This window comes from Aulonocara stuartgranti, assembly GCF_965226115.1.
Source record: "Aulonocara stuartgranti genome assembly, chromosome: 8".
NCBI lineage: Eukaryota > Metazoa > Chordata > Actinopteri > Cichliformes > Cichlidae > Aulonocara > Aulonocara stuartgranti.
This window is the reverse complement of record NC_138959.1, coordinates 3421619-3549058: the sequence shown is the minus strand read 5'-3', so window position 1 is coordinate 3549058 and position 127440 is coordinate 3421619. Positions and strand designations below refer to the sequence as shown.

Genomic DNA, 127440 nt, shown 5'->3' with positions numbered 1-127440 from the left:
CCTAAAAAGTGCCCCGAGGCTTTTTAAGCGGTGAGAATGGCTTCAAGAAGGACTTTGGTTTATCTCAGGCAGGATGTTTGGTTTCAAAGTGCGTCGATAGCCTGGTTGGCACCATGTTAGCATTACTCAACTACCCCTAACAGACTTCCGTTACTGGTTCAGCTGAAGATCATAAAATGGCTATTGTCTACTGGAATGAATGCTCGTAAAGAACTGATAGAGTAGATCAACATTTCATTCAGAAATTTTTGTGCCCCTGTGTAATAATGTCTTCATGTCTTCTATAATAATGCATGGCAGGGTTAGTGGCTGCAGGCAGTCAGTGCAATTAGCTTTCACATCAACCTGCTTTTTTAGTTAGTAAGTCATTTTTTAAATATTATGCATTTATCTATTCATCTATTTACATTCTACAAATGAGACTTACAGACTAACTTAAGGAAACAAGAAGGGAAAATGGATCATTATCAGCATAATTAAACCCAGATCCACAGTCTCTTATTCATGGATTCATCAAATTTAGTTTCTTTCCTCTTAAATGATTTTTAAGATTAAAGGTGCAATTCATAAAGTAGCACAACCCAAAGCTTAACAAATGTGTGACTCTCAGGGATCGTGCTGGCAGTCGTGGCTGTGACACTAACCAGCCACCTCGTCCTGCTTCCCACCAGCCCAAGAGGGATTAACACCTTCTTTTTCCTCTCTTGCTTCTGCATACTTGGGACTCATCCATCTCTCATCCTGCCTTCCATCACTTTCTCTCATCTGTCTTTGTCCTTTGTGTAACATCTGTTCTCTCGCTCTCTCTTCTTTCTTTTATTCATTATGAGTCATCATGAATTCAGCTCAGAATCACGGAATAAAGTCTTTAACAAGTTTGCCTCTCGGTCAAACTATTCAAAATTTCAGACACTTTTCCGTTTACATTTTTACATTTTCACTTTGCTCATTTACCAACATCATTTAACGGCTTAAATTTGTATAGATGGATCCAAAAAAGCCCCAAAATATTGTATCTCTTTTGTAAAAGGTGCCAAAGAACAATCATATTTACACTAAATGTTCATCCATCCATTTTCTGCCACTTATCCAGGTCGGTCACACAGTGGGAAGCAGTCTAAGTGGACTGAAAGTACCCACTAAACCAGTGACCCCCACCCCCTCCCGGCTGTGCCAAGAAATTCTGACCACAAACGCTATGAACAGAATCGGTGACAAAGGGCAGCCTGACAGAGTCCAACCACAAGCTGGACATCCTGCCAGTGATGTGGACCAAATCTCTTACTACGATTAAAGAGGGTCTGAATGTCCCGCACCAAAACGCCATTCATTCTGGATTGGGCATGGCCGCCTCTGTTGTGAGCAGGTGTGGCTCAGGATGTCGAGCTGCTGTCTGCTAAGAAGGTTTGATCCTCGACTCTTTTGAAATCGGCCCCTAAAGCTTTATTTGCTGTGCGAGTTTACATGAGATATAATCGAGTTTGTGTTTTATCGTTTTAAAAGCGCTTTGAGGTCTCAGTAAGAGTAGGAAACCATACATGTATGAATACAAGCCGAAGATGTGGGCACCTTACCATTTGTTGTCCGATGTCAGATGTCTCCCTGATGTTGTCACATGATGGATAAGAATCTGAAACACTGCACATTTCACATTTGTGTTCAGAGCTGATGAGAAGCATTTCATTGTTCTTAGAAAGCAAATAAAGAGGAAACATTATTCCCATGCTTTGCCTCAGCTTCTTCAACCTTTGCTGGTTTTATTTAACAGCGCAGACATGGAAAAAAAATCTGGAACTCACCCCAAGTCAATGGAAAATTCCTTTACTGCTAAGGAAGACTGACACGAATGTCAACTCGCGGAGTCAGTACTATAGTCGGCTTTGAACGTGATGCTGCAGTGTATGTGTGTTACTGTGTGCTCCATTCATCTTACATAATGCAGCTACGCTATCTGATTCATCTCAATCACATCGAGAGGGGCAGACAGAGAAAATGAGACAGAGTTCTTTCAGTTGCTTATTAAAATCAGGATCTGTGTTTCATATTTCCTTCACGAGACATAATTTTAAATGGAATTTCATGCTTTGATCCACAGCAGACAACACAAAGAGGAAAAGATTAAAATAAAAAGTGTATACAAGTCCAGAAATCCTCCTTCTTTATGTATTTTGTTTTGGGTTTCTCTGAACACAGAACTTGGCACCAGTTTACCCCTGAAGGGCGACACTGGTGGGAAAGTAAGGAGTTACTTTCCGGTCACACCATTTCATATTGCATTTATTTATTGGATTATTAATTTAAAGTTGTGACCAGGAAAGCCACATTGAGGCTTACTTCCTGCCTGAAAGGAAGAATAGTGGCACATTGTTGAGCGCTGTGTGGAAGCTCTTACTGCTGTAGGTGCTCTCACTTCTGTGTTTCTATTGTGCGGCTCTACTTGCGCCCTGTTTATGAAAACAATAACACTGTGTATCAGTGGAGTAAACATCCAAAGGTAAATGTTAGGCCAAACTCTATTATTCCTGTGTAAACGCCTGAGATATCAAATATCCAAACAGTTTACTTTTTATCACTATTTATTTGTGTTTTATACATCACGCTCAGCAGCTCGTTGAGCCCTGTTCAAACTTTCAGAGCTACGACCGTAATCTGGAAACAACAATGCAGGAGTAAAAAGCTTGGACCTGCAACACAAACACAATCTGTGCTCCTGAACTATAACCGGAACCCCTGGCTTTTATCGAAGCTTCTGGAAACCTGACGTTCAAACAGCCCCAGCTGTTGCCCAGACCTGTGATCCTCGCTGTGTTTTGTCTTAAGCCCAACCAGAGTCTTCCTGCTTCACACGGACCCCCGCCTGGTAAGACACAAAACCTCCATCGCTTAAGGTGGAGGGCTTGGAGCAGCTCAGATGCTCCAGGGCGGGAACGACCGAGGTCTTAGGTCAATTAAGACTTCTTGACCTTGCTAGTGGAGTGTCTGAGTTATGACCCATTTGGACCGAGTGGAAATTCTGGCTTCCTGTTGCAGAATCACAGTGTTGCTCGTGACGACATTATCAGTGCCTGCTTCGTGCAGTCAGCTTGAAAAATGGTTTTCCTCCCGTGTACGTAATACTTTCCAAAACAATGGAAGTGAGAGCTGAAGAGCTGTAATAATGGGAGAACGGATACAATCAACTGAAGGGTGTAAAGCCGTGCTCATACTTGGCCAGTACTCACTGACACAGAGCATGTTAGGAAAAAGCTGCTGGAGGAGGAATCGAATGGCAGCGTTAAATCAAACATTCAGCTGAATCTGAGGCTCCATTCAGCTTTACAGTGAAGTGAAGCCCATTGTTTAACTGCTGGGCTACAATTTTGTTGTTTTTGGGCAGCGGCAAATGGCACCAGGGAGTAGCTGGTGAGCTAATTAAAGCATGTAGGAAGTGGTAAAAATAAGTGGTAGTGTTTGTGAACAAGCTCTGCACACTGATTTGACAGAGAGACACATAGAATAAATAAAAAGTCTGTGATTAAAATCCTAAATCTGCATAGAGCTGTAGTGCAGGCCAATAGTTGCCTCATCAAACAAGTGCCAATCTGCCCATCTATTATCAGAAAGGCTCTGAAACTCATCCCAGGTGAAATAGCACCTATCCAATTCAGGGACACAGAGGCTGGCGGGTGGGGCGAAAAGCGAAGTACGCCCTGGACAGGTCACCAGTCGTTTGGCTGTCATTCATGTTTTCGGGTGAACACTAAAAGACAGCATATCAGCACAAACACCTCATGTAAAGTGTCAGGCATGGTGGTGGAGGGGTGATGATTTGAGCACCTTGCACTCACTGAGACTACGTCCACACTGGCCCGGATAGATTTGAAAACGAATCCACACCATCGTTTTCAGAGTTGTGCGTCCACATTGAAACGGCCCAAAACGCTTACGTTCCAGTACTGCGCATGCGTGAAACGCAAGAAGATTCGGCCTGCCTCGTTTCTGTCTGCTGTTTATTTACTTTCCGGCTCTTTGAAACGTCGCGGCAAAAGGTCGAGGAAAAGCACCGAGTTTTTTTAAACGGACTAACAATGAGGTGGAGTTGTTGCTGCAAGTAACACAAAAATCCAAAGTTGCAAAAGCGAGTGAGACTTAAAAACTTTGAAGAAAAGCTACCTGGAGTATGTACAGACTGATATTAATCTTTAGTAGGGCTGTCAAAACTGACCGCAAACAAAACAGCTGCTGTATAATGCCCTCTGCTATCTTAGTTTAATTGGTCACATGACTGCATCATATGACTAACATGTATCATCGTTTTAGAAAGTCTCCGTTTTTGAATGTCCACACTGCAACGCAAAAGCACCGTTTTCAAATGTATGCGTTTTCGACAGCGTTTTCAAAACGCCTCGTTTTCCATGAGTGAAAACGCCGTCTCAGTTTGGACGGGAGGCTAAACAGAGAGAAAACGTTTTTCAAACGAAAACGTATTAGTGTGGACGTAGCCTGAGTCAACCATGGGCTACAGCCTGGCCCAATCTCAAGCACAGCAGCAAGCTGCTTTGGTTGAGCGCAGACCTCAAACTTACTGAAACGCTGTAGCCAGGCCTTAAGAGAGCTGCGCAAAAGCCAACTCAAAACTGCAGAAAAGTTGTAGATTAGAGTGAGTCAGAATTCCTCCACAATGAATGATGGTTGTTCTACAAGTTATTGAGTCACAGCATGTAGCTAGTTTTTCACAGGACTTCTGTGAAAACTTAAATTTTTTCCCTGCTCAGTGTGGTCACCACCTCTTCTGGATTTTTCAGATATTAGTATATACTTTTGTACATTAAGACTTTAACACCTCTACGGAAGAGGATTAGGGCCACTGGAAAAAAAAAAAATTCTGACTTTAATCTCAGAATTCTGAGAAAAAAGTCAGAATTCTGAGAATAAAGTCAGAATTTTTTTTTTTTTTTCCAGTGGCCCTAATCCTCTTCCGTACACCTCTCTATAAATGTGTCATATTAATAAATAAATGCAACTATTTACTCCAAAAGTACAAACTCAGTGAAACAAACTGTAGAGAAAATAACTTATCTGAGATTAATTACCCTTTTCTGAAACCTCATTTTGATCCCAGTGGTATCTGTTGGGTTTTTTCAATCCATCCATCCACCTATCCCAGCTGTCTTAGGGCAAGAAGCAGGGTACACCCTGGACAGGTTGCCAGTCTGTCGCAGGGCTAACACATATACAGAGACAACCATTCGAGCTCACATTCACACCTATGGGCAATTTAGTGTTTCCAATTAACCTATCCCCACTAACTGCACATCTTTGGACTGTGGGAGGAAGCCAGAGTACCCGGGGAGAACCCACGCAGACACGGGGAGAACGTGGAACCTCCAGACAGAAAGACCCCGGCGTGATGGTGGAATTGAACTCAGGACCTTCTTGCTAACCACCGTTCTATTACTGCAGTAACCTGGTGCTCAGGTTACTTTTCAGTATTTTATAACATTTAAACATGAAATTTAGAGGCTGCCTGAGCATGTATGGATGTATAGACCACCTAAGTGCTTTTACAATCAGCAAACATATAGTGTTTGATTTCCTTTTAAAAAGAACTAATGCAAAACCACAAATATCTGACTGGAAGTAATTGTGTGTTACAGAAACATTTGCAGTTACTGGAATATTAACAATAACGCAGGTGATAACGGCGAATCCTAAACGCGCAGGCCTGCAGAGACCCAGTGGAATTTTCCGAGGAGCTGGCGATCCAACTCTAAACGCCTCACTGCAGCTTTGCTTTGAAGCCCCGCCAGCTGTAGTTGACCCTCATTTGGTGCGATCCCAAATGCCGTCACTATTGCAGACAAAACTCTGCCATCATCCTGTAAATAAATGGACTTTAATCAGCTTTCGATTCTTTATAAACGCCTTGTCATAGTGGCGTTTAGTGGGAAGCCACCGCCTTTAGAGGCCCCTGCCTCGGGTTTCTGGGTGACTGGCATGCTGTAGAGGTCTGCTGGCATTGGTGGCATTATTTGGCAAAACTGAGAGCAGTGGGCTTGACAGATAGGTGCTTTGTTATTTCTCTGCTCAGTGTTGTTGACAGACAGGCTGCAGTCAACGACAAAGAAAGCTCACTGAAGTATCAGTAGCAGCACAACGGTAAGGACACTGTGTCCTCTTCCTCGGTCACAAAAAGAAAATTACAGCAGACTGTGGGGTGGGATCCACCTGTCTAGTTTTACACAGGTGAAACTGCAGGTTAGTAAGCAATATGTCGCTGTTATGTCACATCTTGAATAATTTATTAGCATTTCCAACACATTTCTGCCTTGTTTATGGCCTTCTTTGGAAGCAAAATTAGATCTCACTATGCAGCTGACCAGATGAATCATATCCCCCAAAGAGGTGTCTCCATTTCCTGCATCTGCTCACAGGCAGAACAGATACTAGAGAATTTCACACTTTACAGAGGGAAAACAAAACAGGTACAACAGGGAACGGGAAAACATTTAACTCTTTGTTTTTCTGCAGCTGGATGCCATGTTTCTCCCCGAGCTGAACAGAAATGAAAAACAGGGCTGGAGCAAACGATTAAAGACAGAAACCCTTATGAAAGAAAATCGCGAAATGCTCAAGTTTGAGAACCTGCAGAGATGACAGACGTAGCCTCGTCATAGACGTGTGGAAGGTTTTTGAAGTTTTTCCAAATCATTAAGTGTAGCCTGGCTGCATGGCTAAACAAGGTATTCATGCATCCTTCCTGAGGGATCCCGAGACACTCCAAGGCCAGAAAAATCACGTCAATCTTTTTTTCCCATTAAATCACATTGCAATAATAATTGTTGCAATAACAATGCCAGAGGTTTTCTGTTTTAACAAATAGAAACCTTTGATAAACATCAATGTGTTACTTTTGTTCTACAACATTACGAGACATGTATGGATTGGTCGATGATCACGCTTCAGAAGCTTTGCAATTTTGAGACTGCTGCATCCCTCTGCAAGATATCTCACTATTTTTGACTTTTCTGAGCCTGTCAAGTCCTTCTTTTGACCCATTTTGCCAAAGGAAAGGACGTTGCCTAATAATTATGCACACCTGATATAGGGTGTTGATGTCATTAGACCACACCCCTTCTCATTACAGAGATGCACATCACCTAATATGCTTAATTGGTAGTAGGCTTTCGAGCCTATACAGCTTGGAGTAAGACAACATGCATGAAGAGGATGATGTGGACAAAATACTCATTTGCCTAATAATTCTGCACTCCCTGTAGAGAAGCATGGGTCATGTCCAAATGAATTTAAGTTGATCATTCTACAATGAGAAAAACATTCAAGACAGTTATCAGACCTGTCAGGAGTGGATGTCCCTGCAAATTCACCCCAAAGTCAGAATGTGTAATGCTCAGAAAAACAGCAAAAAACCAAGAGAGCTACATCTCAGAGTCTACATCAGTTAGCACATGTTAAAATGTATTCAAAAGACTGAACAAGTGTGCTTAACTTTGAAGGGTTGCAAAGAGAAAGACTCTTCTCCTTAAAAAGAACAACTTAGGTTCACCAACACTTCTTGAACAACGTCGTTTGGATGGACGAAGTCATGTGGAGATGTTCTCTCATGCAATTGCCCAGCCATAATCCAGACCTCAACCCAACTGATTTATTATGGTGGGACCTTATGCATGCCTGTAGATCTCAGTGTACTAAAGCAATGGTGTAAGTTCTTCTACAATGATGTGGGAAACTGATAAAGTCAAACTGAAAACCATTACTTCAAGTTATTGCTGTCAAAAGTGGTTCCACAAACTATTAAATGGTGGCATGCACGTAGATTTAACTGTAGAACAGGACCAGATGATCTTTTTAAAACCTTGAAAGATGGTGCTTTTTTCACACGACCCCATTCCTGTGCTTACCTTAACATCTTGACACACTCTGCAAAGGATCAAGGCACTTTGCTCACTTCAGAAGAGGTATGGCACAGAATCAAGAAAGTGTATTACAGGGAGTGCAGAATTATTAGGCAAGTTGTATTTTTGAGGAATAATTTTATTATTGAACAACAACCATGTTCTCAATGAACCCAAAAAACTCATTAATATCAAAGCTGAATGTTTGTGGAAGTAGTTTTTAAGTTTGTTTTTAGTTTTAGCTATTTTAGGGGGATATCTGTGTGTGCAGGTGACTATTACTGTGCATAATTATTAGGCAACTTAACAAAAAACAAATATATACCCATCCATCCATTCGCTTCCGCTTATCCTTTTCAGGGTTGCGGGGGGCGATCCCAGCTGTCATAGGGCGAGAGGCAGGGTACACCCTGGACAGGTCGCCAGTCTGTCGCAGGGCCAACACATAGAGACAGACAACCATTCAAACTCACATTCACTCGCACATTCACACCTAGTGGCAATTTGGATTATCCAATTAACCTATCCCCACAAATATATACCCATTTCAATGATTTCTTTTTACCAGTGAAACCAATATAACATCTCCACATTCACAAATATACATTTCTGACATTCAAAAACAAAACAAAAACAAATCAGCGCCCAATATAGCCACCTTTCTTTGCAAGGACACTCAAAAGCCTGCCATCCATGGATTCTGTCAGTGTTTTGATCTGTTCACCATCAACATTGCGTGCAGCAGCAACCACAGCCTCCCAGACACTGTTCAGAGAGGTGGACTGTTTTCCCTCCTTGTAAATCTCACATTTGATGATGGACCACAGGTTCTCAATGGGGTTCAGATCAGGTGAACAAGGAGGCCATGTCATTAGTTTGTCTTCTTTTATACCCTTTCTTGCCAGCCACGCTGTGGAGTACTTGGACGCGTGTGATGGAGCATTGTCCTGCATGAAAATCATGTTTTTCTTGAAGGATGCAGACTTCTTCCTGTACCACTGCTTGAAGAAGGTGTCTTCCAGAAACTGGCAGTAGGACTGGGAGTTGAGCTTGACTCCATCCTCAACCCGAAAAGGCCCCACAAGCTCATCTTTGATGATACCAGCCCAAACCAGTACTCCACCTCCACCTTGCTGGCGTCTGAGTCGGACTGGAGCTCTCTGCCCTTTACCAATCCAGCCACGGGCCCATCCATCTGGCCCATCAAGACTCACTCTCATTTCATCAGTCCATAAAACCTTAGAAAAACCAGTCTTGAGATATTTCTTGGCCCAGTCTTGACATTTCAGCTTGTGTGTCTTGTTCAGTGGTGGTCGTCTTTCAGCCTTTCTTACCTTGGCCATGTCTCTGAGTATTGCACACCTTGTGCTTTTGGGCACTCCAGTGATGTTGCAGCTCTGAAATATGGCCAAACTGGTGGCAAGTGGCATCTTGGCAGCTGCACGCTTGACTTTTCTCAGTTCATGGGCAGTTATTTTGCGCCTTGGTTTTTCCACACGCTTCTTGCGACCCTGTTGACTATTTTGAATGAAACGCTTGATTGTTCGATGATCACGCTTCAGAAGCTTTGCAATTTTGAGACTGCTGCATCCCTCTGCAAGATATCTCACTATTTTTGACTTTTCTGAGCTTGTCAAGTCCTTCTTTTGACCCATTTTGCCAAAGGAAAGGATGTTGCCTAATAATTATGTACACCTGATATAGGGTGTTGATGTCATTAGACCACACCCCTTCTCATTACAGAGATGCACATCACCTAATATGCTTAATTGGTAGTAGGCTTTCGAGCCTATACAGCTTGGAGTAAGACAACATGCATGAAGAGGATGATGTGGACAAAATACTCATTTGCCTAATAATTCTGTATAAGCTAGAAAGGAACCCAGGGCTAGGATGAGTGGTGTCCAGCTTGTTTGGATATGGATACCAGAACATCATCTTGAAACTCTGGCAAGAACCAGCGGCTTTGTTTTACGACACTGAGGCTTCAAAGTTTTCTAATTTTATGTATTAGAACAAAATGCAACAAAGACCCTCAGAAAATCGTTTAGCAACTTTTTCCATAACTTTTTCCAACACAGCTCATTTTTCTAATCATGCGTACAGAAAGACGATGAACACGTTAAGGAAGCATTATCTCTCTGGGGAATGCAGCATTACGGACACACAATAAAGGTTTCCGAGTCAAAGCATCGCAGTTTGTTCAACAAATTCCAGTTCTGATCCTCCTATTATTCGTCTATCAAATGAGCATGAGAATGTCAGGTTGGCAAAAAAGCCAAAGAATGCGAATGATGTGAGAGGCGGTGTGATGTGGTTGCGTAACACCAGAGTCATTCAGTCTTTTTGTTGCAGATCACAACGGGGTAACAATGCACCGCACAGGTTAATACACCTTGTGGTATGAAACAAACCTCAGCTGCTTCATTTCACTGACAACCACACAAACACACACATACATGCACTGAGTAACGGCCAATTAGGAAGCGTTCCCGTCATCATCACCATCATCATTACAAGGCTGCATCGTTTTGTTAATTCAATCCAGCCTCACTTGTTCTTTTTATAGAACATGACACGGACACTGCAAACATCAGTGGGCAAGCAACGCTGAACAAATCACATCAGAGACGAGCTTTTCCCTCTCAGGTCTGCTGCTGGGAAAGAGAGCCGACTGCAGCCGCCATGAGCAGGCACCAACCTGAACGCATACAGTAAACAGTGACATGAGGATCAAGGCCGCTCTGCGTAATCAGATTCAACTGCAGTCGCTACGTCTTAAACGTGCTGCCTAATTACAGTTATAGAAAGTGACGTGTGGTAAAAATAAAAAGTCATTTGATCGGCTAACTCGCAATTTTTTAAGTTATGGGTGGCTAATATTTGCAGATTACAGACTCTCAAAGAAGATTTGATGCATTGATTCTTCATCTATCGTTGCTGACTGAATATATGGGTGTTTGGACATTTTGTCAAACAAACTAGAGATGGTTTTATTTTCACTTCTGAAGCCTATCCTAACTGAAACAGCATGAGAGGAGGTTTACTCTAATTTAGATGAATTGATATCCAGTTCTAAATTAATTATGTTAAGACACATTTAAGACTAGAATGTGGGTCAGCAGGCGGAGGTTGGGGTCAATAGTGGGTATACAAAGCAAGCACACAAGGCTCATGCCAGAGATCAGGTATGACATCCCAAATCCGGTCTGCAACAAAAGCATTCCGACTCGTAATCCTTACAACCCTGAGGCCAAAATAAACCCTGCAGACAGTGGACTTCACAGCGTTTACGTCTAACAAATCAAAACTGTAAATCTTATGACAACGAGGGTACTGAAGCTGTACTAAAGCCTTTTAACTGCAACTCTACTAAATTTAAAGCAGCAAAACAATGTTGCACAAAGTGAATGTCTGTTTTTGTAAAGTCATCTTTTGTGCCACAGCATCGGGAATAAGAAATAGCATCAGGTTACAGGTTGATTCTGGTAAATCCACGCATCCATTCTCTTCTGCAAACCCAACAGGCTGCCAGTCTATTGCAGGGCCAACAGAAGAGATGTGTCACCAACCATTCATCCTTACACTCACATCTACATCCAATGTAAACTCATAACCTAACCCCATGCATGTCTGTGGGGTATGGGAGGAAGCTGGAGTATCCAGGGGAAACCCATGCAGACATGGGGAACTCCACACAGAAAAGCTCCAGCCTGGAGTCGAACTGAGGACCTTCTTGCTATGAGGTGACACTGCCAACCGACCCATCCTCATGGGTTATGTGTCAAAATCAAGCTGTTACATAGAGTGCAAATGAGTGCAAATGATAGCAGAGATGTATATCACATTTATATGTATGGTATATCCAACCATTAGTATTTCTAATGGAAAATTTAATACAGAAGCATTAAATGCAACATCCTTGAAGTTAAAGGGATAAACAGCTTTAAAAACGCTTCAATGATTTAAACTATTTATCACATAACATTTACATGATTTATCAATGGCACTTTATCTAGGATAATCTAGTAGGACGGCATGTGTGCAAAATAGCATTCATTGTCTCTGCTCTGTGCTCCTCCTAAATTTGGGCTCGGTCTGTATTCTGGGCAACAGCTGCTGAGCAGCCAAATCATGTTGTGTAATGTTGGATAGCTGTAGATCTACTGAATGCAGGAGACGCAGCTTTTCATAACTGCACTGCCTGTGGCATCCGCTACCATCATAGTTTAGTGACATTAGTTCAGTGACACAATACACAGGAGCTCATAACCCTGCTGGGTCATCTGAGGGGGCTGGTTTTTGATTTGTTGCTGTCGGTGGAGACCATAGTGCTGGTTCAACATTGGATAAGTTGAATAAGGTAGGTTTTGTTTTTGTACCTCTGGCCTGGATTGTTCTCAACTAACTGATGCCATTTCTCAATCCAGTTACTTTGGTCTCACTGCTGGTCAAAGCTAGGGAGGTATTAGCAAAAATACAGAGGGTAAAGTTTGTTTCTTTTCTGTTTTTAGCTTTGAAATCACATCACAAATAGAATATAGATGATTGTGGGTATTAAAGACAAGGCCAGAGGAGCAATAAATACACCTTAGCTGTTACAAATTACAAAATAGACCTGGTAGGTAGTCTGGTTTGGTGCTAAATATTAAAAAGGAAAGGAAAAAGAAACTCTGCAGGGCTGCTGGGAAACAGATTTAATAAATTCCTCACCTTATTTTTTGTTTTCTAAAGGATTTTTTTAAATAGTAAAAGTTTGCCTTTATTAGATAACTGCAGCAGATATGGGTAACAACGTGTAAAGAAAAAGAGCATTAAATACCTATCAGCAAAGGTCAAGGTGAGAACCTGATCTATGAAATATCCCCCTAACCACTCAAGCAGTCACGATAAAGTGATGCTGTCATACTCTGCTTCCTCATACAGTCTGCTGGTGAGGCCAATTAAGCCATCCCTCAGCTTTAGCACATATTAGCATGCTACTATTAGCATTTAGCTTACAGAGTTGCTAGCTTCTGGCAAAAATCTAAGAACTGCTAAGAATTCTTTTTTCTTTCCTTTTTCAAGACCTTTCATGCTTTGTTTTTGCAACATTATGAACCTATTTTTATTTTAAGAAAACCACATAAGGACAGAACGGTGAAAGATGGCTGCCTCTTTCATTCCTACTGTGTGACCAAGATGCCTGTTCTTGCATTTTGTAACAGGGGTTGAACGAGTGTGATATTAAACTTTAGTGCTGCAAAAATCTATAAGAAGAAGCCAGATTGCCTGGTCTCAGTCTGGCATTGTGGCTAAAGTGAACAGACGATGTGAGGCAGGAAGCTAAACACAGAACTGGAGAATGACTAAGCAAGAGGCCAATGGGACTGAAGTTAAATTCCCTGATAGATTTTTAAGCACTTTTTATTTTCTTAAGAGGAGGATATTTAAAAGTATAAGTCTTGCAAATGTACTCTATTAGTGTCTAAGAGTAAACAAAGAGCATAGCAGATGTTACTGCAGCTCACTGTCAGAAGTTACTTTAAGTTACTTTCATAAGCAATATCTTGGCAAAGCAGTATTTCAGTAAACCGTGACTGAGATGTTGTCAAACATATCTGACCATGAGGAAGAAACTTTAACCTGTCAGAATCTGGACGAGTCTCACAGTGATTTCACACCATTATGTGCCAACCTGCTGTCCCATATCTGTATTTTTAACACTTTTACACCAGCTCCTTCTTCACTCTGAGGTGTTAGTGATTCCGGTTGCAGTAATGAGTGGCATCACTGCAGGGGACTGTTAATCTGCTGACTGTTTGCTCAAGCTTTAGTAGCTTTAAATGTCACCCTGGCTCTTTAGGATGATCAAACGCAGGACGACTGCTTTAACTACGACCAGGAGAGTCTGAAGAACGGAGTGAAAACGTAAGAGCGATAATCGTCTCTTACCTAAGAATATATTTTAATTCACAGATCTGGGCTATTTTGACTTTTCACAGGCTGGTGTTATTCAGTTCTTATGGGTTTACCCCTGAAGACCAGGGTAAACCCATAGGTTTTGTTTGTGACAGCTTAACTGCAGAGAGCCATCCCGCAGTTTTAAGGCAAAATATGTTTTTATTCCTGATGGGCTCGTTCTGATATTTTTATTTTTATTTGGAGAACAAACCATAACACTGTAAATGACTTCAGGACGTATATCACTGTCAGAAATAGAAACAGTAGCTGAGTGGACAGATCCGTTTGATGATTTAAATGGTAAATGGCCTGTATTTGTATAGCGCTTTACTAAATACCTTGTGCAATACTTTTTGTAAATAGTCAACAGTGCAATAGACTCAATGCTTGAAATGTGCAATTCACTTGTATTTTTATTTTTTATTCCTATTTATTCTATTTATCCCCTTTGTATATTTTATTTATATTTGTCTCTGTATTTATATATGTGTGTGTGTGTGTGTGTGTGTGTGTGTGTGTGTGTGTGTGTGTGTGTGTGTGTGTGTGTGTGTGTGTGTATATAACAATTCTGTAACTGTAACTTCGGTCGTTGCTGTGCTTTTTTTTTTTTGGAAGTCGAATTTCCCAGAGGAACCCACCCGAGGGATTAATAAAGTTCTATCTTATCTTATCTCTTATCTTATTCCCTAAGGACCCCAAAGCGCTTTACATATCCAGTCATTCACCCATTCACACACACATTCACACACTGGTGATGGCAGCTACATTGTAGCCACAGCCACCCTGGGGCGCACTGACAGAGGCGAGGCTGCCGGACACTGGCGCCACCGGGCCCTCTGACCACCACCAGTAGGCAACGGGTGAAGTGTCTTGCCCAAGGACACAACGACCGAGGCTGTCCAAGCCGGGGCTCAAACCGGCAACCTTCCGATTACAAGCCGAACTTCCAACTCTTGAGCCACGATCGCCCTTTAAGGAGTATAAATCTAGAAATCGAGTTGTTTTGATCTTTTTAAACATGGAGACTACCTGAGTTTGTGTGATATTATTTGAATCTCGCTCTCATGTTCACCCCTCAGCCATAAAAGTCAGACGGGGCGTTTTCAGCGTCCTGCCGGGCAGGTGGCATGGACACCCAATTGTGTGAATGAGGCGATGTAGAAAATTCATATTATAGGTGCATCTAAAAAAAATCTACTTAAACGAGCCTAAATTTCAGTGACCTCAACATCATGCTCAAGGTCAGAGGTCAAGTTTTCTGAAAACTTAGGATTTTCAAATTAAAACCACAAGTGCAACTTCTAAGAGGCTGAGAGGAGGTACTGGCAGCCGGCAGTAATTTTAGATTTTACTGTCATGGTTGGCAGCACTAACAGGGGCACTGTTACGGCACAGTCGTTGTTGGAAACAGCAACATGACCACGATTATTGCCATCTTGTTACCTTTGAAATGACTGACTCAAAGACCACTCACAGTCTCTCACTGCCCTTTAAGTCAGCGGTCCCCAGCCCCCAGGCTGGTCCGTGAGTCGTTTGGTACCGGGCCGCGGGAGTTGAGGCTCGGGTGTGAAATGTATGGTTTTCGAGGTTTTTATTGGTTTTTATCGTTATTTTGTATCGCGTTTTATCGTTAACTTGGCGGATAAATACAATAACTTATTTTGTTGTATTTATCCGCAACACCTTAAAGGCCGGTCCGTGAAAATATTGTCGGATATAAACCGGTTCGCGGCACAAAAATGTTGGGGACCACTGCTTTAAGTGACTTTGGTGCTTCAAGACACCAATAAAACAGCAATAAGACAGTGACAGCTGACATTGACTGAATGGGGTAAAGTAGGCAATTAACATGTAAACTGATTGTGATAATACAGGGATTAGCTGTGACAGATTTTACTAAAATGCAACTCTATTGATGTCCACATACACAGAAACGGACTAATTTACATTAACTGCTTACATTCAGAGTCAAGTAAGAAAATACTTTATAAATAGTGACATAGTTTAGAGTTTAGCTGCAATATTACGAGGTGCTTGGCAGCCATGTTTTTATATAGAAATATGATCAGAATACAAGCAATAGGTAATCAGGTGAACTGAATCACCTGCTAAAAAGACGATTAGCTCTCATTGGGACGTGTCTGTATTCATACATCAACTCAAACTTATTTTCAAACCCTCGCTGAGCTGTCCTAGATTGATTCCAGTTATTCTCAGAATTATTCCCACCAAAAGGACAGCCACCAAGTGTTCTCTTAGTCGCACGGAGGTAGATGTCCTTTTTCTTGTTTTACTCTGGTGTGACTGAGCCATTAATGAAGCGAGAGGTTGATACTAAGCTGGAAAGAGTCAAGTGTCAGGTCAATTTAATTAGCTTCACAGCAGCAGCAGCTTGATCTCTTTTTGTGGAAGTCTGGTGGGACACCATTAATCAGAACAAAGCAGGGTCTTACAGAGAGCGCCCTTATGTCTTATTTGAGATATTGGATGACCTGAAGCCCATTATAAGAAAAATAAGAGTTTTAATTACGAGTAATGAAAAGCTCCTTTGGATGAACCCAAGAATAAAACTGTGGAGGATAAAATGAGCAAGTTTTCCTAAGAGTAGCTGGGATTTCCAGCAAAACAATTTTGATTAATAACAAACTGCTAAGATGATTTATGATGTAGAAATGCAGAAAATATTTTCATATTTTTAAATTTGACAATTTGCTGAACTTATATCACAAAAATAAATTTTCTGTGCTTTTATTATGTCATTTAAACTATAAACTATCATTTTTTGGACCAATCAGCAATAGAAATATGATCTCTAGCTGGAGCCCGAGTGTGGAATCAGCCTTGATGTTGAAAAGATTAATTAAAACTGAGCTTTACTGTGCCAACACATTGTGCATGACGCATTTAGAGTGCATTCACCTCTGCAGCGGGCACGCAAAGTCAACAATTAGCATTGAAATTGGTAACTCCAGAGCTACATATACAGTGCCATTCATTTTCATTTTGCCAGGAGGGGTGATGGCTTTGTTAACATGGTGATTTTATCGCACAGGATGCAAGATACACAAAGACATTGTCAATGATTAAATGGACACCACAGAAGCTCGGGATAAGGCCGCATTGCTGCGTGCGCCAGATATCTACAGACAAACAGAGAGAGGGATTAACTATTCAGAGAGAGAGAGGAGGGGAGGGGGGTATATTCACTGGTCGGGGGGGGGTCAGAGAGGGGAGAAAACAACAGCTGTGGAACGGACAGGACTGTTTTAGAGAGCGAGCCTTGCACTGGCAGAAGTCTGGCAAGCACTTTGCTTCTCTCGCCCTTTTCTGAGAGCAGCCACATCCTGGATACATCCTTGCAACTTGTGCCTGACCTCCAAACATAACAGTCAGGACATGATATCCAATCAAAGAGGTAAAAAGTTGCACTCAAGAGTCGGTTCACCCAAATTACAAAACATCCACTCAGGCTGTGACTTATGTAATGAGGTTGCTGATGCTTTTGATTTTATGTGTTTTGGCTTTGAGACATTTGCCACAGCGTGTGCAGTTTTATTGCTGGTACTAAAAACTGAATTGGAAAATGAAATTTACAAAATTCAGAAATTAATTTTTTTTTTTTACTTGACACTGTTCCAGCTGCCTGCACAACATACCGGCCTTGTTTGGAGTTTTTATTAGGACATCAAAGAGCTGCAGCTTTTACAAAATGCTCACTGTAGTAAAATAGACTCTTATAAGCGACTTTTATTCGTTCCCTACTCTGATCAAAGTTGACTAAAGTAACATGGTTTACAGTCAAGTGTTGTGTCGTTCAGACAGCGGATGAACTGAGGGAATGCAATAAGGCCCAGCATTAGATAAATAAGGATTTTTGAAAAAAAGTTCATGAGTCAAAAAATGAAAATATAGAGCTGAAAATGAGCAGAATACTTCCACGTGAAGTTTTCCTAAAAGCGTCTTGGAGTCCCAGCCGCACACCTTACACCGTGTCTGCACAGGAGTACATCATGCACTTTTTTCTTGTATGCACTAGAGATATAACACCCTCCCTGCTGTGCCCAGTGGTTGCTATGGACACACACAGCCTGGAGTGGGATAACGCTGAGAGCCAACCACGTCAGCTCTGTGTTGACTCTCCTGAGGGAAAGCCAGGTGAAGACAGAGCAGGTACCATACAAGGACATCAGCTAAAAAAGAACAAAGTCAAAGAGTTGCATACAACTTTTTGGCTGATTCTTGTAACTGACTGACAGAAAGGCTCATCGGCGTCCGGAGGCTGTAGTTTGACAACACCAGGTGGAAACTCTGCACCTTCCCCGAGATTTAGCTCCCACAGGGGTGCAAACAGAGCTCGTCTTATATTAACAATGTGGACAAAGAATGTGGTTCAAATTAAAATAAAGTACAGGAGACATGTTTTACGCAATCGTTGATTCCTGCATGACTTGGTAAAGTTGGCTTCGCTGCCATGCCAGGACTGGCCCTGTGCCCAACAAGATTATGTCATCGCAATTATGCCTGAAAACCTACTTACTTCCAGTGATAAACACTGAAGATCAAAAGATCTTTCAAGCGTTTTGCCACAAGGCTTAATTTTATGACTTTCTGGGATTTATTTGATTTCACTTTATCCAGAAACATGAAATACTGGTGTCTAGTCTCCTTACTTTCCCAGCTGTTGAGTTTAAAGGAGAGTTCCAGCGTTACTTTTGGATTAGTTATAAAGCTGAACTGATCTGACGTTCAGTCATTCTATAAGCAAAAATAAATATTCACCACCTGCAGCTTCTCAGATGTAGTTTTTAGTCGCTTTTGTGCTTTTTTACAGTTAGAGATCAAACATCTTTGAGTTTCAGACTTTGGATAAGTTGAATAAGACATTTAAAAAGATCTATCTTTGGCTCTTCAAACTCTGTGTGAGCACTTTTTTAATTGTTTGCAATATAATAGCAAAAACTGTGATTTACTTTAAGAATTGCTCTTTGCCCAGAACAGATATTCTTAAAGTAAATGAAGTCTCGAATTTTACTTTAAAACGAGGTGGAAAGCACTTGTAGCTGAAGATGATTTCCACTGCTCACATATGGCAAATCTTTTCAAGACACAAAATTGTTCACTTATACTACAGAGTGGCAGCTTTGTGCAGCTGGGGTACACTCCATCTTCAATAGTCTTATTAATAGCCTAAGTAGTGTGCTGTTCTTGCGCTGAAGCATCAGAGGCTCAATTCAGTCCCGACAGCACCAAGGCAACCAACAAAGAGCCTTCATTTAAACAGTCACGATCAAAGGGGCATTTCTCTAAAAGCCGTATTAGCTAATAATCAGGTAGGATCCTTTTCGAAGGCGGACAGTAGTTTAATGGAAAAAGGGTCATGCCAACGTCGCACAACATGTTATATAGAGCTCGTGGCATTACACATAGCAAATAAAGTTTGCGATTCCAGTTAAAATGAACATTTTGTAAATTCAAAAAATTAAAATTGACCCCAATCTACTTAAAATAAAAGGCTGTTGTGCAGACTAATCACTTTAGAAACACTCCCAGTGTAATTTAAAACCAAGTAAAGGACAGAAAATCCTCATCATCTGCCACATTTATATGCAAAAGTCACACAAAAAAATGTGCCAAGGAGAGGAGCTTATTAAAATAGCCCCATCCATCTTTTTTTAATTAAACAGTCACTGCGTTGTTTGTTGTTCCATTCACTGTAAAAGTTGTTTTGTGACTGAGAAATCACGTGGCACATCCGTCTTTAAAAACTGGATTTAAATTCCTCGTTCGTGTGCACAAATAATGACGATTCTGATTCTGAAAAAAAACTGGAAAATGAGACTTAAATAAAAAGACCTGCACAGGTTTGGGGCGGTTAAAACTAGAACGTTGTCATGCTCACACAGTTTCTTGCAAGAGATCACAACAGATTTCAGGAACGCTGCTGTTCTTTGGGTAACATGAGCTGTGCACACATGATGCTGGGGAAAAACCTGCTCAGAAGTCCATGTACACCTCTGCTAAAGAGTTCGCAAAAACACAGCAGGGGTGATTAATGCTGACAAGACCTGGCTTTTTATGGATGCTAATGGTGCTGTGTGTTTAGGTTGGCGTGCATACGTGTGCGTTTGCCACAGTCACCTGGTCTGATGCCCCAGCTGTTCCCGCTGCCTGACTCCTTAGTTAGAGACTCGCCGTTTTGCAGCTCTCACCTCTCCATAGAAACCAGGTAAACAGAGCTTTGATATTCGTGTTAGATTTTAGAACCACATTATATCTGCTTTGCTCTTCTTTTACACAATGACTGATGCCCTGTTTTTTATATATATATATATATATATATATATATATATATATATATATATATATATATATATATATATATATATATATATATATATATATGGCTTAATTTAGGGGGTAAAAAAAGATTTGAAAGCACATACAATCAACAGTTGTGCTTAAGACCACAGTGTTTACTGTGGCTCGTCCCTCTGGAACATGGACCTTAAGTACAGGTAAGTGGTCGTTCATCAGACTGCAGAGTATTCCATGTATTTACAGATGATATGACTTTATGACACCCATATTCCTCCCGTCTCCACAAGGTTACAAAGGGTTTGATGCGTATTGTAAAACAAGAATGCCATAAAAAGATGATGACACTGGAATACCTCAGCCTCAAAATGAACTGTTGAACTTAATGTTCACAGATTTCTAGCCGGGATATTTAGAATATAATTTCTCACTGAGCTTCATTGCAGGTGTCAGTTTGGCTGTGAAGAGAGAGCATTACTGTAGAACTGTGCAAACAGCCCGACTGTGATGATGCTATATGTAGGTTAAATGTCAACTGGTTGAAAAGTCTGCATGAACAGCATCACTTAACCGTGAAGCTATCATTGCATGGCAAGTAGACAACTAAACTAGTTAGTAAGCAACCATCATCATGGCAAATCCTGATCTGTCTCAAAAGATTTATACCTGTTAAATCTGAGTAAGCGTGTGTCCTTGAAAGCGTAGGTGAGATAAGTTGATGCATTTACAGCACAGTGCTGTATCATCTTTACCCTCTTTCATTCTCAATGCAAGTCAGCCTAGCTCACCCAGCCGTGTCTGTCTCTCTCTCTTACCTATATGATGCAATCATTCCACTAAGATGTTATTTCTTTAATGACACCTTGGACCTCAGTGTTTAAATGAATGAATCTTAGACTAGACTTTATAATCCACAGCAAAAGTAGTCAGGTCGCTCCTCCAGTGTTAGTTTCATTAACACCAAAGCAGCTGAGACTGATTAACAACCCTCTCTCCTACTTAACTGACCAGATCAATAACTCAGATGTTTAATAGACTTGATTCTTTACTCTGATTAAAAAGAAGTTTGATTAAATCTATTGAGCAGTGTATAATGCACAAAGTCTCTGTGTGTTTGTCCTCCACCATCAGGAGCTGAGCAACTAAACCTGGCACTCAGGTACAGCTTACTCCCCTGAAGGTTGTCGTCTATATTAGCTGATGTCTTGTTTGTAGTATTTATGCACCAGCAACATCCCATGAAAGCATCCTACTGTTTTAATTTCACAACAATAAGATGTCAGATTAATGAGAGACCCAAAGCAGACAGCTGTGAGTGTTCCAGTGAAGCACTGATGATGGAACAAACCAGCTCAATGGAGCCAAGTGGAATTGAGAAGTGAACCGCACGGGAAAGCCAGAATATGAGACTACAGTAATGCAGGCGCTCCACAAAGGATCCTGATCACATCCCTCGTGACTGGGTGTCAGAGCTAGTCCTTAAGTACTGATTGTTGATGACACTGATGAGCAACAGGTGAACTGGCTGAAAAGTGGGAAACCAAAACTCCACTCAGAGGTGGGCCCTCACTTGCCCAACCCGCCCTAGACTCAGGGACAGTTAGGAGACCACAACAGAAGCAAACCCATGTAGGACTATGACATAAGATCAAAAGTTGAATTATGAATGACATACTATTATATTGCCTAGCAACCGTCTAGCGTCAGGGTAAAATGCCCCATTTTTATCACATAAATAGCATCTACACCCGCTTTTTTTTTTTTTTAACTCTCATTGTGATTAAATCCCAATGAGCACAACAGCACAAACAGGCCAAAGAGTGCTGTGGACGTATTTATGCAGCATCCCATTCAAAACCACTTTTATCTGTTCCTAAGCACAGGCATACAAACACACACACTGAGTAAAAAACTGAACTGACATAATATTGAGTCTCCTGGGTCAAAGTACTGTGACCAGATGATGTACACATACGATTAGCAGTTATTGATCCTAATAAAATATTATATACACATTAGCTGATGTCACATGGAAATGAAGCTAGGATGCTATCCATCGACTCAAGGGCAGTTTAAAATCACCAGTTAACAAAACTGCATATCTTTGGACTGTACGAGGAAGCCGAAGTACCGGAGAGAGCCTGGACATGACGGGGGGCGACATCCAAACTCCACAGAGAAATGGCCCTGCCATATGTTGGATGGTGTTAAGAAGACATTCAGTTTGTCCCTGTTGACTAGTGATGGCGATCTGATTATCTGTGAGTCTGAAGGTTGTGAAATGTCTCGTCACTGCACATGCACATATTGACGGTGATCTTCAGTTCAGCACGGAGGACCACTTTCTCAGCACATTCCTTTTTTTGTTTTTAGAAATGTGCTACATAGTTTCTATACTTTCCACATTTTTAGCGATTATTTTCCAGTGTTTGGAGTCAAATCTATGAATTTGCTATACACAAACTTTCCTGAACTAATTACATCCTCTTCGTTTACTTAGTTCTCCAAACCAGTAAAACCTCAAGCACAGAAGTGTTGCCAAAAGCCCTTTTTCTGTTTGTTTTAACACTGTGGTCCATGTGCAGAGAAACTGCGAAAAAAGGTCAAAAAGTAAGAAGTCGATGTTTAACTTGCCAACAAAGCATTACATGAGGAAAACCTGTTGCAGATGCACAAAGAACCACAGGCTTGTGCCTCGGCTTCCTTAAAATTTCAATTTCTTACCGCTGATCTATTTAAAAGTATCAAATTTAATCTCAAGACGATCCGTCTTAATGATGCAATTAAGGAGGAGGAAGGATGGCACAGAGCTTTGTTTCCACATCTAATCAGGATGGCAGGTATTAGGGGAGGCATGAGATGCATCCTGAGATAAAGAGGGGAGGAAAGAGAAGCTCCTTTTATTTGATCATCAATAGGCTGTTTGTTTCATCAGCTCAGAGTCCCCTTCAAGGTGCTTTTGACACACTGGGACCACAGCGCCTGGAGAGTCCACTCTTTGTAAAACTGAGATTATATCATTTTTAAAATGCTCCACAATGACCAGCTTGATGTGAATGCTTAGAATTGGTCATAAGGTTATTCAGTACAAATCTCTTCCCATTAAGAAAGAATGCTGCTAAGGAAACACAAGACAGCAAAGCGAAAAGCTGTTCAGTTTGTGTTTACGAGCCTCGTTCAATACTCAGCTTGGAAGCATCAGAGCGCGATAGCTGAAGGCTGAAACTAAAAAGGGCACCTGTCCCAGCAGATTTACTGGGAAAATCACTTGTTTAGTGAATTATTTAAAAATATAGGACACTAAGGACACATAGAGATTTACCCAAAACTACACCTGCAAAAAAACAAAAGCCAGCAACTCCTTGAAGTCATGAGTCGGCACCATAAACTGGATAAAAAAGATGAACACTGTCACCGATTGGTTAAAGAGAAAGCTCAAATAAGACTGAAAGCACACCTGATTAATAAAGTGAGGACATCGCACGCCCACTGACAAGACTCACCACTTACCTAATAGCCCCCAAAGGAACCCCCTTATCTTTATCAATGATATTAATGAAGAACATCATGTGTTCATTAAGACATTAAAATTCAACGAATGCATTTAGATTCAGTTTATTTATATAGGCCCACATCAAAAACAGCAGTTGTTTCAAGGCGCTTGTAGAGTTATATATTCACGACTACGTCATTTTTAATGAACTGTCACGGTCCTGGGTCATTTTGACCCAGTCTTCTCAGTTTTTCTGTGGTTTTGTATTTTGTTCCTTATGTCCATTGGACTGTTTGGTTTGGTATTTGGATTCCCCTGTGTCCATGCTTTTCTTGTGGTGTTTGTTCTGGTACCGTGTTCCCGTCCTTTGTGTTCTGTGTTCTCCTCATCCCCTCGTATTCATCCTTCTTCTCTGCCTCTCTCTCTCTGTGCTCATCTCTGTGTAATGTGTTGTGTTTAAGGTCCACATCTTGGTGTCAGTATTTTCAGTTTCGTGTCCTCCCTGCTCGGTCATGGGTAATTGTCTTCAGCTGTGTTCCCCGTGTGTTCCCACTTCCCTCATTACCTTCTGTGTATTTATGTCAGTGTCCCTTTGTTCTGTGTTGCGTTGTCCCTCTAGGTTGTGTGCATTTTCCATGTCAGCGCAGCTCATTTCAAATTTTACTTTTACAGGAAAAATCACAGCAGTCAGCTCAAGGTCCTTTATACTCTAAGGCAACAGTCCTCAACCCTGGGCCACAGAACGGTCGTTTGGTACCGGGCCATGTTTTCATCGGTTTTAATCATTTTTTGGATGTTTTTTTTTTTTTTTTTTTACATTTGGTTTCCCTGCGTCTTTTCCCGTGTATTATGAATAAATCTTCCTTTTTTAGTACCAGTACTGGTTTTATTTTGTTGTATTTATCCGCAACACCTTAAAGGCCAGTCTGTGAAAATAAACCAGTCTGTAGGGCAACAAAGGTTGGGGATCGCTGCTTTAAGGTAAAGACCCTACAATAATACAGAGAATCAGATGACCCCTATGAACAAGCACTTTGGCCAGTGGGAAGGAAAAACTCCCTTTTAACAGAAAGAAACTTCCAGCAGAAGCAGCTGAGGATGGTTGTACAGAAGGAGTCTTTTAATTGTTGGGCTTTCACTCTATATAAGTGTACATATCATAGATGCCTGGGCCTTGATATGATTTTTATATCCGCTCATTACACAGAGTGTAGGATTCCTCAGTCTGCCACATTAAAACTACTTTTGGTTTCATTTTTGTTAAAGTTAAATACACATTCAGTTTCTTTGATTTATTCATTTCATGACAGTTCAGTGTTTTTTACATGATGACACGCACAGCAGCTCTGCTCCTTCCTGGTTTAACAAAAGAGGAGGATGAGGGTGGAGCTGGGTGAAATCCAGAGGCCTGACAAAAAACAACCATCTGCTGTCAAACCAACTATCAGCTTCTCTCATTTATTTCCACCAATCATTATGACCTCAGTCTGCTTTTACCTGGGCTGGATATAATTATCGGTAACGATGATGATGTCCACAGAGACATGTAGCTGCCTGCACTCTCAGCAGTTTGGCTCATAGTTCACATTGTGTACACACTTTGTTTAGTGCTGACAACAGAGGCAAGGCCAGGCTTTCAGCACGAAAGGTCCTTGTATTTGGAAAATCCAGTCTATGGAAGGGAGATTTTGTTGTCTGAGCCTGTGGGTAGGAGTTGGTTAATGTCCACCCATTTAAAGATTTTCCACTGTTTTTAAGCAGCCAAAGAGGTCAAGGCCAACTTGTGATTTTACGGCGCAAGAATTAACTTAAAAGGTATTATTTTAGTATCTCCATATACATGCATTTATTTCTAAAGCTTGGTTTCACTTACAGTCAGTTAATTCATTAAATATTTGAATTTTGGAAAGATCACAATCTAAAGTGAGAATATATGAGAATCAGGTGAAAGACAAACAAGAGTAAATGGCTGGCCGAGACGATATAATGATTCTCATGTGGAAATGTGAGCAGACTGCGGCGTCAAACGAGTCGTTTTGAACTTGCCCAGGACAGCTGACCTTTGACCTGGAGTCGCTTCACCTGTTTCAGCCCCCCTGACCTCTTTTTGTGTTGTGTTTTTTTGTGATCGTGAGAGTCCAAAGAGAATCAAAGCAAAGCTTTGTCTGCATTTCCCAGGAAGTTTCTCAATTTGCTGCTTTAGATCTTTATGAAAAATATAAACCTACTATTTCCTCACAAAGCTGCCGATCAGAAAACCTTTGCCGATAAATGCAAGTGATTGACAGAAACTAAAGTGCGGAGCTGTTTCATGCACATGATGCACATGCTTATCACAGAATTCAGCAACAGTGTGGTTTCTTAAATGAAAAGGAAAACTAGTCGGTGCTCTAAAATTAGTAATTGTGCTTATTTAAGAGTTTTTATATGATCAGACCTGTTTTCACATCTTTAAGGTGGTAAAGGAAGTAATCTTTTACTCGCATCAAACATTTGGTTTGCAGCTAATGAGCTGTGCATGCTTGCGGGTGGTACAAGTTTATTTAACATCATGACAATGTAATTAAGAGAAAGGGATTTTTGGGGAGAACACACTGTTATCAATCCTGCTGTGTCAGAGCTGTTAAAAGGCAAACGAGGCATTTGTGAATTCCACTGATAAATGTACAAGTTAATGTGAAGAAATCATTAGTTAAAAGAACGAGAACACAGCTTTTATTTAATTATGTAAACGCATGCCCTGGGAACATTTTGAAAATTACTCCCAGATTGAATCTTTTTATTTCTCCTAAGGATTAGTGGCTGTCCACCTGAACTGGAAAGTGTTATTAATTTGCATTTTATTTGCCAATTTTCTCCAAATTGAGTATGTTTGGATTAGAAGCCTGGTTTCTGTCATAATTGTAAGAACAAGTGGCCTCAAGAGCAAGAACCAAGCAGAGCGATGCAAGTTTAACTCTTTACATTAACAGAATCTACATGAAAGCAGGGGTTTGTGCAACATGGAGAAAAGATGGTCCTGGCTTCAACAGACATAATGATTTGTTTTGCGAGGCTATAATCTGCTAACCTGTGCTGCTGCTCCAATAACCACTCTTGTTCACTCTTTGTTGGTTTTGCTAACGAAGTTCAGCAGAGAGGGAATCCTATCTCCCTCTATCCACCCCCACTCCCCACCCCACCCCCGGGAAATATGGCGAGTCTACACTCAACTAGAAGACTTATTTTGTGACAGTTTATGTGTAGGGTGATGTTAGTTATAGTGCTTAATTTGTGACATGCATTAGCCTGCCTATCAGATTTAATACCTTGTTAACTGATGGAAAATGCCATTCCAGCCCACTTTAACCCATGCAGGTAAATAAAGTCACTATTAACCTATCAGAGACTAGGTTAATGGTGTTTCAGTTATGGTATTATAGTAATGTTGATTGTATATTCTGGATGCTTTATATTGTAGCTTTATTAGAATTCTTTTTTAATATTTAATGTATTTGCATGCTTTTATTTTGAAAGTATAGTTACTTCCTACCCACAACTTCAGCTCATTTACAGCTCAAGCAAACACGGGCAGCAACAAGTTTGAATTTATCTGTCTGGACTATCGTACGGAGGATGTGGAGACGCTGCAGGTGGAGCAGAACGGCAAGAATAGCGTCCTGGTTTTTGTGCTGTGACACAGAAGGAGAAGATACCAGTGGCAGACAGAGCTCAGACCTCTGTCCAAGCCTCCTTCATTAGTTACACCAGACTGGTGTTGGCTTGGCCAAGTGACTGTTGCTGTTTCTCTCGGCACAGGAGGTCTGGGATGGAAGACGTGTTGCTCCATGAGGGTGAACGCTCCACTGCCCTGCAAACCTTTACTGGACTTTTAGGGCTGTTTCAGGAGGCTCTGGGGACTCTTGGCGGTGAAGATTTTATCGTTCTGGTTAGCTCCACTGTTGTAAATTTTGAAAATATATTTTTAGCATTTCATTTTATTCTTTTATTTGTCCCTGGCCAGGGCTGGGTTATAGCTTTATGGTTTTATTGCTGTTACTAGCATCACTGAATCCTTCTTTCCTCGCCCCAGTCTTTGTTGCTCTTCGTTTAATTGGAAAGTTCTTCTCTTGTCCTTTTTCAGGAGGTCTGAGGAATGAATTGAAATGAGAAAAATCTGTGGTTTAAGTTCTTGCTTTTTCTGAGTGCAGGTGAGGGAGGCAGTTGCAGAGGACTGTGCAAGTGAATAGACGAAGAATTGCCAGCTCTTTGTTTGCAGGTAAGTTAGGAAGAAGATCCAGCCAAGGTAAAGAGCACAAAAAAGGAGGAGCAGAGAACAAGGTCAGAAAACTAGGAAGCACTCAGTAAAGAGAGCCACAGGTTTGCAAGCCTGATACCACCACAACGGTGACAACGGTCTGGCAAAGAGCAGAGGTTTTAGCTGGCCTTTTAACCTGAGAACTGGTGAGTAAATGAGAAAAGGGTGTGCAGGGTGGCTCAGAAAGTAGGGCAGCACTTCTTCTTTGACCAATCATAATCACAATCACAAAATTGCAGCTGCATCCAGTGTAAAGTTCACTGAGAGACAATGGAGGAAGCATCAAGGTGAAAACTTTGAGTAAGGCAGTTGGAGGTTAGTGTGAGCTACAAACCTGACCATCTGTTTTAGCTGCCTAACCCTAACTTGGCCAGGGCTGACCCATCAGAGCCAACTTTAGACTCACCATCTCCGACAAACTCCCAGTGTGACAAAACTCAATGAAGTATAGAACTGTGCAAAACTCTTGAGCCCTCATTTGTTTTTGCTTCCAGGGAGCCAAAATGTAATTTTGAAGTGGGCTTGAGCAATAGTTCTTCAGCCTTGCAAAGTTTTTCTTTGGGTTTTTTTATTCATAGCAGTAACCTGAAGGCTGTTCCCAATAATTAGTTAATATTTTTACTTCTTCACCGCGTGCGACTCCAGATACTGTAGCTCCTTCATTGTCAAACACTCACCTTAAAGGAGACAACTCGTGAGCTGGAGAGGAAATGGTGTCTCATTAATTTAGAAGATCATCTTCTAGCCTGGAAAAACAGTTTGCCGCTTTGTAAATTTTTACTTATCATTTTTAGAGCTGAAGAAAGCAGAGCTTCCACACTATCCTGAACAAGCATGATGAGCATGTTGTGAGGGAACCACTTAACCCCTGCTATAATATGTATTTACCATCCTGACATATGACAGGGAGCCTGGAATACCCCCCTAGTGACCCACCGCCGGCTACAAAGCGATGTGTGATGACCAAATCGCTTTATTTGAGAAATTCATCAGCAAAACGATTTTAGTTTTCAGTTTCCACATGTGGGTCAGGGAGCTTTATAAGCCCCGGTTCACATGTGGCTGCTGTAAATCAGATCGCACTCACGCTCAGTTTCTGCTCAGTCATGGAAACGGGAGCATGACTGGGACAATTACATGAAGGCGAGGGCACAGCCTCACTAACCTCCACATAAAACCCCCTCTATTACAAGAGGATGAAATCCTTATTTTCAGAGGCTCTTTGATGGAGTGTCAAGTTGCAGAGCAGTTGCACTGCCCTTCCTGCAGCAGGGGCTGAAACACTCCCAGATCCTCTGGAATCTTTGGATGACACTGGAAACGGGTCAGCGGAGTCTAAAAATGGACGTAAACCCTCCGACAGTTATTGTCTCCTGTCCATCACACCCTTTTTCCCTTCTCACACGCTGCTCTCTCACAGAAGCAACATGACAGCTGGTTGCAGGGAATGCGCACATTACAGAGGTCAGCATGGTTAGGAACCACACCGAACTGTGGGAAATCCTTGGGCGGGAGGTTCTGAGAGCAGCTAATGGTCAAAAGCATCTGCCAGCTGTAAAACCAATAAAGATGAACGACGATTCACTTTTTATTTCACTTTCTTTTTCAGGCTATTCGGCACAATCAGTTTTTATTTCTCGGTCTTCCCATCATCGAGGGAATGATTTCTCAGTCTGTCCACTTTCTCAGCTGCTCATCAAGTCAGCCACAGTCTAGTTTTGGGTGCACCTAGTGACAAGAGTGTATCCCTGTGTGAGTTTTTACGACCATTTTAATGATATGTTAGCACAGAAGCACAGGGGATCCCAGATTATGCAAAAGGAAACTTCTTCTATTGCTACACCAGCACTACGGTGGAAGTTTTGTCTGAGTGGCGACACCTATCGTTAAAGACAACATCGTCAGTGATGGAATAAATGGTGACAGCGCTGTACGGGCACTACAGTTGGCTCCTGACTCAATCCATGCAGTGACCCGTCCCAGGGTATTCCTACTTAAAATCACAGACCAACAACCACACACTCACGTGCACATCTCCCACCACTTTAGAGCTTGTAGATAACCACGGGAATAGAGGACATTTACATGGCGCTTTTCTTGTCGTATTGACTGGAACTTCCTGTTGACGATACTTTATCTGCCTCTGTGGCTCAGGAAGTCACAGCAGGTCATCTACAAACTGGAAGGTTGGTGGTTTGATCCCTGGCTGCCCTGCCTGGCAAAGTGTGCAAGAACCCTGCATGTGTTTAGCGATAGAAATAAGTGCTTGCATGTGTGTGATTGGTGAATGATGCATGTTGTCAAAAATGCTTGGAGTCCACATGTAGAGAAGAAAAATGCTGTATAAGAGGCAGACATTTAAACACGTGGCTCCATAACCAGCTTTGGTGTATTGTTTATTAGCATTATGGTGAAACTGTAACCTCCCCTCACTCAGATGCTTTTGTGTCACAAACTTCAAACTACTTCAAACCAACAAACAAAAGACAAGAACAAACACGAGTTTGATTTGTGTCCTCAGTGTTTCTGAATTAACGTCGCCTCTTCGACCTTGTTTGGCTCTGGCGTGAGTTTACCTTTTAATTTATTTGCTCTCACCCTCCATTAGTCATTTGGGAGCCTTGGATATTTCCATGGTGGACAGCTGTGATCTAAATATACCGAGGGACTTCCTAACTTCAGGAAAAAGATAGAAGGAAGGGCCGGATTCAGGTCCTCCGGCAAATTTCCTGTAATCTTGTCCCTCGGTGACCAAAGAAAAACACGCGGTAAACATACTGGCAACATGCAGACGTCAGGGTCAAAGAGGTCACAGCCTGGTAGCTTTGGCGGTGTTTTTACCCACCAGTTTGCTCACAGCTTTCAACCCCAGAGTGATAGTCTGTGTTTGCCCTGCAGCAGCCCGCAGGCGTGTTCGACACGCAGTGCTGTTGTGGCGGCGTGGTGCACCTGTCTGACTGACATTTCTGCACGAACAACTGACAGCCCGTCCGAGCTGCTGCAGGCTCACAGACACACCCACAAATGTGGGCTGTGGCTCAACATTTCACCATTGCCGCTGCTAATCCGATGCAGGACTGAGCCGAGGCTTTAGCACAAGTATGCAATGCGGACGCGTCCTTCAGCAGCAGAAGGCTATATCTGAATGCTTCACTCCGTGGGCAGCTATTTTAATACTCTGGCCAGAAACACGAATAAAAGTCCAACATAAAAGTCATAAATGACGTTTGTCAGTAGGTTTGCAATCTTTTCACTTTGAGGAAAAGAGGACACAGAGGTGTTTTATGATTTACTTTAAAATCGTACTGTTCATTTTTCCATTTGTGGAAGATAAAATTATTGCATTTTGCAATGTAACTTTTTTATATATTTATATATTTCTCTGAGTTGTTGTGACAAGTAAGAAAAACAGATGAGCAGCAGGAATGTAACTTCATACAGTTATACAGTTTATACTTCTATTACTGTAGTTTATATAAGTATTTGTGCATTATATGACCTGTTTGTACGGCACATACAGTGAAATACTTTGCTACTTTGTGATCGTGGCTCAAGAGTTGGGAGTTCGCCTTGTAATCGGAAGGTTGCCGGTTTGAGCCCCGGCTTGGACAGTCTCGGTCGTTGTGTCCTTGGGGAAGACACTTCACCTACCGCCTACTGGTGTTGGCCAGAAGGGCCGATGGCGCGATGTGGCAGCCTCGCTTCTGTCAGTGTGCCCCAGGACAGCTGACTGTAGCTTGCCTCCACCAGTGTGTGGATGACTGGGTGTGTAAAGCGCTTTGGGGTCCCTAGGGGGAACTAGTAAAAGCGCTATACAAATACAGGTCATTTATCATTTACCATTTAGATTTGCTAGTACTGAAATGTCATTTTAGAGTATACTATACAGTAACAGTTTCTTAGTGTAAAATATGTTATCATACTTATATTGACTTATATTCAGTCATTTCATAAGTTTAACAGGGTAACATTTTCTGATGTTTGCAGCACTGTAATGTCCATAAACTGTTATTACTGTTGTATAATATAAGTACATGCTCTCATGTTGAATTCTGAATTCAGTTCATTATTTCTCTTGGAATTTAATAACAATTTTAATGCACAAAAATGTATCATATACAGTTACAGTTTAGTGTAACTGTGTTGTTCGCAGCATGTGTGCGTTTAGGGGAATGGCTGCAGGTAAGGGAAAGCAGCCAAGACAAAACAATGGAGTAGTGGTATAAAAACAATGATAATTTATTAATAGATTTCACAGAAAAGTCAAGTCTTTACAAAAAAGTATTGCCTTGAATTGTTGAGGCGATGCCATTTCATGCTTTTGCCATTATTTACGTTCTCATTCGTTCTCTGAGTTTCAGTCTCTCCGCTTGTTTTGGAGCTCTCCGTTACAGGCCTCTGTTTTTTCTGACAGATTGAGATGAATTGTGTGAACGAGGAGCCTTGGGTCGCTCTGGGGACACCCTTGAGAGGTGTCAGTGTGACGCTTTCACCGGGAGCCGGGAACAATAGGCGGAACCAGCTGCTGCGGGAGTCAGTGTGACACAGTGGGGGAGCTGTTTACAAGCAAGCCGGCCGCTCGGCTCAGGCCGGACGTTGGCCAACGTCACCTCTACTAAAAGTTTATCGCAGCTCGGCCCTGCAGCGCTGCACTGACACATTTCAGCCTCCTCAGTCATTAAGACTTTATTCACTAAACCAGGTTTTTTCAGCACACCTGCTTTTCCACCGTGACTTTTTGTGCACTAAAACTCAAACTGTCATGAAAACAAATGAATAAGTGTTTTCTAAACTTGAAAAGTCCAAAATGATGGAATTTATAACTTTCATCCATTGCACTTCTCCCTTTTTGTTAGTTTTAGTTTAGTTTTGATTAAATTTGGCAACAGTAAAGTTCCACTTTAGGCTTCATGTGATGTTTTGAAGCATTATGGCGTAAAGTGAAAGAACCATGTTCTAAAAACAGCTGGGCTGACCTGCTGGATGTTAACCTCATCATCTTGAAAGCTAATCAGTCTGAGTGACAGAATATTTGTGCTTCATGTTAAGCGCTGTTTTCTGATTGGCTGTATTGGAAAAGTGAAAGCTAATAGAGTTTGAATTGAAGGGCAGCGCTGCTGGGCTGCACATCAGTGCTCTGCCTCTGTGGTAATTTCCCCAAAGAGAAGTTTTAGTAAAATCTTACTCAATCTTGGTAAATCAACTCTGATTGCAACAAAGTAAGAGCTGACGCAGCTTCCTAGAAATGCATCTCTTTAAGGAAGTACTAACAGCCACTGTTGTCTCCTCTGACCTCTGCTTGCATGTGTCTGTACGAGTATTTCGTGGACTGGCAGCTGTGCCCCTTTACTGACAGGTAAATTATGAGTGCTGCCTTTCTCCTTAAGGCTTCATTCAAAAATAGTTCCTTATGAGCACGTGTCAGAGATACCCAGGCTTGAGTTACTCTGTTGGTGTTTCCCACCTTTCCTATTAACAGAATGATTCCCATTAAGGATCTCAAGTGGGAATAACAGAGTATTTGCACCTCCTGTTGCCCAGTTTTCCACAGCTACAAAAAGAAACACTTGCATGGTATCATATTGTTTTTTCCGAATCTCGCTGTGTAAATATTAGGGGAGGGTTGGGTTTAAATGTGCCACGTCAGTCACAGTGGAGTGATTATGACTGTGTGCAGCCTCCAAACAAAGCCTGCTGAGTCATTACTGTGCCAATAGAGCGAGGTGGATTGAAGGAGGGTAAGGAAAGAGAGAGGGCAGCAAATTAGGCTTATTTTTAGCATTAATTAGCCATCTGCGCATCTGTCCTACTCACAGAGTTTGATGCGTATCTTGATGTATAGTCAATAAGACAACGCAACAAACAAAGATGATAAATTCACAGCGTGACTCAGAGCGGCCACAATCAGCTGCTATTGTTGTCCATTTGACAACAAACATTACAAAGCAGTTAAGTTATTCCTGATTAATTAAAGCGATGAAGTCGCTGAAAAGAAGCACAAACTGTCCCCGCCCTGTAGAGATGTTTAAACATTCGCCTTTCATGCAAAGTCCTCAACAAAAGATGTGGACATGAAATAATAGTTTCAGAAAAAAATTCATATGAGCACAATTTTCAGTTTCCTGTGCAGACCTGTGTCCTCATACACTGCAAAGCAAATAAGGAAAAATTCAATTTATTTTATTTTCATTTACTTTTTCTTCATCTTTAATGGCCCTAAAGTGCTGTCGTATTAACATGAACCAATAAAAGTGTAAAGGACAAATCACGCACCCATAAATGCCACATTTTTTTGTGATGACAATTTCTGATTAAAGGTGAAAAGTTCTGAGACATTAATATATGTACTGGTTCAGTAAACGGGCCATTAGGACATTTCCCCGTGTGCTGATGGTTGTTTTGGCTTGCTGTGAACTTCTTGCCTACTGATGTTACAGACTCTTCTGAGTCCATGTACAAGGCCTGACTCTCGTCTGCTGTGCACACCGGCTATAATGTGCAGCAGAGGCTCATAAAAACACACAAATCCATCTGCATCCATCTGATTAATAAAAAAAAAAACTTTGATTGTGCAGCCACAGGCTTGGCACACCTGGAAAACTCAGCATCCAGACAGACTTGATGTATATTTTTGCATTAGTAACCCATTCCTTTATGAGACAGCTTAAAAACCTTTTTATTATAACCCTCTAATATCTCCAGTTGTTTTGGAGCTTTCAGTTAAACGCTGTGCAGCAGTACTGTTGCTTCATGGTTGCTCAGACCCATCAATCAAGATCAACCCAGCTTTTCACACTTGCTATTTGAAGGGATGCATATAAAGATAGGCAGACAGATGTAGTGAGCCATTACAGCAGATGCAGAAGTTTCCGGGTAGATGTTCAGCAAATCTAAATTTAACTCTTTCTATTTTCTTTTTAACAAGGGAAAGAAGCCGCAATCAGGGAACCTGATCAGGCTTTTCAAATGGAAAAAATGTAACCAGTCAAAGCAGCAGCAGAAGAAAGAATACACCATCTCTGGGCTTTTTTTATCCATTCAGCAACTCCTTTGATGTTCTGGTTTTACCCCGAGACAGTGTTGGGGGTCTTGAATTACACAGAGGAAGAGTGAGTGGAAATAGAGAGGAGCATACAATGGATGCAAAAGGGGAGAAGTTGTGTGCGGCTGCCAAACATCTCTGCAGCTCTGCTTTCTCCTAACCTTTGCGTGGATTTGTCTGGGAAGTTTACACTTTGGGAATCAAATCCTCCCTGCGGTCTACCACGTGAAACAATTCCATGACTTGTGCACAGTGTGGGGCTCTTATTTTAGATTTTGCTGACATGATGTTTTCGGTTGATGGAAAATGCTATTGTTCAGAGTTATTGCCCTTTCTGTAGTCTTCATATTTAATCACAAGAGGTCTTTCTGGACTTATTAACTTATGGCTATTGAAGAGTTTCCAAAAGAGTTTGCAGATTTCACTTATTTAAGTTTATACACTTGACCGTGCGCCTTCATTTACAGGCGGCCTGTGTATAGTCTATCTACTCGCTGTACTGCTGTTCTTATAGCATTTGTGTCCGTTACTGGCAATGACAAGTAAAATACTCAAAAGACCCAGTTTATTAGGCACACCTGGCTGAAACTAATGGAGCCTAATAAACAGCCGCGCAGTAAAGCTGCCTTCATGAGGACAATAATCAGTTTTTGATTAAACTGTTTCAGAGCTGTTGATCCAACTTTATCACTTTATTTATCTCTACCATTACATGTGGTAAGTGTTATCCGCACGGAGGTTCCAGGTGGAAAACACCTGCCATCATGCCATTCTCCCTGCAGCTTGTGCTTTTTGTAAACTTAACCGAACATCATATATTTATATAGTTTCCACTGCAAGGGTGTTAACAAGAACATAAAACTGATTTATTTATGTAAGATCAAAGAACGGCAACTAGACAAAATAGACCTACATTTGTCTGGATGGATTCATTTTAACCCTTTAAAAATATGTTTATGTTTGTATAAAAAGGTAAAGTCAGAAATTCACCCTCTCATGTTTTTTTGAGATCTTTACGGCACCGGCAGTGGGCGGTGGGTCCACTGGAGTGCTGGCCCATGCGGCTTCTTTGGGTTAAGCCCATGGGTCAAGCCACCGGGGCTATGAGTCTTCTGATTTGTGCTTGGTCTGGATTGGGGGGGTCCAGGGATCTTAGCAGGTGTGAGGTGTGTCAGGAATGTCCTTGCAGAAGGGGCAGACCCAGGACACTCCGAGGAAATTACAGCTCTCAGCTGGTTTGTGAATGTCTATTTGACCAGAAGATGGATTATATTAGAGGCAAAGTTTAGAGTCACGGTTTGGAAGCTCAACAGAAAAACTGAAATACCAGCCTGATGTGAACTGAGAATTCATTTAAAGGTGACATCGTCTAGCTTCTGAAAATAAACCTATTTCCAAACCCAATCACAACCCTGGACCCAAGAATTTTCTTTAGTCTTGTTAATAAACTGAATGTTTTAAATATTGTTTTGTAACAGTAATAAATAGCACCTCTCTGTGTACGTGATATTCTTTGCTATTTAGAGCTTTCTTTAAAATTAGAAAGTAAACCTTTGGTTGTAGTGAAGACGTTCTGGTGTCGTGCTTCTGTAACGAGAAGCTGCCTTCATACACGTGAAGGCCATGTTAGCTTGTGACTCCAGAGGTTGTTTACCTCGAGGAGCTTGAGAAGACTTACTGAGGCTGTTGACCTCCACTTTGTCCCTTCAAGCATGGAGGTGCGTTGTTGTTACCGGGTAGAGTTTCACGTTTGTGGCATAGCACGGCTGCCTTGCGCTGAAATGTGGGAGAGTGGAGATAATCCTCAGTTCCTACTTCGGCGGCCCTGAACTTGTGCGACCTCGGAGCAGCCGCTGTGAGACGTGTGAGCGAGGCTCAGCGGACGATATCAGGTTGGTCACACTCGGTGGTCTGCAAATCGTCTGTGTGAAGGTCGACGTTGATGGAGGCCATATCAAAGTGCATTAATTATATCTGTGATACACAAATAGAGCACATGATTACCATCAACACTTGGAGCTCAACATTATGGACTCAGATCTTTCATCATTCTTTGCTGTCGTGCTGGTGGCTGAAACATCTTTATGCTTCTGGTGTCTCAAGTTTAAGATGCTGGTTCACATCCAAACACCATCAGTGCTGAAAGGTATGTACAGGTTTTAGAGCAACATCAAAAATATGATACAGAAGACTGTAGATTAGTTGAATCCTCTGACAACTGTTGAATTTTCCCAATTCTTTGAATCTTTGGGCTGAAGGAGGGACAATACTCGGTGTATAAATGCTCAATCAACAATCATTTATTTCCATACAATTCAACAGTCAGAGCATTACAACGTCCGGACGGGAGAGATGCTACCAGAGGGTCAGGCACATGTCTCAAAATGGTGACGGGTTGCTCAGCTTTTTATAGTCTCTAGTGGCCCCCAGCTAGTCGTAAAAGCCAAAACATCACATTTTTTCTCTGTTACAGCGCCTAAGTTATGACCTCGGCAGTTGTTTCTCTGCTTTCTGTAAGGTGGGGGTGTGGAATGTGGTCTGTCTATCTCCCCTGTCTTTAGACACAGAGTCTCCTGCTTACAACCTTCTCTTCATGATTCAACAATTAAGCATGTCAAGAAAACAGTGTAACACATTCCCAGCAGATCAAGGATACAGAGTGATGCACATTTATCTAATGAACTAATATGTGAATATGTTCTGTTAACTCAAAAGTATAATGAGAACTAAACTACATACAGCTCACACACTCTATATTAAAGGGTATGATGTGATCTACAGCAGTATTCTAATTCAACTACTTTGATTACATATATAAGGTAACATATAATAACAGAATAATCTAATAATTCCCCCTTTTGATCTCTGAAAGAGATTACTTACAACATGCACTCCAGGGTCGCAAGGTCCAAGTTTTCTTGATCCTGAGGCCCTCTGTCCCCCTTTAACGGGTGGACCATATGTGGGATGACCTCTGTGTTCACGCAGTTCAGATGCAAGCAAAGTTAGATTTACAACCATAACAGCAGTTACAGATGACACTCCCATCACTCCCCAATTCTCCCACAGCTTTATTTTGGTGCTCCAGTTTTCCACTCCCATTTTAATGCCCCCTTATACCTTTCAAATGTACTTAGACTAGAACCTCTGTCTAAGGAGCTTTTAACCTTTATTTTTATTGCTGCAGCTACCAGTGTCTTCCAGTTGGGTGATTCTCAGCTTCTTTCTTCGACCTCCGGGGTTAGACCACCCTTTAGTCATTGCACAGTTCTGGGGATTATTCTGCCCCGATTTCAAACAAAGATCTGTGTATTTTGGGGTCACCGGCGTGTCCCCCTTTTTGCCAAGAGCCTCTTGAACCTCGTTGGTCTGGTGTTCCTGGTTTTCGCCAACCCCTTCATGGTTATTGCTGTGTTTGTGGGATCCATCTTCTCCAGGAGCCCAAACGTCATGACACTTGACCCCAGTTGCTGTCTCGGCTGTCCCTACATCTGTCCCTGCTGTGAAGGGTCCTCACATCTCCGGGTCCCCGTCTGGTGTCTGTTCCTTTCTCTGCAAGAGACAGAAAACCAAAACACCTCTCTCCCTAGCCTTGATAATCTAATATTGTTATCCATTGTTGTTCTAATGATTCAAATTTGGTTTAAAATATTATGTTCAGAACCTATTCTAATCATAATCTATGTGTGTGTAAAAGAAATCAAAAATTAATGAACCATTTCTAAGTCTACCACATTATAAGCTTAAGTTTTACCATAGCTAAATTATTAAACACACAAATAAAGTCATAAAATGTTCATAACACCATTGTTTGATGTTCGGACTCAACTCCCCCTTTTTGACACACTCCCATGTGTCAATTCATTGGAGCTAGACACTTAAAAGAGAAGGTTGGTGACATCATATCTCAGAAAGTATCAGAAATTCTTCTCTCGAGTACCGTTGCTCCAGCCTTGTCATCCCTGAGGATCTTCGATCCCGAAAATGTCCCTTCTCCTCATGTAATAAAGTCTGTCATCCTTCCATGCCCTGGTAACTGGTCCATCCAGAGCTGTAACATTTTGAAATGTACATACAACAAGCCAAACCACACCTTGGTCACACCAACCCTCTTCCGCCCCGAAGATGTCCAATGCCATCCTAGTATGGACTGTCAAAAGTGGCTTTAACGCTGACTATCCTGACAATCCATTTTATAACGTTTCCTGGTCAGATTTGCCAATCTCTGCACCAGGGTTTTAAACTTTTCGCCATTTCCATTAGTTGTTATTTTTATTTAGTTTCGACTCCAGATTTTCAATTTTTACCAGTTGTAATTAGTTTTTACCAATTCTTTGCTAGTTTAGTGTAGTTTTTATTTTCTGAAAATCCTTAGTTTCAATTTAGTTTTATTTGTGTTTTGCAAAAATTAAGTGTAACAAAATCCCAGTTCCATCATATCAGTCATGCTCTTCTGGTTATCCTTGGGTGTTGAGACTAATAACTATTAACTCTTGCCGCACCGTGTGGTCCTAATTTTGGTTGAAGTGAATTGATAACCTTTTGAAGGCGATTGTTTCACACCTTTATTTAGATGTCCCAGTCCTGTTGTCTCGGGATGCATCACGCTGCCTTATCTGGGGTTAGCTGTTTTCTGGGGATGCGGGTTGAGTGGGTGAGCTCTTCAAGGAGGGGGAGTGTGCTCCCCCTGATGAGGTCTTCTAGGTAAGCTAGGTTAACCTTCTTGTGTGGGCTTTTCAAGTGCACTTTAAGGTTAGTGGGACTTTTAGTTTTATAAATGTCCCTCATGTCCCCCTGATGACCCAGTATTTCATTTTTGCACACTGTAGTACACATTTTAGTTTTTGCTTGTAGCTCGCATACTCTACTTGCCACTCCTCTAATTCCTGATGTTTCTTAGAGAGGGCAACAGTACCTTTAAAATTATATCACATGTGTGGGGGTGTGGCCTTGCCAATTGCTTTGCCCACCTTTTCAAAATGGCTGGCGTGCCCACAAGCACATTTCATGGAAAAAGAAAGGTAAGCTTGATATTTACATTTAAAATGTTTTGTTAAACTCAGATTTTTATTTTATTCTTTTTGCAAGTACCCCTCCTCGGTGGCGAGAAACTGTTGGTGTGGTCAAGTGGGTGCTCTGGAAACAAACGCTCAGGACAGAACAGTTATCAGTCATGTACTTCCTACAAATTTTGCATATGTTTTATTTCATATTGATCCTCTGAGTGTAATGGTACATTTTAATTTGAATTTATCCAAACTAAACACAATATTTTCTTTATTTACTTTGCTCTTGTTCTTTTTCAGTACCACATCCTATCAAATGTCCCTGTCGATTATATTCTACATTTAATAACTTACTATTTCAAGTGAGAACCTAAATCACGTGGACCAATGTTTATTATTGCATATCTCTATTCTGAATGTGGCCAGTCATTCATAGGTATTGTTCAATTTTGGCGATTTTCCTCTATAAAATTTAATTGACTTTTTACAGTGGCCTGCTATGGTTAATAATAACATATTCCAGTCATGAGTGGTATCAAAAGTCTTCTCCACTGTAGCATTTGGCATTCCCAATAATATAACATGATACCTTACTCAAAACACAGCTAATATAGCACAGTTTTCTTAATGCAAACATCGGTAACTCAAAATCAGCAACCACAGTGTTAAGTCTGCAGTTCATACTTATGTGAAGCTAGAGTCTCCTCCTCCAGTCTCTCTTATCCTCCTGCTCCTGAAAAAACAAAACAAAACAAAGCGAAGCATCCACCCTTCTCTTGTCGGCTGGGTGAATTGTTTATGAATTGTTTATTGGCATTTACTAATCCTAAAGTTGGTGCAGTCATTGTCTCAGTATCAAGTCAGTCAAAGCTTCCAGTCCGTCCATCACAGTCCATTCACATGCATACCTCCACACACATTCATACCAGATGTTGCTGATAATGGAGTCTCCCGCGCAACCTATTCGAGCCTCCATCACCAGCAAGATGACGTCATCATTTTAAAGGAAAACAATTCCTTGTTGTTTTTTGGGCCGGATTGACTCGGTGCAATCCTTTTAGATCAGTGTTCCCTATAAGTGAATTTCTCCCAAGCCAATTACAATCATGGAGAAGCACACTTTGCAACTGTTTACAGTAATAATATTTTATAGCGCTTTAAATTTCAATCTTTCAGGCCTGGTTTAAAGAGCTGATTGTTAAATCATGAACTCACAAAATATCAACATATCACCACCGGTGGATCACACCTCTCAGATGTTTTTTCTCCAGTGCACTGTAACAAAAACGAAAACAGACATAACCAACAAAACACTAATAACAATAACATAAACTAGGGCCCGTTGCAGACATGTCCAAGCATAAAACTATCCCTCTCTCGCTTACGAGAAAGAACACAAGCCAAAGCTCACTGATAAAATCAAGCTAGCGCTAAACAAAACCAAACAATCAACCAGAAATTCACAGGAACATTTTGCTTCCTGCCGGGACAATATTGTGTGGGAATGAGAACCTCAGGTGCCGTAACACCTTTTGTTCCTCCTTGAATTAAAACTCAATCACAGAAAATGCCGTACTCCAACCTAAACTTACACTATTAATTCATCAATTTCACTCTGTGCCACTGTTCCTCATCAGGGCTGTGTGAAGCACAGCAAAGAATTCAGTCAAGGCCTTGAGCCATAAACAGACATCACGCACAGACATTGTTTTCATAACCAAACTTTTTTAGACCTTATTCCTAAAATCTACATAAATGCCCTCTAGGTGACAAATAACACATTCTAAGTATTTAATGGTAATCAATGGCTCCTCATAAAAATTATGCATTGGGATGTTTGTGTGCAGCATTTTGCATATCAGCATAAGCAAAGCATTCTTCATTGCATCAGCGTGTATGTGTGTGTGCGTGTGGATCACTCTTCATTGCACAAGCGTGTGCATGTGTATGTGTGTGCATCACTTCTCAGTGAATCAGCATTCCCGTGTGTGTGTGTGTGTGTGTGTGTGTGTGTGTGTGTGTGTGTGTGTGTGTGTGTGTGTGTGTGTTCATCACTTTCCTGTTCTGGTGTTCTGGGTAAACCACGGCCTGAAGCATGCCCTGGGGTCCTGCCCTCCTCCTTTTCAGTTTGTTTGCGACCATTGCTGCTGCTGCTGCTCAAAATTCAGTCCGTCCTGGTTCTGACCCCAATTGGGGCAGTCCTTTCTCCAGTGTCGATGTTCACCGCAGGTGAAACCTGCATCTTCTTCTGTGTTTTTGTCCATTCTGAGGTGCCTTCTGTCCTCAGTTACTCCTCCTGTCTCGGTCACGCCCTTTTTCGCCACCCGATCATCCGTGTTGGTCCATCACTGTCCTGCACAGTGTGAATGCAAAGTTATCAAGGTCAGCATTCTTTCGCTCGGCCTTACTTTTCATTCGGGCTTGGCGGGCGTCTCGTCACAGCTCTGTCAGCTGACGCAGTCTGGGAATTTCCCCCGTGTAGTGAAACGGGCCTTAGGTTTAGTGCTCTCCGTCTCTGCTGCATGAGATCACATTCCTACAGGTCTGTTGACATTCTCAGGTCGTTGTTGTGGGTCCAGCTGTTGCAGCATTTGGTCAGTGTCACGTATGGGGGAGAGCAGGAGTCCAGTCAGCCTCGGCTTTCAGGGCCGGCAAAGCAGCCTGTAATTAAATATGTATAGAAAAAACAAAAACAAACAAAAAACAAAAACAAACGAACAGGAAAATGATGTTGTGTTGGCTGTGTTATTCAGAGGGGAGACAATGGGGCCAGGCCCTGTGTCAGCCTTCTCTCCCCCTTTTTTTTGTTTTTTGTCTCCCGATATAATCAACTCCTAACCCACCAAGTTGACAGGACAACACCGGTATATGTTAAAATTCTTAAGATCATGTTTAAAAGCCCAAAAAAGGAACTTTCTTTCATTCAGTAATCACTTTTATTAATCAATCAACAGAAAACATGTCACAATTTGAATCTTTTAACCACTAAATTTGTTGCGTCTTGCCTGGTTGGTTAGACCAGTGTTCCTTTTTTTTTTTTTTTTTTTTTTAGTTAAATTGTTGTCCTGCAACCCAGAGGGTTTCTTTGTCAGTAATGTATAGACTTCATCATTTAAGTATGTTAATTTTTCTTTAACCTTGCTGGAAAATCTTCACGTGTTCATGAGTGTAAGCTGTTTCTTCATTGCGTGTATGTGCATTTGTATAAAAGCAGGTTAATTTTATCTTTTCTCAAACTAGGCGTTACCTTAAAAGGAGCCTTTCTCTCAGATTTCTCTGCTTGTGTGTGTTTTTGGTTCACCTTTTTGTTGTGATGCTCTGGACGCCTTCCCAACCTCCACAAGTCCGTTGGCCCCAATTTTATGTGTTAAAACTTCTCTTAATTTCTCCTCTAATTCTCTCCTTGCTGCTGTCTTTTTCACAGCTGCTGATTCGTGCTGGGTGTGGTTCCCATTACCTATAATTTTGCTTCGGCCGCTGTGCTTGTGGGGGCAGTTGGTCCAGGTCCGCAGCTTCCTGTATTAACACACTAAGAGATTTATTTAATTTCATTTTCATCACATGTTAAACAGATAAGCAGGCAACACGCCTACCTTGACAGCGTAAACTGTACGCCAGTCTCCCAACACATTCCTCTCTGTACTCCTCCATAATTCTCCACTGCACACCTCTTACTATCTCTCCTTTTTATTTTTATTACACCACAGAGTAATACACCCAATTATGCCCGTCTATCTCTATGTGGCTCCAAATTCCCTCTTTATTTTAATTTCACACTCGTCAGGGGACAGGCACACAACAATTTCAACCACTGAAACGAGGAATTCAACCTTTTTATATTTCTTTACTAATCTAGACTCAACCTTTGTTCGCAAAATGTGTCTTGTTCTAGTCCGGAATAAATGTGAACCCGTGATTACACGGCCGTTCCAGTGTTATTTCCGTAGCTATGCGGGGGCCCTCACCTCCCCAAGTCACCACCTCGGCACCCGGACGCCGCCGGTCCTGGCCGCGCGTCCACGAACAGGAGGGTCGCCACTCCTAGGGCAAAATTATTTCCACAGGTACACTAGGCATCAACCTTTGATCCTAAAATGTGTCTTTGCTCTAGTGTCCTCCTAATCAAACACATCAACCGTCACTGTCACTGTGTTCACACTTCACACACAGAAACACACTTAGCGCGCGCCTCACACATAGCCAGAGCGCGCCTTACACACACAGCGCGTTACACCATCAGTGTGACACACAGAGAGCGTTCCTCATCAGTGGAAGATTACACAGAAACTTCTGAGCTCAACTGTTAGATCTTCTTAAAGCACACTGCACCATAGACCAAAATACCCCTTTCTCTGCGCTTATGACCGCCACAACGGGGCAAAGTCGCATCATAAAAGTGATGCTTGCATCCCCGAAGTTATACCTGACATCATAAACCAGGTTTTGCTCTATGTACTTAAAATTTTACTTTGTTTTATGACCGCAGCCCTTAAAACTCGACTGACGCCACAAACCACCGTCAAAACCTCTATCCAATGTACTAAAACTAGCACCAACCACTACTGCACTCACGGCCGCACCACCGGAACACGCCGTATCATAAACCAAACCTACGGACGTGTTTCGCTCTCGCGTTGCCAGCGTTCAACCGCACCGTGAAGCCAGCATCTGCTTTTCCTTAAATCAACTTCTATTTCATAGCCGGCAAAAGCCAGGACGTCACTGACACCATAAACAAAATAAACAAACCTCGACTTCAATGTACTGGACTAATGGCCGCGTCTTCAGAAGAAATTCTAACGTATTATTGCTACAGAAGCCAGTATTAGACAAAATTAAATGTGGAAGGTAAAGTGGCTGCAACTAGCTCAACGTAGTGTCTTATTAGTTTCTCGGTAGAAGCAGTTTATTTAACACACTGGAATTCAGCCTCAACTTATGTTGTTAGTATCTTGCGCCAAAAACCAGACACCGACAAATTTACTGTGAAAATACATGTGACTCAGTGAACAGATTAATTTGGAAAGCCCAATATGCACATTTGGTATTTATAATACAACAGGCTGTGCTTACCTTTTTATTTTTGGACCGGTCCTCTGTTCACCTCGCCTCACGATCTCACCAAAGGTCAAATCTGCACCTCCTCAGCACACCAAAGATCCGGGTCACACGGCACCAAGTTGTTGAATTCTCCGAATTCTTTGAATCTTTGGGCTGAAGGAGGGACAATACTCGGTGTATAAATGCTCAATCAACAATCATTTATTTCCATACAATTCAACAGTCAGAGCATTACAACGTCCGGACGGGAGAGATGCTACCAGAGGGTCAGGCACATGTCTCAAAATAGTGACGGGTTGCTCAGCTTTTTATAGTCTCTATTGGCCCCCAGCTAGTCGTAAAAGCCAAAACATCACATTTTTTCTCTGTTACAGCGCCTAAGTTATGACCTCGGCAGTTGTTTCTCTGCTTTCTGTAAGGTGGGGGTGTGGAATGTGGTCTGTCTATCTCCCCTGTCTTTAGACACAGAGTCTCCTGCTTACAACCTTCTCTTCATGATTCAACAATTAAGCATGTCAAGAAAACAGTGTAACACATTCCCAGCAGATCAAGGATACAGAGTGATGCACATTTATCTAATGAACTAATATGTGAATATGTTCTGTTAACTCAAAAGTATAATGAGAACTAAACTACATACAGCTCACACACTCTATATTAAAGGGTATAATGTGATCTACAGCAGTATTCTAATTCAACTACTTTGATTACATATATAAGGTAACATATAATAACAGAATAATCTAATACGACCGAGTTCACGTTGGCTTCATTGTTGATTTCAGACAACTGCAGCATTAAGCTCCACTCTGATTGTTAACACAAAAACAAGTAACTGATGAAAGAGCGAGGGCGAAAACAGCAGCAGGGTGGCCCTGGTATGCGTGCATCATCCTCTCTTTCCAGGGCGTGTGAGGTGTGATTGCTACAAGAGTTCTGATAACAGCTGAACCTGTCAGTGCCAGCCGACCAAACAAAAGCCAGAGGGGTGGCCTTTGGCAGGGGTGGTACGCATGTTTTGGCACTGGGTCACATCACGTAGGCACAGCAGGAGCACCTACAGCCCCTCTTGACCAGACAGGCCCATACGTGTCTGACCGGACACACAGGAATAGACCGGCTTTAGGAATCAGATGGCAGGGAAGCTTAAACACGTACTCGCCAAAGTTTTCAACATTAACCAGCAAAACGAAAACTCTGCTTCATTTTGGTAACTGCTTCTCCTTATTTGCCTGTCTTCCCACCTCTGTATGGCTTTCATGCTCAAAAATAAAAACTTTGCAAAAAAACATCATGGTCACATGATTTTTTTTCTTGAGCAGTTAAACCCCTTAAAACTTGGCTCCCCTAGCTGTGGTCATGGCTGCTCAGCCTGCCAGCTCCTCATCTTCTCTGCTATCCAGCACCTCAAAGGTCCCGCTCCTCTTCTTCTCACTGCTGCTCACCCTGCACTCTGGTTAACAACGCTCCATTTCCAGTTTCTTCAGGGCCAAGTCAACCTCAAATCACCTTTCCTGTTCCAGAGCCTGCTAGCATTAGCTACAGCCATGTTTGCTTTAGAACCACTCAGTTCCTGAATCAGCTCCAGAGTCACAGACGCCTCTTCCTGCTGCTACTGTTGAAGATTCTGCTCCTGGATCCACCTTCATCTTGTAACAGCCGTTATGGTGTGGTGTCCCTTTAAGACACCCAAGTCGAGGGTTGATGGTGTCATCAGTGTGTGCCACTGCGCTCGCTCTCTCTCTCGCTCTGGGATTATGAGGACACGTGCCTTCACGCTCGTGCTTAACGAGGGACGGACTTATGTTTTCTTTTCCAGACCCTTTTTTTGTTTTGTTTGCAACGCTTGGGTTGTATGAACGCTGGGCATTTTGTTGTTGAGCCGCAGCCGTTCAGCCAGGCTTTTATATGGTTGCTGAAGAATGCGTATTAAAGAACCACCGTGGATTACTGATACCAGTGTGGGTGTGTATCCTTCCGCCTAGCCTGCTAGGTGTTTTGCCGCCTCTTCTCAACCACACAACACAACCCAACGTTACAAAATGGCGCCCGAACATCTTCTCTTGGACCTCAGTATGCAGTATCTTCGAGCAGCGGATGATTGATACACTGAAAGGTACATAGCGGCAAAGTAGAGCTAGTAGTAGCCTGCCATACTTCGCGGAGACAGACCAGGCTGGCCTCGACGCGGACGTCCGATTCGCCGGATCACGGAAGTGTGTTTCTACGGCAACGAGTGGAGCCGCCGCAGCGCTGTTTTCGGGATGTATTATCGTTATCTGCCGAACGCCTTTACTGCGACATTTTTGGATTAACGTGGATTCACGCTACTTGGACGCGAGATGGATGCCGTTTCTTCATAGTTTCTGACGTACACGTAAGCGGAGTAAAGCGCACCGGATTTTTTTTTTCTTCCTCGCCAGCTGAGCTCACGCTGCAGACTTTGCTTCGTTCGTACGGTCTCTGCAAGTGGGAACTTTTCCACGGGACAAACCTCTATACCGCGTCAGGACTGGACAAGTCTGGTGTCCTCTGGAAAATCGCCGAACTGATGTAGTGAGTGTATTTAAAAAAAAAAGAACGCTGTCTATATTTCAAACTGATTTGCTATTGATTCTCACTGGCTTAACTGTCCTTATTGAAATGCTGTTTTAAGTGCATCTGACTTGAAAAGGCGTTGCTCATACTCAGTTACTCGTAAGTTTGGATCTATTTTACACCTGAATGCTTTTGATCCAGGGTGTTTGCTCCTTCCACCTCCACGTTTCAAAGTCAGATAAGACATGTGTAGCTAAACTTCAGAATTCACATGTTTCATATACTTTTGTGTGACCAGAACTGAAGTTGATTTCTGCTTAACTGCTACCTTGTATAGATTTGGGTCTTTGATAAGTGTGTATTATGGCTACTCATCCTGACTTGAATGACATGTGTGATGATATAGACTTTATGTTACACCCCAACCGACTTACTGCCAGACATAGTACTGCTGACCTTGGGCATAAAGTGCAAAGTCTGCAAGCAGAGGTTGATATGCTTCAGCAGTGTCTTCATGACTCTTTGGACCTCCAGAGGAATATTCTGGAGCAGTGGACTCAACAAAAACGACCAGTCCCAAAAGTGCCAGCTGCCCAGATTACTCACCCTTTTCCTCAGGCCTCCTCTACCCCATATGTGCCAACCAGGGAAACGCAACAATCTATCTCAACACCTGGCCCCACGCAGCCCGCCAGAGCCTTGTCCCAATCCCACTCAGATTCACTGGAGCTAATTAATACAACCAGAGTCCTTGCTGCGGCATTGCACCAAGCCAAATTGGAGCCCAAGGTGTTCGCTAATGATGGCAGCCTTCACCCAGAAGAATGGCTGCAGTCTGTTGCTGCTTATAAAACCTCCTTAGACCTAACAGACGCCCAAATCCTCAGAGAGCTGCCACACTTCCTAGCTAAGGAACCAAGAAAGTGGTCTAATGTGCTCATTCCTCACGTATCTACATGGGCTAAGTTTTGTGAACTTTTCAGAACCGTCTTCTTGCCTGCTGACAACCAGGAGCAGATTTTGAGAGGCATCCTGGACTGTTTCCAGCACCCCGAAGAACCTCTGCCAACGTTTGTTGCCCACATGCTCAGCGAATTTAGGAGACTGAGGAACCCACCATCTGAACTGGAGCAAATTGAGCTCATCTGTAACCACGCAGTGGAGAAGTACAGAGTAGCACTGTACGGAACGCCTGTAAAGTCAGTAATTGATCTAGTGCTGCGTGCCCACGAGCTGCATTCTGTTCTTGGCACTAACCTTTCACGGCCCTCCCGAGCTCAGCCGAAAAACAGAACTGAGGGAGGACCCCGCTGTTTCAAATGTGCCATGCCTGGTGTTACCTCTCGTACGTGCCCTAACTGTTCCACTGATTTTCAGGGAGCTCGACACTCTCCCAGGATGGCTCCGGAGCTTCCCCAAACGCTGTCTCCTGACCAACATCCAGTAACTCAGCCTGCGGATCCAGATGAAACTGGCGGGGTCAGGGAGACGAGAGCAACGGGCAGGAGGCCGGGAAACTTCAGGGGGGGGAGAGTGTTTCACAGGGGCAACCCTCCCCCCAACCAATAACTCAGCCCTCATCGCCTTTGTCAAATCAAAGTGTGCCACCAGTGCTCAATCACGTTGAAGATGGAACTTCGCAAGCATCGTGGAACACCCCTCTCAGAGTTAAAGTGAACTTTAATGGGGCGGCTCTGGATGCCACACTAGATACAGGAGCATCTCTTTCAGCAGTAAATGCAGACCTGTTATCTAAGAGACACCGAAACCAGTCATTAGAGAATCCGTGGGATTCTCCCCCAATAAGACTGGCCAATGGCACCAACTGCAGTCCATTAGGAATAACCTGGCTGACCATTGGATTTATGGGCAAGCGAGTCTATCAGCGGTTTGTGATAGTGCAGGACCTGTCATCCCCCTTTGTTCTTGGGATGGACTTCATGACTCGCACTTCACTAACAATACATGTCCCAACAAGAACTGTAATTATGGATGATAATCCCCCATGTCTTGATGAACTCTGTGAAAATGGCTTTGTGGAAGCTGATCTTGAGTGTGGAACTATGACCCTGCAGAACACCCCGCAACTCCATGATAAGGCTGGAGAAGCTAACTTGGATTCTGAGGAACGGGAAGAACTGTTGGAGTTGTTAAATAGTTTTGGTGACCTGTTTGATGGCCACCTTGGTCGCACTTCTCTGGCAGAACATGTCATTGTAACTGGGGATGCAAAGCCTGTTAACTTACCACCATACCGCACCTCACCGGCTAAAAAGCAAATCATAGAAGAGCAAGTGGAAAAAATGCTACAGGATAACATCATCGAACCTGCATCAGGACCATGGGCAGCCCCCGTGGTCATTGTGAACAAACCCTCCCGCGAACCACGGTTCTGTGTTGACTTCCGTGGTCTGAATCAGCTGACCGTGAAGGATTCTTACCCACTCCCGCGAGTGGATGAATCACTAGACTTTCTGTCGAGAGGGAAGTTTCTCACAACACTAGACCTCGCTCGAGGTTACTGGCAGGTCCCCATTGCTGAAGAAGCTAAACCAAAGACTGCTTTTATCACGCACTGTGGCCTGTTTCAGTTCAGAGTCCTTCCTTTCGGCCTGTGTAACGCCCCTGCGACTTTTCAGCGGCTTATGAACAATGTTCTAGCTGGCCTGATTTATAAGTCCTGCGCGGTGTATCTAGATGACATTGTTGTCGCATCACCGACCTTTGAGCAACACCTGCTTGACTTAAAAGAGGTCCTTGGTAGGCTTCAGTCCGCTGGCCTCTCTTTAAAGCTGAGCAAATGCCAATTCTGCCTTTCAGAACTCACCTTCCTTGGTTATCGGGTTACGCCGGCTGGCATTCATCCTGACCCTGACAAGGTGAGAGCTGTGACTGACTTCAGAGTGCCGACCACAACAAAGCAGGTGCGACAGTTCCTTGGCCTGACTGGCTACTATCGCCGCTTTGTGCAGGACTATGCCCGCCATGCAGAGCCACTCTTCGCCCTCACTAAAAAGGACGTACAGTTTCACTGGGATGACAAGTGCCAGGCAGCTGTGGACTTTCTGAAACATTCAATAACCTCAGCGCCGGTCCTCAGGTTCCCAGATTTTTCGCGTCCATTCTTCATTCACACTGATGCATGCGATGCTGGTCTTGGGGCAGCATTAATACAAAAAGATGAGGATGACAAAGACGTTGCTGTAGCTTTTGCTAGCCGGGCTATGCACAAATCGGAAAAGCCCTACTCAACTCCAGAGAAGGAGTGTCTGGCCGTGATCTGGGCCTTGGAACATTTCCGACCCTATGTCGAAGGCTTGCACGTCACCATTTACACCGACCACAGCAGCCTCAAGTGGTTGATGTCTCGACCGAATCCCTCTGGCAGGCTTGCTCGGTGGTCTCTGCGCCTTCAAGACTTTGACTTCAGCATCATCCACAAACCTGGAGAACGTAATAAGGTGCCTGATGCCCTTTCCCGTAATCCTCTACCAGATGTGGATGCCCCCATTGATCTTCTCCCTCCCTATGCCGTGATTGGGAGCATGGACCTTCGTGCTCTACCTTCTGTGATTGTTTCGGACCGCCTGCATGTTCGTCAGCTGCAGCTTGAGGACCCAGTCACAGGCCCGTTGCTCAATCAACTGGAAACTGACCAACAAACGGGGGAGAATAATCAAGATCTGGAACAGTACGTTGTCCATGACAGTCTCCTCTATTTCCTCGACCCAAAGACAAAGTGTGGTCTCCACCCACTCAAGCAGCTTAAACTGTTTGCTCCTACTGCCCTCCGTGGTTATCTGCTCAAATATTACCACGATCATCCCACAGCTGGACACCTGGGCATTGCAAAAACGCTGGCACGCTTGCGTCTCAGATTCTTCTGGCCGCACATGAACTCTGACGTGAAAAAGTATGTGGTCTCATGTTGTTTGTGTCAAACCACTAAGCCGAGTCAAAGAAAAACAGCAGGCCTTATGGTCCCTATCCAGCCACAAAGACCATGGGAGTACGCAGGGGTGGACTATGTTGGCCCACTGCCCCGCACACAAAGGGGGAATGCTTATATCCTTGTTTTTGTGGACTATTTCTCAAAATGGGTCGTGGTGAGTGCTGTGAGAGAAGCCACTGCTCAAGTTGCTGCAAACAAGTTCATTACTGACATTTTTGCCCGACATGGTTCTCCCTCACACCTTATTTCTGATAGGGGAACGCCTTTCGTCAGTGAACTCTTTGAGCATGTTTTGTTGACTCTTGGGACTGAACACAGACTAACAACTGCATACCATCCTCAAACGAATGCAACTGAGCGTGTAAATCGCACTTTGAAAATGGCCATTCGAGCCTATGTTGGGGATAAACACACCTCTTGGGACAAGTATCTTCCCCAGATCTGTTTTGCACTGCGCACTGCGCCTCACGAGAGCACAGGCCTGAGTCCGTCCATGATGCTGTATGGGCGAGAGTTGGACACGCCCTTGGACCTTGCCACTCAACCCTCCTGGGAGGGACTGAGCGACCCGGAAACGTCCCACTCAGATAACCTGAGAGCTTCGCTTCGGGATGCTCACGAACATGCTCGCTTGGTGCTCGGCGAGAGTCATGAAAGGCAAAAGCGCTACTATGATCTGAGACGTCGCACGGTTTCTTATGAAGTTGGGGACCTCGTCAGGGTAAAGTCACACCCAAAATCAGATGCATCGTCCAACTTCTCTGCTAAGTTGGCCCCGCTTTACACGGGTCCCTACCGCATCTCCAAGAGGATGTCGGATGTGAATTACTCTCTCACCACAGTGGACACTGGGGAGAGAGTGGGAGTTTTTCATGTTGCGAACATGCAACCATTCCATACCTGGGACTCAGCTTAGCTTCGCACGCTGGCTAGACAAAGTGCTACAGCAGCTTTGGATCTCAGTGTCCCGGACAGCAGTTTGCCTCCTGCTCTTTCAGTCCCGGGCCGCATTGACTGTGACGCGGTTGACGCAACTCCCGCGGTCTTTAGCAACGCCCCTGCTGAGACTGACTTTGACTGTGCTGACGCTGCCCCGCTTGTCGTGGACCAGAACTCTTTCCAAGAGACTGCTGATGTTGCTCTGGAGACAGAGGTTAACAGTTCACCTCCTGCTGCCGATGGGTGTGCTGTTAGAGGTTCTTATGACCTCAGACCAAGACGAGTTCCTAGGGTCACCGCTGACTGGTCGGTCAATAGGTGGACCAACCCTTTTCATACTGACAGATTTAACATAAAGTGACCTTGTTTGCTTTCTGATGTGTTTCATGTGGTCTACTGTTGTCACAGGACCGTTGTTTGAGTTTTCTACGATTCATGTTGGCACTGTTTTCATGTTGTGGTGATATGTTCATGCTTACTGTTGCAATTTTTGGGGAAACGGTGGAAACGCAATGTAACAATAAGAGGGAATTTCATTCTGTCATTGTCCTGGCTATCCTAAGCTTATTTTCTTTCTTTGACATTTATTTGAATGGGCATTCACCATGTGGGACACTGTCATGTATGCCAGGTTGTCAATTTTGGACTGTACATTCCCCTATTTTGGTTTTAACGTCTTATCCTGCTGACCATGTATGGAGGCTGGTTAAGTTTGAACTGTACCTTTGCTGTGTTCGGCTGGGGACAGCCTTTGTTTAACCGGGGGGGAATATGTAACAGCCGTTATGGTGTGGTGTCCCTTTAAGACACCCAAGTCGAGGGTTGATGGTGTCATCAGTGTGTGCCACTGCGCTCGCTCTCTCTCTCGCTCTGGGATTATGAGGACACGTGCCTTCACGCTCGTGCTTAACGAGGGACGGACTTATGTTTTCTTTTCCAGACCCTTTTTTTGTTTTGTTTGCAACGCTTGGGTTGTATGAACGCTGGGCATTTTGTTGTTGAGCCGCAGCCGTTCAGCCGGGCTTTTATATGGTTGCTGAAGAATGCGTATTAAAGAACCACCGTGGATTACTGATACCAGTGTGGGTGTGTATCCTTCCGCCTAGCCTGCTAGGTGTTTTGCCGCCTCTTCTCAACCACACAACACAACCCAACGTTACAATCTCTGCATCTCCTCTTGTCTGCTCTCCTGTCTGCATCTTCCTCTCTCCGCTGCTCTGTTTGCGGCCTAGCTGCAGATTTGTAGCAGATTAGCTAACTCAGGTGATGCAGAGCTCAGTTTATTTTTTTAAATTGTATTAAATCTGCATGCAGTAATATATTTAAGGTAGGCGTACATCTTCAGATGATGACTTTTCCATAAAATGTTTGTCGTTATAAACAATTTACAATCGAACGCAAAATGGAAAAACTCTCCTTTTATTTTGCAAAACACCTTTGTTTTTGCTTTGGTGTGACTAAACAGACTTTTTTTCTTAACCTTCCTGTCGTGTTCAGTTATAATCTGACAGATTTACAAATTTTTAAAACTCATAAATATTGTGTTTTACATCCGATTCCTTCGAGGCCTTAAGACATCCTCCACACTGTGCATTTGAACACATAAAAGTGATAAGCACCTCTTTCGTTGAATTTTGAGTGTTTTAATCAACTTTGTTACATCTGTAGTGTTCCTATGACCACCATAGGAAATGAATGGGAATCCACCCCACCCCACCCCCTTTGGCCTCTAACCCGCTGAATGACCCATTGATCTACCCACTGACCTGTATTTGGTGGTGAAAAATGTTTCTTGTGTTAATTTAAGAGCTGTTAAAACTAACTGGTCAATTGTGACCGGAACACTACAGTTAGGGGCGTGGGGGTGCACACAACAGGAGGGTGAACGTGACATTTTTATTTTTGCACGTCAGATTTTTCTTCTTCAGTTTTTCCTGCCTTTCCTGCACAGCTGACATTACTGTCCAGAAACAGACAGGAAGCAAGATTCCCGAGAAGAAGAAAGTATTTGCTGCTCACTGAGTTGATCGTCTCGGGAAAGCTTTTACTTTTAAGTTACTTCCTGCTCATGCAGGTGTATCCCAGCTGCAGCTGTTATTTTATTTTTGGTTGCAGCACGTTTAGGACTCCTAACTTGTGTGTCCATTTTTACTTCTATTCATGGTCTCTTATGTTTTTTTGGAATGATTTCATGTCCCTCTGAATAAAGGGGATTTCTTCAACATATGTAAAGTACCCCTCTCCCATTAACCATGTGATCCCTTAAACACTGCTCTACTCCTAAACTTCACCGATGACTGCAAACATCCTCTTTTTCTCCCGCTCTCCAGCTTATTTCACATTTTTCAGTTTAAGCCTAAAACCCTTGATGAAAACAGTTCCTAAGCCAGAAACAGAAAACCCAGACTGAAGAGAGGCGCAAATGTCCAGATCCAGGGATGAAAACATCCTGCACCTATTATCTCGATTCTGATGAGCCTCATCAGATCACTGTCGACTTCAGGTACAGCGCTGCACAACCTGCGGCTGATAAGGGCTGGCGGAGAGCCAGGAACATGGCTTTGTCAATCCTGCTGCTCTGTTGCATCACAGATTTTATTCAATAATTTCATAATGTCCAGTAATTTGATGTTCTCTGCAGTTTAATAAGCTATCCGTGCTGCAAGTCAGGAGGTGTGTGTGTGTGTGTGTGTGTGTGTGTGTGTGTGTGTGTGTGTGTGTGTGTGTATTCAGGAATGTGTCTGCTAAAATGAAAAACATAGACTTTCCATTCAGGAGTGTGAGGACCTCTATTGAAGCTGGCTGTAATTTCCCATGGGTGCTGTATATTTTCCACCTGTGTGTTGTTGTTAGCAGGTTCACGTCTGGAGGTTCGAGTTCTCCGTTTTCCTCTGCTCTCCGCTGCCCGTCCTTCTCTGCTTGTTTTGTGACATTGTGGGCAGGATCAGGAAGCATTTGTTGTGCACAGGATGCCCCCTAAATGCACCGTTCCCACTCGGCTAATAACTTTAACACTTCTTCTTCCCCTTGGCCCCACATACAAGTTACATGCTCACTTCCTCCTTGGGCCGTTGCTTCCTCTGTGGTCCACAGGCATGAGGAGCACTCTGTGCATGTGTGGTTAGTTTAGTAAAGTATAACAATACTTTATGCAAGAAGCGTCTCCCCAAGTTTTTTCAATGCATTGCATCAGCTGTGCGACTCAGTCTTTGCAAATGAATCAATATGCTGATGAATTACGGAAGGCAGTGCTGCTGGGCCGAAGCTGTGGGCCTTTTTCGGGTTTTTCACTATTAAAGACTTTTACTTTAAATAATCCAATGAAATTCAAGGTATTGAGAGAAAGTTATTAGATTTAAAGCCAATAAAGAGAAGAGGTTTTATTTTTCTGATAATAAAAAAAACAGTTAAACAACATTCCCATGACCCTGATATCTACATTTTTTCATGCAGCATATAGGGTATAACTTACATACATCAAAGGCATTTTGTGGTTTACTATAAATGCTGATGATTTGGAGGAAAAACAATAAGCTACTGTAACAGCCAGGAGCAATTTGATGATATTTCCAAGCATGTTGGAGCACCACATCACGGCACTATATCCATAAATCTTCTCTGTGGTATTCCTCGTTTCCTCCTGCCTGGAAACTCCATCCTTTGCAATATATCAACTATCTCTCCTCTGCACACGTCCAAACCAGCTCAGCCTTGCCTCTAACTTTGTCTCCAAAACATTCACCCTGAGCTGATGTGCTCATCTTCAGCTCGTTCTTCTCTCTTCTGTCACTCCTGCCTGTCTGTTGCATTGATGTTTGACACCAGGTATTTCAACTCATCTACCTTCTCTGCCTCTGTTACACCTGTCTCCTTCTCATTCACACACATGTATTTCTTGCTTCTACTGACTTTGATTCCTCTTCTTTCCTTTCTGCACCATGGAAGCACACAGACAATAAATCTTGATTCCTTCCTTTCCCTCGATTATATCAGTCAGCTCTCTCACTTTACATCTAAAGGCCTTCCTCTCACCACCAAACTCCTGCTCTTCTTTCCTTCTTTCTTCTTCCTTTATCTTCAGCCAACAGTAGCACCATTTCCACCAGTGCTCCGTTGACCAACTTGGTTAACAACAACCGGAGGTGAAGTAAGGTAAAGTGACTGATCTGGTATGGAAAACTCATCTCCATGAATGATTTTGCAATGATTTTACACCAGATGCCCTTCCTGATGCAACCCTACCCATTTATCCAGGCTTGGTATTGGCATTATGTTTACCCTGGTTTATGGCTCCACGTGGCTGGGTCAGCTCAGTCAATCTAAAGGAAATTAAAAAGTGGCTCAGATTATGGACAGTTCCACGCAAATTCCGGCTGGGAGAGACTTGTGGACTGAATAATCAGGCCCCATCTTATCTTAATGACCGTGTAGTACCATATCACCCTATTAGAGCACTTCGCTCTCGCTCTGCAGGCCTACTTGTTGTTCCTAGAGTATTTAAAAGTAGAATGGGAGGCAGAGCCTTCAGTTTTCAGGCCCCTCTTCTGTGAAACCAGCTTCCAGTTTGGATTCAGGAGACAGACACTATCTCTACTTTTAAGATTAGGCTTAAAACTTTCCTTTTTGCTAAAGCATATAGTTAGGGCTGGACCAGGTGACCCTGAATCCTCCCTTAGTTATGCTGCAATAGACGTAGGCTGCCGGGGGATTCCCATGATGCACTGAATATTTCTTCTTCAGTCACCTTTCTCACTCACTATGTATTAACAGACCTCTCTGCATTGAATCATATCTGTTATTAACCTCTGTCTCTCTTCCACAGCATGTCTTTATCCTGTCTTCCTTCTCTCACCCCAACCAATCACAGCAGATGGCCCCGCCCCTCCCTGAGCCTGGTTCTGTCGGAGGTTTCTTCCTGTTAAAAGAGAGTTTTTTCTTCCCACTGTCGCCAAAGTGCTTGTTCATAAGGGGCCATATGATTGTTGGGTTTCTCTCTTTTTTGTTTGTATTATTGTAGGGTCTACCTTACAATATAAAGCACCTTGAGGCCACTGTTGTTGTGATTTGGCGCTGTATAAATAAAACTGAATTGAATTGAAATGTAAACTGCCTAATTCTAAATTAATCATTTAAAAATGTTACAATGGATATTTTTGGTGTATAATGTATAATGACATTACATGATTGTTCTGTTTTTACAGTAATAAATGTTTTTGTATATTTCCACACATGCTGTGATGTAGCAGTTCAAAGCTTTCAAATCCAGCTTCCAATAATGGGGAATCTTTACAGGTACTAAGTCTACGATTGCAAGGATTTAATATTATTGAGGAGATTTATATGGAACGCGTAAAATAAGACACGTAAAAGAATGTTTACTGTGTTTTGTTGTTTTCTTTGTAGTAGTTTTTTGTAGCAGCGCGTCCAATTCCATTTTCCTGTTTTTCACTGTTTGACTGCTATCTTGAATTACGGGCTAAGTGAGGAAAGCATGGACTGACTTTAGGCACGTATCACTGCAGCAGGTTTCCTCGTTTTTGCTTTGTTTAGTGCATTTTCAAAATCTCCTTAGTCACTGTTTTTCTTCTTTTACCTCCCATCCCTGTACTCCAAAAAAAATACATCAAGGAAGTAATACCTGCACCAGGAAGCGTGTGCACGGCTGGATGTGATTCACAAGTGTTACAGTATTTGGTTGTTGGAATTTTTTTTTTCCCAGAGCAGGGATCAGTTTTACTATGAAAGAAGTTGCGTCACAGTCAGCAGTCGTATTTTAAGATTAGAGCAGAGTGATGATGTGTTATTGTGTTTTCATTCCCCACATCAGGATCAGACAGGCGCTTGTTCCCAGAGGGACTATTTGAATAAAAAAGATGAATGAACATGTCAGGGGCAGATGGAAGTTCCCCCTTACCCATCCCACCCTTACACAAGTCTAACTCCGACTGATTCATCTCTTTCTCTGTCTACACTGAGGAGCAGGAAAACCCGCATAAACATTTCTGGGATACAGTGAGGAGAAGGAAAGGAAGAGGTGGGGGGTTGGAGGATGTTGTTTGACTTCCAGATCCTGTTTTCTTTCCCAAGAAGCTACACTAATGCAGGTGCATGGGCCGCACTCCCCCTCTGCACCACCTCCAACTTCACCACCACCTCCAGGGCCGGCCCTCATCCTCCTTCCAAATAAGTCCAGTTCTTCCCCTCCTTTGTGTCAGCTCTTCTCCTCACAAAGAGTTTTTTGGCATGCCTGGTCTATTAGCAGCCTGAGGAGATTAAGGATCTGGGATTTTTGAGGAGAGCTTTTTTGTTCATGTAACATCTTTTCTCACCTTGAGAAGACTGAAAATATTCCCAAAACTGCATTTAAGCTCATTTCAGAGCGGAAAGAGAGAGCTGAGTGAGTCTTTGATGAGCTACATCTACAGTTAGAAGCTGTGGGGGCTCCTTTAAGGCCACACATGTCTGCAGGCTGGACATGGCAGGATGTAAAAGCTGCTTTTCGTTACCTAAAAGCATAAATTTAATGAACATTAAAAAACCTTTCCCCCCTCAGAGTCCAGCGCCGAACCCAAACCTCCCTGAAAAAAAGTCCCAGGGGCTGCATTTCATTATAAATCATTCTCCAGTTTTTTAAGTGCGCTGCTCAGAAGAGTTTCCATGACATCATCAGCTGTCGGTATGGGAAGCCAGTCGCTTATATTCAGAAATTCAAACCAGTGCACGCAGCAGCAACAGCAGCAGGATGGCAGGCGTGCGGCGAGGAATCTCCTGCTGGGCTCTACGTATAATTGGTGGCTCAGATCCTGCAGCACGAACGCTGTGCATCCGGGGTCAGCAATTAGGTTCATCCAGGGGCCAGTTTTTTCCATCTCCGCTGAACATTTTTTGGTTATATAGTATTTCATGTCATTTGAGGTTTCATTTAAGATTCCATATGATAGCTAACAGAGCTAGAGGGCCCTATTTAATGCTCATTTGGTAAAACGAGCACACAAAAACAATGATAGTGGGTGGTTTCATTTACTTATTATTATTTTGGTCGTATTTCTTTGGATAAGCTTTAATTGCACTGCAACATACAACGGAACTGTAAGGTATTAGGGAAAAATCTGGAACACAAACATTTCATTGGAAGGCCCCTGCTGGCCTATCCCTAGTGTATATGACCATGAACTGCCAGAAAAGACACAAAAGAGAGGAGAGCTGAGAGGTCTTTATTGCAAGAATTGAAAAAGGAAGTCATGGCAGCAGGAAAGTGACACATCCCACACTGATCGTTAATCAAATTAACAGCTGAGGCGGCTGTTTTACTCGTAAACTGTTACTTTCCCGTAACCACGCTGTGTTACTGCGTTACTAAAACCGTGATTTTTTCGCGAGAGTGTTTCATGACACTGACGTAAGCGAATAATTAGTTACTGATTACTTTTTTCAAGTAACTTGACCAACACTGCCCAGGACTGGTCGCCAGTCTGGCTCACAGACAACAGCTCACACTTACAGTCACACCTATGAGCAATCATCTTCTGGAATTGAACTTCCTGAATATTTTGTTATTGTCTTTTACCTTGTAAATGATTCTTCCAACCTTCTTGCTGTCAAACATGTGACTTCCTTGCTCGTACAGACCTGCCAGTAGGTGGAGCTGTCTTTAATCACAGGCTCCGAATTTGTTAGTTGTTGTTTCTCATAGGAGACCAAAGATTATTTTTTGTTTTATTATTTATTTTGAAGGCTGAAACTTCAGTTTGAGCCAGTTATGAACATGTTGGGTTCCCTTTGGTGTGAGCATAAGCATGATTTTCATGATCATTGAATTTCGCTGTCCTGCTTTCATGCACAGCATCTCCTAAGGTCCCGTCAACACATTTCAGCTGGGTTGGTGTCTGCGCTTTGACTGCGTCACATTGAGGTTTTCTTTTTCAGCCTTTCTGTCGCAGATTTGCTGCAGTGTTTGGGATCAGTGTCCTACTGGATGACCCAATTGTGCCAAAGTTTTGCTGTTATACAGATACTTTAAATCTTTACATTTACATGGTTGACATTAAATATCATTTAAAAATTTTAAGAGTACCAAACTAATGTCTGTAAGTTATGTGCATTAATTTGCTATTAAACAATGAAAACCAGAAGCTGTTCACTAACACATTAAAGTTCATTTAATATACATGTAATTATTTGTAATTTGCAATTATTTATAGACAACTGCTGCCATATTTCTAATGAATGCTTTGACTTTTTGAAGTTTTGTTTTTTATGTTTTAAATTAGCGATGATGAGATTGTGAATCATCCTCAGTGCTCGGGAGGCTTCAGGAAATATTTTCTTATGTTGGGATTTCAATTTTGTTTACATCCAAAATGTTTCCAACCATGTTAAAAGCATGTGTGAGTCAGCTGCCAAACAAAAAACCTTTAATCCACCGTATGAACGTAACTCAGTAACACACCGCATGCAAATTCTTATTTAAGCACCTGCACATCCATCCAAAGATCAGTCCATTCAGTGGGCGTTTTGTGGTTGCAAACACAAAACCTTCCACCTGCTGTGTGAATGAACAATAAATCTGAATACCTCTGTAATACATAAATCAAAGTGTTGTGTAACAGTGACACAGTAAACACACTCTGAGGCAAAGAGGAAGCTCAGATGACGTGAGTGATTCACGGATAAAACTCATTAATGGGGAATTAAAAACTAAACAAAGAAAAAAACTGTTGATGAAAATAAAAAAAACAATGTGGTGAAGTTTACTGAACAATAAACATAAAATTGGTGCATGTTTGAGGCTTTATTTTCGTTTCTACGAATGCAGGATGGGGGGGTTCCAAACTGTAGGCTGAACTTTGGTCCCCAGGGGCAAAGAGATGGCAGGAAGGAAGATGTTGTGTGGTGCAGAATGAAGCTTAAAATACACTCGTCTTCCCAACATTAAAGTGGATGAGTGGGCGTGGGGGGGGGGGGATGTGCGTCAAAACAGGCAGTATGCAGGAGCAGGTGGTTCACATTGTCGTGGGCCTCCTCGCTCTTCGTCCAGCCATCTCTCAGCACTCTGTTTAGCTTCTTTGTTTTCCTTTCATAGCCCCTCACGCGCTCATCCAGCTCCATGTTTTTCAGGGTATTCAGGAGATTCTGTGTTTTTATTTTTTATTATTATTGTTTTTGTTGCACAGCATATCCTCACACTGTACACGCGGGGAAGTTCAACAGGTCCAGTTCCCAGCCCTGACTGAAGCGCAGCGCTTTGGAGCTGCTGCACTACGTGACTTTTTACTATACAAACACATCGGTCGCATGCCAGGAGCCCAATCAAAGGAAAGAAAGATAAGAAAGCAAGTCTGCTGTGATGTTTAGTCTTTTAAAAATAGATTTGAGAAGTAATACGAATGACCAATTACTTCTTCATTTATACCTTAGAAAATATGTTTTGTTTTTTACTTTTTTTTACTGTTTATCACATTTACAGACAAACATGATCTTTGATGGAAGCTGGAAAGCCCACTCAAAATCCCCATTTTATTAATGTTAAGTAGTTCAGCTGCACAGTGATGAAAGTTTAAAAATTTAGACAGTATGTTGTAATTTTTCTACATGTATGTAATGCAGAAAGCAATCTGTCAGTTTGAGTCTTGGGCTTAAATTGTCAGAAATAAATGTAAAAATAGCAGAAATAATTTGCTGTAGTATGAGTGGCTGTGGGAGAGATCTGTATCAGTGTGAAAAAGTTGTCCAGGGGCTGGATTAGAGTTTGCGTCAGGCCCATTCTGGCCTTATGTTTGACAAAATGATTGAAACTTAAATTGTAACATCTCATTTTTTGAGCTTTTGGCTAACAAATCTGAACACACCCCTAACCCAACATGTTTTATGGTAGATGTTCAGTTCTGTGTAAACCTCTCTAATCAAGACTGAAAAAAGGAATTAAAATTTGAAACTGTTTAACAGCAACAACTCTGTGCTTTTCATTTCACCTCCGAGTCCGCTTCTCACTTGTGTTTCTAGTACTTTAGAAGATTTCTGGTGAGCTATTAAATCAATAAACAAAGGACGGTCTCCTGTGGATGGATCGCCTCTCGAACATCTTGTTTCTTACACTCAACAAAAATATAAACGCAACACCTTTGTTACTGCTCCCATTCCCCATGGGATGGACGTAGAGACCTAAAATTCATTCCAGATACACAATATAACCATCCCTCCCAAACAGTGGTCACAAATCAGTCCAAATGTGTGGTAGTGGGCACATCTGCCATATTGAGATAATCCATCCCACCTCACAGGTGTGCCACATCAGGATGCTGATCTGACATCATGAGTAGTGCACAGGTGTACCTCAGACTGCCCACAACAAAAGGCCACCCTGGAATGTGCAGTTTTTTGCGCTATTGGGGGTCTGGGGACCCAGAACCGGTCAGTATCTGGTGTGACCACCATTTGCCTCATGCAGTGCAACACATCGTCGCATGGAGTCTATCAGATTGTCAATTGTGGCCTGTGGAATGTTGGTCCACTCCACTTCAATGGCTGTGCGAGGTTGTTGGATATTCGTGGGAACTGGTACACGCTGTCGTATACGCCGGTCAAGCACATCCCGAACATGCTCAATGGGTGACATGTCCGGTGAGTATGCTGGCCATGCAAGAACTGGGACATTGTCAGCTGCCATCTGCCCTGAACAATGTGAACCATGATTCATCCGTGAAGCGCACACCTCTCCAACGTGCCAGACGCCATCGAATGTGAGCATTTGCCCACACAAGTCTGTTACGGCGACGAGCTGGAGTCAGGTCAAGACCCCGATGAGGACGACGGGCATGCAGTTGAGCGTCCCTGAGACGGTTTCTGACAGTTTGTGCAGAAATTGTTTGGTTGTGCAAACCAATTGTTCCAGCAGCTGTCTGGGTGGCTGGTCTCAGACGATCTTGGAGGTGAACCTGCTGGATGTGGAGGTCCTGGGCTGGTGTGGTTACACGAGGTCTGCGGTTGTGAGACCGGTTGGATGTGCTGCCATATTCTCTGAAACGCCTGTGGAGACGGCTTATGGTTGAGAAATGAACATTCAATGCACGGGCGACAGATCTGGTTGACATTCCTGCTGTCAGCATGCCAATTGCACGCTCCCTCATTGCTTGTGGCATCTGTGGCATTTTGCTGTGAGACAAAACTGCACATTCCAGGGTGGCCTTTTGTTGTGGGCAGTCTGAGGTACACCTGTGCACTACTCATGATGTCAGATCAGCATCCTGATGTGGCACACCTGTGAGGTGGGATGGATTATCTCAATATAGCAGATGTGCCCACTACCACACATTTGGACTGATTTGTGACCACTGTTTGGGAGGGATGGTTATATTGTGTATCTGGAATGAATTTTAGGTCTCTACGTCCATCCCATGGGGAATGGGAGCAGTAACAAAGGTGTTGCATTTATATTTTTGTTGAGTGTAAATTGTGCCTATTCAACATGTGGCTAAAGCAAAACATTAACCCTACACAGATTGCTGGTTATGCGGTGTTACCCAGTGCTACGGATCTGAATGTTCCTCCAACAAAACTGCTTCCGTTCATCAACATTTCTCGGATGATTGAACAGCTCACTTCAGGTTCCACAACAGCACCTGGATTAAGGGATTTTCAAGTACTGAATTGTTCTTCACACACTTTTACTTCCAAATCTGTTGGTTGCAAAAACTGGGACGTGCTCCACGGATCGAGGCAGTGCCAGATCCCACTGTTTGCAATTATTAAAAGTGTGACCATAAACTGCTTGTTTAACATCAGGTCCTTGACGACTTTTATCACCTTTTTTAATATATTAGTTCCCAATAGTTCCCAAGTAAACATATTGCTTTTAGGTGCTGATGTGGGCCTAAACCTTGATGTTCACTCCACCGTGCTTCACAGGAATGGAAGGTTTGTGTGAGGTTAATGAATGAGGTTTCCATGTTGGTGTGCTAAACAGCTGGTTTCCTTTGTGGTGTCCTTCCATTAACATCAGTCCTATTCACTGTTTAAGAGTGTACACATGAAAGCTATGGTAAGACTTCTAGAGGTGTTTTTTTATTTATTTATTTATTTTTATCTTTTTCTAGATTACATGTTTTGATCTCAGTGTGATCTTTATGACAAAACAACATTATTTGTAGAGAGTTTGTCTTATTTTGAAAAAAATGCCTCTTAGAGATTTTGATGCATCTCTAACGAATCTTCTAAAGATCTTTTGAAAGCTGTTGAGATCAAGTTTTTCATCCAGTTCTGGAAATAAGCAGTTTGTTAGTAACTTTGTACGACTTTAGTTATGGGAGGGACACTTCAGTAGCTCACACATCTCATCCATCACCTCATAGTGCCGTATCACCCCATTAGAGCACCTTGCTCTCAGACTGCAGGCTTACTTGTAGAGTATTTAAAAGTAGAATGGGAGGCAGAGCCTTCAGTTGTTTAAAAGCATGTAGTTAGGGCTGGATCAGGTTTCTTCCTGTGAAAAGAGTTTTTCCTTCCTGCTGTCACCAAGTGTTTGCTCATAGGCCGTTATCTGATATTGGGATTTTCTCTCCCTTATTGTAGGGTCTTTACTTTACAAAAGTATACTAGAGGTGACTGTTGTTTTGAACCGGTGAATTAATTTGAGTTTCATTTTGTAACATCTGACTCTAAGACGCTTTTGAAGAATTTGTAGCTCAGGCTGGACAGCGAATCATTTCTCACTGTGTTCAGTAAAGATACGCAAAGTATAACTGTTTGTATGTAATTTATTGAGAGAGTGTCTGTCTGTAATTCAGGGTTAGACAAAGATCAGATCACATTTATGAGGAATCGTAAAAAGGAAATGTCCGTAATTCCAGTCCAGATGTCCAAATCGAGATAGAAGATACCACCGTGTTTCAATGTGGGCTTGTTCCACTGTTGCATCTCCATTTTTATTGTGGTCACTAAACTCAAACTAGAATTTATGAGTAAATAGGACATTTTTTCCATTATGAACTGGTATGTCGGTGGTCTCTGAGAACCTCGAGCTTTTGTCCTTGATTCCTGCCTTCTTTTGGCAGAACTTTTCGTCCGTAATCCCCAATGAAGTTCTTTTTTCTATTTCTCAGTGAATAAAGCTCGACGTACTGACACTCTGGTCATGCATTTGATTTAGCTGATCCGATAAAGCCTTTAGCAGTCTTTCCTCCCCACTGCTGTCAGACTCCATAATAAAGACTTTAACTGATCAAGCACACACATCCATACATATGCAATAATACTAAGTGCAATAATCCTTTCTGTCATCGTTGTATTTTTACTCAGTTGTATATAGTATTTGTATTTGTATTCTATTTTTATCTTATTGTATATTTATTTTATTCTACTGTATATAGTATTTTATTTTATTCTATTCTGTACAGCTGTGTACTGTATTTATTCTTATTGTATTCTAATTTTTGCCTCATAACTTTTGCACTGTCCACTTCCTGCTGTGACAAAACAAATTTCCCACGTGTGGGACTAATAAAGGTTATCTTATCTTATCTTATCTTAGTCCAAGCATTGTCCCTATAGAAACCTTCAGCTTAGCAATGATCAGATGCTCATAAACCCCATTTGCTCCAAATAACAAACTAACACTTAAACTTAGTTGCCATGTTTTCAACTATATCTCAATGCGATACTAATACACCGCTGATGAGTAGATCAGATCCGCCTGAGCATCATCTGAATGCTGCATCAATAGAAGGATACAACTCAAGCGAATATGACCTCTTGTCCAGTGGAGTTAACGTGGTCAGTGCCACTAATGCGCTTCAATTTAATTTGTGATCTAGAAATAGAGCAGCATAGGAAATTTTTCTTGATTTTACATGTCAGAGCATCTTGTGGTTTTAAATATCTCTCATCAGCCACGCTACTCAGCAGATTTGGCTCAATACGACTTTGTCGTCTTCTTCAAAATTCAATTCCCGTCGAAGGGTCATTGCTTTTATATATATTAGAGGAGCTCCATGTGTAACTGAAAGTGTTGTAAAGCTGAACAAGAAGACCATCCTGAAGACGTCCGCAGACAAATTTAAATCAGTTTACAGACCTATAGTAGATTAGAAAATCAAAGTACACATTTATTGTGGAAGCCCCCTTAAAATCAGATACTTCACTATTCGCAGAATTCCTGCCATCGCTGACGAGCTTCAAACTGTCTTCAAACAAAAAACAACTTTTCTTTCACCCTTTTCAAAAGTGTGTAACAAATGGGTTCAAAAAATGAGTCTAACGACAACTCTCCAACTTCACAATTTGGTTCAATCTAAGAGGAATGATCACTTGATCCCTAAACTAATCAAACTAAATACTAAACTCCATTTAGCAGAAGCGTGGCCAGAGGCAGGACAAAAAACATTCTCTGGCTGTCTCTCTCCACCCTGCTCCTGTTCGGTTTACGCCAGGGGTCTCAAACTCGCGGCCCACGTCGGCCCTACTTGCAGACTACATATCGAAGTGAAGCAGTATAACGCAATTTTGCCCTTGAAGTTCCTTTTTTGTTTGTTGTTGAGTTAAAATAAGTTCTTTAAAAAGCAAAAAGTGATTTAACATGAAGAACTCATCATGAGCAGAGAGCACAAAAATGCTGAGGGACTGGCTGAGTTAGCTCAGTGAGAGGGTCAAAACTAATGTGTACACTCATGTCTCCATGGTGCTGGTCAGGAGCACAGAGCCCTGAGGATGAGTACTAGTGGATGATCGGACCTGAGGCCACCCTCATGAAGTCTGTTTCTGATCGTCAAAGGAGCTTGCAAAGAAAAGCGTCTGGACTTCTTTAAGTTGCTTGAAGACGTTTCACCTCTCATCCGAGAAGCTTCTTCAGTTCTAAGGTCAAATGGTGGAGAGTCCCAGATATAAACCTAGTGGGAGTGACCCCCCACAGAGGGACTTAGCAACTTAAAAAAGTCCAGACGCTTTTCTTTGCAAGCTCCTTTGACTACGATGACCTGGATGACTGAGAACCTTCACAGACATCTGTTTCTGATCATTTGGTCAGACACGTTCATACCGGTGTCCTGCTGGAGGTCATTTTGTAGCTCTGGCACTGCTCACCTTGTTCATCCTTGAGACTGTGCTAAAAGACACAGCAAACCTTCTGGCAATGGCAAGTATTGATGTGCCATCCTGGATGAGTTGGAGAGATCTGTGCAACCTCTGTAAGGTCTAGGTATCACCTCATGCTACCAGTAGTAACACCGATACTAACCAAACGCAAAACTAGTTTAAAAAACAAACAAAACAAAAAAAAAACAGTCAGAAAAGACAGGGCAGGAATCATTCCTATTTTGGTGGTTGTCTCATCGTTGCCCCTCTAGTGCACATGTTAATTTCATTGACACCAAAGCATCCGAAACTGGTAAACAATCCCCTCTGCTACTTAACTGACCAGCTCAATATCCAGCTTGATGCTATCGGGGCGATCGTGGCTCAAGAGTTGGGAGTTCGTCTTGTAATCGGAAGGTTGCCGGTTTGAGCCCCGGCTTGGACAGTCTCGGTCATTGCCACCTACTGGTGGTGGTCAGAGGGCCCGGTGGCGCCAGTGTCCGGCAGCCTCGCCTCTGTCAGTGCACCCCAGGGTGGCTGTGGCAACAATGTAGCTGCCATCACCATTGTGTGAATGGGTGGATGACTGGTTGTGTAAAGCGCTTTGGGGTCCTTACGAACTAGAAAAGCGCTATACAAATACAGGCCATTTACTCTGATCAAAGTCTTCCTTTCATTTTTTTTGAGCATAGGTGCTTCACCTGAACCTGAGAGAACTTAATCGGGGGGGTCTGGGCTCAGATCCATTTCTTTATAAGATGTCAGACTTTTGTCCTGCTTCTTTCCATGTTGCATGTTTGTAACAGAAAATGTTCTATGGTTACAATCATGCTAGATTCTTTATAAAGTAGCAAGAAGTACTTCTTGGAAGCAGAGTTATTACTAAGCGGCTTTCCGTCGCAATCTATCCATTGCCTTCCATTTATCTGAAGTTGAGTCGTGGTGACAGCGGACATCCTTTGCCTCAGTGGTTTTCCTCCAGACAAGATGTAAAACCTTTCCAGTAACTTTTGCGGCTGCTTTGAGGAGTTTCCTCTTTCTTGGGCATTCTTGGAAGGGCTAAAGTTAGCAGCTAATATTAGCAAGCTTGGTTATCAAGCTGCATGCATTAATCATACTGGTGCAATCACTGCACACAGCGTTATAGAGAAACAGGTCACTGAGCACGTGGCGGGCAGTTACCTGCGAGAAGTGTGTATCCACGTCTAGTTGGTGAGTGGTTGCTGGCAGCTGCTGTAGGTGAAACTGGTTGCAAAGAGGTGCAGCTCCGAAAACCTCTTCCTTGCAGTTTCCTTACCTGCTAGCAGGTTGCTCCGGTCAACTGTAATTTAAATGAAAGATGCCGTTGTCTGCAAAGCCATGCAAAATGAATACGAGCATTTTAGTGTTTTAGCCTAATTTTAAAGTTAACCAAGTGTTCTGTATAATAAATGCAGTTGTAGCATTTGTGTTAAACCAAACGGTCCCATTGAAAACTGTCTGCCATCTCTGCCTCCATGACCTTTCACCTTCTAGAACTAATTGTAACAACAGAGCAAACGGAGCTTATTGTGTAAAAATACCTTTTTATTGAATTTCCATCATTACAATTGCACACAATCAGTTTGAGCAATTTAAAATATTTATAGAAATTCATTGAGCTCTAAATGAACAGTCATCAGTCTTTAGCAGAGGCTTAAAAGACGTGTAAATATACTGAGAACTTCACTTCCCATGGGGCACAGCGTCCCGACCCCCCGAACCCACCCGACAGCAACAAAAAAGGCTCTCTTCCACATACAGTAGCATCTCTGGATTATTTTGCAACCTCCCACCCCCCCCTCCCCGAATAAAGGAAAACAACACCGCAAACATCACATACAGCTGTGTGTACCAGCAGTTTACCACCTGCGACTGAGAAACAGAAAGCGCCACGGTTCACAAGTCTCGTTGTAGTTTTCGACAGACGGCTCAGCACGGTTCACAGACGACAGATTTACACTCGATATAATCCGGCCAAACGCACGTCCAAAGGCCCGGAGGAGCCTCCCACACAAAGCAGGCTTTTTTGATGCATTTCATTCATCTGCTGACGCATTTGGAGGACGAGGAAGAAGGTGAGCAAAATTTCCTGATTCTCTGTCTGACATTCAAAATCAAAAAAAGACGAAATAAATAAGTGTGTGGCGTTCCAGTAAAGAACAATCGTCTACTGGATTTAACGGATGCCTGCTGTTGGACGCTGCACGGATGAACTTGGAGGTTAAGAGGGTGAATTGTGGAGGGATGTGAAAACAGATTGCTCACTAAGGACAGTTTCCACTCGGACATCCTACCCTTGCTGATGCACAGCGACAAAGCTTTACTCAGCAGGTGAGAGCGGGCCACAATTAGACTCATGGATGGGAATTCCCACGTGTGGGCAGGCATGTATAAAGGAGCACTTAAACAAAAAGGAAAACCGTTCTCTGGGTGCAGCTCTGACGAAGGAGGAGAAGCATGATGACTGTTTTATCTGGCAGCATCTTCCCAAAGAGGAAGAGCAGAGTAAAGATAGCAGAGCTCTCTGGCCAGCACAACGATGGGACAGACAAATGTGCACGCACACACACACACACACACACACACACACAGAGGAAAATCCCATGTGACGTGTGATTAAACTCGACTCTTTTCTCATTACAGCCTATTGAAAAGTGAACATGAATCAACTGTGGACCAGAAATGTCAGCGCTGAGCAGAGGAAACAAAGAGTTGTGTGGAGTTAGAAGGGTCTCAGACAAAACCTGCTGCGTTTCTCATTAGTGTGTGTGTGTGTGTGTGTGTGTGTGTGTGTGTGTGTGTGCTGTCTATACAACTGTCCTTTGTGGAAACCCAAATATATAATTTAATAAAATGTTTATTTTCAGTGTAAGAGAAACTAAAGTAGCTTTAAGTTATGAAGAACTTGATGCAACCACATAAAGTGACTCTCCCGCTTCTTTCTGTATGTCAGTAGCACGTGTCCCATTACTTAGCTGCATACATTATATATTCTTGTGTTTTGGCAGAACAAGCAAAACTACAAAATTAAAATTCGTTCTTCAACACAAATCTAAAGAATTTTTTTCAATTATTTTGTGGAAAAAATTTGTGAAACTACTAAAAAAAAATGCAATTTACCATGTGCACATTGTGTGGACATGTTTGGAAAGCGGCGTGCAATCCAGAATGTCAGAATTCTGTCTTTTATGAGTTCATATTGTACAGTGGCAGCTATAAAATATTTAATTTAATCTCCTCTGAATTGCAACCATAAACTTAAATTTTTCCCACTGATTTTAACACTAAACCCACTTAAAGTTGTACAAGCTCTCGGCAGATGTTCAGTCACGCCGAGTGAAGCCATTTTCACACGTGAACTCAGGTCAGGGCACTGGCCGAGGCTGCCCTCGCACCGAGCAGACAACAGGAAGCCGCCTGTCTCCTGACAGCCAATCACCAGTTAGTCAGCTCTACACTCACAGTAAACTGTGTTTAACCTTCAGGTGACTGAGTGGCCTCATTTATAACCCCGGCCGTACAGTTCTGTGGGTAAAAATGCTGCCACATCTTTTTAAACCGCTTCTCCTACAGAGTGTCGTTTAGAGGAATTGGCCTCGTGGTGGAGCAAAGAGTTTAACAACTACATTGTGATGTTTGTGGTGAATCAGCGCTAACAGAACGAGCGCTGTGATTTACTGCTGCGTAAGGCTTGAAGCAAATACTGGACGCCAAAAGTTAGGCCACACAGCTATTTTCACTCTTTGTCTGCATCAAAGACAAAAAGACATTAGAATCATTTAAAAATCTTTCATAGATAAATGAAACAGGTCAGGTATGATAAACAGTCCTGTGTAAAAACATAACAGGGTCATAAATAAACCGAGGCTTCAGCTTTACGTTTGCATCCTTGCAGTCTGAGAGCTTGTGTGAAAATGGCTCATTTTTATTTAGACTAAAGGGTTTTGGTGTCGTTTATATGGTGGCACTAAATGTTTCCATCTATATTTGTGGGCAAGAATCACTACAAGGCCGCTAACCTGTAACATGATAACCAAACGCGATCCGCGGGCTTTTGCAAAAAGGTTTTTCACAATAAAAGCCTTTGCTCTGTAACAGGTTTCCGTCGGGTCAGTGTCACCCTTCATCTTTGATGTTGACAGCTGTACAGACTAAGCATGGCCGACGAGTGCAAACAGCAGCAAAAACAAAGTGAGCAGTTGAAGAAAAGCTTGGTATTATTTCAGAATTTTTACAGTATCACAATTTCAGTTAAATAAAAGTCAGAACCTCTAACTCCAAACTCTCCCTCTCACAAAAAAAAAAAAAAAAAAAAGATGGAAAATGACCACACACAGGGCAACCCTTCATCGACTGAATGACTGCTTCCTTACAGTAACACACTCGTAAATGTGACAATGTGATATGACTCCTCGGTACAGTGCAAAACATCACAGCAAATTGCAGTGTCAGTGGGTCCAGGACAGGAACTGAAGGACCAAAACAGTGTTTAAGCATCAATCACGAAGACAGACAAGTGTTTCAATGTAAATGTACACCACAGATATGTACTGTTAGGCACTTAAAACACCTACGAACGCCACACAAACCTAAATCCACTGCTCCGAGTCTACGCGTGCCATGACGAGTTCGACTACCTTTCCCGGCCTCCTAAGCCTGGCTCCAGCTCTTTGGTCACATTTGCTAAGTTAGGTTAATAACCATTTTTCACTAATGGAAAAAAAAGAATCTCGAGGTTCGACCTGTGATGGATAATTTTGCTCTGCTTCCAGAAAGTGTGACTTGAATTTTGTTAATTTCATCATGGCCTAAAAACACTAGGGGCAATTAAAAGTCTCTCCAGTATATTTCCATCTTCGCTACAGAGATGCACTAATGAGGAAGCCCTTAAATGTCCTCGCCGCGATGACTTCTGTCTGCTGCCAGTCCTCACATTCAGCTTCACCACAGAGAAACAGTTGGTGAAGTCAGAAAATGAGAACTATAGATGAAAAATAGAGAACGGTGAGAGCTTCATAAAGAAAAATAAGACAGCTTTGTGAGGCGGGCATGGGCGTGTTCGCAGTACTTCAAGGAATTATCTAAGCCAAAGGTTGTGGGACTGGAGCCCAACGGGGAGCAGGTTATAGGGTGAAAGGAAGGTTTTTACTCTGCATCAAAACAGGAAACTTCCCTGATAACATGACAGAGCGAACTGTACTCGACTGAGGGCAGGAGACTTTGTTTTGGAGTCTGGCAAAACAGCAGAGAGAACATTATTTCTTTAAAATAGAGCCCCAGAGGTCCACAGATGATGTTTTTGGGTAAATGTGGTTGCTCAGTCGTAAAATTGTCCTGGTTGACAAAAAATAAAAGCTAAAAACCATTTTTCCCAACCATGAATCTAGGAGTTTACAGCCCTCAGCACTCACTGAGCTGTCTAAGCTCTGCATCGACTTCAGTTTGGTTGAATAGCGAAAGGTTGATAGGCGCCAACCTTTCTGCTGTTCACTTGGTTACCAGACGGCTTGATCAGACACCCACATGGGTCTCACTGCGTCCCGGATCGCTGTGTTGGAGTTGGTGGTGACTTATTTCCGGACAATCAAAGGTGTTGTACCCGCACGCTCAGGCAGCAAGTCGGACCAGCGCTGCCTCCCAGGAAGATCTGCCGAGTTAGTATTGAGGAAACGTGTCCTCTGACTTTTCAGTCAAAGCTCATCATTATTCAGACGTCTTCTATGAGTTTAACATGTTTTTGAACTTCAGGGAGGACAGCTAGTCGGGTAAAGGCCAAGTGCCACACGGGTTTGTTTATTCCGACTACATTTCCTGTGTGTTTGAAGCCTCTACACAATGATAAATCAAGTCCAACTGGGTCCTAAGTCAGCTTCAATCGGGTTCAGGGAGGGGTGTGTGTCTGTTTTGCTGCTGCACGTCTCACGACTGTGTTTCAATATCTGAGACCTGGACGGATGCGTGCACAGTATGATCCTGGAGACAGGAATGCTGGAATGGAAAACTGAAGTCTTCTTAATGGACGTGGTAAGGAGGAATTAGGAGCATTATCATCTCCTTCCACTTTGTTAGCTGGAGTTTGTTTTCTCTCAGTTAGCTCTGATTACAGCTGAGATTGTTTGAGTTGTTTGCAGGTGTGTATACCGGATCTGTTCTGATATTAGCAGCAAACCACGTCTGAGGGAGTGTTGGCAGACAGGAGTGTCCGGGGAAGAAGCCTTTTGTTGTGATGACCTTAAGCATGAATAGATAGAAGCAAATATGATGCGTGTATAGGACTATAAATATCAATGATATGTTTACAGGGTGCTGTACCCCCGGATGGCCCAAAAGTTCTTTCAAATTCGTATAAACTAATAATTTAATACAGCTTTAAATGATGTTGATGTCCAGTTTGACTGCAACTCTAACAGCTAAATCGACTGAAGGTGGACCCCCGAGTTTTAGGGTTTGTGGTTGTATAATGACGATTTATCGATGCTGTAATGTCGAGCAGATTCGGGGGTAAAAGTCTTGTCAGAACAGATTAGAAGTGTTTTTGGTTCAGTTTTTGACACAGTTTAAGGCCCCAGAAGTCAAAATTAGAAGAAATCACGTGATAATTCAGCTCTGCCACTTAAAACACTTCAAGTTTCCCGTTTTGACATCAGAGTAATTCTTACATGACATCTAGAAGGCGTCAGCTCGGCCTCCACAGAAATCACTGCGAGAAAGAGGCCAAGAACAAAGGCAACGAGAGAGATGAACACAAGCATAAAAACATAAAAAAACGAACATGAGCTACGGTACAACAAGGAACACAAAGTGGGATTATGATGCCATGCAGCGTGTGAGGAGGGAGGGAGCGGATCCCTGCATCATTCTTAACATCTCATTTTCCTTAGACGGTTTCTATATAGAGGCACACAGAAGGCTTGCAAGTTACAGATTAAAAGCATTTCACGTGTTTGAGCCAAGAAGAACACGACAAAAAAAACACAAAGAAAAACAAAAACCATACACAGCTCACACAAACACGTGAGGAGAGTCTCAAATGGTTCGGTCAAGTATCCAAAGGGAAAACAGCAGTTATAATAAATAAGAGAAACTGCAGTAAGTATGTCGAAGGGGGGAGAAAAAACCTGGATCTAAATAATAACAATAATTAATATTAATAATAATAATAATAGCAATAGTATCCAGTTCTTTTCATGGTGAGTGGAGAGGGTTGTGATTGGCTCAGTACAGACAACAAGGAGAAAATCTTCCCCCACACAGCCCACACGCACACGCAAACACACACCCCGACATTTAAAGTGTGTGTGAGCGACACGAAGCTGCACGGCTGCGACTCGGCTCCGCCTTTGTCTCAAAGATCTGCGATTCAGCTTCACGCAGGAAGGATCAGGGACGGAGCAGTCAGTGGCTTCAAACCAGCCAAAGCTGCTGGACCTCAGAATCTCATATCTATTGGACTTTGGTGCTTTTGGCTACATTACTTTACAATATCACGGTAAAGTGTAAAAGTTTGAGATCTATTCGCAACTTTCATTGTTCTCACATCTTTTGTTTGGGGTCTTTTGAGGGGTCAAATTAGAAATACATTAAAAATAAATGGACGTGTTTGAACCAGCAGTCATCGCTGAGTTTGCTGATGGGGCACCCCGACCACATGGGTACAGTCACATCAAAAAGCACAACTTCACAATTTATTTAGACGCCTTTCAAATTACAGAACCTTGCTGACACGGTGGCGTCATGGTGGCCATTTCCATCTTTAATATACAGTCTATGCTTGTACTAGACTACCATACTAACTAGTTTTAAAATAAAGCTCTTTATTACATGCGTCACATTTGAACATGATGTGCAGATGCACAGTCGCCTGTACTTTTAAAGCAACGTAAGAGTGTTGCCCTGCCTGTTGAGCTCTTACAGGGGCAGCGAGGCTGCAGAAAATCCATAAAAAAAAATGTTGTGGAGCACGAAAACTGCGTTTCTACTTGGATTTGGAGCCGTGCAGCTCTGTGAACATGCCCCACACACACATGTCATGCACCAGCTCGCACACATTCACGCTCACAGGCAGCCAAGAGCCCAAAATGTGTAGTTGACCTCCACTGTAATCAGGGGGGAAAGCAGTGTAAGTGCAGTACCTCTTTGTGACCACTGGGGGGAGCCCCTGAAGTCAACAATCGGACTCTCCAACTGTTCCTCACTGGCCACATGAGCCCGTCTTTACCCAGAGAGAAATTCTGTACATGCAGTCAATTAATAATCTGATGCAACACTTGCTTCGAGTATGCAAACATTTAGATTATACACAGATAGATTATATCATTCTTCTTTTTTTTTATATAATCTGCACATCTTCTCGCTTCTGCTTTTCAGCAAAAAAGAAACTATGACTCGACCCTTGTGGAGGCCACAGAGTCAGCGCGCTAACAACAGCGCTCGAGGAGGAGCGCAGCGGCGGGGCAAATCGAATCAAACGGGGAGGCTTTGCATACACACATCATAAATTACTCCAGATTCTGTGTGAGGCTCCCGTCTCCCAAACTCCTCCCACCGTGCCAGGTGATGCACAGAGGGGGGGGCTGAGGCCAGGTGGGGGGCGGGGACAGACTCCTCGTTCTGCTTCGTCAGCGGCTCCTCTGGGCTCCGTTTGTCTGCCACTGGAGGGAGGGGTGAGAGGGAATCCTGCGGGTAAATGGGATGGTGGGGGGGGCTGCGATTGGTGTTTTTTTCTTGGATTTTTTTTTTTGTTTCCTCTTTTTTAACAGATTCCTCCCCCTCCCTCCAGTGCACTCAGTCTCCCAAGATGACTTTCACAAAGCTAGCCACGTCGGTTTCTTTGGCCTCGTGGGAAGTGAAGAAGAGATGTTGCTGAGGAGGAAACGGACACCGAGTTAGTCGGGAGCCAAATCAGAAAAAAGCAATTAAAGCATCAATTCCTTGAACTTTGAGGCTGTCGTGTTGTTGTGTTGCAGTTTGCATTGTAATTATGGTCATTAGAGCATTTCTTTGCAGCTGTTTTCAATCTGATTTTAGTTTTTGACACTTGGTTTACACTCATTTGTTGTCATCTCTTGTAGTGACACCTTTGTTGCCTTTTCTGGTCAAATTGTATCTGGTTGCCATACTTTGGCGCAATATAAATTATATTGAATTGAATTTTTTTCAACTTTTCAATGGCACGATTTGCATCTTTATGTGGACATTTTGTATTTGTTTATAGTCGGTTCATGAATCTTAGTTGTAAACAATCCGATTGTTGTCCTTATGCGCCGATTTCACATGTATGTGCATCATTTTGCTTCTATTCATTTTGTTGGTGACTTTGCAGCTCTTAATTCTGTGTCTTCTGTTGATTTCCAGTCATTTGAGTTTTATTTTGCATCACTTGGTCATTTTAGAGCTTGTAGGAAGTCTTGGTTCATGGTCATTTTGCACATTTAAAAAAAAAAATCATTTTTGTGTCTTTTGTTGTTCGTTTGCATCCATTTCGGGTCTCTTTGTGCTTAATTGATTAAGCTGCAGCCATTCAAACACCTGCACCCCCTGATACTCTGAGCTTTTACTGGACCTTTAGTAAACCTTCCATGGATGAGACCAGTGAAGCATCTTGGCTTCAAGCGTCAAATACAGGGTTTGTAAATAACAATCTAAGTGCACCCCCCAGTGTTTGATTAACAGCATTACAAGGTGCTTGCAGGGAAGTCATGCTTATAATCTGTTAACACAGAAACACTCACCATGAGTTCTGTGTAAGTCGGCCGCTCTTTGGAAACTTTCTTTAAGCTGCAGAAGAAGAAAAAAAAGCAAAGATGAAGATTAAATGGTGGACTTCCCCACTCTTGCCACAGATCTGTTCCAGCGGCTGATTCAGTGTTATTCTATGAAAGCGTCTGAGAAGTCGCAGACTGCCAGCCTCCGAGGGTTTCAAGGTAACAGAAAAAATACAACCAAGCACGATGAGTCACCCAAGCACCAAAGAACATAGTCACATCAGTGTCTTTCTGCATTCTGAGTACTGCTCAAAGTGCGGCATCATTTTCTGATATCACCAGGAAACAATGATCGAAACTGGAGGACGACTCGTTTCTCAGTGTGATCGAGTGTTATTTCAGGTCAGCAGCCATACATCATGTAAGCATTTCAGATTCACCCAGATTCACAGAACACCATCAGGCAGGCGTCTGACCATCACGTTCATTCAGCAGCTGCACATTAAGCCTGAATCTCCCATAGGAAACCAGATGAACATGCACTACTCCAGCAAATAGCCGGCCCCCAAAAAGTTCAAAACAAGCCAAAAAAAAAAAACATTACAAAGAAAAGAAAAACAATTCAATAATTTGGCTTTGCTTAAAGGCAGCATCACTTTACATTAGTGACAGGAAGAAGAAGTCTGCTGGTGTTGGCAGTGCTGGGCGAAAAGAGTTCAGTATTCACATCACTGCCACAATTATGCAGTTTCCACATTACTAAGGTTCTTCAGTTATTTGCATGTTAAGCATGTTGTGGGTGGGGTGGGGGGTATTTCAGTTCTATGTGGAACAACCGGTAACAGGAGATATTCTTGTCAATGTTCCAGCTGTTGTTGCATGCCACTGTAAGCTCTCAGTCTTCCAAAGGCTGCCAGACTTCTTTAAGCTTCCTGAAGACATTTCATTTGTCTTCCCAAACACTTCTTCACATCATCTAAAAGTTGATCACTGAAAACTGAACAATACACGAGTCAGATCTTCAGGACAAAGCTCAGCGATATATTTGGACTGACAAGCAGAAGAGACTCTCCTGAGCATCCAAACATTTGCATTCTGGACAGAGAAGACAGACGATTTAAGATGGCCCTACATCCACCTGGACCACCTCCAAGGTGACAACCCAACAGCTTTCAGGAAACCTCTCTGGTGTGAAACATCTTCAAGTACCTAAAAAAACAGACCAGTTGCTTTTAACTCAAGTTTAAATAAATGTTATTGCATTTTCAGCTTGGTCGTTGCTGCAGTGCAGGTGGAGTGAAACAGTATTTAAAATATTGGCAACCACCAGTCTACCGATAAGCCTTTCTTCCTGTTGAAAGGGAGTTTTTCCTTCCCACTGTCACCAAAGTGCTTGCTCACAGGAGGTCATCTGATTGTTGGGTTTTTCTCTGTATGTATTATTGTAGGGTCTACCTTACAACATAAAGCGCCTTGAGGAGTCTGTTGCAGTGACTTGGCGCTGTATAAATAAAACCTCATTCTCAGGTCAGTGCATTCACAAAGCTTTCAGAAAACTTGGACAAAGATTGAGATCACTGAGATTCAAACTTCGGGATTTTTAGTATCTACACCTGTGGTATCATTTTGAAAATCCTCGGTGACTTCCTGCTTAAGTTACTGCATTCACAAACCTAGGTGTCCATGTCGCCGGCCCACCAGTGAAACAATACCCCATCAACCTTTTACAGCTGAAGGGTAAAAATCACCAAATCTGTCCACCATATCTGCTTTTCATCTGTGATTTTTAATCTCTGAAGGTTTTTTGCACTTCTTCCTCATTCCTTCTTCAACTGTGGTGGCTGTAGCTCAGGAGGAAGAGCAGATCTGCTGATCGGAACGTTGCTGGTTTGATCCCTGGCTGCTGCAGCTTGCTCCCCAATGCATCCATCAGATTATGAGTGTAGAAAAGCTCTGTATAAGAATCAGTCCATTTGCCATTTAACCAGCTGACATTATTACTTCATGAACCCTCATCACTGTGCATCACAGCAGCCTCTGCAATTCCTGAACTTCCAGAGCTATGCATGAATACAACTTCTGACTGACTGGACATCATTTGCACTGGAGTAAGGTGAGGTTTACACCTGCATCATCACGGCCTCCCTTTTCTTAAAGGCAAGGTTGTGATGCCCGTCTTAAATTAAGAAAATCCTTTCAGCTCACTCGCCGTACGTCTTCTCGCTGCACAAATACCTGCATGTGTCACTAAGCAACAAAGAAAGAACAGAACCAAAGATTTTTTGGCATGTAGAAGATCTGATCTTGGAGGCACAAACACAATAATCTCGTTCTCAATGGTGCGGTTACAGTTTGGAGGAGTAACGTTACAGAAGAGGATGCACGAAACAGCCGCTCGGCTTTTGACAAACATCCAAAAACGATACGCAAACGCAAAGACATCCCGCTTTTCTCTCTTTACTTTTGTTTATACTCCATCTCTCTGTGCTCTTACTCACAACAGGAACTTGATGAATATCTCAAACATAATTATTTTCGTTTCCAACAATTACGAAAACAATATAATCAAAAACTATACTCAGTGTTTAGAGACTATTACAACTATTAAACATGGAAACCCCTGAGCAGTTCATTCTCAAAGACCCGTGTTTTTCTCTTTAGAATATTTATTATTGCTCGTTACCAACTAACCACCGCCTCATTTTTACCGCCATCATGTCTCACATTCATGCAGTCATCTGCTAACAGCGACCTGCGCTCTCCTGCCATCCTGCCCGTATGACCCCCAAACCTGCCAGCCTCCCGCCTCACCTCTGTGCACCCTCACTGGTTCACACAGTATTTATGCTCAAAACAATATTTGCAGCTCAGTTCTTGTAAATTACAGTGACACAAAATTACATAATTAGAGTAATTAAACTAATACGTAGGGATCCGTAAAAAGTGCACAGTTGCATGTTTACAGCATATTCAGATAGTCCCATCCTGTGAAAACAAGAATAACAAAAACAGCAACAATGAAGCCAATCGAATAAAGGGGAAATCATCTGAAGCCCACTCAGCTGGGATCAGTACACATCTCTCTGTGATCTGTAGCAGCTTCGCGACTCTGCAGGCTTCTCCTGTGTAAAGATCTGGGTGTAAATCTGAGACGTGGATCAGGCTGGAAGAAAGTTGGACAAAGCAAGAAAATAAACCAGAAAAACACGAACCACTGAGAGGTGAAGTCCACAAACTCAGGGGAGAACTGGTCGGCGGGAAGCTGGGGCGAAGGCTCTTCCACCACCTGCTTCAGCTGCTGAAAAGGTGTCCCCCACGAGTCGTACGGGAAGCGCAGGATGGCGAGCTCGATCTGAGCCAAACAAGACAAAAAAACAAAGAGGTCAAGGAGCGTTTTTAGTGCTTTAGTGAGCACAAACACATAACCTGACACAAACATATCTGCACAGCTGCATTCATGTGATTTTTCACCCAAATCCATCCCACGTCGCAGCGTCATTTAATGACTGACCCCAAAACAAGCACACTCTAAAGATCCCACTCATCTCCAGCAGAGCGGCACACACGTGGCTTCCCAAACATCCGTTACAGTTTTTAACTTTACTGTAGTTTTTCCTCTCACTGCTACTGCAGCATTAATGAATTTCACACTAAAACCTCCTCAGCTGCTTCACCTCCTTCAGTTCAGCTTTCGAGGAACAACAGGTGCTCCAACAATCAGCGCCCGGCAGGTTTTATCCCACACGCTGATCGCTCAGTCTGGACCACTCATTCTTCATTTTACAATTATTACAAAAACCTTCCACTACTCTGAAATCACAATTTTCCTCTTTTATTTAAAACCCATTTAGTGCCCTTTTAAAATTCAGACTGTGCTGGAACATTCGCTGCTCGAACAGCCGATCGAACAGGCAGAGACGAGCGCGAGTCAACTGCTGAATCCTTGATGCCAACATCCTCCTCGGTCCGGCCTGAGCTGCAAAGCTATGAATATTTCACGACTTTTTCATTTTTAACTGATAATCGTGTTTTTTTGCAGCGATGCAGAAAAGGTGAACAAACGTATGCAGGAGCGCGAGGCGGCTTTACCATCGTGATTCCTAAACTCCAGATGTCCGACTTGACGTTGTAGCCTTTCTGGTTGGTCTCAGGATTGATCCTCTCCGGCTGTGGACAGACAGAAGGTCACATGATGATGTCAATAACTGCAGCCGTTGTCAAGGATAACCAGCCCCGCTGCCCCGTAATCCCAAAGCTCTTGTGCACACACAGACCGAGCAACGTACCTGGCTCTAAATACCCTCAGCCAACCAGTGGCCTGCCGAGTGGTTAAAGAGTAACTGGCTCATTAAGCGTGTGGATGATAATGAGGGACTCGGGGTCGCAGATCTAAAGACACTTTTAATGCACAAAATCTACGTTTGCAGCCAAAACCGACAGGAAGTATGTTCTGGTCTACGTTCCCCCCCCAGGTAAAAATACTTCCCTTTGTTGTCCGTCCAAAGCGGGATACCTGCTCACGTATCCACGTGTCGTAACATTCGTCAACATTCAGGCTGACGTGGGTGCTGCTGCATTTTTATGAGCGCAAATCCTCAAAATTCAAAGAAACCTCTGAAGACACCAAGACTGCAGCAATAACAGTGTCATTAACAACCATCCAGGCAGTCAGACTTACTTGTAATTTTTTTTAAAGCGGCCTTGAACAATAGTTCTCCGGCTCTCTGGAGATATTTTAGCGTTTCCTTTGGACACTGGCCGTTTTTCAGCCCAGTCCTTGTATCTGACCATTTTCAGAGGAATGCTTTTGGTACGCAGCTGAACACTGACCTATGAATCACTGAAGCACTTTGTTGTGAACTGGTGCTATATAAATAAAAGTGAAATGAAGCATGAAAAAGAGCACCTAATTCAAAGGCTGAACCAGTGTGGTGTCTACATGTTACTGACAACTTAGCAAAGAACCAATTTTAAGTGGTGTATGTAGACACTTAGTTGCTAGCAGACAGAAAAACATTTGTTCACATTTCTTTATAATAATCTTTGAAAGTTTGACAGACATAAAGCACAACAGGAGTGTCTGTGAAGCACAGTGGAGGCTCCGTCATGGTTCAGGGGCTGCATGTACCCAGTGACTGAATTTTTACTTTTACGAGCACCAACAGATTTTTATCTGGAAAACAGCTGATTGGCAGCAGCTTAAAGTTGGCGATGTATATAACGTTTTTTTTTATTATTAACAATCTTTGTCTAGTTTCTCTGACCTGCATGGACTAAATCCAGGTGCTGCTGCTCTTCAGCCTGACCTTTAATTCTTTGTGATTCCAAGTATTGGCCAAAATGTATTTTAGAAGCATAACCTTAAATCTTTGAAGTGTACCAAATGATGTTTGAATGAGGTGCGTGAGACGAATGTTTCCTCCGGTGGTCATGAACACTGGTTAAACTGAACAGGCTGGGAATTATGTGCTTCCATGAGACTGGATCCTTGCGTAAACTAGGAGGCTTTCTTGGAATTTTAAGTTATCCAGATCGTTCCGAAAGACGCAGCATTATTTCATGTTTATAAGAAAGTTTTCCTGGAAATCCAAAGAGTCGCTTCTTCAATCCAGGAAAACAGAGCCACGTTTCTCTCAATTACACTGTAGTTTTCTCTTGTCTACGAGGACACACACACTCCTGTAACAATCAAACGCTTCCAAGCTTTCAGTTTTAGTAAAGTGTAGAATTACTGCCTCGTAGTTAGATGCATCAGCCAACCTGCTGCGGTTTATATTTATTGCCTTTCCAGATGATAAAACGCATGTAGCGAGCGAGGCCCTTGAAGGCATTTAACAGGTGGCCACCAAATCAGTATTCAAACAATTGTGAAATAAGGTCAAAGTCTCGCCTGCTGTTCCCGAGTTGTGTGCTTTTGCAGAACGCCGTCGCAGTAAAATGACCTGTGAACTTTTTGTAAATGTTAAAACTCTGAGACGTTTGGCTAAAGCGTATGAATTCCTGAGTTGTGTTTTGTAAGGTCAAAGTGACCGTTGACTGTCAAAGTCCATTTTAGAATCCAGACGAACGGACGATCACATCACCGGCATGCATAACAGGGAGCAGGAGGAGGGAGGGGGGTGTTTGGGACGTAACAACAGGTACACAAACAAAATGACGCTAAAAGCCTAAAAAAAATGTCTATAATACCTATAAATTTAAAGTTTTTCATATAGTTTCCATTTGTAAACTACTTCTGATTCATTAACAGGTGTAAAAGTTTCAGTACTTGTCCTACAAGAATCCAAAGCCTTTGTGTTTTAAACTTGAAGAACCTCCTGCTCATGGTCATCTTCTCCTGCATCTCTGGACACAGCTGCTGTCTTTAGATCGCGTCATTGAAGCCCTCATATGTCTCCTCGTGTTTGTGCCCCTGCAGTGAGTGCATCGGGCTCTCCTCCTGATTCAAAGTCATGATTCGTCTGGACAACAACTGGACACTGTGCATCCTCCTGGTCTTGCTCCTCACCTGCTGAGTTACCTTCCGGTTTGGAAAGTTTGGACTGATAAATACTGCGTGGTCGTATTAGGAGGCCCAGCGTTCATAACTAGTAAAGATAAATTAAACAGAGTTGATGTTTGCACTGTCCGATCTCGCCACAGAACATCGTGAAAGTTTCCAGAAATGGCGTTCGGATGACGACAAGCAGACGTCGTATCGTTGCATGGAGCTGTCAGCTCACACACTCAACTTCACGTTGGACGTTATAACAAAATAATATCAATCAAACAATCAACAAAGTGAGAAGATTTTGAGCTGTGTTTGGTGGCTCTTTAGGAAGCTCACACTGGACTTTTTAAACTTTTAATTACAGAAAGAATTTTATTTTACACTTCATTTATTTTCACTTCATTCCTTACAGCATCGCGCTGCTTACCGCCATGTAGGGTTTGCAGCCAGCGTCCATGGTTTTAGCCACAGAGTCCACCAGGTAGCCGCTGATGCCAAAGTCGCACATCTTCACTTGGCCCTGAGTGTTGATCAGGACGTTGGAGGGTTTCACATCTGGAAAGACGGCCAAACAAACAGGACTTTTAGCGAACAGTCGCTCTGTTAGTTCTGTTTCCCTCTGAGAGAGCAGCTGGCTGACCTAGCAGCTGGCTGACCTAGCTGCAGACTGCGGTCGCTGTTACAGACCGACGGGTGTCTTCATTTCTGTGACGTATAGCTGCTTTAACGGTGACTTTGACAACTTTGACCCAACAACAGTAACACGGTGGTAACAGAGGTTTGACACAGGAAGGATCAACTCTTAAAATACCAGCATGAGGTTTGTAAGATTTAGTTCTGTGGCTACAACATATTAGTTCAGCAAAGCTTCTGCTGCTCATCCTCAAATGTGTGTTTTAACTAAATCTATTATATACATTTAACAAAATGTTAAATTAATGGCAAGTCTGAAGTGAAAAACTACCAGGCTTAAAGTCAGATGCTTGCAAAACGTAGCAAAATATGTATTTTGTTTACCTGAACATACTGGAAAAAAAGAAAAAATTATCACAAAAAACTTTGATAAAAATACAAAAATAATTAGAGAAAAATAATTAAAAAAACTGAAAACAAAAGCAAAATTTAAAAAATAAAAAACTTTGTTTGTTATCCACTGCAGCGAACACCAACATCATGTATCAATGTATTTTACAGATAGCCATTGTACAAACCACACTTCATTTATCACATATTTGTGAAGCTATTTAAGAATTTCATAATTTATTTTGACAAAAACGTACTAACATTTAATGATAAGTGGTGCAACGATTCTCCTAACACGTGAAAACATCATTATTACATTACGTGACATAAACTGTGTTTTTATTCTTAACAACTAAAGACTGTTTTGGTCACTAATATCTAGGAAGCTAACTTTGTACTCTATGAACTGCAAAGCAGAGTAAGAATTAGTAGCACAAAGTAAATAAAAACTCTGCTTATTTACGAAAAATCTGAGCATTTTTATTTTAAAGATTTGTTCAAATTATTGACAAACCAACTAATTTAGGCCTTCTTTTACATTTCAACACAACATCATATCAGCATCGTCTCTGTAATGATAGTGATTTGAACATAATAATAATTTGTGCGTATTTTGAGATGTGTTTGTGTTCCAGTGCAGATCAGGCAGCGATGATGCTTTAACCCAGAGTTCCCCAACCTTTTATGCACCATGGACCGGTTTATGTCCGACAATATTTTCACAGACTGGCCTTTAACCTCCTGAGACCCGAACTCTTCCACAGCATGCATTTTTAATTTCTCTTTGCTATTTGGGCATATTGGGGCCCAATAAATGTAAAAACAAAGAATTACCAGATTTTTTTTTTTTACCTTATTTTTGTCTTTATGAAAAATAAGAGCCACATATGAAGATATTCGTTTAAAATTTTGATAGAACAGTAGCAGTATAATGTCCTCGTCAGTGGATATCAGGCCCATGTAGAGCAAAATTGAGTATTTCAGTCTAAATAACCCAAAATGGGATGTACTCACTCCAAGGACAAAAAGAACATTTTCATAAATTTAGCAGAATCGTGTTATTGTCTTAAATAATCCGACAGCTAACGTTCAATCTAACTGCGCTCGATACATGTGCTGTCATATGCAGCCCCGCCAGCTGAGTGGTCTGAAGCACTCGGTCCAGTTCAGCGCCCCATCGCTGCTGAGGCTGCACCAGCCGGCCTGACGACCGCACACGTGAGGCTGCAATCCACCGTTTTCTGACCCAGAACCAGAGACGGATGCTCGTTTAACTGCTTTAACACAGACGCACTGCTGTGGCTCTCCAGTAAGATCTGGCAAGAGTCTGAAGGGATAATGGAAGCGGAAAACAGAAGCAGCCGCGTGCAGCTGAGAGGAAATTGGCAGTGAGAGTTTAATGGGTCTCCAATCTAAGGCTCTTACCTCTGTGTATGACTTGCAGATTGCTGTGGAGATGCTCCAGAGCTTTTACTATCTGTAATGAGAAAGGCCATCAATAAGCAAATGAGCGTTACATAACCCGTATGTGTCATTAAGCTAAGTTGAGTGTTCGCATTAAATTTTAATCATTCACATTATGCCGCTTTAAGTGAACCTACTGAGACAGCGATCTTTCCCAGGATGTCCTCGGGGATGGTCAGGCCCTTCTCAATCACCTGCTTGTAGAACTTGTCGAGGGAGGTGTCCATCAGCTCCATGCAGATCCACACGTCGCCCTGGCAACAGACAGGCAGATTTGGAAACAGATCAGGACAAAAAAAAAAAAGGAAAAAAACGGCAGAACAAAAAGGCGCCGGCCGGATTCCAAACAGACAGGAAGTGACAGATTTTCTAGTGATTCAGACCCAGTGAGGAAATCCTGAACATCCACTCACTGCTGCAGGAAGTTTCTGCATCAGACGGTCTGCAGAGGTGCCCCCCGACCCCACTCTTAAACTGTTTTAGTCTTTATATCCATTACTTCTTCAAGACCGCTCTGTGAGAGATTTGAATGACTCTGTCCTGACTGGTTGAACAACGGAGAGTTCACTGTTTTTCCACTATGGAATATATTAAGATACTTTCCTTCACTCCTCTCTCCAAAAAGACACACTGCCACGAACGCACAAAGAAAATGAATAACGAGCAGCAGCCTTTCTGTGACTCTACCTCTCTGAATAGTGCTCCGTAGAAGGTGACGGTGTAAAAGCAGTCCACTGTCCTCATGGAGATGTCCAGATCCATGAGCAGCCTCTTCTGCTCCTGAGTGTTCACCGTGGCCCGAATGCGCTGAGGAAGGATGACAAGAAACAAACCGTCAGAGCGAAAACAGTCGCACTTTGTGATGTCAGCAGGGAGACAGGCAAGAAATGTGCAGCCTCTTCACGGGTAGCATTATCCTACTGCTGGTCGTGAGGTGAAGAGCAGACATGACGTTTTTTAATCTGGGTTAGAGATTAGAGAAAGGCCAAAAACTGCAGATGAGGGGAAAGAGCAGAGCAGCTCAAGTCAAAGTTTAAAATCAAGTAAAACTAAACGGAGTCTGAATGTGATTACATCCCCACCTCAGCTTTTCACTTTGACTTTTCAGTTCCCCATACCACATAATGAGGAGCAGAGAAATACAATATTTACACCATCCAATCACTATCATTATAAACTTAAATTAAATAATAAATAAACTCATGTGTTTTAGCTTTGCAATAAAAACTAATGCAAGAGAAATATGCAACAGAATGAATGAAGCAATAAATGCCCAGGAAGGATATTTGCAAAGTGTTTCCTCTGGAGTAACAATGGTCGGTAAATAAATAAAAGCAAAGCTCCAGCTGTAATACCCAAGGTGGTGACGAAAAAAGAGAAAAAAGGTTTGACACCAACACAAAATCAGAGTCAGAGTAACCTGGCAGCTGGACGGCCAAGAACACCTGATCTGTCAGCCCAGCAGGAGAAACCCAACAAATGTCCACAAGATCCTTAGGTTTGCTTTACAAACCACTCCACCCACATACGTTACTGTTCACTGCCATACGTAGAGTGATGTGTGCGGTCAACACACACAAAACTGCACTTTTATGTTCATTTCAAAGAACAGCAATCAGGATCACTAATCAAGCAGGAATCAAAAATCCTTCATAAACTCTAAAACTGCTGAACGCACAGATTCAGATTTTTGACACAGATTGGGGGAACCACAGATTAAACCTTTTGTATTTCTATTTGTGGAACAAAAACTATGGAACAGTTTTGTAATTTTCAAGTCTACATATTTATACTGACCTTTATATTTATATTTACACACAGACTTTGCCGTTGTCTCTGTTTTTGTGGGCCAAGTGTGACGCACATGGTAACTCAACAGTGGATTAATGAGTGCATACATCTTCCTACTCCAGGACTGAGTTGTTATTTTATGTCATGTAGATTGTGTCGACTGTGTTTGCGCATGTATGTGTGTATATATATTAGTATGTTTGTATTTTGGTTTGATGTACAGGTGTTTTGCAGGCCTACGGATCGATCATCATCATTAACATCATGATGAGATGATGATGAGAGTCCCATCCTGACCTCCTTCCCTGTGCGCTCTGCAGTTTTTGCATGGAATAACTGGATCTCCATTTATAAAACGAGCAGTTTCCATTTCCATTTCCAAAAGCAGAGCATCAGGTGAGGAGCGAGTGTGTTTTGTGTGTTTGTCACTTTGCTTTAATGGGCTCGTGGCTAAATAAACATTCCTGAAGTCTGGAAATCGTCTTTCCTTTTACCTTAACAGCCATGATCAGGCCACTCGGCACGTGTCTCATCTTGTCCACCACGCCGTACGCTCCTCTGCCGAGCTCGGAGATCTGCTCCAGGTCATCTGCCTTCACCTCGAAATTCTGCACAAATGGAGGACAAGTTCCAGTGGACACCAAACCCACAGGGCGAGGAATCTCTCATGTCTCTTTAAAGCCATGCAAAAGTCTCCTCCACGATGCAGCAGGATACTTCCTAATTTTTTTTTGTTTCCAATTGTTCAAACACGAGAAAAAAAGAAATCTCTTTGACTTGTGGCCAACTCGAACAGAGAACGAGCAGCCAGCCCTGCCAATGGAAAATTCCACTTATTTGAGGAGTTTAAAATAAATATTTTTACTGCCTGATGGGCAATAAAAAGCATTCCAGTCTAACCACAATCAGAAGTGTTCAATTCGGCTGTAATGTTCATCAGGACATTCTTTACAGCCAACAGAGCCGCGATTAAGCCAACCTATGTGGATCGACCAAAATTACACTGGGAGGAGGAAAAAAGTAAGAAGTTATGTAAGAGACCGCGACGAGAGGAGGAAAAACAAGCATCAAACCCTGAATGGGATTAGGAAAGGGGGAAAAGAAGACAGTAAATGAGCCAAAGGAATAAAATTACCTTCTCTCCGATTGTTACACAAGCTTTCGAATCCAAATCTCTGGGGGGTCTGAAACACAAAAACATTTGGTTACATATGAGCAGGTTAAAGTGTTCTTTAGAGGACACGTCGCACATTTCAGGCACAAAACAGCAGAATTTATTCTTCTGCAAAAACCACCAACTATGAAAAGATGCTTCTGGCTTTCAATTCACTTCAATTTTATGTTATTTACTTCCAACAGCAGTCGCCTCAGAGTGCTTCGTATTGTAAGGTAAATGTCCTTTGCTTTGGGAGCAGCGATTAAAATTAGAAAAAGTCAGAATCTTGAAATAAATAACTGAGCTTTTTCCCCATCAGAGCCAGTGGAGAGAACACAGACTGTATATGAGAGACGGAAGCAGCAACATCTGTTTGGTATTAAACCTAAAACTGAGTATTTTTACGATCTTGGTTTTGAGACAGGATGTAACAAGACCTGGCTTCAATTCAGTTTTATTTACACAGCACCAAATCACAACAACAGCCGCCTAAAGGTGCTTTATATTATAAGATAGAACCTACAATAATACATACAGGGAAAAACCCAACAATCATATGACCCCCTATGAGCAAGCACTTTGGTGACAGTGGGAAGGAGAAACTCCCTTTTAACAGGAAGAAACCTCCAGCAGAACCAGGCTCAGGGAGGGGCGGGGCCATCTGCTGCGATTGGTTAGGGTGAGAGAAGGAAGACGGGATAAAGACATGCTGTGGAAGAGAGCTCCACTTTTCAGGACTGGAAACTGCGTCCATCCTTTATACCACAGGTGTCGAAGTCCAGGCCTCGAGGGCCGGCGTCCTGCAGGGTTTAGATGTGTCCTTGATCCAACACAGCTGATTTAAATTGCTAAATCTCCTCAACATATCTTGAAGTTCTCCAGAGGCCTGGTAATGAACTAATCTTTGATCCAGGTGTGTTGACACAGGGTGTTTTCTAAAACCTGCAGGAGTTCAACATCCCTGCTTTATACTATTCGCTTAACCTGTTTATACTACAGTGAAAAAAACATAGTAAACAACTAATAACAAAACTATATAAAAATATTAGATTAATTAGATATATTAAATAAGATGCAATACACAAAATAAGAAATTAAAATAAGCAGAAAAATACTACACTATTAAACAGATACTTTTGTAATTTAAAAACAATGAGAAGCACAGTTAAACACAATAATGCAGCCACAGTGTTTCTGACATTTCATCTACAAGTTGGCTCTGAACCAGAAACGCCTCTGCAGCTGCAGGTTTCTTAATGAAGAGGACACACTTTAAAAATACACTGAACACTAACTCTTTTTGTTGGTTGCAGAAAACCTGTTCTTATCAAAAGTCAGCTGCAGACTGAGCTTCATGTTATCAAAAATGTGGAGAAAGAGCTCCAAACAGAGGCTTTTATTGTGGCGAGAACGTGCAGTTATCAGGGTAATTAAGACCAAAGAAATTTACTCTTTCATGTTCACACACTGCTTGAGGGTGTGGCTGACTGTAAAAGCGTGCTTACAGAGAAAGATGGTATTAGTGGGAGCGTAACTTCCTCCTCCTATTTCCTGCTGCTGCACAGATTTTCATTTCACATATTCAGCTTTCTGACTTGATTTAAGAAAGGGTCAGACGTGCAAACCGGGATAAATAATCACACAGATAGAAGCATGCGTGCATGTTTCAGTAACATTCTGCAGAAATGACACTTACACTGAGCTGGTACTGGTAGCCTGCTCAAACGCCTCCTTGGGGAGCTTGAGCACCCGCTTCCTCTTACCTGAAAACAAACACAAAACAACACGAGAGAGAAGCTGTGAGAGTTACAGCCGCATGAACAGTTTGAAATAAAATACACCAGGAGACGTCGTCAGAACCACTGACTACAACTGGGGAGTATTTGATACAGCTTGATGATTCAAGCCACACTGACCACCAGCATTAATGGTACATAGAGCTGGGCGATATGAGATTTTTTCATATCACGATATGTTTTTTTCATTTCAGGCGATAACGATATCTATCACGATATAAGCCAAATAACTATATTTGTAAGATTTAAATGTGCCGTTGCTCACAAGTAAAATGTGAAATAATCAGCAGCTTGTTTTTATTTAAATATTTATTTCCCATAATAAGTTCAACAGGGTAGATGTACTTAAGGAACATGAGACTTTTTCAGATAAATAAAGGCAAATATTGCAAACTACACAAAAGGCAGCCGCTAAAGCGTTTAAGTTTCAAAATAGAACAAACGAAACAGACTAAATTGTCAATTCCACTTAGAAACAAAATATTAATTCTAAAAATAAATCTTAGTTTGTTTTACAGAAGAACAGACAAAACTGACTAACTTTTGTCAATATCAAATAAACTGAGAACTAAAAGGAAATTCTCAATCTCTCCTTGTTGTATAGCTGAGCTTTTCAAACAGTTTTAACAGTTACTTTAGTCTGACAAAAGCCGAATGACGAATTAGCGCTTCCAGTCAGAGACTGAGGCTACGTCCACACGTACACGGGTATTTTTGAAAACGGAGATTTTCCGTTTTCGTTTTAAAAATAATCCCGTCCACACATAAAGGCAGAAATGAAGGAAAACGCTGCTATGAACATGCCAAAGCAGCAGGTGGCGCTAGATTCCTAACCGTGCAGAAATGTTGGCCAATCAGAAGTCTAGAAGCCTCGGTGGGAAAAAGTAAACAAAGCTGGGGCATAGAAGCAGAACCGAGTCGTATGTGTGGAGGGACAGTAACTGTGTGTGTATGTAAGCATTTAAACACTGCAGAGAGTAGAATTAACAGTATTGTAGAAATTCATTTCACCGAAACAATAACGTGGCGCACAGTGTGACGCATGCACCAGTTTATTGTATTTCCAGACTTGCTTTCGGCACAATTTACAGTGCACGCTACTCTGTTTTTTGTCAGACTTGAAATAGCCGAAATACCTTCACACTACGGAACTTCTATGGCTCTTCCGTTCGACAATCTCTCCGGCGTTGGAACCATCATCTGTTTTCTCTTCGGTCACGCTCGGTTGATTTTTCTAGTCGGCACACTCATTTCCTCCATTACCCGCTGGCTGCTTCCCAAACAAACACACGTGCGGCTTGGCACTTGTGCTGTACGTAACAAGTCACGCGACGTGACGCTGCGGCTGTGATTGGTTCGGCTCTGCGCTACTTAATTTGGATTGGCTGACCTTTTAAAAAAAAAAAAAAAGAGGACAAGAGCGGCGAGGTCTATCGCGATAGCTTAATTTCTCTATCGAGTAAAAGTTATATCGCGATACATATCGTTATCGTTCTATCGCCCAGCTCTAATGGTACAAGTTAATTGTGGAGCTGCGAGCTGCTCAGATACAACAGGGCAGCTGTGCATGTGCAGCTCTGCACGAACGAGGAGAAAGGAGGCAGAGGGAGACAGACACCGGGGAGTCTATTTCTGTCTCCCAGTGAAAGAACAGCAAAAGCTTTTTTTCCCCCCAAACTAATTGTTGACAAGCAAAACCTATCCATTATCTTCCAATTATCCAAAGTTAGGCTGCTGTGGCAGCAGGCTCAGCAGGGCATTCTAGACGTCCTTGTCCCCAGCAGCACTTTGCAGTTCCTGCTGGCGTCTCGTCCCAGCTGGGCGTGCCCCAAACCACCTCAATTGGCTCTTTTAGACATGAAGGAGCAACGGCTCTACTCCGAGCTCCCTCAGCATGTCTGAGTGCCCTTACTCCGTCACCCCGGAGCTCGTCCTGCTCGTGCCTGCAACCCTATTCTTTTGGTGACTACCCGGAGCTCACAGGTTACAGGCTCTCATCACCACAGCAGTCCAGTACAAGCTCATTACTGCTGGCTCAGCAACAATCCACCAGCCTGCCACCTCTCAGCCTTCTCAGCATTCCTGAAGATTCTGAGATGAAGTGATTTCAATGAATTTATCCTTAGTGGTCCCACCTGGAGGATGACCAACTTCATGAGAAATTTGGTTTTAATTCACTTAATGGACTGTTTGTTTGTATCACGTTTCACTTAGGGATTTGTGATTAATGAAACTCAAAGTGGTGAAAATCTTTCCAACTTTGTTGCACATGTGACACAGAGCTGAAGTGTGGAAGCAACGATTTCTTCATCGTCTACCTGATCTGTCTGCCGAGGTTAGCTCCTTGAACTGGTTTGTGGGTTGCCAAGATGTGGGTTGAAACTACACAATCTGGCAACATTGTATATGTATTTTAGTTGTTCATAATAGAGTCTGAGAGTCATACAAATGACTACATTTTACCTGCAATGACTGCAAAACTGTGAGATTGTCTTAAAACTTCCATACAAACAAATATCAAAGATCTGTGACATCAAACCAAGAGAAGAATTCTTTCGACACTTCTAGAAGCAAAAACCTCAAGATGACAGTTTTGGTTGAATTACAGTAAATCACATATCTGCTGCAACTCCCTGTATTTGTGCAAACTTGTGTAACAGTGGAGTCTGAGTGAAGCTCAGAGCAGCACAGAGCAGACTCATGAGGCTCCGGAGGATGGGTTCACTGGCAGTGGAGCGTACCCCAAAATGAAAGCATACTTAACTTCTTAACATAGCTCAGGATGAGAGATCAGTTCATCATCCTCCTCGGCCTTTGTTTTCTCCCCTTCGGCAACACCAGAGCGCTCGCTCTGTAAACCTGATTATGTGCATTTTTCTGTCCATTCAGCCAACGTGCAGCTGTCAACAACATTAAAAGCGGGAAATTCATAAGAAATACCTGCATATATCTGCACTCCAGGATGATCAACTGTTCAAACACAGATGACCTCATACTTCTTCAACAGCAACCGGCCACTGAAAAGCCAAAAACGCCCACTGCTGCAAAAGGGACCGAAAGATCCCGCAGTTAGCACTCCCTGACCTGGCCTGGATCAATCTACAATGCGGTGCTTTAGGTCTGCATTTTTCCATTTTCTGCTGATACAGCATCTTATCCGTACTCACGCTTGGATGCAGTGGGTGAATCCAGATCCTAACTGACACTGAGACACAAGAAGCCGAAGGAGAAAAGGAGATCTGGGAGCCCAGGTGTGCTTGCTCCATGTGGAGATGCTACACTGACAGTTTAACGGCCAGACGCCTCGTTAATGCGCGCACTCGAGTGTGTCGATGCTCTCCTCGTCTGCAGGTAGCAACTGACTCCAACCTCCTCAGACTGGCTCTTAGCAGCTTAGCCCAGACAGAGTTTGCTCATCGTCAGATTCATTTCCAGATGGGTCTTAGGGGGAAGAAATGGATAGATATTGTGCCTCTGCTCACCCCCATCAGCCTGCTCTACAAAAAGCAAAACCATGCAGTTTACACCCACATGCAGGTCTGACCTTTGGTATGAGACACCTGCTTTCAGTTTAGCAGCTCAAAACAAATGAGCGGAAACCCTGGTGTCTATGCATGTTCAACGGGCCAGGAAGTGACCCACTAATATCCAAATATGCATGTCTGAAAAATAACAGAAATGTCTGGAGTCAGAAACTTTGCTCTACAATTTCACATCAATTACAGAGTAAATTGTCAGTTAAATTTGACCACAATAAAGACCAAATATGGGTCAGATTACTGTCGATTCCCAGTAATGAAAATAACCTGCGGTGAATAAACATTAACGGGAGCTGAAGTTTAGCTCGTTGTTTCCAGCTGTTGTGTGGATCCTGCTACAAACACACATTTATGTGCATTCACTAAACACCACTCACACCGCTGGTAAGCTAATGAACTATGACAAATTCCTGATACGTGAACGCTGGACTGATCCGACAGGCGAGCAGTCGCGCGCAGAAAAGTCTCAAATCTGCCGTTAAATCATTTGTTAACAGTTATTAAAGAGTTTCACTTATTTTTGCTCAGTTTGGTTTTTTTATTTCATTATAATTTATAACTGGTAACAGAGTGAGTGCCTGAAATGAATGAATGCACTGTATGAACGTGTGAAAGAAGCACTAAGAAGCACTTAAAGTAGAAAAGCACTAAATAAGTAAACTACAGCTCCATAATAGATGGCTGTAGTTACTGAGAGATCATCGTCTCATTTTAGAGCCTTGAGATGAGCCTCTTCATCACCTTCACCTTAAAAAAAATAACAAGACTTGTAATTGACCACTCGTTAGCCAATGAATGTGTGGTTTCACAACACAAACCCTCCATTTTGAAATATTTTCAGAATGGACTTCTTTTTTTTTTTAATGAACCAAAATGAGTAACTGGAACCGGAAACTGGGCAGGAAACGGCTCACAGACTTCTGTAGAACCAGAAGCCTTTTTGCAACCACAGCAATCAGATAGAACGCAGCTTTGATGCACTTCCACGCAGGCTTCCTTTTTCTGACCCCGAAGCTACGCCCAGGTTTTATTCTGTCCTTGCAATAAACACGTGTGTCTGTACTGTTGTTCTTCATGTGGGTTGTGAGTTTCATCAAACTGACAAAACAACAGCTGTTTGAGCTCAATGTGTCATTTCAGTTTGTTTTTTATTAATCTAAAGACACTTTTGCTCATTTCAGTGTGTATGGACACATTTCTATGTGGCCTTAGTGATAATAACTACTTCAATGTGGCAACAGGTAGTCTATAATGCACATTACACACATGCACACACAAAAAGTGCACTCAATAATTACACAGCCATATATCCAACAGGCTATATCATGTGCAGACAGCATCCTGGAGGATGAAATAAGGAATTGTCCTTGTCCTGTTTCTTTATGATGAACATGTGGAGAGCACAGACATGTCTGTAGATCTTGCGTAATTCCTTCCTTCCTGTACTCATAATGATTTTTGGGTTTTTTTTTTACTCATAGAGGTTTACACCCACATGTGTATCCGAAATGCTGAAGAAAGCCACGTGCTATACGCATAACAGCGAGTGCTGAAATTCTTATTAATAGTCTAATGACAAAGTTAGCACATTTTATTGTAAGTGGCTGCGGTCAGAAAGCAACACTGTGCAGCTCCCAAAGACACAGTCGCCATTCACACTTCTGGCATGTTGAAAGTCATGTGTGAATGAGACGTGCACGGACTGGTTAAGGTTTCTTAAACAGTCAAACTATCACAGAAAAATGGCCACAAGATGACCCGCTCTCATTCCCGCAGAGTCAAACACAGCTGCCGATCTGCAGGCCCCGCTGCAGCACGATTAGATGCATAGGAAAATCTGCTCAGCGTGATATTCTGACACATGGGTTAACCGTTCTTCATGTTGTGAATGGACACATTTAACTCAAACCACAACCTCTTCTCAAAGTTGACCCGTGAGTTTTGACCAAACTCAGCTGTTAGTGAAAGCAAAAGTAGATAAGCAAGTGAAAATGAAAGTAAACAGTGGCTGAAACAGGAAAAGAAGAGCGGTCTGAGTTCACCGTCTTGTGATTTATCACTGCCATATCACATGGCCCATAATATGCCCTTTTAAACAAGTTTCAGACATGACAATGATGTTTACAGATAAACCTAAAAAAAAAACACCTTTTATTGATGATTCTTATCATAAGGAGCTGCCAAATTTTACATATGGTGACTGATATTGTGGGACCTTATGTAATGTATGTGCTTAATTTAACCATTGCTCAGAATACACTGCTGCTGCTTATCGCCCACATTTGGGGGCAAAATTCAACCCCAATGTTAAAATACAAACTTCAGATCCTAAATTTGAACATGTTCCTTTAGACCCTCAGAGACAACAACAGACAGAACAATTAAGAAAGTGGGTGAAGCTGTAGTTTTTCTATGTGTATAACTCGGCAGAGTTATGCAAAAACTGTCATTAATAAATTTATGAGGACACAAAAGCATGAAGGCTGCTTGTCAAAGGGTAATCAAACCACAGCGTTTGCTGCCAGGCAGTCATGTTGGATCTGCTTGCGTACTTCCCGGTGAATGGATGGAAAAGCATGCGATGCTTGGAGCAGCTGATGCACGCTCAAAGGTAACATTTAAGGAAACCACAGAGTCTGCTGCCCTTTGATGTCGTGACATGTTATTTAAAGGAAAACTCAAGGTGTGGCTCTTCAAAAAGCTGACGAGCACTGCCAGAGCAATTACTCGGATTTCTCACATTGCTATCCTGAGATAAAACATACACACAAGTGACTGTGAGCGGATCTGTAATTTAAAAAAATAATAAATAAAAAAGCTTAAGTCAGATCAAACACACTCCTGTGTGCCCACATTTTTTCCTAACAGGGTGTGATGCCGCTGTGCTATGCGGCCCTCCACCGGTGGCCTCTTGCTGCCGGCCTCCTGGTCTCCACTTTCCAAAGATGCTTTGTTATACCAAAATGTCACTTTGAGCCCCTCCTACATGCATTTACACAGACAACAATAGCAACTGGAAACCAGCACTGTGCTAACAACTCACACTGAAGACCAGAAAACACTCATAGAGATGACACCTGCACGGAGTCTGCACAACACACTTAAGCAACAGCCTTGTAGAGACATACTTAAGTATGTTTTCAATGTGCCTTAACAAGTCTGGTGGGTCTCTGGCAGCCAAGGCAGCTTCAGGAAATACTTCATTCCTGGCAGGAATTTTAGGTATTAGTCAAAGAATTCTTGGTTAAAAGCTTCAAATGAGTTCCACTCCTGAAAAAAAAACAGCCAGTGTGTTTCAGTAGGAGACCAGGAGACAATTATGTTTTATTAAAGTGGTTTATCACATTAGCAACTAAACAAATCCCCCTTTCCCCCCAAATACTTGCATAGATAATTACAGGAATGTTGCACAATCCCCATAAACAATTCTTATCAATGGTGCTGTGAAGTGAACTGCAGTGTAGTATAAAGCTAGTATCCTCTGCTATTATATTCCTCTGTATCTAATGTATATCTCCAACAGCAGACAGACCAGTGTAGATACTGTACACCTGAGTATCAGCAAAATAACAACAACTGTACCTGTATATTAATTGTATAGCCAAAACTACAGCTAGTTGGCTAACCGTTCCCTTAGCAGCCACTCCAAATGTTAGCTTCAAATCTCTGCTTTGTTACAGTCTATAAACTGTTTGATATTACACTGAGATAAGTATCAGAGTTTTGGGAAGCTAGTCAGCTACCATTCCCCCATATATGATTTTGTTTGTGATATGTTAGCAAGTAAGATATAAATAGTGAGCTAACGGCAACTTAGCTAAGCTGCAGAAACAGCTAATGGGTAGTTCATAACGATTAAGCAAGTGGACAGATAAGCCCTGGAATAAATTAGGGGATTTCTTCCCTTCACAAAAGTATTTTACTTAATGGGATAGCGTGCACATTACCTTAAGATCAGATAGAAGAAAGACAGCTTAGGAGAGTATTTGATCCAAAAACCAAACAATCCTTTTAGGAATCAAATAGTAGCCTAAATCATCATTCAGTCAAACAGGCTTCATTAGATAAAACACTTTTATTCTGGTTTATGTTAGCTAAACTTGTCTGCAACATCCATTGATGCTTATCACAGCAGCTACCTGGCTAATCTTAGCCTTCCTCCTTGGCAGCAAAACACTGCCTGAAATAGTGAGGACTGCATTTACTGGATATATTGTAAAACATGCCTTAGTTTATTCACCTGATAAGAAACATAGCACAGGCAAGATACCAAGAGCACCAAAGATGCTCCCACTGGGGGGGAGGGACTGTAGTTATAGTATTTCTAACAGAGACCACATGGTTATTATGGATATGGTTATACAACACAAGCTATTGTAGAGTAAGTTCAATATCAAGTGTCAACCACATGCCTAGAGACCTGGTGCCAACAATCTGCAAACAACCAGTCTACCAGTCAATTGCTAGTGTGCAAGGTTGCAAGGAGACATACAGTGTCACAACTTTTAACAACTTTGGTTGTTAACAAATGGACAGCGACTTGTCTGCAAATGCTCAAACACCTGTACTGCACCTGAAAAGTTTGATGCAAACTGAAAAAGAAGAATGTTTGCCTTAAAAGTAAAAGTTCCACCTTTGTAAATATGTTACAATATTAGCACAGCCTTTCCTTTGAAAGGGAACATTCTACCCTTCCAACTTAAAAGTTTCACTACATCTCAGAGAGTAAATGGCGAGTGTTTCCAGACACATTGCCATCTTCTACATAAATGGTAGGCAACCAAACGAATCACACTGAGATTTGTGGTGATTTCACCTGGCAACAGCCAGAAACCTCCAGGAACCAATCACCAGCCGGTCAGGAAATACACTTTTTTTCCTAAAACACTACCGATTTCCGGGAGGTCACCAACCAGTCTCGAGGCCTGTATGATGGAGATTTTAATAAACTGTGCTCAGAAAGGAGGAACAGATAAAAATACAGCAGAGGAAAATCCTAAATTTATTCCTGTTATAATGTAACAAATACATCAATTAATGAAGCATATTCACAAATTTAGTCCTTTTATAGAAGCTCAGATTTACCAGCTTTTGCTCTGCGCTCACAGCACCATAAAAATAAACATGTAATTTCTCTTTGACTTGCTTTAACACATCAGTCCGTTGATGAAGATCCAAAGATCCCTCCATGTCTACATTTTACCGGAATATACAATGTCTACAGCAGTATATTATAAAGAAACTACAAAAAAATAAAAATACAGCATTAAAGCATGAATGAATCAAACCATCCACTTGACAACTGCCACTGTTTTTTCTCCATTTTAACATCAGCTGGCATACTAAAACAGCATTCAAAGTGAGTGCTGCCTGGACAAGGCCAAAAGATATTTAAGGAGATAAAGTGATATTTATATGATGGAGAGATTTGAGACGCCAAAGCATGACTGCTAATTTGCCACAAATGCTTCTCGCTAGCTGACTGGAATGACTACAAAAACTCCACTTCCTGCTGTTACAGTAACTTCACACTAAGTGCAACACAAACAATGAAAGCTGACAGGACACGGACCATTTCATTTCAATAGTTTAACGCTGTTTTTAATTATTATTACTTGCAAAAGATTTGTGAATGCAAATTTAAAACTGACAGGAAGAAAAGATACGAACAACACTAGTGTTTCCCTTTAGGAGACATGGGTGGATTCTATCACTATTCAAAAAAGATGCAACATGATAAACAATCAGTTTAAGCACTAAACACAGTCAAAGAAACCACAGCAGAACAGAAGTAATGAGTTCATATTTAACTTTTGCATAAAAGGCCAATAGCACTTTTTAACATAATATTCTCTATAGGTGAGAACAAGAACCGGCAATAACAACAACTCATCCGTGCTTCTCAGCCTGATGGAACTTGAATTGGATTTAAAAGGTAACCTGGTAACAAACAAATAAAAACACAACCTCTGTAGCGGAAGTAACGACAAGTTCCACATTAAGAGAAAGGAAAGATTAGCACTGTTGTATGCATTAAGCAGACCTGGAAGTTTGTCAGATGATTGACCTCAGTGTCAGGACAAAAGCCTCACTGTGTGATCACACTGAAGCGACAGCATCCTTTTTCCTCCACAAGTGAAAAATGCTTCTGCCTTACAGCAGCAAGGAGATCATGAGACAAGAGACAACATGTTCCTCAAAGCCAGGAGACAGCGTTATTCTCCACACTATTGCGGGAATATTAACATGCATGGCATATTCCAGCAAAATCAGTGGCAACATGCAGCAGGGCCAACATGAACAATAAGGGCAGTAGGTGCAAAATGCATCTAAAGCGCTGCTTTAGATGCATTTTGAGGGCTGCACAGCTCAAAATCTGCTGCAACTCTGATGAGAAATGACAAGAAGAGAGGAGCAAACAGAGGTGTAGGAAAGAAGCCGAGAGAAGGTGGTGGAGGGTTGGAGGGGCAGAGCATTATGTAATCTCTGTGGCTGGAAGGAAAATGCACAAGCTCAGCTTTGTAACAAAATACAAGACCACATCCTTAAATTATGCTTCAAGTAAGGATGTTATAGTGCCAAAAATTGACAATCAGCAATTTCACAATTTTTGCTACACTCTTCAAGTAAAAGGACAAATGAGGGAAATGAATTTAAATGAGGGACCTGCTCATTGGCAGGTCTCTCGTTTAAATTTACATCTACCAGAAGAGATTCAGACGCTTTTCCTCACACTGCAACTTTTTATACCCCATCATTTAAGGGCCACGCCTTGATATCTTGGTTATGTAACGTAACCGCAGATTCTATGAGTCCAGGCTACCTAACAGTTTACAAATGCTAACACAAAAAAGAAATGCTAACACAAAGAAAACGCTACATTACATGGTACACAATATTTTCATGCAGCGTTGTTAGCATTTCCCAAATTACCTGCATCATGACAGCTAAAGTCTCTGCTAGCCAATGCTAGCTAAGTTTAGGTTGCACTACAAAGTAGCCCTCAACAGGTCAGTGTTCACTGGCTTCAGATCAGATTTTAAAGTTTACACATACTCCACACAGCTTTGGCATTCATGCAGACAGTTAACGATAATGCTAACATTACACACATTAACTGTGCTACCTCCTAAAACATTGGATATTGCAATAAAAAATAAAGAGCTTATTTGGTTCACATCCGAAGGCGAGCCAAACAAACAGCATTTCCTATAAAACAGCTCACTTTGCAGTGGACTTTGGGTTTTCTAACCATGCAGACCTTTTACACACACTAGAAAACTTTAGCACTCAAGCAAAAACTTTATACATACAGTCCATTTTATTCCAGGTTAAAGAACAAATTGCTGCAAAGCGAGAGCTACCACTTAGGTTGTAGCCAGACAGACAATGTAAAGCTAAACCAAAAATCCATGTTAAGGGAAAGTTAAAGGCTTAAAAGCCAGCATGGAAACTGTAATACAGAATTTGGATTGAAAGGAGGAAACAACTCAAACTTATCAGATCTGAATGCCTCAAAGAGAAAGAGTGTGAACACAGTCTTTCCATTTAGCTACTTTCTTCCTGCTTTGATGCAGAGTCCTGGTAATTCATTGACTTTGGTGCCGACTTGTGCAAACTACTATATTTCAGTTTGATAGGTAGTGGAGTGGAATTATAACATAGCATAGCATGATAAACTAAAGTGCTTATAACTCAAGACTGCCCGTCAGTAAAGTACTTGCATAAAAAGGCATTTCAAAGCATACAAGGAAGTGTAGTGAGCAAGCTAAAACTATTCTTTCTTCAGATTATGTTACATAACTGACATGCACAACTCCTTTTATTCTTGCTGAGCTCAATATCAAACTTGAACACTGTGGTAGTGGCAGTGTGGGTTAATTAAAAACAGCAGTACATATCATTCCCGGTGATTTGCAGCACATGAGCTCAAGTATGCAGTGAAATGCCAGAGGGAGGCCACGGGAGATGAGCGCCTGCACGGAGACACTCCTTGTTCCCACTGAAACCGGCGAGAACAAGGAAGGTGAGTAATTAGATATAACACACGCAATTATTTCCGTCTCAAGAAGTGACGGTGACAAGAGAAGAGCCGAGGGAGACAATGCTTCCAGTTTCTGCCCCACCCAGCATGAGCATGCAACCAGCCTTGCATGTCATGCATGACAGTTTGAGAGCAAGAAAAAAGGAAATAATGCAGAGAAGAATGTTTGCAGGAAAGACAGTGCTGCAGAAACAGAGGCAGAGTGCATACAGAAAGCCTCAATGTGTGAGGGCCTGAGTGCTAATGAGCCCGGATGACGGGGGGAACGCATGGTGCCAGCTGCTAACCCACACATGCACTCCGGCTGGAATTCCAACAATCCCAAGAGTTCCTCAATGGAATTCCACAGAGCCAGAGGAAGAGAGATCAATCACAGAGGGAGGGAGGAAGCAAACAACAAATACTGACACAAGGACAGTAAAAGACAGCAGCACAGAGGGGAGGGCGGCTGGTGGCTGGTTTGAAAATAACTCCAGCCAGAGCCCCTCGGCTGTTTGTCCCCCCTCCGACCGCTCTGGCAGTTTGTGAGATACTCTACACTTCCAAAGATTGCAGCTCCTTTAGGTTACAGCTGTTGGAACCTCCTTTGGGAATCATGTCGTCACTGGCTCCTGCTACACTTCCTTTGCACTCAGTTCAACCTGAATGATTCGCAGAAAGCGGGGTGTCGACTTCAGGTCACTTCAGAGCACAAATGCTGTTTCAACAGGCTGAAACCAGGTCAAATACCTGAGAACAAGACTGCAAGGCCTCCCAAGGCTTAAATATGTGGGGACATCAAAGATCTTGCTGGCTTAAACACTTCGCTTTGTGTCTACTTGGCTGGCTAACTGACTGGTTTGCCAATAGAGTTGTCCCATGGGGTCAAACTAGCGTCACAAGTTTAGATAAAAAACATTTAAAGCTTCTCTTAGACGACTGGAAAGAAAAGCGAGTGGACTTCAAGTCTGTTGAGGACTTTTCACCTCTCATCCGGAAGCTTCTTTGTCCCTTTAATGGGCCGTTGACCCACTATCGATCATGTGCCCCATCACACAAGTCAAGGTGTGAAAAACTGTGTGAGTCATTATCAGCCAAGATTTCAGGTGAAACCATTGTGAGACCTTGCCTCACCCCATCATGTGACCTATTGAGATCAACTGAGGCAAGATGTGAGCGGGCGTTAAGGCGCCTGGGAAGGATCTCAAAACTGGATCGTAGGTGGATTGTATGAGGGGTGAAGCATACATAAATTAGTTCAGTCGCTTTTCTTTCCAAGCGCATTAGATTACCATGACCTGGATGACTGGCATCTTCCTAGTGCTATTTTTTAATTTGTTGCTCAACAAGTTGGAGAATATTTTCATGTGAACAACTACAGACGACATGAATTCAACGTATATCAAAAAATAGATAAATTACTGACGTAGTTGGGAACCAACATCCTGGACAATCCAGGGGCAAAACCAACCAATGTGCATGTGGATAGATATTCAGTGATTAATTACTGGGCTATTTTTCAAACCAGTAATGACAAACGTATAAGCAAGCATTCAAAATAGCCACAGAAAAAAAAAAGACAATTTCTCGAAGTGCTTGCTTTTTTCCACCTTCAAATTCAGTCTAGGGACTAAAATATTGCGTAAAACACAGCCCCTCCCTTGAGATACTGTCTAAAAATGTAAATAACATGAGGTTTGAATCCTTTTACTGATCTACAGCCCAGCTTTTTTTTTTTTTAAATCAAGCACTTTTCAGAGTCAAAGTCAAAGCAGCTACATTTTTACAGCAATTCCAAAGTGACTCAAGTCTGACAGGCTACATGACAAATACGGCTATTTTAATAATGTACCCACCAGCGGGGAAGAGTGTTGACTGCCTCTTGTACTCATGATGGTCAACAAATAGGTCTTCACCTCCAGAACACTTAAAAAGACTGAGTCACCGATGCGGCATGAACTATAATTTCTGCATCCATACAGTTAATATGGGAGACCGTGTCCTTGCATTAAGCGTCCTTGTAAGATAAACCGAAATTAACATCTTTGACCTGTTTTAGATTACATATGGCTGTTTGTGTTGCTCCTGCAACTGACCAATCACAATGTTTTGATGTTAAAGCTTTGCAAATTGAGGGAAAATACTAAAATAGGACATGTAATGTGTTGAGATAAAGAGAAGCCACATAAAGAGAAGACCATGGGGGGTCAAATAAATGACAAACTCGGGGAGTAAATCTGAAGATATTCATTGCTGTCAGTTTTTGGTTAGGTTTTGCCACATTAACTATGGATTAAAATACTTTTCAGGTTGGCCTTTCTTTGTAGCCGACACACCGGTAGACACATTTCTGCCACGTGCATCTTTATCACTCCCAAGGTGCCAAGCTGTGACAGAATGAAAACCTGATTAGACAGTTACATTGATGGCCCTGGAGCCATCAATAACAATATGAAAATATCACACTTTGCCCTGTGATGCCAAGGAAATGTATTCGTCCATCCCAAGTCAAAATTCGATCCACGGCCGGAGCCAGAACATGTGGAATGAACAGGCAAACAACTCTGATGGAATTGGTTACTCATCAATTCAAAAAAAGAAAAGAAAAACAAGGATCAAAGGCAGAGGACATGAGAGTCCGTTCATTGTCTTTACATCCAATCACACACACACGTGCACAAATTAGAGAAAAAGAAAAGTTAAATGTACATTTAAAACAGTACTGTAAAGGGCAGTCCATTACAATTATAAACACACCGAGCCACAACAAAATCAAGGCTAAACAACCCATTTTAAACCGCGTCATTAAAATTGCAGCCATCTGCACGAAGTACTCTCATTGAGAAATCTAGCTGTTACAGTGCACGGTGGACAAAACATAAGAGACATTAATGAACTGACACTGGGACAGTTCAGGGTCAGTAGCTGAAGGTTCAGACTGTCCTCAGTAAAATATGATGATTTGATGATTAAACATGCAAAAAGAACCAAACGAGCAAAGGAGAAACATGTTATAACTGTGATTACCTAAATGTTCTGTTAAATCCAGCCATCAAAAAAAATGTATTTTCTTTCGGTATGTGCACAAACATGTAACCAAACATAACCCGGCTGAAATTGTCCTTTTTGTCCGTCCACTGCCGAGGTGCTAACTGCAACCGGTGATGGGTTGTTTTATTCAACACAAGTGCTTAAAAAAATAAATGGATAAAAGCTGTTGACTGCTGGGTAATGTCAGCATGAAGAGTACCTTCAGACTGAACTCGTACAATTTATACAGTTTTTAAATTCTAGCTAGAGAAAATAGCTGCCAGTAAAACCACTTTTCTACATTGTCGTCTAAATGAGGAGTGAAATGCTGGAGAATAATTAAATTGTCTTCAGGCAGACGTTCAGCATTCAAATCCAGACAGTCACACATCGCCCCACTGAAGGGGCGAAAGGATGATTTCAAATGCATGGTGCTCAGTGTTTTATGGAGCTGGCATGTAAGCAGGAGGACTGATCATCAATCTTCATATATTTTTCAGGCAATTCTAAATTTAGCAGCACAGACAGAAGAGCTGCAGGTTGGAGTCAAAAAGCCCACGGGTAAACATGCAGCAATTACAAGGAGTACATTAACATCTGCATCCATCTGCACTCAGTTTATTTGCCTTCACTATCTTACAGTGCAGAGCTGTGTAATGAGATCCTCGCCCTCATTCTCATCTCGCCTCAGCAAGAAAATCTCAAATCCTGCTTCCATTGAGACATTTTCTGCACAGCACACACACTCTGGAATATCTCATTATTCTCTACACAACAGGGCTGGAATAAAAAGGAATGATTTGTTGTCTGGATCCAGTGGATCATCTGAACAATGCTCTGAACAACTCTACTGTAACTGCAAGAGGGGGGGAAAAGCCACTACAGAACTGGAAGCAGACCAACAATCAGTCCGTCGAAACAGCAAATTTAGTATCCGCGCAGCTGAAAACGCAGCCTCCATTTGCATGACAAACGGGACATTTGTGCAAGGGGTGCGAGGGCCGGCCGGGGCTGCAGGCGGGACACGAGCTGGGAGGGCCGTCACTGTGCACAGTGCACAGCAGTCAGGGTAAAAACCTTGTTGGGCAACATTCAAGTAGAAGCAGCAGCAAGACTTTTAGCCGTGTCAGAACAGAAGGAGAGGCAGCTCAAACCTCATCACATTCTCTTCTTCAGTCACACTTCTGTCAACGTTAGTTTTTCTTAAAACATTTGACTGACCAACATTTAAGAACACGAGTCGTTTCTCTTGGGGAGATGAAACATTTGAATATTTACCTCCCCTAATCATTTGAATCCAGTCTAGAATGCATATGTGAGCAATTTCTGAGCCCCTCCCAGGCAATAATTACAGCTGAAATTACCTCCTGTTTTCCTGTGAAGCTGCCGCTCTCGCTGTAATTTAAATCCCATCCGGAGCCACGTCCTTACATTTCACAGTAAATCTTTCAGTGTTTAGAGAGAGGGGAGACATTTGCTGTGGTAATGTGGGCTCCAGGTAGGCCTTAATGTTCTCTTCAAGTCTCATTTTAGGCCTGTATTTGTTATTCATTAAAAGCATAGAGGAACATACATTGCATATGAGTGTAGTTCACATATTACTAATGGAAACTAAAGAGAAATGGTTACATAGTTACCTTGATGATACACATCAGTATGTACAAATGAATAACACTGACTCTGGTTCACTTCTGGGGTTCCACAAGGTTCAGCACTGGGCCCTTTTAACTCTTCATATTGTACACAGATGGTATGTGTTAAAATTCACTTTATTTTCTGCTGACACTAACTTATGTTGCTCTGGTAAAAGGTCTGGAACAGCTGCGGAATAAAGTGGAAAGGGAACTGAAAGTTTTAAAGAAACAGTGTGGCATTACTAAAACGTATCAACCCAACACATGGAATAGGGCTGTGCCATATCAAACCATGCACAATAATACTGGTATAATATTTAGCTTGAGTTGAACTCGTATGACAGGAAGAACAAGCTGCGGATGGAAACTACTGAACACCTGAAGTTATATGGGAGGTCAAAAAGCAACTGGTTAAAAAACTCGGCCCAAGATACAACATCTCAGGTGGAAAGTAAATTAAAGTAAAAAATTTCAATTTTATTATCTGGCAATACTGTGCAGCTCCAGAGTTACTTTAGTAAGCAGTTGCTTTCTACTTTTACTTAAAATGTCCAGAGAAAACACTACCCAGGGTAGGGCTGTGCGATATGACCAAAATCTCATATCCTGATATAAAACATCCCGATAACGATATAAATCACAAAGATTTAACATTTTCTGTAAATTCTGTGAATCTCGGGCAGCTCGACTTGCGTGAAGTGTTTCCAGCTGTGCATCGTGTACCTGGAGTCGAGTGTTTTAACCGATGCATTAAATGATGCATTTTTAGATATAAGTTGTAACGGCCGCCGTTTTCTTTGTGAGTATTTATTACACGGCGTGCTGCGGGGAAAAGGTTTACTTTTTAGCACCTGACGGCTCTTTTTTGCTTCTTATCTGTAAATACTCTGCATCTTTCACGTGATTCAGGTTTTTTTTTAAAAAGTCTCAACAGGATCTTGAGCTTTATTGTGAAAGGTTTATGTGGAAAATAAACAAGCGGACACACGATGGTTTTACTGTCGTTGTTGCTAACGACAACGCATAAAAACAGGTGCTTGTCCGTCTGTAGTGTGGTTATATTAAATATAAGAGAAAGAGAGAACTTTAAGAAATTAATATAGCCACTACAGTGACCATCAAAACGATGAAAAAATATTGCCGTAAACAGTTTATTTTGCGACACCACGAAACAAACGATGGCGTAAAATGAAACGATAGACGTTTTTATATCGTCATCCGATATATATCGTTATATCGAACAGCCCTAACCCAGGGTACTTTGCTCTACTTTTTCTGCTGCTGGCACATTGGGTAGTTTATCATACTGATGTGTCTGCTGTGACGACCCCTTAAAAAAAAAAAAGGGAGCAGCTGAAAGTTGCTTTATCATCAATGACAGTCGCTGGTTGAAACTTCCCTTTAACCTAGTTTGCACTAATAACTGTTGGTTCCTGTGCGCTTCAGTTACCTCTATATCGTCATAAATGGCATTACTACAAATTTTCTTGAAATATCACAACATAAATTATGAGGCTATTGATAGCAAGTAATATGTAATGTAATGTAACCAATAAACGCAACATTGTGATGAATAATGATGAAATATAGTTCATGAAAATAGACTTTTTGGGTGTGATAACCAACCATAAATTATGTTGCAAAGCGTACACATAGATACATACACTTCATAGATATTTTTCAATGATTTCTTGCATGCGTGCATATGCACTCCTGCAACAAACAGAATATAAACCCACGAGAAAACGCTGGATTCTCCTGTTTACATAGCAGGTCAGAAAATTCAATAAGCACCTCTGAACTCTATTCAGTTCTGTATTTGAGCAGTATTTTGTCTGTTCGAGTCAAAATATTTGTTGGCTCCAACATCTCTGGTATGAGAATTTCACTAGAAATCAGAGCCGTAACAATTATGAAAACCCAAAGATAACCAGCGTACTATGATGTGCGACAAAGTAAATTATAAAAAAAATTTTTTCAAAGGTCTACATAATTGCTATAGTTGACTTATTACTGCTCTATATTACCCTAGTGTACAAAGCTGCAATAAACAAAATGTGTTCTAGGTAAAAGGCCTTTAGGAGTCCTTTTATTTCATATTAAAATGTATTTTTTCTCATCCTGATGTATTCATGTCTGAACAGATTTTTACCATAGTAGTTGGTGGAGCTATTTTTAACTCTTTTATACACAGCTCTGTAATTTCATCGGTCTATAAAAGATCACATTTTGTAATCTGTTTTAATCTAATCACATATGTGACACAGCATGTAAAAAGCCAAGAAGAAAATGAAGAAGAAAGAGCCGCACTTTCCAACATTTCCAAAATCTGTTTTCTTAACTTCACTTTCTGCAAATATCTCTCAGAATTTTGTCTGAAAATGTAGCTTAAGGAACAGCTTTTGATGCATAAAATGCAAATACAAAGCGCACCTCTGCAGCATGAGGTGAAAATACTCGCTCAGCGCAACCATAGACACACACACACACACACACCTGGGGGCGCGACCTGGCCAGCCAGCCAGCAAAATGTGCCCCCGTTAACAATGCTGCCAACTTTTCCGTCTTTAGCCTGTGGCGATAACGCTGTGTGCTCTGTGATCAGCCGAAGGGTTCTTGCAAACCTCAGTGGAGTTTTTAATCAGAAATTTAATCATTTACAAATGTACTACGAGAGCGTATTTATCTATTAGTATTGATACTAATCCACAGAAAGTCAGAGAAACAACACATCTTTTTAATTTGTTTTGTTTTTTTGTTTGCATTTCATTTAAATGATCGGTCTGAGGCTAGTTTTTACTGTTGTGATGTTTACTGTTTCACACTAAAGGAGAAATATTTGTCAGGTCCAAGATGTCAGAAGCTTTGAGCAGATGTTATAATGACTTGTCATCGTGCAGACATCAGTAAATATATTCACCTACTGAGAAAAGCTGCAGAGCGATCACCAAATCATCTCTCAGCTGAAAGGTGACCAAGTGGATGTCATTTTAAATCAAAGACGAGATCTTAACTGGGCCTACATCCACTTTTCATGCGACTGCACATGTGCAGTTTTCTGCTTCTACCGACGTCAATGGATGACAACAGAAACCGACTTCTGCTCTCAGGAAAGTCCCAAACCAACTCATTCATCTACAAAACATAAATAAAACGTGTTGCATTATTCACCACGTGATAAGCTGGCTGCAACAAGACAATTCCTCCGTGTGGGTGGACACTCAACTGGAGCAGATAAACAGGATCTGACCATTAGGGGGGCTCTTGCTCTCTCCTACCTGTTCACCTCCTGTGCAGCCTCTCAGTGCGTGCATGTGTGCGTGTGTTAGAGAGAGAGAGAATGCTGCATGTTGTGCAACAAACCAGCCTCACTTTGCACTTCTTGGAAATCACGGTGAGGGGAGAGAAAAAAGGCCCGAGCTGCTCTCACTGCAGCTGTTTGGCTCTTCCACTGCAAGCTCCATTCACTGATGATCTTAAAGAGGCTGCAGGGGGGAAGCTGAGCACAGCTCCTCCTCCACCTCTTGCTGCTGCAGGGTGGTAAAGTTGGGTCAAAAGTGTGACAGGCATGCAGAGGGGGGAAAGCTGCACATCGGTGGACACCCAGGGGTTTGACACATATCCAGTTGCTGGACAGAAGCAGCAGCTGACACACTTTGCAAAGCGCAGAGAGTGCGCCCTGTTCCTGAACCCTCCACCTTAAAGCTCGCGGGTCGCTTTGCCATCAGTTTGTTGCATTTTCTCTCCTCACGACCTGAAATAAATTTGCAGCCTACAAACACACAAACTTGTCCACTGACAGCTGCAGGTTGTCACGTCATGCCACCCCCCACCACCCCCTCCCCTATGCACCAAACCACATATTTAGAGCCCTGCACGCGACAAGGCTTTCATGATTTACCCCGAAAAGCGTGCACGCGCCACGCGTCAACTCGTGCAGAGTTCCTAATAAAGACCGTCTATCTCGTGACTATTAAGGCGCCCCGTGCTCTACATCCCTGCCTGTGCGCTGCTAATAGCGCCAGTACTAGTGAGTCCACACAGCATCGTCTTACCAGGAACTGTGCAAAGGGGAAGATCTCAAACAGGAAATGCAACTGACCCTTCTTAGCCGTCTAACTTTAAAATGCACCGGCCGTTCTAGACCTGCAGCGGTGCACGTTGCAGCTCGTGCAGCCGTGATTGCATATCGCTAGTTTTGCACACATCGGTTTCATATTCTTACCTCCCTTCGACTGAGACATTTCCCCTTTGCTTTGATGAGGGGGAGGGGAAGCACAAAAGACTTTGCCTTCTTTCTCACTCCCTCCCTCCATCGCCCTCGCACTGGAGCTTCAGCGGCTCGCTTTCTGCAACAAAGATGCAAAAACACAAGCCTCGATCTTCATGCACTTGGAGCCTTTTCGCGTCCGAAGCGTGCGCGTCCGTGCGCAGGGCGCCGGGACGGATGCACGGCCGTCGGGAAATCAGGTAATTCTGCAAATGCACTGCAAAGAATTCTCCGCAGCACTTACATGATGGGCCAAGGCTGGCAGCGGAAAGCTCCTAACTTGGATCAGTGTGAGCCCCTGCGAGAGAACGTTCTTCCTGCTTGGGCCGCGGAGGCTTGTGGGAAATGTAGTGAGCGCTGCGGCGTTTTATTTTCGAAACTGCAAAGACGCTGAAGTTTGTAACGTATCCTAAAAAAGAGTGGGTGTGGGTTTCGTCTGTGCACACAGGATGCAATGGAAACACTGACTGTTATATTCATTTCTGGTGGGTTTTGTACATTTTCAGCATCGATTTCATGATGCAATAGTTTGTAAAACACATAAAAAAAAATCTTGCACCAGCTAAGAAATCTGCACATTCTGTAATAAATTCAATCTGTATTCGTTAAAAAGTCACTCTCAGCTTCTTTTCTTATTATTCTATATTATTCTTAGAGATATTAGAGAGTGAACTCCTAAGGGAGCTCTTGGTAACAGCAAGGAGGAAGAACTCCCTTTTAACAGGAAGAGAGTTCCATGAGATTCAGACTCATGCAGGGGCCATACGCTGTGACCTTTGTGGGGTTTTTGCTTTCCAATATAAAGCCCCTTCAGGTAACTGTTGTTTTGATTTGCCACTTAATAAATAAAACTGAATTGACTGGAGACAAATTAGAAAAGCGAGGCTGAAAGAGTTTAGACGTGTGCTGAGGAGGGATCGTGGATACAATGGACAAGGGATTTTAAAGATGAAGCTGCCAGGAAAAGAATGAGGATCACGGATGTAGTGAAGGAGGACATTCTGAGGGTTGGGGACAGGGTGGGATGGAGGCAGCAGATCCACTGTGGCAACCCCAATAGGGAACATCCGAAGGAAGAATTATGATAGAAATTGGTTCAATGTTTTTTAAATTAGCTGATTAAATCATACCATGGATCAAAGTCAGCACAGAGAAAGCAAAAACAGTCAGTGGGAGAAAGGTGAGTGTGGCAGGTCAGTAAGGTTTAAACCCGTGGCGCTCAGGGATTACTCGAGCCTGCACTGATTTCTTTATTTGAGACTGAGCAAGTTTAATATGAGCAACGAGCAAAGTACAAAAGTTCAAGCACTGATTATGCAGCAGAATTATTGCTGCATTATTATTACTGTTCCTTTCATTTCTGTGCAGCTTTCTGCTGTTGAGCTCTGTGCATCACTTTATTATTTATAGAATTATCATCTGAAGAGTCAGCAGTGATGTCAGTGCAGTGAAAAGTAAAAAAAATATAAATTTGCATAAAAGGAAACTTGATCAAATGAATCGCAGGTGTTTTAAACACTCTTTGTTCAGGTGTCTGCAAAGAATCCAGACAGAAAACGCTGTGAACCGTAGAGCAATAATATCACGTTAATAAGACGTTACAGGGGCTGCGAGGTACAAAACACAACAATATTTTAGAAATCACAACAACACTTGACTTTACAGAAAAGTTCATGATGTTTTTTCCGTTTCAGAAGATGAAACCAAGTCCTCGGTGACGAGCTCATGTCACTTCTTCTTTCTGTTGTCTCAGCATGTTTTTGTTAGTAAGTTTGAAAGAAGAGGATGGAATCGACGTGATCTGTTTTCTGAATTTTTGCCTTACACCTGAGAATCACAGTAGAAGTTAAACACAGAAATATATCAGGATTATCCTACAGTACATGTTAATGAAGCCATAATAGTACATCTATGTGATAAAAACAAAAAAAACTTTTATTTGCATGTAATAAAGCAGTTTTGTGGTTTTAATAAGAAAAAATATCATAATAATTTTTCATTTTTCTTATTTATTTTAAGTCTATTAGATTTGGAGGGGATGTTACGCGTTGTGTCCATCTAAGGCAAGCATTTTTTTTTGGTCTGCTTAAATGAAGCAGTTGCAATATCAAATCAAAATTTATTTCTATAGCACATAATAATACAACAAAGTTGACCAAAGTGCTTCACAGTCGGTCAGAGCAAAAGGATAAGACAGAATAAAAAGAAACAGTTAAAAGGAGGGCAGGAAACAATATGACAATATGACGATCGTGGCTCGAGAGTTGGGAGTTCGCCTTGTAATCGGAAGGTTGCCAGTTCGAGCCCCGGCTTGGACAGTCTCGGTCGTTGTGTTCTTGGGCAAGACACTTCACCCGTTGCCTACTGGTGGTGGTCAGAGGGCCCGGTGGCGCCAGTGTCCGGCAGCCTCGCCTCTGTCAGTGCGCCCCAGGGTGGCTGTAGACTGGATCAACTCAGAGGAATGAATATAAGGAGTCTGGGAGCTACGACAGCAAAGGCCCGATCACCTCTGGACTTCAAACGAGACCTCGGTTGCGTCAGGAGTTTGATTGGAAGATCTAAGTGACTTATTAGGGAGTTCGTTTATTAGGAAGGAGTTTGCATAGATAGCTGGGAGCCAAATGATTTAAAATTTTAAATGTAAGCTTGGTTCTGCTTACTTACATGTTTTGTTTTGTTTTTATATCTGACAAATAAATTTGATAAAGTAAAAAAAAAAAACAATTGATAAACTGACATTTGCCAGAAAATAATTTTTTGCATGTGGTGACAAAACATAAGCCGGAAGACAATCAGGACAATATTCAGTTTAGTTTTTAAAACTTATGAAACAATCTTTATTACCAGGCGACACTGATTAATGCAGCAGTGGATGTAAGTAACAGCATCGATCACATTAATGGATTCGCTAACGAGGTGCTGCGACATCGGTGAGAAGGAGTACAGGTTGGGTTTCTAAATAAGTTATAACATACAAGTAGAAGAAAAATGTTTAAAAAAATCAATTTACTTTCCAGTAAGCACTGAATTAACAATTTACTGATTTAAAAAATTGAGCCATCTACAATTTTTCAACCATATTTCACAACAACACAAAATATAATCAAAAAAACAAAAACAGCTAATACAAAATCCATCAGCAAACATTAACATCAGGGTATAATTTAATCAGCAAAGCTTTAGATCAGTGCACACCGGGCAGTGAATATCAGCTGTGACCCCTTTATGTGTAAATGGGGTATAATAGCACCAATAACAAATCAGTGTATGACAAAGGAACAACCTCAAGAATAAAGGACGAAGCTGGTGATGTTCTGTATTTTCCTGAGTGCCAATAAATCCCATAAAAAGACCAAAATTATTAGCGTGTTAGCCCATACGTCACTTTAAACTTTAATACCCAAGGTTTTTATGGTGCAGTAATTTTCTCAGATAGTTGGATGCTGTGTCACCATCTTTCCATTATGATTTTACCCTCACAAAATGCTCTCAGGCAGTCCTGAATCAGGATCTTTGTTTTTTATTTGCTCAGTGATTCCAATGACTCAGGTCCACGTCTCCATGATGGGATATGAGTGAGGGTTGGAGTGAGGTTAATTCTTGGTGCTTATGAGGGTTTGGTACAGTGGCTTCACAACAATATGGAGGAACAGGGAGCTGTCCATGAGATATTCAGATGTCCGGCGGTACAGGTCAGCTTCGGCCAAGAAATCGCCGTTTTCCTCTGTGCTCTGGTGGAAGTTGTAGACGTGCTTCACCACCACCTTCCCCTGCTGCTGAGCCATCACCAGCACCGTCTTCTGGAAGCTCACTCCAGCAAAGTCGGTGCTGGACGTGGCAGGCGTGATGATGATGCGAGGACGCCCGCCTTCTACGCGAGTCGGCTGCATGGCGCCCGTCTCGGTGTACATGGGCCTCATGCTCAGGGGCAACCAGCGCGGGGAGAACAGGACGTTCCAAGTCACGCGTTTGTTGGCGTCATGGTTGCTGGGCCCCAGCTGGGTCTGGAAACTCATGCTGCGGTCGTCCCGTGTCGGGTTGTTGACGATCCAGGGGGACCCCCACACTGGGGACAGGTAGTTCCTGGGCACAAAGAGGCTACAGTTCACGTCAAAGTATTTGGCCATCTGTAGTGGCGAGGCCGAGTGAAACTGGTAGGACATGTAGAGCAGGTCACGCACCGACTCCTGATAGCGAGCCAGGATTGTGGACTGGGTTTGTAGGAGGAAAAGCTCCCGTGGGGGGATCATGGCGTAGCGCACAGCTCTCAAAGCGTTCTCAGCCGTCAAACCGTCCGGATCGTTCTGGATAATCCACGCCTCCAGGGCTGAGAAGAGCTCCATCTCACTCTGCAGGATGAGGTCTGAACGCTGCAGCAGGGACATAAGCAGCTGGCTGCTGATGGTCACCCACTCGCCGCTCTGCAGAAAAGACGACAGGTTCCAGGCCATGTACTGAAGACAACTGTCCCTCAGAGTCACATCCCCGGCCTGCAGGGCATACTCGTACCAGCCTGCCACGTGGCCTGACGGGGTGTCCCTGGCCAGATTTTGGGTCATGTACTGGGTGATGCCCTGCTGGAGACTCAGCACCTGATACTTAGTGGCCAGCTTGTGTAGAGGAGTGGCCTGGTCCAGACGCAGAGAAAGCTCCCCACAGTACAGATACCTGCACAGAGAAGAGAAGCTGACTCTATGACCACTGCTGGGTGTATTTTAGACATTCTTAGACTCATGCTAAAGCTGGAAAAGCTGCATTTTCATAGCAGACATCTTAAGTCTTAGCATCCACTGCCATTAAGTCTAGAGTTAGGTTTAGGGTTTTGACTATGATACCTTTCAAATTAGGTATCATAGAAAAATTAAGTTAATACAATAATTATAACACTGCACTTTTTCTGTTAATGCGGTTGCAGGTAACTGGGACCATTATTTACTAAATTACCAACTGTACACATCAAAGGGGCTGAGGGTAACTTTCCCAAAGATTAGTATGTCAAAACCTAGGCTGCATCCTTCGGAGGACCCGGCCTTCGCGGTCTACGTGGGCCGGGTCCTTCAAAGACCGATAACGCCGGAAGTGCGAGGCTGTGAAATGGGAGGGTCTAGCCTTCAGATTTGCGTCACCGCTGTCTCAGTGGTGTTTAATAAACTCAGCTGTCTGCTCCTTGCCATCTAAATTATGGCAGGACACTGGCGTAAATTCTCAACCATCTCACACTTCTGTTTAATCAGTTTTCTGTTTGGTGTTTATTCAGCTGTGTGAAACCCACGGAAGATTAATAAAGTTTATTTAATGTAATCTAATCTGATCATTTTAATCTCAGCCAAACCGATTTACTCAGGAACAAATGAAACACTGAAAAAAGCCAAACAATAACATTTTGAAGTTATCTAAATGACTTATATATCATGTTCAACATGAGTAGCGACAGACCCGTGGGGGGGGTTGAAAACAATGTGCTGGGAGTTCACTGTTCTCCCGGCTTTAGTGACCCTTGAATCTCCGGATAGCTATCGATCTGATGGGTAACAGACGTCTCCGAAAACATCAGAGCACTTGTGCAAATATGTGATGTCTTGATAAACGGCAGATGTTTCAAGTTTACACAGCTGCATTTTCGTCTGAACATATTTTAAAAGTTTATTTGTGACCCAGAAAGTGTAATTAGAGTAATATTAAAACTAAGTAGCTGCCGTCATTGTTGGAAACTGGAATTGGCTGGGCCGCGCTATCAATTCTGGGATAGGTTGGGCCACGAAGGATAAGCCCGGCCCATCGTTCAAATTCGGGGGAATGAAGGACGCATTTTTCGGCCGCGTTTGGAGCAGCCTTCGAATTGGGACAGCCTTCATCGCCTGGCAGTGAGGTAATCGGTCTACAAATGCAGCCTCCAAAGGATGCGGCCTATGTTTTGGGACACAGCTTGAATCTTTTATATACAGTCTCTGCTTTAAAGTATGACAGAACAGGGGTATTAGCAAACTAACTTAATGATAGCAAAAAATAATAATAAATCCCAATTTAGGTTAACACAGAGAAATGTTAGCCTTCGTTTGTTCCCTTAAATCCATAATTTACTTAAAAATCCTTTTTCCTCACATACAAAATCTTGAATCATCAGGATTCGTAACATTTTAAAGACCTCATAGTGACCTCAGGTGACTCTAAACCTCTCTTGTTGCTCCAGCAGCTGGAAAGCATTCTTTGTTGATAATGACTGAGAATGAGAAAAAGTCAGAACAGTGGCTTCCTTTCATGATGATTTCCCCCTCACAGAGTGCTCTCACGTAGTCACCAATCCAGTTATTTTTGTTATTTATTAAATTTTCCTTAAAGAAAAAGCACTTGGATGAGCAGATTAATGATCCAAACATCAAACCAGAGGCAGTTAACAGAAAATACACCTTAAGTTAACATCAAAACGAAGTGGTTCTCTTTAGAACAAGAAGGTTTAATCGAAGCAGAATAAGAAAAATAAGCGTAATGTGTGATTTGATTAATCTCATTAGCAGCTGAGATAAAAATAGATTTGCTTATTGATTGCTGTTGCAGGCTTCTCGGTGCTGCTACACTACAGCAGATGCTACTGAACAGCACAGCAGTTTCCTCATTAGTCAATTTGCTTTACATTGTAATCATTGATGGGCTCATATTTAGAGCTGCAGTTTCACACTTCCTCCCTCTAGAGGGTGTGCTAACTCAATCAAACTTAGTTGAAGTGACCCTGAAGGACAAAGGTGTATGTTCCCCTGATGCTGGGGGGGAGGGGCATCCTCTGTTCCCGCCTCACCTGATAAACTTGTCAAACACAGAGGCACAGTCGGAGCTCTCTCTCAGGACCAGCATGCTGCTGTTGCGGCTCAGCAGGATCTCCTCAAATACAGGACTCTGCAGGGAGAGCACCAGGGCGTGGGCCTGGATCACCTTCACCTCGTCCGCATTGGGTGTCTCCACCCGCAGCGACACGTCGCTTCCATTGCCCTGAATCAGGAGGGCCTCCAGACGCTGCACCAGGACCAAGGAATGGCTGATGGTGTCCCCGTTGCTGCCACCATCCTGGGCTCCTTCAGCTTTCGCCATGCCTGGGTTTTTTTTGAGAAAGCAGAAGGAGCTGGTGAATTTAAAGGATTGGATGCATTTCATAAATAAAACAAAGCTGCGTGTGAGTTATTTATTAGGGCAGATAGTGGGGTAGTATCATCCAAATCCATGCCATTGATCAGCCCAGCTGCGCTCGCTGTCTGGATAATGAAGGATTGTGGGTCATGTTTAATTAAAGCTTTGTCTCAGCTGAGGCGGTTGCATCGCAGCGCACCCCCGCCACCCCTCCTTCCTCTGCTAGACCACAGAGTTACTGTAACTGCAGGGATGTGAGCCTCGATTCATATTCGCAAAGTATAGTTGCTCTTTCTGATTCATTATAAATATTTGACACTTTCTTCCCCACGCTGACACAAACAGAGCACGCTGTCAACTTCTGTCTGTCGGCTGTGATGTTCAAAGGAGTCTGAAGGAGAGGAGACCATCCTCAAAAGAGTCCAGATGATGAGAGAACCACAGCAAACAGAATTTTAAATAGTGTGTTTGGCTACATATTTGAAGATTCACTCAGTGAATACAGTCTCTCTGATTTTTGCACTTTCTTAGGGAGCTTACACAAAATATTTGGTCTGAATCATGTGTTTATCTTAAAAAAATGTCCCCCACATATATTTTGTTTTGTTCTCTGGACTTAGAAGCTTTGAAGAAAACTGCTTTTATTTACCTCTTCCGCCACCAGTTGTGTTTGGTTAACATCTGCTTCTTTTTTATAATTGTTTTAGCAGTTTTAAACACCTAAAGTTGTTTATTTCTTTACCTTTTAGCTTCATATTTAACATCAAATAAAACCCAAACCTAACCCCTGATGGATTCCCAGCGAAAAGGTGGATGTCAAGAGTTTTAAAAAAAAACTCAGTAACAGTAGAGCCACTGTTACTGTACAGCACTTATTATTAGAAATAAATCTACTACTCATGCACACGAGAGACCAGTTTCAAATGCATGTGGGAAAGTGCACCAATATGAACTATTTGATTGTAAACTGCTAAAAATAAATACCAGTAAGCCTGAGTTTGAAAAATAAAAAACCTGCTATCACTGTGTCCCAGAAAAAAAAAGAAGAAGGTCAAGTCACTTTTTCTTTCATACAGCCGCCAAAATGTAAAAAGTGATCTCAGTGAAAACTATTTCCTGCTCCTTTCACAGTTTGGCTCTTTAAATGTACTTCTAGAAAACACATCCTTAGTACTCGTTTGCTCTCACTCAAAATCAAAATCTGTTTCCATGAGAATGAATTCAGTTCAATTTATAGAGACATTTACAGATAAATAAGGCAATATTACAGAAAGACAACCCAACGATCTTCTAAGAGCAAGAATTGACTTTTAACACAAAGAAACTGCCGCATGTCTCAAATGTTCTGTATTTGTGCTCAACGTACCTGCAGCAGAAGCGGCAGCCTCCATCTGAAGGCAGACAGCCAGAAACAGCATCCCAGCGTGGACGCGAGCAGCCTGTTTCACCATCTTTTCTCCTGACTCTCCTTCCCCGTCTATCCTGGAATTCTGCTTCCTGTTGTTCGGAGGATGATGGGGTCTGCGCCCGAATGACGGATAAGACTGGGGGTTCTCCTCACCACGTCCAGCCCACCACCACTACCAACACCATCGATTTGTGGGTGGAAGCAGGCCGGGGTTGTTTCCATGACTACCGCTTTGATCCTGACTTTCCTATCCTTGGGTATCAACGCTGGCTGGACATCATTGATCCAGCAGTGATGCTGTGGGGAACTAACAAAGCTGAGGCTGGGGGGGTAGAGCTGGGATGTTCAAAAAGAAGAAAAAACACAGTCATCTGATAATTTGTTAATGCCTGCAATCATCCTAGTTGTCAAGCTGACATCAGTCTCTCTCCAGGCCACAGACAAAAACACAAAAACACCTCATATAATCTTAATTATTTATATTTACTTATATATAACAAAACAAAACAGTCCTGACCCTGAAGGTGTGCTGCAGTATCTGGCAACAAGATGTTAACAAGATGGGCCGTGGTGATCAGACGGCCATATTCCGTTGCCCACGTGCCCATCTTTGGTGCCTTCAGCAGTGAACGGGGAGTCCGCGTGGGAACGCTGGCTGGTCTGCGGCTGTGCAGTCCCATACATAACAAACTGCAATGCTCTGTGTTGTCTGAGACCTTTCTATCAGAACCAGCATGAATGTTCTGCAGTTTGAGCTGCAGCAGCTCCCCACGTGCATCTGTGAGTCTTGGCTGCTCATGACCCTGTTGCTGCATCACCACTGTTTTTTCCTTGGACCCTTTTTATAGATCCTGATGATTGCAAACCAGGAACACCCCACCACAGCTGTGTTTTTGGAGATGCTCTGTCGATCCATTACCGTTGGGCTCTGGTCAAAATCACCCAAATCCTTATGCTCAGCTTCGAAGATAAAATGTTCAGCATGTTAATAAAGAAAAAATGATCATATTTAAAATTGAAGGAATAAGTAATGATGTGGGTGTTTGTCTTGTTGGAATGGTGTGTAGATATGTTGATGGTTAGAAGAAGAAAATATCGAAGTCTGTGAGAGAGCTGTCAATATTTTTTTTCTAATGGTTAAATTTTTATTTGTTAAGAAGTTCTGCTTTCAAAGAACATACAACACACAATCAGAGACATGGAGCCACAGACTGGGGGAAAAAGAGGCATCAGAAAACAGCACAGTATGTTACTAAGTGATGGAGCTGTGAAGGAAAGTTTCATTTATATGTGCAGCCAGTTTTATGGCAGCAGGTAACTTGGGATCTGGGAAACAGGCTAAGGAGCTGCAAGAACAAAATTATTGATTTAGATGTCAGATTCAGGGCTTGTGAAGCTGCTGTGAATGCAAGTCTACTTGAAGAAGCAGAATTAGAGCACATTATTTTGCTTTTACTTACTGACGATTGTTTCAGGGCTTATTACAAACAACCTATATGTGAGAAGGCTGTGTAGGATGCATTACATTCATTTAGACTAAATTAAAGCATGATAATAAATTACATATGCCTGGCCCCGAGTGAAACTGAATCACTTAAGAACTCTTATTAGGAGTCCAAATGCAAACAGAGGCGTGGGAGACCTCTGGAGCGGACTCACGGGACTGTTAGTGGTGCTGTCAAGCTTTAGTGGTGGACTAAATAGTCCTATTCAGTTACTGTAGTAATCCATTATGTCCAGAACGACTCAAATCCTTCATTTAAGACATGAAAGTCAATCAGCCCAGAAAATTACAAAATCCCACAGGGCCGCCGCTAACAGATCAGAGACCACATCAATGCTTCCTGTAGTTCAAGCAGCAGACACATCAGCTGCTGCGAGGAGATTGAATCAGGCCTCTGTGACAGAACGGCTGCAAAGAAACCACTGGGGGTGCGCGAGGAGAAGGACAGAAACACAATACATAGACTTTAGAGCAGTGAAGTTCTGGTATTTTTGTATTTTTGTGTGTTTTTGGGGTGATTCAGAGAACATGATTGGATGGTATCTGCATGTGGAGGAAGAGCAGTGAGGGTGTTTGCAGCCCCCTGCAGACACACACAGTCTCATTTGGTGGAGATTAGCAGGGCAACAATGGGCCAAAAAACATCTGGAGGCTCTGTAACAGCTGTATCCCATAACCTGACCTCCAGAGTCAATCTAACCCCCCGGAGATGGTTTAAGATGGTGAGTCCTATTATTAATATTTTACACAGGATAGCAGTAGGAGTGCCCCGAAGGTGTTCTGGTTTGGTGGTGAGGATGTCTGACATTATGATGTTGAGCTTTTCAGTCTTTTTCATTATCAGTTTAGTTTTTTTTTCCCAAAAATGACCCCAAAATAAATTGCACAACACATTTTCAAGCAATACATTTTTAAAAAAAAGGCAGAAGTAGCGAATATGATGTAAATTAAAAGACATATTTACAGGTTAATATTACATTTTTTTATTTTTTAGAATAAATCCTCCACTTTCAAAAACTTTACATTTTTTTGTAATTATTTCATGGTTCAGGCTTTAAATGAAAAATTGAACTTGACAGTGTGTAGTTATTTATCAAGTCAAATAAAGACCGGTGAACTGACATATTTAAAGCGTAGCAGTTTTATCAGGGATATCCTCCCGCCTGCATTTACAAACTCCACATCCTGATAAGTGTGTCAGTCTGTTCACCCCGTTCACCACATGTGCGTGACACAGAGACACAAGCAATTTATTCACAGCTCCAGGCTACGGCACGCTTCATCAGGACCGTGAGTAAGTTAAACCATCGATAACCGTCTCTAATTAATCTCCTCATAATCTCCTTTTAAATATGTATAAAAGCAAACTAAAACTCAGAGTCCACAGCCGATGTCTTGGCTGTTTATGTTTATCGTGTTTAGTGCAGTCGATTCTAAATGATGTGATCATGTGACTGTTCTTATCACGGTCTGACTCTGGATAGAAACGAGGTCTCTGTGTCTGGATGTTTGGTCAGTCAGTGATAGTAGCCTTTTAGTGGCCTCGCCTTCCTGTAACATTATTTACTTAAATTATATCCAGTCACATTCATGGGAGCAAACATTTCCATCCTTTAGAAGATTTACAACCAGTCGGCCTGGTCGTCTGCCTCCAGGCTTCCAGGTATCTCTGATTTATGTCATAACATAATAAAGTGATAAAGATAAAATTTCCTCCTGTGATGCTCACAGCTTTCTTTTAATTCAGCAACATTTCTTTCCATAAGTAATGCTTTCGTAAACAAGTACAACACCTTTTCATAAAGAGAGAATCAGACTAAACAGATACAAAGAGGGAAGCGAAAAACAATGTTAGAGGACCGTTCAACCTCATCAGCCAAAGCAACAGCAATATGAATGCAGAAAAAGGCTTTGACAAACTCTGGTGGTCCTTCCTACTTGGATATTTAACTGCAAACCTACAGTCACCACATAGAACTGCTTGCCATTTTAGTACGTCAAAATTTCAGCATCAAAAGCTATTTAGTTTAGAACACAAAATTAATTTCTACACTGATCGTCATGTGGGCCAAACAGACTCAAGTGCAGATTCAAAGAACGTGGAATAAAAGTCAAAGGGTTTATTTAGAGAACACCAGGCGTTAGATACAGTGTGCAGGGTAGAGGGCACCAAGGGTCCACCGGAAGGAGGGAAGGGTAATGCACGCTCGATTGCGATCACACACGCCATGCTCCTTCTCGCTCCACGCCACTCTGCCAAAACACTCACGCTCAGGAATCCAGGAAGGGAAACAAGGACAGGTCCAGGGTAATCTATATACAAGAAACAGACGATTAGATCAGCGCTAGAAAAGCACAAGGGATCAGAGAGTTGAATTAAGCCAGAGCTACACTAACGCAGGTTGCACAATGATCCAGCGATGAGAAGCAGTGAGCCATTGCCTTAAGTAGTGGCCATGAGAGTCAGGTTAGTGAGCGGCAGGTGAGTAAACGATCACAGGTGTGTGGGTGGAGCCAGAGGAGAGAGAGAGAAACATATGCCAACAGAGTGAGACACAGGGACCATGACACTGATAATATATTACTGTATCTAAAAGAACCCACAAACTACATAACAACAAAAATATCAGACTTTCTATAAACTGGTTTAAATCAATAATTCTTCCAATAACAGAGAAATCCTGGAATCCTGCACAGCAACAGCCACACTTCTCATTCCCAGCAGGCAACATCAGGTACCGAGCTATAAATGTCTCGTCCAGACTGTCAGATTTAGTTCACCTAAACGTCACTCCAGGTATTTATACAGGTAGTCCCATTGCAATCCAATGTCTCATGTACAAGAGAGACTTATAAGAGAGAAAATGGGTCTGAAGGCACTTCATTTTTAATAATACTAGCTAACCAGATCATCAGATGGACTCATCTCAGTAAAGCCCCCAACTCTTGGATAGATTGTAACAGCGTCAGACTTCCAGACCTATCCTTTATCCTTCTTCTATTAAACTCCATTAAAGTGTTTCAAGAACCCGGTGATCTCCACCTTGACAGCTTGGTGGAAAACCCTTGAGATTGGAAACCTGTAGTCTTGCTTCAATTTCCAGATGATAAGCTCATGACAGCCTGTAATCTCATTCAAAGATTTGGATTGGGCAACAATCAAAGGTTTCCTACACTTCACAACCCTTCACCCTCTACAAACATCTACATTTGTAAAAGAGATCTCAAATCTTTAACAAGCAAACAAAACTCTCTCAAAACTGTACAGAGTAATTTCAGTCACAGAATCATTATCCATCTCCCAAAGGACCTTTCAACTGTCTTTGGAGCCTGATTTTTGGACACGGAAATTCACTCATTCAATGCAAAATCTTAATCACATAACACGGGTTGAATAATATGGGTTTCTCTGATTCTGACATTTGCACTCAATGTACTCAAAACACCACAGATGCATATTTCCATGCATTGTGGCTCTGCTCACCTTTGCAGCATTTTTGAGTTGAAATCCCTGAAAAGATTTCCTCCTCATTTGTGCTTACTTGGTAGCATAACCTCGATTTATCTTTCAACAAAGCTGTTTAAATTCACACTCACTGCTCTAACCATCTACAAGAAAAAAAAACTTGTTAACTAGAAAAATTAGCAGATGCTCAGTATTGATACCCTAATAATCTCCTAATTATTATATATAATTAATTATAATTATAATTATTAAAGAATCACAGCAAGTTAATTGGGTGAAATGAGATCTCTGTTTAACACACAACGTACAAACTACAAATATTATTAATTGTCAATCATAGTAAAGACGTATAAGTGTTACTGTATAAGACGGTAACACTTACTGTAGTTACATGCTGCGTCCACTAGAGAGCAGACTGACTGCAGCCAACATTCAGGACTGCTGTGCGGGATCACTCCATGGAAACACCAGGGATGGAAAGGAGTGCAGCACTTTATCACTGTAGCAGATCATGTAGCTGCAGATCAGCTGGAGACTTTGAGTCTGAATAGAATAGAATAGGCCGTAATTGTCGTTGTACATGACATCAGGGGTGCTCCACAACAACTGTGCAGGAATAAATAACAAACCGAAGAAATATATACAAACCAGAGGAATATGTATAAAACAAGACAAAGGCACACATTGGAGGACAAACTCCTTGGAAGTGCAAAAGAACTTGGTCTGAGTACAGAGACCATATGTGAGTGGACAGAGTGATGAGGGCCACTCAGACCATGGCTCAGATTGGTGTCATGGGTCCAGGTGACATGTGAGATGTGGGTGCCCTGAAGGTGTTCTAGTTTGGCGGTGAGGATGTTTGGTATTATGATGCTGAATGCTGAGCTATAGTCCACGAAGAGCATCCTCATGTAGCGCTTCCTGTTCTCCAGATGGCTCAGTGCTCTATGAAGGATGATGGTGATGGTGATGGCATCCTCCGTGGACCAATTTGCTCTGTAAACAAACTGGTGGGGCTCAGGTGAGGGGGGAAGAGATCTCTGATTTGCTGAGACACTATCTGCTCCAAACGCTTCAGACCTGAGGTCAGCCTGGTGAGGATCCCTGCCAGTTATAAATAACACTACAAATAAAGCCAAACCTAAAAGGATACAGATGCTTATGCATTGTGAAATTCTCACACAGCAGAAATTCAACAGGACCTCATCATAAGAACAAGAAGAACATAAATACTAACTGTCGAAAAGTCAGGTAATCATATGCATCTATATTCATTTAAAGTTAATTATGGCCATGTGAAATTAAAAAGGCAAGAAAAAAGAAAGAGAAGTAGAAAAAAGCTGTCAAGGTGAAAAAAATAGTGAAAAAAGGTAAGAGGGAAAGATGCAAAGGTTTTAATCCCGTATCAACAGACTGTGATGGTGTCGGCTTTCTGTTTTGTGTATTTGATGAATATTCTTCCTTTGTGTTGTCATATCTTATGTCAGTTTCTCTTTGTGGTTTGGATCACAAACACTGCTCTGCTTTATTTTGGTTACTGGTATTGTCTGAGTCCTGTGTCCCCTTTTCAAACTAACAAGGACAAAACTATGAACTGTCATTATTGATTCCTTAACATTAAAGTGCAGCAGCTGCTTTACTTCTCATGCATAATTAATTAGTTTTTTTTTACTGTTAAAAATCAATGACATTGTAATTATGTGTACTAATGATTAGTAATGTATATTTATGTTGTGTAATAAATTGTTAAGATACACTAATTGAAGCTACCTTTGACTGCTCTGTTATGATCTCAAACCAACCTGTTCTACTTCCTGTGGCTCATAAAGGAAAGCAGGTCATCTACGTCTGAACGCCCAGTATCCTCGGCCAAGACACGAACCCCAAGATGCTCTTCGATGCATCCATCAGCGTGTGAATGTCAAATAAAAAGCATAAAGTAATCTAAAAAAGAAAAAACTGCTTGATATTGTTAGTTCATTTTTAATATGAGCATCCATCACTTAACAGCACAGAAAAGTGAGGCAGGGCCCCTATAAGATCATTTTTCTGCATAAAAGGTTAAAAATGTTTTTTAAATGGGTGCATTTGGGAGGTTTTAGTTTCTACTGAGTTAATAACGCAGCGTTAAGTGTTTTTAGTGTTTGTGTTTTGAGCCCCCAAATACACTTATCATAACCTAACCAAGCTTTTTTTTAAAGGAAAAGAAAGGAAAGGAAAAGATCTTCTTTGAAGGAAACTAGATGAAGAGCATTTTAATATTCCCACATTTTTTACAGCACGGTCAGAAACTGATTTATGATTCCAGGTCAGTGTGGCTGGATGGGGGACCCAGTTTTCCATGGATGCAGGCATGTTTGAGAGGGCTGTAAAACATGTGATTTATAAAACCAAAAGCAGCGAGTTGTAAATTCATATTTACGGACATTAAGTCAGGGTCGTGTTTACATTTCTAAAC

The 127440-nt window shown here is 42.3% G+C and overlaps 2 protein-coding genes across 2 annotated transcripts; both read right to left on the bottom strand.

The window, feature by feature from the left end:
* Positions 1–69365: 69365 nt before the first annotated feature.
* Positions 69366–111960, bottom strand: map2k6 (mitogen-activated protein kinase kinase 6). The gene is made up of 13 exons (XM_082543277.1): positions 111730–111960; positions 111441–111564; positions 90890–90956; positions 89173–89221; positions 88532–88645; positions 86934–87053; positions 86384–86500; positions 86208–86259; positions 84187–84314; positions 81359–81436; positions 80482–80621; positions 77297–77342; positions 69366–76427 (listed from the first exon to the last, which is right to left on the bottom strand). Exons 2-13 carry the CDS (start codon positions 111529–111531, stop codon positions 76350–76352), a joined length of 1080 nt encoding a protein of 359 aa, XP_082399403.1. The 5' UTR covers positions 111532–111564; positions 111730–111960; the 3' UTR covers positions 69366–76349.
* Positions 111961–114937: 2977 nt separating this feature from the next.
* Positions 114938–120850, bottom strand: btbd17a (BTB (POZ) domain containing 17a). The gene is made up of 3 exons (XM_082544423.1): positions 119971–120850; positions 118279–118570; positions 114938–116153 (listed from the first exon to the last, which is right to left on the bottom strand). The coding sequence occupies exons 1-3, from the start codon at positions 120053–120055 to the stop codon at positions 115079–115081; spliced, it is 1452 nt and encodes a 483-aa protein (XP_082400549.1). The 5' UTR covers positions 120056–120850; the 3' UTR covers positions 114938–115078.
* Between the last annotated feature and the right edge of the window lie 6590 nt (positions 120851–127440).

Excerpts from the sequence above, each read along its gene's own strand:
- map2k6 (XM_082543277.1), bottom strand. The coding sequence starts at position 111,531 with ATGGAGGGAGGGAGTGAGAAAGAAGGCAAAGTCTTTTGTGCTTCCCCT. Across the intron at positions 84,315-86,207 it reads TCTGCAAGTCATACACAGAG|ATGTGAAACCCTCCAACGTC; the intron begins GTAAGAGCCTTA and ends CCGTCTTTCCAG. Across the intron at positions 80,622-81,358 it reads GGAGTTTAGGAATCACGATG|ATCGAGCTCGCCATCCTGCG; the intron begins GTAAAGCCGCCT and ends TGTTTGGCTCAG.
- btbd17a (XM_082544423.1), bottom strand. The coding sequence starts at position 120,055 with ATGGTGAAACAGGCTGCTCGCGTCCACGCTGGGATGCTGTTTCTGGCT. Across the intron at positions 118,571-119,970 it reads GGCTGCCGCTTCTGCTGCAG|GCATGGCGAAAGCTGAAGGA; the intron begins GTACGTTGAGCA and ends AAAAAAACCCAG. Across the intron at positions 116,154-118,278 it reads GTGTTTGACAAGTTTATCAG|GTATCTGTACTGTGGGGAGC; the intron begins GTGAGGCGGGAA and ends TTCTCTGTGCAG.